This window comes from Pristis pectinata, chromosome 2, assembly GCF_009764475.1.
Source record: "Pristis pectinata isolate sPriPec2 chromosome 2, sPriPec2.1.pri, whole genome shotgun sequence".
Taxonomy (NCBI): domain Eukaryota; kingdom Metazoa; phylum Chordata; class Chondrichthyes; order Rhinopristiformes; family Pristidae; genus Pristis; species Pristis pectinata.
In genome coordinates this window covers 17,990,242-18,123,951 of record NC_067406.1, presented here as the reverse complement: position 1 = coordinate 18,123,951, position 133,710 = coordinate 17,990,242, and the positions used below count along the sequence as shown (strand labels likewise).

At 44.0% G+C, this 133,710-nt stretch overlaps 3 protein-coding genes across 4 annotated transcripts; all 3 read right to left on the bottom strand.

Annotated features, from left to right (window-relative positions):
• Nucleotides 1-20,349: 20,349 nt before the first annotated feature.
• Nucleotides 20,350-27,482, bottom strand: LOC127584776 (neurophysin 1-like). The gene is made up of 3 exons (XM_052041754.1): nt 27,262-27,482; nt 22,966-23,170; nt 20,350-20,897 (listed from the first exon to the last, which is right to left on the bottom strand). Exons 1-3 carry the CDS (start codon nt 27,379-27,381, stop codon nt 20,734-20,736), a joined length of 489 nt encoding a protein of 162 aa, XP_051897714.1. The 5' UTR covers nt 27,382-27,482; the 3' UTR covers nt 20,350-20,733.
• Nucleotides 27,483-69,398: 41,916 nt separating this feature from the next.
• On the bottom strand, nt 69,399-110,729 carry ubox5 (U-box domain containing 5). Its single transcript, XM_052033650.1, has 7 exons — nt 110,621-110,729; nt 100,687-100,746; nt 98,833-98,926; nt 93,081-94,248; nt 89,149-89,292; nt 72,120-72,241; nt 69,399-69,494 (listed from the first exon to the last, which is right to left on the bottom strand). Exons 3-7 carry the CDS (start codon nt 98,881-98,883, stop codon nt 69,399-69,401), a joined length of 1,581 nt encoding a protein of 526 aa, XP_051889610.1. The 5' UTR covers nt 98,884-98,926; nt 100,687-100,746; nt 110,621-110,729.
• On the bottom strand, nt 100,731-110,758 carry LOC127567428 (FAST kinase domain-containing protein 5, mitochondrial). 2 transcript variants are annotated; one of them, XR_007955871.1, is made up of 3 exons: nt 110,621-110,717; nt 103,024-106,172; nt 100,731-100,746 (listed from the first exon to the last, which is right to left on the bottom strand). XR_007955871.1 is itself a non-coding variant. In XM_052010321.1 (2 exons), exon 2 carries the CDS (start codon nt 106,133-106,135, stop codon nt 103,619-103,621), a length of 2,517 nt encoding a protein of 838 aa, XP_051866281.1. In that variant the 5' UTR covers nt 106,136-106,172; nt 110,621-110,758; the 3' UTR covers nt 102,871-103,618. The 2 variants fall into 2 exon arrangements, 1 of the variants encoding a protein (XP_051866281.1); XM_052010321.1 differs by lacking the exon at nt 100,731-100,746 and having other exon boundaries at nt 102,871-106,172; nt 110,621-110,758.
• Nucleotides 110,759-133,710: the final 22,952 nt, after the last annotated feature.

Below are 133,710 nucleotides of genomic sequence, written 5' to 3'. Positions count from 1 at the left end.
TATGACTATCACTCTGTCTGACTTCTCCCTTCCTTTCTGAGCCTCAGAGACGACCACCGTGCTACTGGCCTGGCTGCTGCCGCCTTGCCCAGATAGGTCATCCCCCTCAGCAGTATCCAAAGGGGTATACTTGTGGCTGAGGGGAATGGCCACAGGAGGACCCTGCACTGACTTCTTTTCCCCCTACCTCTCTCAGTGCTCACCCATCCACTACCTGAATGTTGCCCTCTGGTTGTAACCACCTGCTCAAAAGTCCTGTCTATGATTCGCTCAGCCTCCTGGATGATCCTCAGTTCATCCAACTGCAGTTCCAGCTCCTTAATCCGGTCTTTCAGGAGCTGAAGTTGGCTGCACTTCCCGTGGGTGTAGTCATCAGGGAGACCATCAAGTTCCATGAAATCCCACATCCCACAGGAGGAGACACACTGCTGTATCTGCCATGCTGCCTACACTGTACTAAGGGAATCTGAGACCAAAGCAGCAACAATCAAAGGACAAACTTACCCTTATTACATGTTCATTTGCCTCGGCTTCTTCTCGTGAAAGCCTCTTGAGTCGAAGCCTCTAATTTCCCACTCTGACTCTAGCCCACTCCAACGATAGCTGCTCCAACCATGGCCACTCCGCTAGACACTGCCTCTCTTTTATGGTTAAAGAACCCAATCAAGGGGCCTCACTCCCTTTTGCACTTACTAAATTGAGTAAACATATGACTAACCCAATAGTTAAACATACAATATGAATATGGTTTCAATTCCGTAAATTCTTTGGATTGAATAAATTTAACTTATCAAACCCCATTCAATCTAATTTTTTCTTTCAACCATCCAGAATCCACTTAGCTTTTTCTTTATGGAAAATGAAGGGAATGACATGTTTTCGTGATCTATTCATTGATAACTGTTTTTTATCTTTTGAACAGTTGTCTAATAAATACAATTTGCCCAGATCACACTTTTTTCGATACTTACAGATTAGAAATTTTTTAAAAGTTACTATGCCTTTTTTTCCGACTCCATATAAAATTGAAATTACGGAAAAAATTTTAGGCTTTAATCCCTATCGGAAGGGCTTGATAGCAATAATTTATGATCTAATTATGAAAATATGTCCAGAAACTCTTGATAAAATCAAGAATGAATGGGAAAGAGAACTCCAGATACTTTTACCCACAGGGATATGGAAGAAAATTCTTCAATTAGTTAATACACCCTCACTGTGTACCAGACACTCTTTGATACAATTTAAGGTGGTTCACAGGACCCATATGTCGAAGGACAAGTTAGCCCGCTTTATCACCATATAAATCCTATATGTGATAGATGTAATTAGGAGGTGGCTTCCCTGACACATATGTTTTGGTTCTGTCCTCTTTTGGAAAAATATTGGAAAGACATTTTCAACATTATTTCAACTGTATTGAACATTGATTTACAACCTCACCCAATCACTGCAATTTTTGGGTTACCAATGATGGAATCTGGCCACTTATCTGCTGCTGCTTGTTCTATGATTGCCTTTGTTACATTAATGGCCAAGCAATCCATTTTGTTTAAATGGAAGGATCCAATACCTCCCACCACTCTTCAGTGGTTTTCTCAAACTATATCATGCTTAAACTTAGAAAAAATTAGGAGTGGCATTGTTGATTCTTCGCTTAAATTTTAGGAAGTTTGGAGTCCATTCATTCAATATTTTCATATGATATAGATCCCTTTTCAATAATCTTTGAATTTAGAGGAACGGAGTTGACGACATAATAATGCTCTTTGTTTATCGAGAAATATCAGTCCAGTTTTGTTTTCTTTTGAAATTTTTTTTTAGTTTGCTTCGTTTTATTACTTCCAATTTTTTTTTAGATTTGGGTTTTTTTAATATAATAAATCTTTTTCTTTCTCCTTTTGATTTTGTTTTGTAATATATTCGTTTACCAAGAAACTGTGGGGCCTAGAATATATTTTTTATTCTTTATGACTATATATGTCATGATTGTCCTCTCGATCTCTTTGTAATACATGTATAATTACTGATGCTATATGTATTAATCTGTATTAATTTGAAAATTAATAAAAAGATTGAAGAAAGAAAGAAGCCAGTCAAGAGGAGAGGAAAAAAACTCACGGGGTCAGGTGACTGTCCGCTCTCCTCCCGCTGCTGCAGCTTCCCGCGCCTGTGCACTGGTGTTGAGTTGGGGCTCTGGGTGTGAGGCCCATTGGACAGATCCACTGTTGACTTTCCTCCCCTTCAACTGTTTTTTGGTCACAACTGCCTTTATCCCAAGGGTCTAATTAGTAGCAATTCAAAGACCATCCCATAAGATGCCTGGAAATTCAATTGAATAACACCATTTTCCACTCTGTGCATTAATCAGCCTCTGGTGAAATTGCCGTGGGTTCCGTTTAATTTATTCTTTCAGTAGGTTCTGTTTTCAGAGTAAGTTGACCTTGCTTCCTAAGCAATTGACTGTTTGCTGTAACCCATTCACGTGGCTGGTTCTACCACAAATCACGGGCTGGGGCAGTGTTGTCAATACCCACTGTAATATAAAAACACAGGGCCTGGTATTGACCAATAAACTGCCAGTGGCTTTGTTGGTCACCACATAAGACCCAGTGTGACCCAGTTACAACAGGATGCAGATGGAGTTCAATCTGGAAAAGTGTGAAGTGATACACTTTGGAAGATCGAACTTGAAGGTGGAATACAAGGTTAGTGGCAGGATTCGTAGCAGTGTGGAGGAACAGAGGGACCTTGGGGTCCAAGTCCATAGATCCCTCAAAGTTGCCGCGCAAGTTGATAGGATGGTTAAGAAGGCGTATGGTGTGCTTGCCTTCATTAGTCGGGGGATTGAGTTCAAGAGCCGTGAGGTAATGTTGCAGCTCTATAAAACTCTGGTTAGACCACACTTAAGGTATTGTGTTCAGTTCTGGTCAGCTCACTATAGGAAGGATGTGGAAGCTTCATTAGAGAGGGTGCAGAGGAGATTTACTAGGATGCTGCCTGAATTAGAGAACATGTCTTATGAGGAAAGGTTGAGCGAGCAATGGAGCAACGCAGGATGAGAGGTGACTTGATAAAGGTGTATAAGATTATGAGACCTATAGATAGAGTGGACAGCCAGCACTTTTTCCCCAGGGCAGCAATGGTCAATACCAGATTACATTTGTTTAAGATGAGTGGAGGAAAGTTTAGGGGAGATGTCAGAGGTAGGTATTTTACAGAGTGTGGTGGGTGCCTGGAATGCACTGCCGGGGGTGGCGGGAGAGGCTGATATAATAGGGACAGTTAAAGGACTCTTAGATAGGTGCATGGATTTAAGAAAAATGGAGGGTTATGGGTTGTGTAGGAGGGATGGGTTAGATTGATCGTGGAGTAGGTTTATATAGGTTGGCATAACATCATGGGCCAAAGGGCCCATACTGTGCTATACTGTCCTATGTTCTATAGGCTAGCTAGGTTAACGTCTGTAGTCAGGAAAATGCTTGAAGCTATCATTAAGGAAGAAATAGCGAGACATTTCGATAGAAGTGGTTCCATCAGGCAGACACAACATGGATTCAGGAAGGGCAGGTAAGTTTGACAAACTTACTGGAGTTCTTTGAGGATATAATGAGCGCAGTGGATAGAGGGGAACAGGTGTACATTGTTTACTTGGATTTACAGAAGGCGTTCGATAAGGTGCCGCGTAAAAGACATCCATAAGATAAGGATGCATGGAGTTGGGGTAATGTATTAGCATGGATAGAGGATTGGTTAACCAATAGAAGGCAGAGAGTTGGGATAAATCAGTGTTTCTCTGGTTGGCAATCAGTGGTGAGCAGGGTGCCATGGGGGTTGGTGCTGGGCCCACAACTGTTCACATTAACAATTTGGAAGAGGGGACCGAGTGCAGCGTATCTAAGTTTGCTGATGACACTAAGTTGAGTGGAAAAGCAAATTGTGCAGAGGATGCGGAGAGTCTGCAGAGAGATATAGACAGATTAATTGAGTGGGCAAGGGTCTGGCAGATGGAGTACAATGTTGGTAAATGTAAGGTCATCCACTTTGGAAGGAAAAGTAGAAGATCAGATTATTATTTAAGTGATGAAAGATTGCAGCATGCTGTTGTGCAGAGGGACTTGGGAGTGCTTGTGCTTGCATCGCAAAAGGTTGGTTTACAGGTGCAACAGGTTATCAAGAAGGCAAGTTTAATATTGGCTTTCATTGCTAGAGGGATTGAATGTAAGAGCAGGGAAGTTATGCTGCAAATATACAGTGTACTGGTGAGGTTGCACTTGGAGTACTGTGTGCAGTTCTGGTCTCCATACTTGAGAAAAGATATACTAGCTTCAGAGATGGTGCAGAGGAGGTTCACCAGGTTGATTCCGGGAGTTAGCCTATGAGGAGAGATTGAGTCATCTGGGACTATACTCCCTGGAATTCAGAAGAATGAGAGGGGACCTTATAGAAACATATAAAATTATGAAAGGGATAGATAAGATAGAGGCAGGAAGGCTGTTTCCACTGGTAGGTGAGACTAGAACTAGGGGACATAGCCTCAAGATTCTGGGGTTCTGGGGGTCCTTGAGGGGACATAGCCTCAAGGATGGAGATGAGGAGGAACTGCTTTTCCCAGAGAATTGTGAATCTGTGGAATTCTCTGCCCATGGAAGCAGTGGAGGCTACCTCATTAAATATATTTTAGACACAGTTAGATAGACTTTTGCATAGTGGGGGAATTAAGGGTTACGAGGAAAAGGCAGGTAGATGGATCTGAGTCCATGGCTAGATCAGCTATGATCTTATTGAATGGCGGAGCAGGCCCGAGGGGACAGATGACCTACTCCTGCTCCTAGTTCTTGTGTTCTTATAATGATTTACAGCAACAATGGCCAGTTCTGATGTAGACACTCTTTGCATCTGTCACTTATGATGACTTCAAAGTAGTTCAGACACTGCAGCCCTTGTCATCAGGCACTGTCTGAGGAGAGCCTTTATTGTGAGGTCCTCTAAACCTTCTGCATTGACTTTCTCAGAGCGTTGCTTCTGTGGCTGCTGTTGTGTTGGGGCCAGGCTGATGAAGGGAACAGAGAGGATTAGGCATTTACTAAAGCTGAGGCCAATCAGCGGTTAACCAAAGTTTAACACAGTCCAAAACCAGAGAGGGTGGAGCTGCCAGTACATTGGTGAGATACAACTCCCAATGTACACAGTCGACATTAAAGTACCCCCTGGATCATAACCTTCCTTCACAACAGGTTATTTACAGAGGCCTCTGAAAACATTAGAATGAAAACAAATCTGGTGGATGAGTAAATTAAAGGATTGTGTAATATTGTACAACATGAAAAGAATGGCATGTTTTTTCTCCCCATCACATCCTATCCATCAAAGCTGAAAGATTAGGCACTTGGTTTGTTGTGAAGCTAAGCAACAGATACAGTAAATTGAGTGAATTACACTGCCCCTTAGTGTTTAAAGCTATAGTTGTAGCTGTGACACTTGGTACTGTTACTGTTTTTACCTGTACTACATCAATGCACTTTGTACTAACTCAATGTAACTTCACTGTGTAATGAATTGACCTGTATGATTGGTTTGTAAGACAAGCTTTTCACTGTACCTCAGTACAAGTGACAATAATAAACCAATACCAATACCAATCTCTGTTGAATTTGAATCCCTTTTCATGTCCAATTGTACAGCAGGTGTCAGTAATATATATAAAAAAAACTGGTGTCAGTAATGGTAACCTGATTGTTGTAAGAAAAACATTTAATTCACTAATATCCTTCAGGGAATTCCTGGAGGAAGACATGGAAAGAGGCTCGGTGAGAACAAAGGGTTGGAGGCCAGGAAGGACCAGTGGGTTGGAGAATGGAAGGGAAGGAGAGATCAGAGAGCCAGAGTGGGTGAGAGATCAGAGACCTGGAGGGAGTGATGGGTCAGAGACCGGGAGGAAGCAGTGGATTGGAGATTGTGAGACCCCTTGGGGGGGTGGGGGGAGGTAAACAGCAGGACTGGCAGCAAGAAGTGGTGCGGATCTGGGATTCGGAGTGCCGTCCGGTGAGCGGAGTTGTTGGAGGCTGGTGTCAGTGCAGAGCATGGCTCTGGAGAACACAGGTAAGTACCTACCTTGCAGGTGTCTCAGATGGGCACTGTGGAAGGCAAACCAGATCATGCCAAGTGTGTACTACGATGGGTGTCCCAAAATAAGTTGTCCGGGTTGTTCTGTGCTGCTCCTAGAGATTTGTTTCAAGGGGAGTGGTGTCTTTATGTGCACCCCAGTGCAGAAATCACCTAGGGGTCAAATTTTCCACAGCTGCATTATATGCCTTTCTGGGTGCCACACTATAGGAAGGAAGCGATTGTGCTGGAGAGGGTACAGGGAAGGTTCACCAGGATGTTGCCTGGTTTGGAGCATTTCAATTACAAAGAAGAGACTGGATAAGCTGGAGACACAAGAGACTGCAGATGCTGGAATCTGGAGCAACAAACAATCTGCTGGAGGAACTCAGCAGGTTGAGCAGCATCTGTGGGAGGAAAGGAATTGTCAACATTTTGGGTTGAAACATAAGGACTATGAGTGGAGAAGCGAGATGTCCAGTATATAGAGGGGAAGTGGTGAGATAGGAGTCTCCAGTATAAAGAGGGGAACAGGAGTGGTAAAACAGTACAAAGAGGGGGACGGGAGTGGTGAGATCCTCTCTATACTGGCCACCTCGCCTCTCCACTCTCAGTCCTGATGCAGGGCTTTGACCCGAAATGTCAACAATTCCTTTCCCCTGCAGCAGATTGCTTGTTGCATTGGATAGGCTGGGATTGTTTTCCTTGGAGAGGAAGAGGCTAAGGGGTAACCTGATAGAGCACCAAGTAAAAATCTTTTTCACTTGGTGAGGGTGTCTAAAACAAGAGGGCATAGGAATAAGGTGAAAGGCAGAAGATTTAGAGGGGTTCTGAAGGGGATTTTTTTCATACAGAGAATGGTTGGAATCTGGAACATGCTGACTGAGGAGGTGGTCGAGGCAGATACTCTTACGATATTTGGTAATTGGTTTGTTATTGTCACGTGTACCAAGAGACAGTGAAAAGCTTTTGTTTGTATGCCAACCAGGCAGATCATACCATACATGAGTACATCGAGGTAATACAAAAGGGTAAAAAACAGAATGCAAAATATAGTCACCCAGAGAAAATGCAGTGCAGGTAGACAAATAAAGTACAAGGAACATGACGAAGTAGATTAAGAGGTCAAGAGTTCACCGTTGTTATATAAAAGGTCCATTCAAGAATCATATAACAGCAGGATAGAAGCTATTCTTAAGCTTGGTGGTACGTGTTTTCAAGCTTTTATACCTTCTCCCCAGTGGGAGTGGGGAGAATGACCAGGGTGGGAACGGTCCTTGATTATGTCACCTGCTTTCCTGAGGCTATGAGAAGTGTAGACAGAGTCCATGAAGGGGAGACTAGTATTGGTATTGGTACTGATATTGGTTTATTATTGTCACTTGTACCAAGGTACAGTGAAAAACTTGTCTTGCATACCGTTTGTACAGATCAATTCATTACACAGTGCATTGAGGTAGTACAAAGTAAAAACAGTAACAGAATACAGAGTAAAGTGTCACAGCTACAGAGAAGTGCATTGCAGGTAGATAATAAGGTGCAAGGTGTGCTGAGCTGTGTCCACAACTCTCTGCAAATTCTTGTGGTTCTGGGCAGAGCAGTTGCCATATCAAGCCGTGATGAATCTGGATAGGATGCTTTCTATGGTGCATCTGTAAAAATTGGTGAGGGTCAGTGGAGACATGCCAAACTTTCTTAGCCTTTTTGACACCATGCCACTAGCTCTCTATCTCCTACTGTACTCTGTGTTGTCATTGTTTGAGATCCAGCCCACTGCAGTGGTGTCATCTGTGAATTTATAGATGGACTTAGAGCAGAATCTGGCCAAACAGTCATGAGTGTATAGGGAGTAAAGTAAGGGGCTGAGAATGCAGCCTTTTGGGGCACCAGTGTTGAGGATAATCATGGAGGAGGTGTTGCAGCCTATCCTTACTGATTGCGGTGTCTTGGTCAGGCAGTCAAGGATCCAGTTGCTGAGGGAAGTGCTGAGTCCGAGGTATAGGAGTTTGGAGATGAGTTTGTTTGGAATTATGGTGGTGAAGGCAGAGCTTTTGTCAATAAACAGGAATCTGACGTAGGTGTCTTTGTTATCCAGATGTTCTAGAGATGAGTGTAGGGCCAGGGAGATGACATCCATATGGACAAAGCAGAGAAGGCTATGAACCATCTGGGGGGGGTGGGGTTGTAAACGGGATTAGTGTAGATAAGTACAGTGGTCGGCATTGTACAACTCTATGTTTATGACTCTATGATATGCAAAGTGGCCTAAAGGTGGTTGTTACTGTGCTCTAATCATGATACAATTGGTTTACAGTTTCATAATGCTGAAAAACTCTGTTATGCACTTGAATGTATAAAATTCATCTTTACGGGAATGTGAGATTGGTGAATGTGTTCTAGAACGTGTAGAAAGGGCAGCATAAAAAGTGCTGGCAATGGCATGGAGCTTGGTGACAGGAGTACGTCTACACTGTCAGCCAGCCACATGTATCCTGTTGTAACCTACGATGACCTACTACACGATCCACAACACCTCCAACCTTTGTGTCATCTGCAAACTAACTAACCCACCCCTCCACTTCCTCATCCAAGTCATTTATAAAAATCACAAAGAGCAGGGGTCCCGGAACAGATCCCTGCAGAACACCACTGGTCACCAACCTCCAGGCAGAATATGCTCCATCTACTAATGGCACATGAATGATAGAGAAATGGAGGGCTACGTGGGAGGGAAGGGTTAGATAGATCTTAGAGCAGGATAAAATGTTGGCACAACATCACAGGCCGAGGAGCCTGTACTGTGCTGTAATGTTCTATGTTCTATGTACTACCACCCTCTGCCTTCTGTGGGCAAGCCAATTCCAAATCCACACAGCCAAGTTTCCATGGATCCCATGAGTCATGACTGCCTATAGTTACCTGCCTTTTTCCTACATCTTCTTTTAAACAGTGGCGTGACATTCTCTGTCTTCCAGTCCGCCAGGACCTGCCCAGAGTCCAGAGAATTGAGATATTGGTTCAGTTTTTCTCTCTCCGTTAGCACAGCCTAATCTGCTGGGCATGTCTTGCACCTTGTCACATTCCTTTGTCTGTATTCCCACTCTCTAACCGCCCTCATCTTGTGGCTGTTATTCCATATTTTTCTCTCTCTAACTGTTCCCTTTAACCCATTGATTGCGTGACCTCTAACGTGGCCCCACAGTAACCCTGGTTTCACCTTATCACAGATATTCTCATTTACACTATCTGCCCCTCTCCCATTCTTTCTTTCCTATTTCTGATGAAATGTATTTCTTTCCACAGATGCTGCCCGACCCGCTGAGTGCTTTCAACACTTTGTTTTAATTTCAGATTTCCAGCATCTGGATGATTTTTCATCACCTATGAAGACTCTTGATTTCTCTACCAGAAAAAAACCAGGAGCAGTTTGAGAATGCCCAGGAGATCCAGGAGCTACTACCAGGTGTTCTTGTATTGGAAACTCCACTGCACCTCTGGGGTAAAGAAATAGTTTTACAGACACCAGAAAACTAAAGTCCGACAGACCAACAGAAGAACAGTGCACTGAAGAACTAATGCCCAGGAAGTACAGTAACTGGCTGATAACAATGATGTGCACAGATTTTTCTGCGCGGCTAAGGTGAACTATGACCCAAGCACTTAAGGGCCCAGCAGCTGAGAGCCAAGAACAGAGGAGAACTTATTAAGGTCAGAGAGGCAGTCAATACTAGCTAGAAGGAACACTTTGAGGAACTCCTCAACCATGGCAGAGTCCTTAATGTGAGCACCTTTGATGCCATCCCATAGCACATAATCTGGTGCAGCCTCACTGCCACCCTGGACCAACAAGAAGTCAATGATACTGTGTGCCCACTGAAAAACAACAAGGCCCTGGTAACCGATGTTATGAACTGGGTTACTATTGGTGAATGTCCCTTTAAGATAGAGCATAGTGGTGTGTGTGTGTGTGCGTGCGTGAGTGCGTGCGTGCGTGCGTGTGTGTGTGTGTGTGTGTGTGTGGGGCGTGCTTACGTCAACAGAAGAAAAGGACGTAATGACGTTTTTGAGGCAGTCAGTCAGACTCAGTGCAAGAGAGAGAGAGAAGAGAGAGAGAGAGACCGCAGCCTGCTAGTCTCTATCGATGGATGAAAAATAGTAACTGTGTCTGTCACTACAATCCACGTTTGGATTATTGGAGTAATCCAGTGGAGTCTATTTTGTCATTAACCTGTAGAGGGAAACAGGTATTTGTGTGGACGGCCACGTCTCAGATGCCTTTCGGGGTGGCAGATACTTCAGAACGAAGCAGTGGAGTTCACTTTGTTGTTGACCTGTAGAAGGAAACAGGTATTTGTGTGGATGGCCACGATTCGAGAGCCTTTCGGGGTGAGGAAGATGCGTTGGAGTGGTCACTGCTGAGTAAACACTGAGGTGTCATTTGGGTTCCATCATGGAAACATTTGGATTTTGTAATTACTCTCTATTTTCTCTCTACATCTACGTTTTGTCTTCAGTCAACGGTGGTTGTTGAAGAAACCTTTGCTCACGTTTCACCTTATGGCTTGCTGAAGTGAACTTTAAGAACCAGTCCTGGACTTGGAGTTTGGGAATTTGCCACACACACACACCTCGAGTTTAGTTTTTGGGGTTAATGTTTAAGGTTTAACATTTTTACTTCTAACATTCTAACATTTTTACTTTTATTTTTCTTATTATTGTAAGTAGTTATTAATAAAGTAGTTTTTAACACTGAATCACGACTCGGTGTGTTTCTTTTGTTGCTGGTTCGTAACACCGACGATATCTCGGCTTAAGTTCCAATACTTAGTGAACAGGAATGTTATTGCCATCTTCAAGAAAGGAGGCAATGTGGTTGCAGTAACTATTGCCTGCCACAGGGAAAGTCATCACCAGGATCCTACTCAGAGGCTGAAAAATGCTCCCCAAACCACAATGTGGATCCCATCCATCTGGAAGTAAAATGAATACAGTTTTCACCATGTGACAACTCCAAGAGAAATGCAGGGAGCAGCACTAACCACTGTACATGGACTTTAATGACCACATTTTATGACCATCCTTGTTAAATGTGGTTGCTTGCAGAAATTTATCTCACAGCTGCTACAGGGTGACAGGTAATCTGTGTTCTCAACCAACAGGTCCACAACAGAAGGTCAACATCAACCTTGCCGCGCAGGTCGATAGGGTTGTTAAGGAGGCGTAAGGTATGTTGGCCTTCATTAGTCAGGGTATTGAGAGCCGCCAGGTAATGTTGCAGCTCTATAAAACTCTGGTTAGGCCACAATTGGAATGTTGTGTTCAGTTCTGGTCGCCTCATTACAGGAAGGATGTGGAAGCTTTGGAGAGGGTGCAGAGGAGTTTTACCAAGATGCTGCCTGGATTGGAGTGCATGTCCTATGAGGACAGACTGAGCGAGCTACGGCTTTTCTCTTTGGTGCGAAGGAGGATGAGAGGTGACTTGATAGAGGTGTACAAGATGATAAGAGGCATAGATCGAGTGGACAGTCAGAGACTTTTTCCTAGGGCGAAAATGGCTAACACGAGGGGACATAATTTTAAGGTGATTGGAGGAAGGTATAAGGGGGATGTCAGAGGTAAGTTTTTAACACAGAGAGTGGTGGGTGTGTGGAATGCACTTCCGGCAGAGGTAGTGGAGACAGATACATTAAGGACATTTAAGACACTCTTAGATAGACACATGAATGATAGAAAAATGGAGGGCTATGTGGGAGGGAAGGGTTAGATGGATCTTGGAGCACGGTAAAATGTTGGCACAACATCGTGGGCTGAAGGGCCTGTACTGTGCTGTAATGTTCTATGTTCTATTAGCAGCCTTATTTTGTTACCTATTTAATTAAACTAATTTCTGACCGGATCAATAGTCCAGAGCACTCTCACTCCTGGTCCAGTACTGTAATCCTTACACTACTGTAGCCCAAATGTCCCAACGCACATATCAGCAGTGGCAGCCCCTGGAGTGAAGCCTCTGACAGGAATGGGAAAGTTACTAATCCCTGAAGGAAGGTTTGATACTTGGGTAAGAAATGACTGCCAGGTGAAAACTTTGTTGCAAATAAATTGGGCACCTTTTTTGCCATATTTACCACCCATCCTTGATATTCAAAGGCACTACCATGACTAAATCCCCCACCATCAACATCCTGGGGTCTCCATTAACCAGAAACCCAAATGGTCCACCAAGTAAACCCCGTGACGATAAGAGCAGGTCAGTGGCTAGGTATCTTGAAGCCAGTGATTCACCTCCTCACACCCTTTCCACTGCCTTAAAGGCACATGTCAGGAGCACAATGGAATACTCTCCTTTTGCCTGAGTGAGTGCAGATCCAACAGTACTCAAGAAGCTCGGCACCATCCAGGAGAAAGCTGCGTGCCTCAGTGGTATCCCATCCACCATCCTATCAATCATTCTCGCTGCTACCAGCACACTGTGTCATTTTCAAAATGTCCTGCGGCTACCCACACAGGCCACGCTGGCAGCACCTCCCAAACCTGTGACCTCTACTAAAAAGGACAAAAGCAGAAGGCACATGGAAACACCACTACATGCAGGCTCTCCTCCATGTTGTACACCATCCTGACTTGGAAATAGATGACTCATCCCTCCTAGCTCCCTACACAACAGTAGTGTTTAAGTACTTTCACCTGGGGGATTGCACCTGTTCAAGAAAACTTCCTGTTGCCAATCACTTCAACTCCCCCTCCCACACTATCACTGACATGTCAGTCCTCGGCTTCCTCCACTGCCAGAAGAATTCCAAGCGCAAACTGGAGGAACAGCACCTCATTTTCCATCTTGGAACCTTGCAGCCTAATGACATGAACATTGAATTCTCCCACTTTAGGATACCCCCCCCCCCTTCCCCACAAACCACCCCCCCCCCAACACCGGGCTTCTTTTCTTCCCCTTCCTAGCCTCTTTTTTTCTACCTTTTTTTCCTCACCTTTGACCCATCCCCCAGTGGATCTGCTCTCCCCTCCTCCCCCGCACCTGCCTATCACTATCTCTTCCCTGCATCTACCTATCACCACCCTGTGCCCACCCCACCTCCCCTCTTTTGTCCATCTATCACTGCTCTGCTTTACCCCCTATATATCGGGCTTCCCCTTTTCCTATCTTCAGTCCTGAAGAAGGGTCCTGACCCGAAACGTTGACCGCCTGCTTTTCTCCGCAGATGCTGTCTGGCCTGCTGAGTTCCTCCAGCATCATTGTGTTTTTCATCATTGTTCAAGAAAGCAGTTCGCTGTCACCTTCTCAAGAGCACCTAGAGATGGATTATAAATGAGCCTGCATACTGATAAATGAATGAAACAAAAATGTACAGAGAGTGTGCTATTGATACAGAAGTTAATGGAATAAGTTCAAGAGATCTACGTAATAGAAACAAGCCATCTGCTCCAACAAATCTATGCCCACCCCTCTTCATCTAACCAATGTAGGGTTCAGGGAATGGTTAGATGAAGAAGCATAGGCATAGTCAGAGCTAATTAATGCAGTGAGGCTTGGTTTACACTTTTAAGGCAAGGGTTGTCACTGAGAACCTGCCCTTTACTTCTGTGTCTGCAGGACAATGGCAAGAACATCGGACTTCCTGCCTCAAGTTATTGTGCCAAGTATGCAGCTTACCACAGTCAGGTGTGATGTATTGTAGCCAGTCCCTTCGAACTGTTCATAGCATTGTATATTTTCTCAAAGCTTTGAGTTGTTCAGACATAATTGGGGTACAGAGCAGTGGGACATGTTAAAATAGCCCCACCTTTGTGACTTAATTCAGGCCTCAGTTGGTAGTACACTTGCATCTGAGTCAGACGCTGTGGGTTGAAGTTTGACTCAAGAGGTTTCGGCATGAAAAAGGAGTCTGGTGTGTCAGTGCAGCATAGAGGGAGTGCTGTGGTGTCTTTAGGGTGAGAGCTTAAGATGAGACCCTGTCTATTCTCTCAGGTGTCAGTTAAAGATCGACACTATTTTGAAGCAGAACAGGATCCAGGTGTCTGGAGCAACATTTATCCCTCAACTAACGTCGGGAGGGACATATTATCTGGTCATTGGCATATTCAGGGATTCATCTTCGGATCTGAATGAATATGTCCCAGCTGTCACCGACTTCATCAAGACCTGCGTGGATGAGTGTGTGCCGTCGAGAACAGACCTAGTCTTCCCAAACCAGAAGCCCTTTTTGAACCAGGGGATTCGCTGAGGGCTAGATCTGTGGCGTTCAAGACTGACAATCCAGAACCCTACAAGAAGTCCAGATGTGACTTACAGAAGGCCATCATGGGACTGAAAAGCCAATCCCATGTGAAGTTAGAGACACAATCGGACGCACGACAGCTGTGGCAGTGTTTGCATGCCATTACTTCCTATAAGACGAAACCTAACAGCATAAATGGCAGCGATGCTTCACTGCCTGATGAGCTCAACACCTTTTAAGCATGCTTTGAAAGGGAGAATAACACTACACCTGTCTGAATCCCCACAGCATCTGGCAACCCTGTGACCTTCATCTCGGAGGCCAACATCAGAATATCCTTCAAGAGGGAGGACCCTCACAAGGCGTCAGGCCCTGACAATGTACCGGGCAGGGTACTGAAAATCTGTGCCGACCAACTGGCTGGAGTGTTCAAGAACATCTTCAACTTTTCACCGCTGTAGTCGAAGGTTCCCACCTGCTTCAAAAGGGCATCAGTCATACCAGTGCCCAAGAAGAGCAGGGGGAGCTGCCTCAACGACTATTGCCCGGTAGCACTCACATCTACTGTGATGAAGTGCTTTGAGAGGTTGGTCATGGCTAGAATTAACTCCTGCCTGAGCAAGGACCTGGACCCACTACAATTTGCCTACTGCCACAACAGGTCTACAGCGAACGCAATCTCACTGGCTCTCCACTTGGCTTTGGAGCACCTAGACAACAGCAAAACATACGTCAGGCTGCTGTTCAAAACCATCAACCCTGAGTACTAATCAACAAGCTTCAAACCTGGGCCTCTGTACTTCCCTCTGCAACTGGATCCTCGACTTCCAGGAGGCCACATTGGGAGACCACAGTCAGTGCAGATCGGTAGTAACATCTTCTCCTCACTGACAATCAACACAGGCGCACCAAGAGGATGCGTGCTTAGCCCACCGCTCTAATCTCTCTACACTCATGACTGTGTGGCTAGGCACAGCTCAAACGCCATCTATAAATTCGCCGATGACACCACTGTTGTTGGCAGAATCTCAGATGGTGATGAGGAGGTGTACAGGAGTGAGATAGATCGGCTGTTTGAGAGGTGTCACAACAACAACCTCACACCCAACGTCAGCAAGACCAAGGAATTGATTGTGGGCTTCAGGAAGGGGAAGTCAGGAGAACACACACCAGTCCTCATTGAGAGGTCAGCGGTGGAAAGGGTGAGCAGCTTCAAGTTCCTGGGAGTCAACATCTTAAAGGATCTTTCTTGGGCCCAACATATCGATGCAATCATGACGAAGGCATGCCAGTGGCTCTACTTCATTCGGAGTTTGAGGAGATTGGTATGTTACCAAAGATTCTTGCAAATGTCTACAGATGTACAGTGGAGAGCATTCTGACCGGTTGCATCACTGCCTGGTATGGAGGCTCCAACGTGCAGGATCGAAAGAGGCTGCAGAGGATTGTAGACTCAGCCAACTCCATCACGGGCACAACCCTCCCCGCCATCGAGGACATCTTCAAGAGGTGGCACCTCAAGAAGGCGGCATCCATCATTAAGGACCCTCACCACCCGGGACATGCCCTCTTCACGTTACTACCATCGGGGATGAGCTACAGGAGCCCGAAGACCCACACTCAACGTTTCAGGAACAGCTTCTTCCCCTCCGCCATCAGATTTCTGAACAGTCCATGAACCCATGAATACGACCTCATTATTCCTCTTTTGCTCTATTTATTTATTTTTGTAACTTACAGTAATTTTTCTGTCTTTATGTCTTGTACTGTACTGCTACCGCAAAACAACACATTTCACAACACATGTCAGTGATAATAAACCTGATTCTGATTCTGATTGCAGCTTCCGGGCAGTTGATTGCTGCAGTCCCTACTTTACAATATTACATTGGCTGTAGCCTGTTTTGGGGGTGATGTGAAAGGCTGATTTTCATGCATCCCTCCCCAACACCCCCTTCCCCCTCACCCTTTTCTGAAGGCAGTGCCTGATGCGGATCCAGGGAAAGCAGTGACTCTCATGGTTCAGATGCTTCTCTGAAGGTGGGGCTCCAGGCAGCCCCATTTCCACAAGGGTCTGAGTGGAGAACAAGTCAACTTACTCCCATTTCCCACAGGTTACAGCAAGGGCCACTCTGTACTTTAATGATTTCTCCATTCCCCTCCTATACCAAGGACAAGGAAAGTGGTTGATGAATTCCCACCAACAACTAACCGAAAGGGGTTAATTCAGGAGTAGGCCCCTGCTCCAGAAGGCACCACTCTGTACAGCCATTGAGTGAGCTGACAGGGGAGTTGGAAGCATTGGTGACAAGTTCACAACAGATCCTCTCTGCTGGTTTGCCAACACACAGCAAGGCCCAGACAGCACAGGGCCACTCCCAGCACAAGTGGCCGGCTGTGTTGACAGGACGGCCTTTGACAATCAGTGAGGAGCTTTGCCCTCAAACTCAAAGATAACCAGCTGCCAAAGACTAAAAATGCATGCACACAAACACTGAAAAGCTATGAAAAACATTTAAACTACTTAATTAAATAGAGTCATATAGTTGTACAGCAGGGAAAACAGGCTCTTTGGCCCAACTCGTCCACACTGACCAAGTTGCCGAACTGAGCTGGTCCCATTTGCCTGCATTTGGCCCTCTAAACCTTTCCTGTCCATGTACCTGTCCAAATGTCTTTTAAATGTCGTAATTGTACCTGCTTCTACCACTTCCTCTGGCAGCTCGTTCCATGTACCACTGTTGGATTTGACTGTTTTAATTAGTTTTTTAACACATATAGTGTTTAATACACCTAAAGTGGCTGCACAAGGAATGGCTGCTTCCTAGCTTATAGGTTCGACCATCAGGTGAATGCATGTTTTCCCATTGGTTGGTTTGGCTACAGGTATCTAATAGGTTTCCTGATTGGACTATTGTTAGCTGAGGAGTACCTCTTATCTCAGGTATAAAAAGCGTTGTTTTTGTTAATCTCTCTCTTGTTCTGTTCCCCCCTCCCACAGCCCACACCCACCCCCCCCCCCCCCCCCCCCACCAAGCCCTAGCTCATCTTTAGTTCTTTTTGTCTCGGCTCATCTCCCAGTAGTAAAGCTAGTGCCATGTGCTCTGTGACTGTTTCTTTGTTTAAACTTTTAATAAAACTTTGTGAAGTACCAAGTTGTTTTCAACTCATTCTTGGACTCCTGAAAGAACCTGCAGATTTGAAAATAACCGGATCCGACACCACCAACCTACCAAGATAAGGGAAAGAAGTGGAGATAGTTTGGAGGACATTTGTATTACCAAGGAGGAGGTATTTGCAGCCTTACAGCGCATTAAGGTGGATAAATCCCCAGGATCTGACCTAGTGCATCCTCGGACTCTGTAGGAGGGTCGAGAAGAAATTGCGGAGGCTCTTGCAGAGATAGTTACTTCATTGTTAGCCACTGGTGAAGTTCCCAGAGACTGGAAGGTGGCTAATGTTGTCCCATCATTTTAGAAAGGTAACAAGGGCAAGCTGGGGAACTACAGGCCAGTCAGCCTGACATCAGTGGTGGGGAAGTTACTGGAGGGAATTCTGAGAGACAGGATCTACCAGCATTTGGACAGACAGAGTCTGATTAGGAGGAGTCAGCATGGCTTCATGTGTGGGAAGTCATGCTTGACAAACCTTTTAGAGTTTTTTTGAAGAGGTAACCAAAAAGGTAGATGAGGGTAGGGAGGTGATGTTGTCTATTTGGACTTCAGCAAGGCCTTCAATGAGGTCCTGCTGGTCTGGAAGTTTAGGCCCCATGGAATCCAGGGAGAAGTAGTTAGGTGGATTCAAAATTTGCACGGAGGTAGGAGAAGAGGATGGTGGTTGAAGGCTATTTCTCAGAATGGAGGCTGGTGACTAGTGGTGTGCCGCAGAGTTCGGTGTTGGGACCCTTGTTATTTATATAAATAATTCGGATGCAAATGCACAAGGCTTTATCAGTAGGTTTGTGGATGACACAAAATTAGGTGGTGTTGTTGATAGTGAAGATGGTTGTCGTAGATTACAGGGGGATCTTGATTAGTTAGGGAAGTGGGCCGAGGAGTGGCAAATGGATTTCAATACAGATAGGTGTGAGGTGATGCATTTTGGAAAGTCAAACCAGTGTAGGACTTATACTATGTATGGTGGGGCACTAGGGAGTGTAATGGAACAGAGAGACCTAGGAGTACAAGGACATAGTTCATTAAAAGCAGCGTCACAGGTAGACAGGCGTTTAGCATGCTGGCCTTCATCAGTCATGGCACTGAGTATAGGAGTTGGGACATGATGTTGCAGTTGTGTAAGTCATTGGTGAGGCCACACTTGGAGCACTGTGTACAGTTTTGGTCACCCTGTTATAGGAAAGACATGGTTAAGTTGTAAAGAGTGCAGAAAAGATTTACGAGGATGTTGCCAGGACCAGAGAGCCTGAGTTATAGGGAGAGGTTGGCCAGGCTCAGTCTTTATTTCTTGGAGCATAAGAGACTGAGAGGTGACCTTATAAAGGTTTATAAAGTAATGAGAGGCATAGATGAGGTGGATGATAGCAGGTTTTTCCCCCGGGTGGGGGAGTCCAAAACTAGGGGGAATAGGTTTAGGGTGGGGGGGGGGAGATTTAAAAGGGACCTGAGGGGTAAATTTCTCATGCAGAGGGTGGTGAGTATATGGAACGAGTTGCCAGAGGAAGTGGTTGAGGCAGGTACAACAGCATCATTTAAGAAGCACTTGGACAGGTACATGGAGGGGTGTGGCTTAATGCAGGAAATTGGAACTAGCTGGATGGGCACGGTGGTCAGCATGGACTGGTTGGGCCGAAGGGCCTGTATCGATGCTGTATTGATCTGTGACTAACCTCTGTGTCAAAAAGTTGCCCCTCACATCCCTTTTAAACCCTTTCCCTCACCAAGAGAAACACCTACAGTATACCTGCCTTTCCCCCACCAGCTGATTTCAGTGACCGTGGCGTTTATATTTAGTTAACCTGGGATAAGTTCAGCCAGAGGATTTCCCAGCTTCAGAACTGGGAAAATCTGTGGAAGATCACACTCTCCTTTTAGACTCGATGAAGAGTCCATGGGTGCAGCACAGGTGTCGTCTGCTGAGCGGGATACAGTATTGTAAAAGTCCAGTCACGGACATTTCTGTCTGCAGATACCTATCAATCTCAACTGGAGACCAGCCTTGAGATCTCAGTTGTTGCACACAGACCAGCTGACTCACATTGTTCAAGGGCTGGGGGGCTGTCTAATGTTCCCTCAGTTGGCAAAAAGAAAATCTCATTATTTTAATCACTGTGGCTTATGACCCAGTTTTTCTCTTCAGGAGCCGGGGTTTGGGTCAAACATATTAAATGGGAAATGGTGTAAAAGTCATGACCAACAATTTGTTACAGGGAGGCTGGTGAGATGGCTCTACATTTGCAGAAAAACAGGTCCTCCAGTCATGGAATGTACAGTTTCGTAACTGACAGTTTGTTTTACAGCACTGTCAGCATCCACTTCATTTGACAGAAACCATAAGAGATCATAAACCTGTCTGCTGTTGTTTAAACCCTTGCTGGTTGACTCATGGAAGATGGCCTTCCATATTTACCCAATCTGGTTTTTACATGACTCTAGTCCCTACATCAAGGCAGCTGATTCTTAATTGCCCACTGACAAACCCCTTGGTAGCATCAAGTCACTTGTAGCTATCCAGGATGGCAGCTCATCGCCAAGATGATTCAAATTTGACAGCTATTGTGGTGGGATTTGAGCTCACGTTGATGGCCCAGACCTCGAGATAACAGGCTAGTAACTGTGCTACAGTACCCATCAGATACAGCTCTGCTCAAGACCACCTGCTTACTTGAGTCTCCAATCTCTCAGACAACCAGAATAACTTGACAAGATGACTCAACATTGGCACTGACAGACTTGGTACTTCCTTATTGAAATAAGTGACAACCTCCTCAGTGTCGTATGTACTTGAGGACAATGAAGTGAATCAATGGCTCTGATAGCCTTACATAGTCTTTATTTCTGTTATTTGACCAATATGATTTTTGAAACAATTCCAAGATAATGAGATCCAATCAATTTGCACTGCAATTTCACATTACACAATAATCCATTTTATCTTCCTCAATGTTACTGTTGACATGTTACTGATTAAGTGAATAATACATTGAGTTGGTACTATTAAAAATGATATAATTAAAATGCTATTTGATTTAATTAAAATTGCTACTTGATCATGTATATTTATGACAATCAACAAAAGTAATCAGACTGATGATCTGTAAATATTAGCTAATCAATCATGAATTGCTTCTGCCCTCTTGATAAACCCAGATCTACCTCCAGCTCCTTCTAAACTGCAATGGTTCTCAAAGGCAACAAGAAAGCACACTATAAATATCAATTTATATTAGCTGCTGCTTCCCAGCAGGCTTCCAGGGATATGGGCCCAAAAGTCTCACCAGGTGATCAACTGCATCATTGTCAAACATGCTCAAGTTTCTTCCCAGGGAAGAGCGCCTCGATTTGCCTGCATTCTCCAGGCAAGCAGGGTCTGTGGTGCAGCTTTCTGGAAGAAAGCAGAAAAAGATTTTCAGAACGACAGAACAGTCAATGGCACAGAAGGAAGCCATTTGTCCCACCGAGTCGATGCTGGCTCCCAGTCAGTGTGTTCCCTCACTCATCCCCGTGGCCCTGCAAATTATTCTTTGTCAGGCATTGATTGGTTCTGTGTCTCTCACCTTCACAGGCAGCGAGATCCAGACCATAACGACTTGAGTAAATGCAATTTTCCTCACATCCCACTTGTACCTTTTGGCCAAAATTTAAAATTGGTGCCTCCTGACTCTTGAAATATTTGCTAATGGGAACAACTTCCCTCTAAACCAGTTGCAATCTCATAATCATGACTTTCCATCTTCCCTTACAACTCCATGGTAGGTCATTTCGTCCCATCAAGTCTATGCCAGTTCCCAGAGCATTCCCAATTCCCCACTCATTTTCCTTGTAATCAATCCTCCCCATATTCCCATCAACTTCACCCAGATTCTGCCACTCACTAGGGACAATTTACAGTTGCCAATAACCGACCAACTCTTACACCTTTGAGATGTGGGAGGAAACCAGAGCACCAGGAGGAAATCCACACCGTCACAAGGAGAGGTCAGGATTGAACCCAGGTTACCAGAGCTGTGAGGCAGCAGCTCTACGTCCCACAACTGTGCCAATCTTCTAACTTTATTTCTATTAAGGCTGCAAAAAGGAGTTTAGGATGGAGAAGTATCTACTGAGAAGGGCCCATTGTTTCCAATCATGTCCACTTCCTCCACAGACCGTGTGCAATGCGCTCTCTCATATAAAGAAATGGAACAACAACGGCCATAAAACAGTCTGGGACTCCTCATCAGAACCCTGACCGTCTGACGAAGGGTCTTTGACCTGAAACGTTAGCTCCATTTTTCTTCCCACTGATGTGACTGACCAAGTGGGTATTTCTACCATTTTCTGATGTTACTTTAAACTTCCAGCAACTGCAATTTTTCTTTTTGCTTTGCATACAACACTGAGTGATTAGTTTAGGTAAAAAAAAGTGGGAGAATTCATTCAAGGATCTATCAGTTCCTGACCAGAGCTGCAATGGGTGAAAATGATTATCCGAGTCCAGCACCGGTAGCCTTTGTGTTGCTGTTTACCACCCTCCAGCAGATGTCTCCACCTTCACCCTCCCCTCCCTTGGCTCCATCTTCCACTTTTTTTGTCCCTCTCCATCTATCATGCACCTGCCTCTGTCTCCCAGCTCCACCCTGCTCCCCTACCTGTCTCAATCTGCCCATCATCCTTCACCCACTCCTCAGTCCACCAATCACCCATGGCCCCTGTCACACCACTCCCAATCTTCTCTTTATACTGGCCATCTCCCCTCCATTCTTAGTCCAGATGCAGGTTTTGACCAGAAACATTGACAATTCCCTTGCCCCCACAGGTGCTGCTCGACCCGCTGAGTTCCTCCAGCAGATAGTTTGTTGCCACGGCACCATTACTCTGAGTTTCCACGCTGTGTTTTCCACTGGCAATAAAGTAGCAGCAAATTTACCGTTTAGAGATCAAGAGTAAAAGTGAGCAATATGACAGAACTCACAGGGCCCCAATAACAAAAAAAAATATTCTGGAGGTTCACTTCAACCCTCTGCTCATGGAATGCTTAATGCTCAGACAGTAAAGAGCAATGATCTGATTTTGACACAGCCACCTTACATGGTAGATTAATGATTAGGTTACCCTCTGACTGACTGTTTCCTTCCAAGTATCTGCTTTAAATAAACCCATCTTTAACACAAGAAAAAGTCAAAGACAGGAATGTCCATTCTCTATATCAGCCTGTTCTATAAATTTGATTTTTCTTGCAAGGAACATTCCACATTACCCAACTTTTGCTACTTGACTGAGATCCCCCAAGTTGATGTAGTTGAGGACCTCCTGATTTCCTTGTTAGTGCACAAATTCCTCTTATTCTTTATTGATAATGCTACTTTGCACTCCTGTCTCAGTCAAGTTAGCCCCTTGTTTTCAATGTGTTTTCAGTGGATATTTTGGGTCATGTGGCTGGTAATCAGTCTGCATTTGAAAGAGAGTTGTACCGTTAGTGCAGCAGATCCCTGATGTGGCACATTTCCCATCACTTTCACCACAGGACTTTCCAGCAGGTTCACAAGGTGAAGATAGTTTATCCTCCTCCTTACAGATCAGTGTTTCCGATGTTCCAATGTAGCAGCCGATCTCCTGACCGCAGCAGATGTTAGATCCAAAACAATGGCCTTTCTTACCAGGACCACAAGGAATACACTAACAAAGTAGAGAAACAAAGAATGAAATCTCAATAAGCAGTGCATTGACTACAGTGGTTCAGGAAGGCAGCTCACTACTGCCTTCAAGGCCAAAGGGATGGACTATAAATGATGACCTTGCCAGTGATGGCCACATCCTGTGAAGAATAAAACAAGGAAGGAAAGCTTATGTTTCCATGCTCTTTAAAAAATGAAATTTGATTTGAACTGCAAAAAGAGACATTCATTAGGATTAGTAAGGTGGGATCAGCTCAGAGGTTCTCCATCTTGAATCATTGTATTTGATACGCATGGCTGAGTTAACTGTTAAAGTTGGCATTCACCTCTCCAATGAGGTTCTTTTATTTCTGAACTAAGAAGATAAAGATAGAAATAATGGTTGTGGACAATTACCACAACGAAATGCCATCCCCCTCAGATGGTTTAGCAGGATCATTGTCCTTTTAATGTTTCTGCTGCACGTTCCTCTACCAATCTTCCAAGGCTATGTTGACATTGTGACTTTTATTGCTCTGCCATCTGGTACAATATAACAGCTTCATGCACATGTTCTGTACATCCTGTGTACTTCATGTCGCTCTGGTGGTCCTGAGCTTGGAAGGTGACAATAGAACCACAATTGTTTGAGCAAGATATACTGCAGTGGGAAGTACAGTGGTCCAAACATGATCCCGATAGGGGCACTATAACAGTTAGTGCAGATGCTGCACAGCTGTAATGATCCAGGTTTGATCTGTGAGAAGTTTTGCATGTTCTTCCTATGACTACATGGACTTTCCCCAGTACCATGCTTTTTGAAAAACCACATCCCAAAGATGTTCTGGTAGGTTAGGACAGAATTATATGGTACAACAATAATAAGCACTTTCATAGTGCTCTAATGTAGGAAATGTAAGAGTTTAGCACAACTTCATTTCCGTCCACCTACCAGTAAAACTAATGATTCCATATGCTTGTAAACTTCACCAGCCATAATTGGTTAATGTTCATGGAATGGAAGATATTGGGCATGCTCTGGGTTGGGACAAAGTTGGAGGCACCTCAGACATAGGACATGAGCGGCACAGAGGCACAGCCGGTAGAGTCGTTGCCCCACACCACCAGGGACCCGGGTTCAACACTGACCTCAGGTGCTGTCTGTGCACCTTCTGTCTGTGACCACATGGGTTTCTTCCAGATGTTCCAGCCCCCTCCCACGTCCCAGAGACACGCGGGTTGACAGGTGACTTGGCCACTAAATTGCCTCTGATGCATAGGTGAGTGGTAGAATCTGAGGGGAGTTAATGAGAATTTAAAATGGGATTAATGTCAGATCAGTGTAAATGGGTAGTTGATGGGCGGCAGGGACTTGGTGGGCTGAAGTGCCCTATCGCTCTCTGTGATTCTATGACATGGTTCTGCTCATATACTTGAGTTTTGACAGGAAAATTTAAAAAAAATGCAAGATAACTTGAGGCAAGACTGAAACTCCATGAAAGCAGGCTTCAAAAGGCAGGGTCCATTTTCTTCTGCTAGTTCCCTTTAGCTCTGCTCCCCACTACCTCTTTCTAAACTCCCGTTTCTTGATACCAAGATCTCCCCCTTCCTTCAGTAGTATTGCTAAGTGGTTAAAAACTCTGACAAAGAAAACTTGAATTAGAGGATAAACCAGGATTTAACTAAATGGTAAAAAGAGGCAGAGGGGTCCAAACAACCTACTCCTACTTCTATTTCTTCTGTTCTGAGATAAAACTCAATAAAGATGATGCTTGTGCAATAAATATCCAAACAGCTTCTTGTGAGAAACCCCTTGGCTTCAATGTTAAAATGCTTAGTTAACTCAGGGGTAAGTTTTTTTACTCAGAGTGGTGAGTGTGTGGAATGGGCTGCCGGCAACGGTGGTGGAGGCGGATACGATAGGGTCTTTTAAGAGACTGTTGGATAGGTACATGGAGCTGAGAAAAATAGAGGGCTATGGGTAAGCCTAGTAATTTCTAGGGTAGGGACATGTTTGGCACAGCTGTGTGGGCTGAAGGGCCTGAATTGTGCTGTAGTTTTTCCATGTTTCTTGCATAGAAACATCCTGGAATAGCTATGTCGGCACAACATTACAGGTTAAAGGGCCTGTTCTGTGATGTACTGTTCTATGTTCTATATCCTTCTTTAAGAATTGATTTCTGAATCTAAATAAGATTACGTATGTTTGGGAACTGACCCATTTCAGTCATTAGAGACACAAGAGAATGCAGATGGTGCAGCAACACACAGGAATGCGGGAGGATCCCTCCATTGATACTGCATAACCCACTGAGTTCCTCCGACATCTTGTGTGTTGCTGCATTTCAGTCATTGTTGGATTGGATGTGTAGCAAGAGCTTCAGATGTGGCACTCTGATCCTGAAGTGGAACTTGTGCTTCATACAGCAAATCCAAGGATCTGTATGGGCATATAAAGCATCACAATTTACATTGCATTGTGCTCACTTCTGAGTTTTACAGTTCATAATCTGTAACCCATAACACAACTTATTTAGAAACTGTACTAAGTGTAGTTCTCTTTTGGCCAGTTAACCATTTGCGATTCTATTGGCAGAATCTATAACTTACAACTAATTATAAAGCTGTTCCTTCCATGTTTCAGAAACATCTTTGATAATATAACATATATTTTGCACATGAAGTGAATGGATTAAACAAGAACACTTACAGGTAGATTCAATGTTATTTGATATAGAGTCAGTCATACAGCACAGAAACAGGCCTTTTGACCTGATTCGTCTGTGCTGATCGAGGTGCCTATCAACGCTAATCCCATTTTCCTGCATTTGGCCCATATCCCTCTATTCCTTTCCATGTACCTGTCCAAATGCTTTTTAACCACTGATTTTACCTGCCTGTCACCTCCTCTGGCAGCTTGTTCCACACTGGCCCCTCAGATTTCCTCTAATTCTTTTCCTTCTTACCTTAAACCCATACATTCTGGTTTTAGATGCCACTACATTTGGAAAAAGGCTGTGACTACCTCCCCTGTCTATGCCCCTCATAATTTTATAAACCTCAATAAGATCAGCCCCCTGTGCTCCAGTGAGAAAAATTCCAGCCTATTCAATCTCTCCTTGTAACTAAAACCCTCCATTCCAGGCAACATCCTGGTAAATCTCTTTTACACTCCTTCTGGTGCCACAACATAATTGACAGAAATAATTGGCATGACTTACATCTGTACTATTGTTGCTTCATCTCAACAGGAAGTGATCTTAAACCTTCTTGAATATCTTGGAGAATCAAACTATCTTTCTCCTGACTGATGCAGCCTGAATTCCTGACTTACTCAGCTACTTTTATTTCAGATTTCTAGCCACTTAGTAGTTAGCATTTGTCTTAAGAGAGGCAAATTAATTGGCAAATTATTTACTAAGGTGAAGCCAAAATGGTGCCAGAGCCATTCAGCTTAGGTTGGATCCCTGCAGGAATTGCAGAAGCCTTGTGGGTTCCATCAAATCCATTGTATGAAAAAAGGCCATTTGCACCAAGTAGTATCAGCAAGTGGTCCATGGGAGGTTCTTCCCTCCCCTCTACTTCCCTGCACTAATTCATGTCCTTTAATAACTAAGAAGCTACTATTCTCCATCTTGAAACTTCCCATTCTTATCACTGTTTAGATAAAGAACTCCCCCTCCACCCCACAACTCCTCATTAAAACCCCTCAGGGAAATGCTGATCAGCGTGAGTTCCTATTGCTAAGGTTCCTCCAACAGTTCAAATTAACCAGTGAGTGATCCAACTCCAGGCACCAAACCTCCACATTAATTTTCAAACCATGTCCCATCTGAGAGCAAAATTCAAACCTTACCTTTGCACAGGAGACCTGAAACAGCCCTCTCCCCAGAAGAACAGAAATAAATGGTAATTGTCATATTGATAACAAATTGACCCAGAATTCACCACCTATTCTTGCGAACGCACACACCTGGGTACAACTTGGAAAAAGTTCAGGTTAGAGAGCACCACTGGGTGAGTTGGTAAAAGAACTTTAAAGTAAAACTAAAATATAGAAGCAAAACGGTGCATTTCCTGAAAACAAACAGCTGGATGAAGGCGGTACCTTACCTCCCTGATGTCTGTGCCGTGGCTAGACCTCTTACCCCCTTTGGGACAGTTCTGGATGAAACATGCTGATGCCGGGGCAAGAAGCCACAGGAGGCAGACGAGGGAAGAGAGCGGCTGCATGGCGTTCAGCACCGAGCTATAACTTGCTGCAGCACCGGGGACCGTTACCTCTATTTATACTCCCCCGTAGACGTCACTACTTTCTACCAATTCATCTTCTGCATAAATTACTGGTGACATTCTTGTTTTACTTTGAAATGCCAACTGTAATCGCAGCGTCCCAGTGCCAAGCACGCAGAAGGCGTGGACCACTTCATTACCAGGAACTTGTTAAAAAAAGGTTCAACGGCGAAACTTTCCGAGAGATGGGGGGGGGGGGGAAGAGTTGTCTAACCTGCGCTGCCCCTCAGCCCCCGTGGCCTTGCTGTGTGTGGGTGTTTGGAGCTGGAGACAAAAACTCCCCAGGCATCAAAGAGCACAAGTGACAGAGAAGGACAGGGGAAATTTTCTGTAGGCTCCCTGGGTCACGTTTTCAAGGATTGCTCAACAACCTCGCAGTTTGTAAAACTGTTAATCACCAAGGGAAAGCAGTGGGGAGGGGAGGGGAGGGGAGGGGAGTGGGAAGGGGGAAAGGGGAGGGGGAAGGAGGAAGGGGAGGGGGAAGAAGGGGGAAGGGGAGGGGGTGAAGGGGGGAGGGGGAGGGAGGGAGGAAGGAGAAGGGGAGGAGGAAGGGGGAGGGGGAAGGGGAGAGGGGATGGGGAGGGGGAAGGAGGGAGGGGAGGGGGAAGGAGGGAGGGGCGGGGGAAGGAGGGAGGGGAGGGGGAAGGAGGGAGGGGAGGGGAAGGAAGAAGGGAGGGGAGGGGGAAGGGGAGGGGGAAGGGGGAGGGGATGGAGGGAGGGGAGGGGGAAGGGGAGGGGATGGAGGGAGGGGAGGGGGAGGGGGATGGAGGGAGGGGAGGGGGAAGGGGGAGGGGAGGGGGAAGGGGGAGGGGATGGAGGGAGGGGAGGGGGGAAGGAGGGAGGGGGAGGGGGGAAGGAGGGAGGGGAGGGGAAGGAAGAAGGGAGGGGAGGGGGAAGGAAGAAGGGAGGGGAGGGGGAAGGAGGGTGGGGAGGGAGGGTGGGTGCTCGGATGATTCTGGCCCTTGAGTGGAAAAAAATACGTCTTAAATTTTAACAAATTTCCATACAAAACAAAACAGACATTGCTCTAGTCCAGAACTTGGATTTGAATAGAGTTTTTCCATATTTCTTTGTTGCATGGGAGGCCATTCAGCCCATTGAATCTATGCCAGCTGATGAAACATTTCCATCCCCCCACTATTTTTCCCTGCAACCTGTTCAGGGCATGCTGCCATCAATTCTAACACCCGCCTATACCAGGAATGACTTTACAGAGGTCAATTAATCTCCCAGCCTGCACATCCTTGGGTTCTGGAAGGAAAGCAGAACTCCCAGAGGAAACCCATGTGGTCATGGGAAGAGCCTGCAAATTCTACACAGACAGTGCCAGAGGTCAGGATCAAATCCAGGTTCCTGAAGTTATGAGGTAATAACTCTACTTTAGCACTCTGATGCTGGAGGAACTCAGCAGGCCAGGTAGCGTCCGTGGAGAAAAGCAGGTGGTCAATGTTTCAGGTCAGGACCCTTCTTCAGGACTGAAGAGAGGAAAAGGGGAAGCCCAATATATAGGAGGGAAATGCAGAGCAGTGATAGGTGGACAAAAGAGGGGAGGGAGGGTGGGCACAGGGCGATGATTGGCAGATGCAGGTAAGAGATAGTGATAGGCAGGTGCGGGGGAGGAGGGGAGAGCAGATCCATCAGGGGATGGGTCAAAGGTGAGGAGAGAGAAGAAAAAAAGGGCTAAGAAAGGGAAGAGGAGAAGAAGCATTGGTGGGGGGTGGGGGGGGGGAGGGTTGTGGGGAAGGGGTGTGGGGATTACCTAAAGTGGGAGAATTCAATGTTCGTGCTGTTAGGCTGCAAGGTTCCAAGATGGAAAATGAGGTGCTGTTCCTCCAGTTTGCGCTTGGAATTCTCCTGGCAGTGGAGGAGGCCGAGGACTGACATATCTGTGGTAGTGTGGGAGGGGGAGTTGAAGTGACTGGCAACGGGGAGATGCAGATCGCAGTTACAGACAGAGCGCAGGTGTTCTGCGAAACGGTCACCTAGTCTGCGTTTGGTCTCACCAGTGTAGAGGAGGCCACACTTGGAGCACCAAATGCAGTAGATGATATTAAGGGAGGTGCAGGTGAATCTCTGTCTCACCTGAAAGGACTATCTGGGTCCCTGGATGGAGGTGGTGTAGGGGCAGCTGTTGCACCTATGGCGGGAGCAGTGGAAAGTTCTCAGAGTGGGAGTGGGAGGAGTGAACGAGGGAGTTGCAGGGAAAGCAGTCCCTGCGAAAGGCAGCGAGGGGTGGGGAGCGGAAGATACGCTTGGTGGTGGGGTCCCGTTGGAGATGGCGGAAGTGGTGAATGATGTGTTCTCCGGAAGATGATGCTGGGCCTTTTGAAGAGCATTATGGTGGATATAGACAGAAAGAATTCACACAAGAGTCCAGAGTACCTTCAGAATAAACTTTTTTTATTACAAGCTGACGTCAGCAGGGGAGTCCTGCTCGTCCTGGGATGAATGCCCCCTGATCCAAAGTTTCCATTATTCATATACTATTTCTTATCTACTTTTTATCTCTACCCCACATGCGCCATGTATACGCAGAGTGCGGTAAGCCTTTTGCAGTGTCAAGCTTCAGTGCCTTGTGTGCTACACAAGTTGTGTGTAGTACTATCTTTAGAACATAGATAGAACACAGAACATTACAGCACAGTACAGGCCCTTCGGCCCACAATGTTATGCCAACATTTTATCCTGCTCTAAGATCTATCTAACCCTTCCCTCCCACATAGCCCCCCATTTTTCTATCATTCATGTGTCTATCTAAGGATCTCTTAAATGTCCCTAATGTATCTGCCCCCACAACCTCTGCTGGCAGTGTGTTCCGCACACCCACCACTCTCTGTGTAAAAAAAATTACTCCTGACATCCCCCTTATATCTTACTCCAATCACCTCAAAATTATGTCCCCTCGTGTTAGCCATTGTCACCCTGGGAAGAAGTCTCTGACTGTCCACTCGATCTATGCCTCTTATCATCTTGTACACTTATGTCAAGTCACCTCTCATCCTCCTTCTCTATAAAGAGGAGAGCCCTAGCTCACTCAACATATCCTCATAAGACATGCTCTCCAATCCAGCCAGCATCCTGGTAAATCTCCTCTGCACCCTCTCTAAAGCTTCCACATCCTTCCTATAATGAGGTGACCAGAAATGAACACAATACTCCTAGTGTGGTCTAACCAGAGTTCTATAGAGCTGCAACATCACCTGGTGGCTCTTGAACTCAATACTCCGACTAATGAAGACCAACACATTATCCACCTTCTTAACACCCCTATCGACCTGCGCGGCAACCTTGAGGCATCTATTGACATGGACCACAAGATCCCTCTGTTCCTCCACACTGCTAAGAGTTCTGCTATTAACCTTGTATTCTGCCTTCAAATTCGATCTCCCAAAGTGTATCACTTCACACTTATCCAGGTTGAACTCTATCTGCCACTTCTCAGCCCAGCTCTGCATTCTATCAATATCCTGTTGTAATCTACAGCAACCTTCTACCCTATCCACACACCACCAACCTTTGTATCATCAGCAAACTTACTAACCCATCCTTCCACATCCTCATACAAGTCATTTATAAAAATCACAAAGAGCAGAGGTCCCAGAACAGATCCCTGCGGAACACCACTGGTCACCGACCTCCAGGCAGAATACGCTCCATCTACCACCACCCTCGGTCTTCTATGAGGGAGCCAATTCTGAATCCACACAGCCAAGTTTCCCTGGATCCCATGCCTCCTGACTTTCTGTACGAACCACCATGAGGAATCTTATCAAACACCTTACTAAAATCCATGTACACCACATCCACTGCTCTACCTTCATCAATGTGCTTTGTCACATCCTCAAAGAATTCAATCAGGCTCATGAGGCAGGACCTGCCCCTCACAAAGCCATGCTGACTCTCCCTAATCAGCCCTCTATATTAGTCCCTCTATATCCAGGATTTTACTGTAGATATCTCTGCTGCATATCCTGCCCCCACTAGTTCCACTTACCCTCTTCTGGTTCTCACTCACAGTTAAGTGTGAGGTGATCCATTTTGGAAAGTCAAGCCAGTGTAGGACTTATACTATGAATGGTGGGGCACTAGGGAGTGTAACGGAACAGGGGGACTTAGGAGTACAAGTGCATAGTTTGTTGAAAGCGGTGTCATAGGTAGACAGGGTGGTGAAAAAAGCATTTAGCACGCTGTCCTTCAGTCGGGGCACTGAGAATAGGAGTTGGGACATTATGTTGCAGTTGTACAGGTCATCGGTGAGGCTGCACTTGGAGTACTGTGTACAGTTTTGGTCACCCTGTTATAGGAAAGACGTGGTTAAACTGGAAAGAGTGCAGAAAAGATTTACAAGGATGTTGCCAGGACTGGAGGCCCTGAGTTACAGGGAGAGGTGGGCCAGGCTGGGTCTTTATTCCTTGGAGAGTAGGAGAATGAGAGCAGACCTTATAGAAACGTTTAATATTATGAGAGGCATAGATAAAGTGGATGGTAACAGTCTTTTGCCTAAGGTGGGGGGAGTCCAAAACTAAGGAGCATAGGTTAAGGGCGAGAGGGGACTATTAGACTTAGACTATTGTTTATTGACTACAGCTCTGCCTTCAATACAATAATTCCAAGCAAGCTTGTCACCAGACTCCGAGACCTAGGACTCAACAGCTCCCTCTGTAACTGGATCCTTGACTTTCTAACAAACAGACCGCAATCAGTGAGGATAGGCAGCAATACCTCCGACACGATTATTCTCAACACTGGTGCCCCACAAGGCTGCGTCCTCAGCCCTCTACTCTACTCCCTATACACTCAGGATTGTGTGGCCAGATTCTGCTCTAACTCCATCTACAAGTTTGCAGATGATACCAGCGTTGTAGGCCGTATCTCAAACAGCGATGAGTCGGAGTACAGGAAGGAGATAGGGAGCTTAGCGGAATGGTGTCATGACAACAACCTTCCCCTCAATGTCAACAAAACAAAAGAGCTGGTCATTGACTTCAGGAAAGGGGGCAGTGTACATGCACCTGTCTACATCAATGGTGCTGAGGTCGAGAGGGTTGAGAGCTTCAAGTTCCTGGGAGTGAACATCACCAACAGCCTGTCCTGGTCAAATCACGTAGAAGCCACGGCCAAGAAAGCTCACCAGCGCCTCTACTTCCTCAGGAGGCTAAAGAAATTTGGTTTGTCCCCTTTGACTCTCACCAACTTTTACCGATGCACCATAGAAAGCATCCTATCTGGATGCACCACGGCTTGGTTCAGCAACTGCTCTGCCCAGGACCGCAAAGAGCTGCAGAGAGTTGTGAACACAGCCCAGCGCATCACGGATACCAGCCTCCCTTCCTTGGACTCTGTCTTTACCTCTTAACAGTGGACATTCTCTCTTCTCTCCTCTTCCATCGGGTAGAAGATACAGGAGCCTGAGGGCACGTACCACCACACTTAAGGACAGCTTCTACCCAACTGTGATAAGACTATCGAACGGTTCCCTTATACAGTGAGATGGACTATGACCTCACGATCTACCTTGTTCTGACCTTGCACCTTATTGCACTGCACTTTCTCTGTAGCTGTGACACTTTACTCTGTACTGTTATTGTTTTTACCTGTACTACATCAATTCACTCTGTACTAACTCAATGTAACTGCACTGTGTAATGAATTGACCTGTATGATCGGCTTGTAAGACAAGTTTTTCACTGTACCTCGGTACAAGAGACAATAATAAACCAATACCAATACCAATATAAAGGGGACCTGAAGGGCAATGTTTTCACGCAGAGGGTGGTGAGTATATGGAACAAGCTGCCAGAGGAAGTGGTTGAGGTACAATAGCATTATTTATGAAGCACCTGGATAGATACATGGAGGGGTGGGGCTTAGAGGGATATGGGACTAGCTAGGTGAGCAATGTGGTCAGCATGGACTTGTTGGGCCGAAGGGCCTGTATCCGTGCTGTATTGCTCTATAACTCTATTCAGTCCTGTCTTGGATTGTGGGATTGTTGTTGAGCTGACAACCAGGCATGGGTTTACTATAGTTCACTTTAGCCTGTAGTTTGTGGTTTGTGAACTGGTTCCAGACTTCCACCGTCTGGTACCAACCCTGCCGAGTCCTCCTTCATCTCTCTGCTACAAGATCATCCCCCTGTTCTCTACTACAGTGGATAACTCCCCAGGGCCTGAGAGGATGTATCCCAGGTTATTGAAAGAGGCAAGACAGGAGAATACTGGGACCTTGATGACGATCTTTGTATCCTCTCTAGCAACAGGTGAGATCCCAAAGGAATGGAGAGGAGCCAATCTTGTTCCTTTCTTCAGAAGAGAAATAGGGATAATGCAGGAAATTATAGGCCAATGAGCCTCACATCAGTAGTAGGGAAGCTACTGGAGAGAAATCGTAGGGATAGGATTTACATGCATTTGGAAAAACATGGCCTGATTAGGGACAGCCTGCATGGCTTTGAGCAAGGCAGGTCATGTCTTACAAACTTGATTGAGTTTTTTTGAGGAGGTGACGAAGGTGATTGTAGAGGAGTAGATCAGTTGTTGTTGTCTATATGGATATAGTAAGGCGTTTGACAAAGTCCCTCATAGTAGGCTGATCCAGAAGATAAAGATGCCTGGGATCCACAGTGACTTAGTAGTTGGGATTTAGAATTGGCTTGCCCATAGAAGGCAGAGGGTAGTGGTAGAAGGATGTTATTCTGGCTGGAGGTCCATGACCAGTGGTGTTCCACAGAGGTCAGTGCTGAGGCCTCTGTTGTTGTGACATAAACGTATAAATGGCTTGGATGAAAATGTAGATGAATGGGTTAGTAAATTTGTTAACAACACAAAAATAGATGGAGTTATGGACAGTGTAGAGGGCTATCAAATGATACAGTGGAATGTAGATCATGGCTGGAGAAATGACAGATGGAGATTAATCCAAGCAAGTGTGAGGTGTTGCACTTTAAAAGGCAGAATCATTAGCTCATTGAAAGTGGCCATGCAAGTAGAAAGGGCAGTAAAGAAAGTGTATGGTATGCACGCCTTCATTTGTTGAAGCATTGAGTATAAGAGTCAGGAAGTCATATTGCAGCTATAGAAAACTTTGGGAATTGTATGCAATTCTGGTCTCCCCATTACAGGAAGGCTATGGAGACTTTGGAAAGTGTGCAGAAGAGGTTTACCAGGATGCTGCCTGGATTAGAGGATATGAGCTATAAGGAGAGGTTGGACAGACTTGGGTTGTTTTCTCTGGAGTGCCAGAGGCTGAGGGGAGACATGATAGAATTTTATAAAATTATGATAGATATAGATCGGGTAGACAGTCAGGATCTTTTTCCCAGGGTAGAAATGGCAATTTCTGGAGGTCATTCATTTAAGGTGAGTGGGGGAACGTTTAAAGGAGATGTGCAGTGCAGGGTTTTTTTTACACAGATATTGGCAGATGCCTGGAATGGGCTCCCAGGGGTAGAAGATATGATAGTGATGTTGAAGAGGCTGTTAGACACATGAATAGGCTGGAAATAAGGGGATATGGATCATGTACAGGCAGAAGAGAGTTAGTTTAATTCAGCATCGAGTTTGACCTGGACGTTATGGGCCGAAGGCCTATCCCTGTGCTGTACTGTTCCATGTTCTGTGTTCTATGTTCTATAAGACAGACTGACCTACTGTCCCTGCTACTAGCAACACATAACACAGACAACGAGGAACAATGAACCTCTAACTGCCCCCATTAACCCACTTGATGTGGTCTCACCCTATCATAGATATTACCTTTCTCCTATCCATTCCTCCCACCACCTTCATTACAACTTGTAAATACCCTTTTTTTAATCTCTTTCCCAGGTCTGATCAAGGATCTCCCACCAGAAACGTTTCTCTTTCCATGGATGTGTTTATTCAGCTGGAATTACTACGGCTGGAATACAGAGCAGACACTGGGATAAAAAGGAAATCTCATTTAATTCCATTGGTTTCCTTTCTTTAATTTATAATTTGGCAACTTAATGCTTGAGGCTTTTTTGAAAAGGTTGCACTTCTGTTACATTATTTATTATTGTGTTGATGATGTTGGAGCAATTCAGCATCATCCTGATTAGTGTCTCAGGAAGCATGAAACAACTGGAACAAGCTGAATAGGCAGAGACAGGAGGGATGGGAGTGAATGTAAGGAGTGGGTCCTGGGTCAGTCAGAGCAGTGGAGCAAGTTAGTTGAGAGGGTGAGTGGGTCTGTTGTGCTTATAAAGTGAGTGAGCTTCAGTGGTTACATGTCTCCTCATTTGGTGATGGGTATGGGGTGAGGCAGGGGATTCTGTTTACATGTGGACAGTGTGGACAGTGCCCTGAATTCACTTCAGAGGAGGACTAATGGGTGTGAATATTCTCAGTGTGAGTATTAGGTCACCTCTTCCACTCAGTGTATAAGGGACAAGGGGTGGTTTTTAGATGTTTGGCTCATTTAGAGTGTAGGGTGGTCTTAATCCCAATTTTGAGGAAATAAGAAATCTCTTCTGTAGGGGGGAGTGGGGATGGGTGGTGAGGAACCATGACCTCTTGTGGACTGCCCCGATCTTCCTGTGTCATGTTTCTGGAATCTTATGTTCTCTCATCTAATCTTATTTCTGACTCAGGAATGAACTATTGGCCATCCATATTTCTATGTCTAAATGTTCCTCACTGTTCCCTACATTTCTAAGATTTACACTATCTGCAAACATTGAAAATACATCTCCTGTACAAAAATCCCATACCATTGACACATGTCTGTCTGCCCATTCCTGCAAAGTCTTCCTGAATAAGGTCTGAGGGCCTGTCCAAACCTTGGGACAGCTGTCCAACAGCCTGTTCAAACAACATCCTCGGAGAATCACACGCCCCAACCAACATTTCAGATTCCTCCAACACCTGGGTCTGTCGTGTTAGGAAAAACAACCAGAGGTACAGTAAACTATAGGTGTGGGGACTTCCCAATGCTGAATACAGTTTCATGGCATCAACCATGGAGTTGGTGGATCAGTATTCAGAGACCTGGACTATTGATCTGGGGAGATGTATTTAAATCCCAATCTGACGGTAGTGCCACACAAAATGATGGAGGTATCCTCAGTATGAAGATGGGCTTTGTCTGCAAAAGGATAATGTGTAACTCCTAACAATACAGTCGCTGGCAGTGTATCTGGACCACAAAGACCAAGGAACATAAATTCAAGTATATTAATACTTTGGAATGAAAGGCTAAAGTTTGTAACGGTAACCATTTTGATTGTCATTCAAAACATTTGATTTACAGATATCCTTCAGAGAAGGAAATCCGTACATGGTCTGGGCTTTCTGTGCTTCTGCACCCACCAGTGTGGGGATGATTCTTAGCTGTCCTTTGAAATGACGGAGCAGGCCGCTCAGTTCAAGGGGCATTTAGAGATGGACAATACAAGTACCCATACCAGCACCGCCCACAGACCATGAATAATTTGAAAATAATAAAAAGGTCAAACATGAGCAAGTAAGCCTCCTGATGATTATCTACTGCTGCCTCCCACGAGGCAGTGCTCCTCTACGTCAAACTACACTTGGGAAGAAGCACTGAAGGTAGCAAGGGTACAGAATATACTCTGTGCCCATTACAGAATGTACTCTGTGGCAATCGTGGCACCATTATTGCCAAGGTGGCTGAGTTCTGAAGGATATAGCTGCCAGATTGTACCAGTGGTGAGCAAACCAACTTGAGAGGTAAACTGATGATCTCGTCTGACCTGTCTACCTGTGGAAGATGCACCTGTCCATTGGTATGAATGATGACCACACAGCCCTTGTGGCGATAGCATCTTCTCACTGAAGATGCCCTCTATACATGTTGAGTGGCACCACTGTTATACTAATTTGGAAAAGATTCAGAACAGCTCTGGATGCTGAAAATTGGACATTCATGAGCTGCTGTAGGCCATCAGCAGCAGAGAAATGTATTTCACCACTGTGTATAACCTCTCGTCCTGTTATACCTCACTTCATCTTTACCATCAACCTGAGAAGTGTAGTAAAGCGTGCCAGAAACGCTATCAAAAACTGGGCTGCCTACCTGCTAAAACTACAAGATAGGACAGCACGTGGGTTGAACAATGAGAGTGGCTGGTTGATGAGCTAACTGATTCACAACCAGCAGACTAGATGAAAGCTCTAGCAACACACAAAAAGCTGGAGGAACTCAGCAGGTCAAGCAGCGTCTACGGAGGGAAATGGACAGTTGATGGACGGTAAATGGGAAATGGATCCCATGTGTTTTAACCTTCCGGACCAGCCTACCATGCAAGACCTTGTCAAAGGCCTTGCGAAAGTCCATGTAGACAACATCTACTGCCTACCCTCATCAATCCCCTTGGTCACCTCTTCAAAAAACTCAAACAAATTTATGAGACATAATTTCCCATGCAAAAGCCAGGCTGACTATCCATAACCATTGCGTATCTAAATGCAAATAAATCCTGTCTTTCTGAATTCTTTCCAATAACCTTCCCACCACCGATGTAAGGCTCATCGGCCCGTCGTTCTCTAGCCTATTCCTGCTGTTCTTCCTTAAATAAAAGCACAGCATTAGTTGTCCTCCAGTTTTCCAATACCTCCCCTGTGGCTAACGATGATACAAAATTCTCTGCCAGGGTCCCAGCAATCTCTTCCCTTGCTTCCCATATCATACTAGGATACACTTGGTCAGGCTCTGGGGATTTATCCACCTTCATGCTTTTCAAGACCTCCGACACCTCCTCCTTTGTAATGTAGATGTGCTCCAGGATATCACTGTTCCCTCCCCTGAACACACTACCTTCCACGTCCTTCTCCACAACCATGTTCCCAAGAAGCTGTTCAGACTCAATCTGTTCAGTCATCATCGCCAGGTCCCTCTCAATCATTCGCGATAATGTGCTGAAATGGTGTAAGTGTTTGCTATCAAGTGACACCCACCTACCAATGACCTGCAGAACCTGAGTTTTGTTCAGACTACTTGTCTGCAGCTCTGATAACAATCTTGGTGTAAGCACGAAAAAAAAGATGAGAGTACCTTTTCTTAATATCTAGCCAGCATTTGACTGACTGTGGCATCAAGGAGTCCCAGTAAACTGAGGTCAACTTGCATCAAGGGAGGATACTCCACTGATTGGAGCCCTACTTTGCACAAGGATGGATCTGTGGTATCGGGGGCCAATTATCCTGGACCCAGAACATTGATGCAGTAGTTCCTCAAGGAATACCCATATCAACTACCTCAACTGCTTCATTGATGACCTTCTCTCTGTCAGAAGGGGCCATGTTTACTGATGATTGCATTAAGTTCAATTCCATTTGCAACTCCTCAGCAAATGAGCTAGGAAGCAAGAGGTGGACAACTTTCAGGCATGGCCTGATACATGGCAAGTAATATTAGTACCATGAAAGTACCAAAAAATTATCATCTCCATCAAATGAGGGAATGACCTTGACATTCAATGACATTAGAACATAGAACAGCACAGAACAGGCCCTTCGGCCCACAATGTTGTGCCGACATAGCTAATCCCTCCTACCTACAGAATGCCCATATCCCTCCATTTTCCCCTCATTCACGTGCCCGTCCAAGCCCCTCTTAAAAGCTCCCAATGAATTTGCCTCCACCACACTATCAGGCAACGCATTCCAGGCATCCACCACTCTCTGAGTAAAAAAACGTACCCCTCACGTCTGTTCTTAAATGCATGCCCTTCATTATGCAAGAACATGGGTGCATTATGCAAGAACACGTGAAATAGAAGCAGGAGTAGGACACATGGGTCCCTCATGTCAGCCCTGCCATTCAATACGATCACGGCTAATCTGTGCCAGCCTCAACTCCACCTCTGTGCCAGTTCCCCATAGCCCTCAATTCCTCAATCTTTCAAATATGTATCTAGCTCCACCTTAAATATTTCTAATGATCTAGTCTCCACAATGCTCTGGGATAGACATTCCCCACCCTCTGCAAAAAGAAATATCTAAATCTCCATTTTAACTGACCAGCCTCTAATCTTGTAACTATTGTTCCCTCAGTACCATCATCACGTCCCTACCATCAACACCTTGTGAGGGGGGGGGGGGGTCACCATTGATCAGAAGTTTAACATATGCAATGCCTACAAAACAAGAAAGTAGGAGAGCTCAAATGGGCAATAGCAAGTAGGATTAAGGAGAATCCCAAGGCATTTTAAGGCATATTAGGAGCAAGAATATTGGTATTGGTTTATTATTGTCACATGTACTGAGATACAGTATTTAGAACAAAGATGAGGAGGAATTTCTTTCGCCAGAGGGAGGTGAATTTGTGGAATTCGTTGCCACAGGCCAAGTCATTGGGTATATTTAAAGCGGAGGTTGATGGGTTCTTGATTAATAAAGGCATCAAAGGTTACAGGGAGAAGGCAGGGGAATGGGGTTGAGAAGGAAAAATAAATCAGCCATGATCGAATGGTGGAGCAGACTCGATGGGCCAAATGGCCTAATTCTGCACCTATGTCTTATGGTCTTATACAGTGAAAAGCCTTTGTTTGCATGCCATCCAGGCAGATCATGCCACACATAAATACATCAAGGTAGGAAAACAAAAAATAGAATGCAGAAATATAGTGTTGCAACTACAGAGAAACTGTAGTGCAGGTACAGTCTTAGAACTGAGATTTAAAATAATAGAACGACTGTAATAAACATAATGAGAGGATCTGCTGGGGACACCTCGCAAAGAGTTGCCACGCTCCAATGCCATCTTGGGAACAGGTGGTTTGCAAGGGGCATGGTAGGTCCACTCAAGGACAAAGGAGGGATTTTATGCATGGAGACAGAGGAAGTGGATGAGGTCCTTATTGAGTAGTATTAGGTAGTATTAGATAATGAACCGGGTCGGGTGACAGATCTCTCAGTGGGTGAGCATTTTGGGGACAGTGACCACCGCTCCCTAACCTTTAGCATCGTCATGGACAAGGATAGGAGCAAAGAGGACAGGCAAATATTTAATTGGGGAAGGGCAAATTATGAGGCTATAAGGCTCGAACTTGCGAGTATGAATTGGGATGACATTTTTGAAGGGAAATGTACTATGGCAATGTGGTCATTGTTCAGGGATCTCTTGCAAGATGTTAGGGATAAATTTGTCCCGGTGAGGCAGAGAAAGAATGGCAAGGTGAAGGAACCATGGTTGACAAGAGAGGTGGAACATCTAGTTAGTCAGAAGAAGGCAGCATACATAAGGTCTAGGCAGCAAGGATCAGATAGGTCTCTTGAGGAATGTAGGGTAGCAAGGAAGGAACTTAAGAAGGGGCTGAGGAGAGCAAGAAGGGGACATGAAAAGGCCTTGGCGAGTAGGGTTAAGGAAAACCCCAAGGCATTTTCCACATGTGAAGAGCAGAAGGATGACGGGAGTAAAGGTCGGACTGATTAGGGATAAAGGTGGGAAGAGGTGCCTGGAAGCTGTGGAAGTGGATGAGGTCCTTAATGAATACTTCACATCAGGATCCACCAGGGAGAAGGACATGGATGATAGTGAGATTAGGGAGGGGTATATTGATATTCTAAAGCATGTCAATATTAAGGAGGAGAAGGTGTTGGGTCTCTTGAAAACCATTCAAGTGGATAAATTCCCAGGGCCTGATGGGATCTATCCCAAGATACTAAGGAAAGCAACAGAGGAGGTTGCTGTGGACTTGACAGAGATCTTTGTGTACTTTTTAGCCATGGGTGAGGTGGCAGAGAATAGCCAATGTTGTTCCTTTGTTTAAGAAGGGCAACAGGGACAAACCAGGAAATTATAGGCCAGCCAGCCTTACATCAGTGGTCGGGAAATTGCTGGAGAAGATTCTTACTGATAAGATTTACTTACATTTGGAAAAGTATGGATTTACTAGGGATGACTAAGTTGGCATGGCTTTGTGCAGGGGAAGTCCTGCCCAACAAAATCGATCGAGTTTTTTGCGAAAGTGACAAAAATTGTTGACGAGGGTAGGTCAATGATGTTGTCTACATTGACTTTAGTAAGCATTTGACATGGTCCCTCATGGTAGGCTGATCCAGAAGATCAAGGCACATGGGATCCACAGTGATTTTTTAATTTGCATCCAAAACTTGCTTGGTCATAGGAGATAGAGAATAGTGGTAGAGGGATTTTTTTTGGAAGTCTGTTAAATACCAGTGGTGTTCCACAAGGATCAGTGCTGGGACCTCTGTTGTTATGAAAGACCCCACCCACCCGGGTCATTCTCTCTTCTCTCCTCTTCCATCAGGTAGAACGTACAGGAGCCTGAGGGCACGTACCACCAGACTTAAGGACAGCTTCTACCCCACTGTGATAAGACTACATACAATGAGATGGACTATGACCTCACGATCTACCTTGTTGTGGCCTTGCACCTTATTGCACTGCATTTTCTCTGTAGCTGTGACACCTCACTCTGTACTGTTATTGTCTTTACGTGTACTACCTCAATGCACTCTGTACTAACCGAATGTAATCGACCTGTACGATCGGTATGCAAGACAAGTTTTTCACTGTACCTCGGTACAAGTGACAATAATAAACCAATACCATATATATAAATGACTTGGATGAAAATGTAGGTGGTCTGATTAGTAAGTTTGCAGATGACATGAAAATTGGTGAATGGTGAAGGATACAGCAGGGAATAGATCAGGTGGAAATTTGGGAAGAGTAATAGCAGATGGAGTTTAATCCTGAAAAATATGAGGTGTTATATTTTGGGAGGTCAAATGCAAGGGGAAAGTATACAGTAAATGGCAGGACCCTTAGGAGCATCGATGTACAGAGGGGTCTTGGGGATCAAGTCTACATCTTCCTGGAAATGGCAACACAAGCGGATAGGGTGATGAAGAAGGTATGCTTACCTTCATTGGGTGGGGCGTTGAATATAAAACTTGGCAAGTCATGTTACAGTTGTATAAAACTTTGGTTAGATGACAATTATGTGCAGTTGTGGTTGCCACAGTATAGGAAGTATGTGTAAGTTTTGGAGAGAATAGAGAAGAGGCTAACCAGGACGTTGCCTGGATTGGAGAGTATTAGCTGCAAGGAAAGGTTGGACAGACGTGAATTGTTTTCTCTGGAGCGTCAGAGGCTGGGCAGCGACCTGAGAGAAATGTATAAAATGATGGGAGGTGTAGACAGGGTAAAGAGACTTTTTCCCAGGGTAGAAATGTCAAATACTAGAGAGTACAGCTTTAAGGTGAGAGGGGGAAAGTTGAAAGGAGGTGTATGAGACACGTGTTTTTTTTTACACAGAGAGTGGTAAGTGCTGCAACACTCTGCCAGGGAGGTGGTAGAAGCAGATATGACAGTAACACTTAAGAGGTATTTGGACAGGCACATGAACTGGCAGGGAATATAGGGATAAGGACCACATGTACGCAGATGAGTTTAGTTTGGCGTTATGGTTGGTGCAGAGATGGTGGGGGAAGTGCCCGTTCCTGTGCACTACCTTTCTTTATTCTATGTTAAAAGCAGGTCAGAGTCTGGGTATCCTACAGTGAGTGAGTCACTCCTTGACACACCAAAGACTTTTCAGTAGCTACAAGGCACAAGTCAGGAGCTTGATGTAATGTCCTCCACTGCCTGGGCAACTGCGGTTCCAAAAATACTCTGGATTTTTGAGTGGTACCAGAGTGGTACCTCTGGACAAAGCAGCCTTCGCAGTTCCTTAAATATTGAAACACTCTGTGTCTTCTTGCAGAAGACCTGGCCAACATTCATATATGAGCCAATAAATGTCAAATGACATTCATAATACACTGGTGTCTGACAATGACCATCATCAGCAGCAGAAATTAGTCATCTTAGTTTGACAAATAACAGCTGAGTCTTCCAACATCAACATTCTGGGGGTCATTACTGGTTGAAAACTCAACTGAACCAGCCACTTAAACGCTGTGGCTAAAACTCCAGATCAAAGGCTGGCTATCCACTGATGAATGATTCACCCCTGTTAAGATAGAACAGAGAACAGTGTTATGAACCAGCAACAAAAGAAACACACCGAGTCATGTATAAGTGTTAAAAACTACTTTATTAATAACTACTTATGACAATAAGCAAAATAAAAGTAAAAATGTTAGATCTTAAACATTAACCCCAAAAACTAAACTCGAAGTGTGTGTGTGGCAAATTCCCAAACTCCAAGTCCAGGAATGGTTCTTAAAGTTCAGTGCAGCAAGCCGTAAAGTGAAACATGAGCAAAGGCTTCTTCAACAACCACCGTTGTCTGAACACAAACGTAGAGAGAAAATAGAAAGTAATTACGAAATCCAGATGTTCCACTCTGGAACCCAAACGACACCTCAGTGTTTACTCAGCAGTGACCACTCCACCACACCTTCCTCACCCCGAAAGGCTCTCGAATTGTGGCCGTCCACACAAATACCTGTTTCCCTCTACAGGTCAACAACAAAGTGAACTCCACTGCTTTCTTCCAAAGCATCTGCCACCCTGAAAAGCATCCAAGATGTGGGCATCCACACAAATACCTGTTTCCCTCTACAGTTTAACAACAAAGTGGACTCCACCGGATTACTCCAGAAATCCATACGTGGATTGTAGTGACAGACACAGTTACTATTTTTCATCCATCGATAGAGACTAGCAGGCTGCGGTCTCTCTCTCTCTCTCATTCTCTCTCTCTCATTCTCTCTCTCTCTCATTCTCTCTCTCTCTCATTCTCTGTTGTGAGAAATCCACATGGCTGTCACATGACAGTAACAACACTGACTCCCGCTGACCAGAGGACAGCAATGCTCCTCAGAGCGGAAGTTATACCACTGTCAATCAAGGTGCAGCTCCACCCATCCCTCAGGTGTGAGACTACCTTTTGTCTCTGAACTTGCCTGACCATTGGCTCATTTAAATCGCAACAGTGAGGCTCCACCCAGCCTCCTAGCACCATAAAAAGGGCTGCAATCCCCTAGCCCTTCCTCTTTTGATGACCCCAGGAGTAGTGAGACAATACTGCAGAGATCACTGGTAAGAGTGCCTCACCATGTGGTTTGGGAGCGTTTCACTCAGATTCCAGGCAGTCTTAGCGCCAGTGCTAGTGTGGGTCAAGCATTGAAGTATTATATCCTGAAGTTGTACATTGTTATTGTGTGCTTGTGTATATCAGTGTGTGTGTGTGAGTGTGTCTTATCCCAGATGCAATATCCCCCTCACGTTCGTGGTCTCCTGCACGTATGTGTGTGTCTTTTCCCATCCATTCTGTTTCCGCGTTTGCCTTTGTGATTAAACTAGTTTTGATATCCAAACCTTGTGTCCAGAGTCCTTGATCCTTAAGGCCGAAAAGAACCATTTCATACACTGATTCTGACTGACTGCTTCAAAAACGTCATTACGTCCTTTATCTTCTGTTCTCGTAACCACGCCACACACACCACTATGCTCTACCTTAAAGGGACATTCACCAATAGTAACCTAGTCCGTAACGACAGTACAGCACAGGAACAGTACCATCCACGATGTCTGTTCCAAATACGATGCCAAATTAAACTAAATCTCTTCTGCCTGCACATGATCCATATCCCTCCAATCCCTGCATATTCGTGTGCCTATCTAAATGCCTCTTAAATGTCCTGATCTTAGGGATGATTGACATGAGGCTGATAACCCAAAGACATTCCACCATTTATATAAGGCACAAGTTAGAAGTGTGTGAAATACACTCCAGTTGCCTGGACAAGTTTGGCTCTAATAGTATCGAGAAGCTTGGCACCAAACAGGATAAACTTGTTTGGCAGTCCATCCATCACCTTAAGTATTTATTCCCTTCATTGCTGAGACTCTGTGGCTGGAGAGGCTACAATCAATAATCCAGAAATGCATTTTCAGCAGCTCTTCCCAAACCTTGAACTCCATATCCAGAATGACAAAGACTGGGCATGTCACCGCTTGGCAGTTCCCAACTAATCACATATCAATTGACTTGGAAATAATTTGCTCTCCTTCATCACTCTCCTCGCTGTTAACTGAGGAGAAAATCATTGTTGCTCAAGAGACAAGGGAAACAAATGGAGATGTTTTGGAGGACATTCATATTAGGAAGTATTTTCAGCCTTACAGTGCATTAAGGTGGATAAATCTCCAGGGCCTGACCAATTTGCTCCCTCAGACTTTGTAGAAGGCTCGAGAAGAAATTGTGGAGGCTTTTGCAGAGATATTTGCTTCATCATTAGCCACCGGTGAAGTTCCCAAAGACTGGAAGATGGCTAATGTTGTTCTGTTGTTTAAAAAGGGTAGCAAGGACAAGCCAGGGAACTACAGGTCAGTCAGCCTGACTCAGTAGTGGGGAAGTTACTGGAGGGAATTCTGAGGGACAGGTTCTACCAACATTTGGATAGACAGAGTCTGCTTAGGAGGCGTCAGCATGGCTTTGTATGTGGGAAATCATGTTTGATGAAAATTTTAGAGTTTTTTGAAGAGGTACCAAAAGGGTAGGTGAGGTTAGGGCAGTAGACGTTGTCTATTTGGACTTTAGCAAGGCTTTTGACAAGGTCCTGCATGGTAGGCTGGTCTGGAAGGTTAGGTCCCATGGAATCCAGGGAGAGCTAGTTAGGTAGATTCAAAATTGGCTCAGAGGTAGGAAGCAGCGGATGGTATTTGAAGGTTGTTTCTTGGATTGGAGGCCAGTGACTAGTGGTCGGTGTTGGAACTCATCATTATTTATAAAAATGATTTGGATGCAGATGACACAAAATTAGGATGTGTTGTAAAGGATAGTGAGATCAGAGTGGAGCATGCTAAGATGCTAGGACATTTTGAGATTAGGAAAGAGGTAGTGTTAGGTCTCTTGGAAAACATTAAGGTTGATGTCACCAGGGCCAGATGGGATATACCCCAGGTTATTGAGAGAGGCGAGAGATGAGATTTCTGGGGCCTTGACCAAGATCTTTGTATCTTCTCTAGCCACAGGTGTGGTACCGGAGGACTGGCTGGAGAGTAGCCAATGTTGTTCCTGAATTCAAGAAGAGAAATAGGGATAATCCTGGAAATTATAGACTGGTGAGTCTCACGTCAGTGGTAGGGAAACTAATGGAGAAGATTCTTAGGGATAGGATTTATGAACTTTTGGAGAAGCAAGGTCTAAATAGGTCATCATAGGTCTAAAAATGTCAGCATGGCTTTGTGCAGGGCAGGTCACGTCTGACTAATCTGACTGAGGTTTTCAAGGAGCTGATGAAAGTGATTGATGAAGGTAGAGCAGTGGATGTTGTCTATGTGGATCTTATTAAGGGATTCGACAAGGTCCCGCATGGTAGGCTCATCCAGAGAATTACAATTCATGGAATCCACTGTAAGTTGGCTGATTGGACACAAAATTGGCTTGCCCATAGAAGACTGAGGGTCTTATTCTGGATGAAGGTCCGTGACTAGTGGTGTTCTGCAGGGATCCATACTGGTACCTCTGTTGTTTGTCATATATATAAATGATTTGGATGAAAATCTGGTAGAGTGGGTGAGTAATGTTGCAGACAACACAAAGATTGGTGGCATTGTGGATTGCATTGGAGATTGCCAAAGGATACAGCGGGATATTGATCAGTTGCAGATATGGGTGGAGATAGGGCAGATGGGGTTTAATCCGGGCAAGTGTAAGGTGATGCACTTGGGAGATCCAACATAAGGGGAGAGTACACAGTCAATGACAGGATCCTTAACAGCATTGATGAACAGAGGGATCTTGGGGTTCAGGTACATGTCTCCCTAAAAGTAGTCACACACATTGATAGGGTGGTAAAGGTGGTGTACGGCATGCTTGCCTTCATTAGGCAAAGCATTGAGTACAAGAGCCAGGAAGTTATGTTACAGCTTTACAAAATGCTGGTTAGGCCACATTTAGAGTATTGCGTTCAATTCTGGTCACCTCATTATAGGAAGGATGTGGAGGCTTTGGAGATGGTGCAGGGGAGGTTTACCAGGATGCTGTCTGATTTGGAGGATATGTGCTATGGGAAGAGGTTGGACAAGGTGGAGCTGTTTTCTCTAGAGTGCTGGAGGCTGAGGGGAGATTTGATAAAAGTTTATTAAATTATGTGAGGCATAGATAGACAGCCAGTATCTTCTTCCCAGGATTAAAATGTCTAGTACTAGAGGGCATGTACTTAATGTAGGAGAGGGAAAGTACAAAGGAGATGTGCAAGGCAAGTTTTCTTTTCTACACAGAGTGGAGGAGGCCTGGAGTGCACTGCCAGGGGTGGTGGTAGTGGCAATGCGAGAAAAGGAATAACGAGGTTTGTGTTCATGGATTCATGCACCATTCAGAAATCTGATGGCAGAGGGGAAGAAGCTGTTTCTGAATTGTTGAGTGTGGGTCTTCAGGCTCCTGTACCTCCTCCCCGATGGTAGTAATGTGAAGAGGGCATGTCTCGGATTGTGAGGGCCCTTAGTGATGGATGCTTCCTTCTTGAGGCACCACCTCTTGAAGTTGTCCTTGATGGTGGGGAGGGTTGTGACCTTGATGGAGCTGGCTGAATCTACAACCCTCTGCAGCCTCTTGTGATCCTGTGCATTGGCTCCTGCATACCATATTACTGGTTATACAACCAGTCAGAATGCTCTCCACACTGTACTGTTCTATGTTCAGTCCCACCCGCTCCCTAATTAGCCTCTTGTTTTTAATGCAAGTATGAGATGCCTTGGGATTCTCTTTAATCCTACTTGCCAAAGACATTTCATGGCCCCTTTAGGCCTTCCTAATCCCTTGATGGAGCTCTTTCATGCTATCGTTATATCCCTCAAGGGCTCAGTCTGATTTTAGCTTCCTAACCCTTACATATGCTTCCTTTTTCTTTTTGACTACATTCATAACCACTCTGGTCACGCAAGGTTGACCATAGAAACAAAAGAAAACCTCCAGCACAATTCAGGACCTTCAGCCCACAAAGCTGTGCCAAACATGTCTTTACCTTAGAAATTACTAGGCTTACCCATAACCCTCTATTTTTCTTAGCTCCATGTACCTATCCAAAAGTCTCTTAAAAGACCCTATCGTATCCGCCTCCACCACAGTTGCCAGCAGCCCATTCCATGCACCCACAACTGAGTAAAAAGCTTACCCCTGACATCTCCTCTGTACCTACTCCCCAGCACCTTAAACCTGTGTCCTCTTGTGGCAACCATTTCAGCCCTGGGGAAAAGCCTCTGACTATCCACACGATCAATTCCTCTCATCATCTTATACACCTCTATCAGGTCCCCCCTCATCTTCCATCGTTCCAAGGAGAAAAGGCCAAGTTCCCTCAACCTGTTTTCATAAGGCATGCTCCCCAATCCAGGCAGCATCCTTGTAAATCTCCTCTGCACCCTTTCTATGGCTTCCACATCCTTCCTGTAGTGAGGCGACCAGAACTGAGCACAGTACTCCAAGTGGGGTCTGACCAGGGTCCTGTACAGCTGCAACAATACCTCCCGGCTCCTAAATTCAATTCCATATTGTTGATATTTGTTGAATATCATCATAACTAAATTCCAAAAACGACAAGTTGTTGTGCAGAGAGATTGCTGAGTTGTAGTAAAGCACATCATGTCAACGAAATGTTTCTTTGATCACCTTAACCTTATTTTTTTTTAAATAGCTATAAACTAAAGTTTTCATGTGCGTCAGCTGCAACTGTTCAACAGTGACTGTAGGCTGGGGTCAGGTTGATGTTGTTAGGTTAATAATGAGACCTACAAACTCTCAGATTTGCCACTAATTTTGTAAGGTGAAAGAACAATGATTGTCAATCACTGTACTGAGCACAAGGTTTCCCTGTTGCCCCTAGATCAAAAGAACTATCATCTGTGATCAGGGATGAGTAATTGTGATGCAATTTTTTCATACATTTGGCATGTATTGTCCATCTTTAGTTGCCTGTGGGAAGATGGTATTGAGCGGTCTCCTAAAACTCCTGCAGTCTAAGTGATGGGGGTCCCCCATTGTGCTGCTGGGGAGGGAGCCCTGTGATTTTGACTTAGGAATAGAGTCATAGAACAGCACAAATACAGGCCCTTTGTCCTAACCAGTCCATGTCGACCATGGTGCCCACCCAGCTAGTCCCAATTTCCTGCATTCAGCCCATATCCCTCCAAGCACCTATCCATGTGCTTCTTAAATGATACCATTGTACCTGCCTTAACACATCCTCTGGCAGCTCGTTCCATATACTCACCACTCTCTGCATGAAAGGTTGCCCCTCAGGTCCATTTTAAATCTTTTCCCTCTCACCTTAAACCTTTGCCCCTGAGTTTTGGACTCCCCTACCCTGAAGGGAAAACTGTTACCGTCCATCTTATCTATGCCTCTCATACTTAAACACTTCTATAAGATCACTGCTCATTCTCCTACGTTCCAAGAAATAAAGACCTAGCTTGGCCAACCTCTCCCTATAACTCAGGCCCTCCAGTCTTGGCAACATCCTTGTAAATCTTTTCTGCACTCTTTCCAACTTAACCACATTTTTTCTCTAACAGGGTGACCAAAACTGTACACAATACTCCAAGTCCAGCCTCACCAATGACTTGAAATGCAACATAATGTCCCAACTCCTGTACTCAGTGTTCTGACTGATGAAGGCCAGCGTGCCAAACACTTTCTTCACCACCCTGTCCACCTATGACGCTACTCATTAGGATCTCACCCACATCCTCCACCTCTAAGCACAAGTTCCCTCCTTTATCCTTGAGTGGTCCTACCCTCTCCCTAGTTATCTTCTTGCTCTTAATGTACGTGTAGAATGCCTTGGGACCACTCAAGGATAAAGGAAGGAATTTATGCTTAGAGGATGTGGGCGAGGTACTAAATGAGTAACTTGCTTCAGTATTCACCAAGGAGAAGGACATGGAGGATAGTGAGATTATTGTGGGGCTTGCTAATGTGCGTGGGCATTTTGTGATCAAGGTGGTGGTGGTGCTGGATCTCCTGAAGAGCATTAAGGTGGATAAGTTCCCAGTACCTAATGGGAAATATTCTAGGTTATTGAAAGGGGCGAGAGAGGAGATTGCTGGGGCATTGACAAAGATCTTTGTGTCCTCACCAGCAACAGGCGAGGTCCTGGAGGACAGCCAATGATGTTCCTTTGTTCAAGAAGAGAAATCAGCTTAATCCAGCAGGTTGGTGAGCCTCACATCAGTGGTAGGCAAACTCTTGGAGAGGATTCTTAGGGATAGGATTTACGTGCATTTGGAAAAACACAGCCTGATTAGTGACAGTCAGCATGGCTTTGTGCAGGGCAGATCATGTCTTACAAACTTGAATGAGCTTTTTTTGAGGAAGTGATTGATAAGGGAGGAGCAGTGGATGTTGTTGGCATGGATTTTAGTAAGGCATTTGACAAGGTTCCTCACTACCATGAGGGATGGCTGATCCAGAAGATGAAGATGCACGGGTTCCACATAGATTTGGGCATTTGGATTCAGAATTGACTTGCCCATAGGTGACAGAGGGTAGTGGTGGAAGGGTGTTATTCCGGCTGGAAGTCTATGACCACTGGTGTTCCACAGTGGTCAGTGCAGGGGCCTCTGTTGTTTGTGACATTAATAAATGAATTGGATGGATGGGAGCAGAGACATGAGACTGCAGATGCTGGAAATCTGGATCAATACACTAAGGAGCTGGAAGAAATCAGTGGGTCAGGCAGCACCTATGGAAGGAAATGGACAGTCAACTTTTCAGGTCGAGACCCTTCATCAGGACTGGAAAGAAAGAGGGGAGATAGCCAGTAATAAAAGGGTGGAGGGAAGGCGTGGAGCAAGAGGGGGCAGGTGATGGGTGGATCCAGGTGAGGGGGCTGATAGGCAGGTGAGGGAGAGGAGAGAGTGGGAATGATGTGAGAAGCTGGAAGGTGATAGGTGGAAGTGACAAAGGGCTGAAGAAGATGGAATCTGATAGGAGAGGACAGTGGACCATGGAATAGAGGGACTAGGTTGATGGCAGCCAGAAAAAAAGGGGAAGGGACGGTGGGGGGTGGTGGTTAATGGAAGTTAGAGAAATCAACGTTAATGCCATCAGGCTGGAGACCACCAAGGCAGAACATGAGGCGCCCTTCCTCTTATCTATGTCTAGTCTCAACTTGGCAGTAGAGGAGGCCGTGGATAGATAGATCAGTGAGAGAATGGGAAGTTAAAATGGCTGGCCACTGGGAGATCCTGGCTGGTACGGTGGATGGAGCAAAGGTGCTCAACGAGGCAGTCCCTCAGCCTGCTTCGGGTCTCACCGATGTGGAGGAGGCTGCACCAGGAGCACCAGATGCAAAAAAATGACACCGATAGATTCAAATGTGAAGAACTACCTCACCTGGAATGACTGTTTAGGGCCCTGAGTGGTGGTGAGGCAGGAGGTGTAGGGCCAGGTGTTACACTCAGCATGGTTGCAGGGATAAGTGTCTGGAGAGGGATCAGTGGGAAGGGATGAGCAGACAAGGGAGTCATGGAGAGAGCGATCCCTGCGGAAAGTGGAGAGGGTGGGGGAGAGGAAGATGTGCCTGGTGGTGGGATCCTGTTGGAGATGGCGAAAGTTGCAGAGAATGATATGTTGGATGGGGAGACTCATGGGGTGGTAGCTGAGGACTAGGGGAGCTCGTATCGCTATTATGCCTGGGGGGTGTGATGGGGTGAGGGCAGAAGTATGAGAAATAGATGAGATGTGGGTGAGGGCTGTTTTATGAAAAAGGAGGACATCTCGCATGTCCTAGAGTGGAAAGCCTCATCACCAGGACTGATGCAGCGGAGGAACTGAGAAAAGGGAATAGCGTCCTTGCATATGGTGGGGTGGGCAGAGGTGTAGTCCAGGTAACTGTGGGAGTCAATGGGTTTGTAGATGTCAGTGGATTCACCTACTGCACAACATATCTACAGCAGACACAATCTCACTGGCTCTCCACTCAGCTTTGGTGCACCTAGACAACAGCAAGACATACTTCAGGCTGCTGTTTATTGATTACAGCTCAGCATTCAACATCATCATCCCCTCAGTACTAATCAACAAGTCTCAAAGCCTAGGCCCCTGTACCTCCCTTTGCAACTAGATCTTTGGCTTCCAAGGGACACCAGAGTCAGTGCGGATCGGTAGTAACATTTCCTCCTCACTGACTATCAACACAGGCACACCACAAGGATGCATGCTTAGCCCACTGCTCTACTTGCTCTACACTCATGACTGTGGCTAAGCACAGCTCAAATGTCATCTATAAATTCGCCGATGACACCACTGTTGTTGGCCGAATCTAAGATGGCGATGAGGTGTACAGGAGTGAAATAGATTGACTGGTTGAGTGGTATCACAACAACAACCTCGCACTCAACATCAGCAAGACCAAGGCACTGATTGTGTACTTCAGGAAGGGGAAGTCGGGAGAACACACACCAGTCCTCATCGAGGGGTCAGTGGTGGAAAGGGTGAACAGCTTCAAGTTCCTGAGCATCAACATCTCAGAGGATCTATATTGAGCCCAACACACTCATGCAATCACGAAGGCGGCATGCCAGTGGCTCTACTTCATTAGGAGTTTGAGGAGATTTGGTATGTCACCAAAGACCCTTAAAAAAAAACTTCTATAGATGTACGATGGGGAGCATGCTGACTGGTTGCATCACCACCTGGTATGGAGGCTCCAATGCACAGGATCACAAGAGGCTGCAGAGGGCTGTAGACTCAGCCAACTCCATCACGGGCACAACCCTCCCCACCATTGAGGACATCTTCAAGAGGCAGTGCCTCAAGAAGGTGACATCCATCAGTAAGGATCCTCACCATCCAGGACATGCCCTCTTCACATTACTACCATCAGGGAGGTGGTACGGGAGCCTGAAGATCCACACTCACTGATTCAGGAACAGCTTCTTCCCCTCCACCATCAGATTTCTGAACAATCCATGAACACTACATCATTATCCCTTTTTTTTACACTCATTATTTTTGTAATTTATAGATTTTTGTCTTTGCACTGTACTGCTGCCACAAAACAACAAATTTCACATCATGTCAGTGATAATAAATCTGATTCTGATAATCTGTCTCCCAAGATGGAGACAGAGATCAAAGCGGGCCCATTTCAGTGCTATAACAACTCTGTGAATCTAATGCTACTAACCATGTCAAGATAAAATGCAAGTATTTTAGAAATAGCAATGAGCTATGTAAGGGAAGGGAGCTGAGAAACTGCAGCATGCTCTGCCTTATAGAGTCATGACTTACACCTGCTTCACCTGACTGTGCTATACAACCTGAGGGCTTCTCAATTCACTGGAAGGATCATACATCATACAATGTCCTCAAGCAAAGTAAGAGGTGGAGGGGTTTGCTTCGGAATCAACTCCTCATGGTGTTCGGGCGTGATAGACGTAAAGGTTTCTATTAAAGGTTCCGGATGTAAAGGGATAGATAAGATAGAGGCAGGAAAGTTGTTTCCACTAATAGGTGAGACCAGAACTAGGGGACATGGCCTCAAGATTCAGGAGAGTAGATTTAGGATGGAAATGAGGAGGAACTGCTTTTCCCCAGAGAGTAGTGAAACTATGGAATTCTCTGCTCAGGGAAGCAGTAGAGGCTACCTCATTAAGTATATTTAAGACACAGTTAGATTTTGCATAGTAGGGGAATTAAGGGTTATGGGGAAAAGGCAGGTAGGTGGATCTGAGTCCACACCAGATCAGCCATGATCTTATTGAATGGCGGAGCAGGAGCAGGCTTGAAGGACAAGATGGCCTACTCCTGCTCCTATTTTTTTTGTTTTTATGACAGTTCTGATGAGTTCTAGCTCACCAGACTTGGAATATCTAACAGTGAAGTGCCATCAGCTGTCCTGATGGCAGTCTACATTCCACCCCAGGCTACTTGAAACTTGCACTCAATGAATTGCACTCCTCAATCAACAGCCTTGAAATGGCATACCCCAATGTCTTGTTCATCCTAGCCAGGGACTTCAACCAAGCAAACTTCAAGAGTGTGCTACCAAGATACTATCAGCACATCTCCTGTCCCTCGAGGGGCCCAAACATCCTTGACCATTGCTACACAACCAAAGATGCCTAATGATCCATCCCCTGCTCCCACTTTGGAAAAATCAGACCAGCAGGCTGTGCTCCTTCTCCCTGCCTATAAATAGAAACTGAAATGCGAGGACCTAATACAGAAAGTCGTATAGTCCTGGTCTGAGGAAATAGATTAGCTTCTACATGACTGCCTTGAGTCCGTGGTCTGGTCCATATTATGGACTTAATGGCCAATCTAAATGAGCATGCCACTGCCATCACAGACTTCATCAGCAAGTGTATAGAGGACTGTGTCCCAAAGAAGTCAATCCAAGTGTTCCCCAACTGGAAACAATGGATGAACTGAGAGATCCACACAACCTTGTCAGTATCTATGGTGCTGTGGTGGAGATGGTCGAGAATTTCAAGTTCCTAATTGTAAATATCACCAATAATTTGTCCTGGTCCAGCCACGTAGACACTATGGCCAAGAAAGCACACCAGTGCCTCTACTTCCTCAGAAGGCTAAGGAAATTTGGCATGTCACAAGACAAAGGAGCAGAAGTAGACCATTCGGCCCATCGAGTCTGCTCCATGAGCTAAACTAATACTATTCCTACCTAGCCCCAATTTCTGGCCTTATCCCCATATCCCTTGACTAATTAGATACCTATCAATCTCCTCCTTAAACTCGCCCAATGATTGGGCCTCCACAGCTGTACATGGCAAAGAATTCCATAATTTCACTACCCTCTGGCTAAAGAAATTTCTCCTCATTTCTGTTTTAAACCTGTACCCTCTAATTCTAAGATTGTGCCCTCTAGTCCTGGACTCACCCACCAAGGGAAACAGCTTAACCACATCTACTCTGTCCAGTCCTTTCAACATTCTAAATGTTTCTAGGAGGTCCCCTCTCATTCTTCTGTACTCCAGTGAGTACAGTCCAAGAGCCGACAAACACTCATCATAAGTAAGTCCTTTCATTCCAGGAATCATCCTCGTAAATCTTTTCTGAAACCCTCTCCAACGGCCCAAAACTGCGCACAGTACTCCAAATGAGGCCTCATCAGTGCCCCATAGAGCTGCATCAACACTTCCATACTTTTATACACTATACCTCTCGAAATGAATGCCAACATAGCATTCGCTTTCTTTCCTGCCGATCTGACCTGGTGGTTAATCTTTAGTGTATCCTGCACAAGTACCCCCAAGTCCCTTTGTATTTCTGTACTGTGAATTTTCTCCCCATCTAGATAATAATATGCTCGTTTATTTCTATTTCCAAAGTGTACAACAGCACATTTCTCAACATTGAATGTCATCTGCCATTTCTTTGCCCATTCTCCTAAACTATCTAAGTCTCTCTGCAACCTTCCTGTTTCTTCAGTACTCCCTACTCCTCTACTTATCTTGGTGTCACCTGCAAACTTAGCCACAAAACCATTTACTCCATCATCCAAATCACTAATGTACAAAGTAAAAAGAAGTGGCCCCAACACTGAGCCCTGTGGAAAACCACTAGTAACTGGTAGCCAACCAGAACAGGATCCCTTTATTCCCACCCTTTGCTTTCTGCCTACTAGCCAATGCTCCACCCATTCCAATATCCTACCTGTAATTCCATGACCTCTCATCTTATTAATCAGCCTCTGTGCGGCACCTTGTCAAAGGCCTTTTGTAAGTCTAAATACACAAAATCCACAGCCTCTCCCTTATCCACCCTACCTGAGATTTCCTCAAAGAACTCCAATAGGTTGGTCAGGCAGGATCTTCGCTTCACGAAACCATGCTGGCTTGGACCTATCGTGCCTTGCACCTCCAGGTATTCCATAACCTCATCCTTGAGGATCGATTCCAATAACTTTCCCACCACCGATGTCAGACTAATAGGTCTGTAATTTCCTTTATGCTGCCTCCCACCCTTCTTATACAGTGGAACCACATTTGCAACCTTCTAGTCCTCCGGAACCATGCTAGAGTCTATTAATTCCTGGAAAATTATCACCAATGCCTCCACAATCTCTGAAGCCACCTCCTTCAGAACCCGGGGGTAGACCTCATCCGGTCCAGGAGACTTATTTGTCTTTAGTCCATTTAGCTTCCCGAGCACCTTCTCTCTAGTAATCTTAACTGAATTCAGTTCTATCCCCTGAGACCCCTGACTATCCAGTATATTGCTGATGTCCTCCACAGTGAAGACCAATGCAAAATACTCATTTGGTTCCTCTGCCATCTCTCTGTTATCCATTATAATCTCTCCCGCACCGTTTTCAATTGGTCCTATATCAACCTATGTCTCTCTTTTACTCTTCATATATTTAAAAAAAACTCTTGGTATCTTTTTGAATGTTATCTGCCAACTTCCTTTCGTAATTCATCTTTTCTTTCCTAATGACCTCTTTAGTTTCTGTAAGTTTTTAAAAGTTTCCCAGTCTTCTGTTTTGCCACTAACTTTTGCTTCCTTGTATGCCATCCCTTTTGCTTTTACTTTAGCCTTCACCTCTCTCGTTATCCACATTTGTGCCATTTTTCCATTCATAACCTTTTTTCTTGGAACATATCTATCCTGCATTTTCCTTAGTTCTTGTAGAAATTCCATCCATTTCTGCTCTGCCGTCCTTCCAACTAGCTTACTTTTCTAATCAATTTGGGCCAGTTCCTCTCTCATGCCACTGTAATTTCCTTTGTTCCACTGAAATATTGACACATCTGATATCAGCTTCTCCTTTTCAAATTTGAAACTGAACTTAATCATATCGTGATCGCTAGTATCTAATGGTTCCTTTACCTTTAGTTCCCTAATCACCTCCGGTTCGTTACACGGCACCCAATCCAAAACAGCTGATCCCCTGGTGGGCTCATCAACATGTTGCTCCAAAAAGCCATCCCGTAGACCTTCCACAAACTCGCTCTCCTGAGATCCACTGTCTTCCTGGCTTTCCCAATCCACCTTCATGTTAAAGTCCCCCATAATTATCTTGACGTTGTCTGACATGCTTTTTCTATTTCTAGCTGTAACTTATAGTCCATATCCCGGCTGCTGTTAGGGGGCCTATCTATAACTGCTATTATCGTCCTTTTACCCTTGCCATTTCTTAGCTCCACCCATAAGGATTCCACTTCTTCTGACCCTATGTCCCTTCTCTCTATTGATTTTATATCATTACTAACCATCAGGGCCACACCACCCCCTCTGCCTACCTGCCAATCTTTCCTATACACTGTGTACCCCTGAACATTTAGTTCCCACTCACAGCCTTCCTTAAGCCATGACTCGGTGATTGCCAATGTCTTAGTTTTTAATCTGTAGCTGTGCCACTAGATCATCCACCTTATTTCTAATGCTACATGCGTTTAAATATAGTACATTTAGACCAGTATCTGCTGCCAATTTTGCTGTATTTCTATTGTTCAGCAAATTATCCTGTCTTTTCACCTGCCTGTCCTTCTTTACATCTTCACTGCACACTGTCTTGGACTTGCTCCTATATACCTCTTCCTCTATCCTAACATCCTGGTTTCCTTCCCCCTGCCAAATTAGTTTAAACCCTCCCCAACAGCTATATTAAACATTCCTGCCAGGATATTGGACCCCTTGGAGTTCAGGTGTAACCCATCCTTTGTGAATAGGTCATACCTCTCCCAAAAAAGGTCCTAATGATCCAAGAATTTGAAGACCTGCCCCCTGCACCAGTCACTCAGCCACACATTCATCTGCCTGATCTTTCTACTCTTACTTCCATTAGCACATGGCACAGGTGGTAATCCTGAGATTATTACCCCGGAGGTCCTGCTTCTCAACCTTCTTTCTAGCTCCTTGTAATCTTCCTTCAGAACCTCCTTTTATTTTCTACCTACATCATTGGTAACTACATGTACCAAGACTTCTGGCTGATCACCCTCTCCCCTCAGAATATTCTGGACCTGGTCTGAGACATCCCGTACCCTGGCACCAGGGAGGCAACACACCATCCGGGTACTGTTGTCAGGTTCGCAGAACCTCCTATCTGTTCCTCTCGCTATAGAATCCCCAATGACTACTGCATTTCTCCTTGCCCGCTGAACCACGGCACCACGTACAGTGCCAAACTCCTGTTTGCCATGGTCCTCCTCTGTCAGGTCATCCTTTCCAACAGAATCTAAAATGAGGTACCGATTTTTGAGGGGGACCGCCACAGAGGTACTCTCTACAAATTGTCCCTGATGACCCTCACCAATTTTTTTTTTAAACAGATGCACCATAGAAAGCATCCTATCCAGATGCATCACAGTTTGGTATAGCAACTGGTATTGGTTTACTATTGTCACTTGTACCGAGGTACAGTGAAAAACTTGTCTTGCATACTGATTGTACAGGTCAATTCATTACACAGTGCATTGAGGTAATACAGGGTAAAAACAATAACAGAATACAGAGTGAAGTGTCACAGCTACAGGGAAGTGCATTGCAGGTAGACGATAAGATGCAAGGTCATAACAATGTAGATTGTGAGGTCAAGAGTCCATCCAATCCTATAAGGGAACCATTCAATAGTCTTATAACAGTGGGATAGAAGCTGTCCTTGAGCCTAGTGGTATGTGCCCTCAGGTATAGACAGAGTACATGGAGGGGAGGCTGGTTTCTGTGATGTGCTGGGCTGTGTCCACAACTCTGCAGTTTCTTGCAGTCCTGGGCAGAGCAGTTGCTATACCAAGCCGTGATGCATCCAGATAGGATGCTTTCTATGGTGCATTGATAAAAGTTGGTGAGTGTCAAAGAGAACATGCCAAATTTCTTTAGCCTGCTCTTTATCGGTTTCTTTAACTGCTCTACCCAAGACCACAAGAAATTGCAGAGAGTTATGAATGCAGCCCAATCTATCACACAAACCAGTCGACCATCCATTGATGCCATCTACGCTTGCTGCTGCCTCAGGAAAGCAGCCAACATAATCAAAGATCTGTCCCACCCCAGTCATTCTGTCTTCTCCCCCGTCCCATTGGGCAGAAGATACAAAAGCCTTAGAAAGCTACCACCAGGCTCAAGAACAGCTTCTATCCTGCTGCTATAAGATTTTTTAATGGACCTCATATACGATAAAGATGAACTCTCTCTCAATCAATCAACCTCATCATGGCTCTTGCACCTTATTTGTCTACCTGCACTTTGTGACTGTTACACTATATTCTGAATTCTATTATTTTTCCTCTTGTACTACTTTGATGTGCTTATGTATAGAATGAACTGACTGAATGGCATGCAAACAAAAGTATTTCACAGTATCACAGCATGTGACAATAATAAAACAATTGCCAGTCATTTAAAAGTGAGGTCAAAGGAGGGGTGGCAACAGTTAGAGGTCAAAAAATAAATCTTGTGCAGGCAGAGGACATGACTGAGCTTTGAAATGAGTGTTTAACATGTCTTTCCAAAAGAGGGGAATGAACCAATATTCCCCTTTGATAATTGACACTTTTACATAAGGTAACACGAGGCATAGAGTCATTGACTGTCCATTAGTCTGCTCTAAGTAGTCCTGCAAATTACTTTCCTTTGTGTGTCTATTCAATTCCCTTTTGAAAGCCTTGATTGACTCAGTGTCAGAAGACGTGTATTTACATAGCAAGACTCCCTACTACAAATGAATTTGAAATGGAATTTATGCTCATTTCCAAAACAGCGCTGTAATAATGACCGGACACTCAGATTCTCAAGGATTTATCTATATGTGGGATGTGGATGTTGCCTATTTGCCCCTGAATGAGGCAGTTAAAAGTTGACCACATTGGTAGGTCTGGAGTTACATATAGGCCAGACTAGATAGGAATGTCCAAAGGACATTAGTGAACCAGATGAAGTGTGACAATAATTAGTCACTTTATGGTTACTGCCATGATACTTTGAGGGATTGAGGGATAAGAATTGGGTAAAACAAAATAGAAGTTAGTGAAGAGATTGAATGAAGGGAAGGGTAGGACCTTGCTGTCAGTGACAGGGAACCCCAGAGCAACTTGCATCTCTGAGAAAGCTGAGGAACTTTTACTTGAGCAACTGAGGCTGAGAAACAGAATTATTCACCGGGAAGCAACAACCATGTGGTATTATTCCACAGATGTGGCTACAGTTCTTCACTGGATACAACATGAAGTTTGGTGGTACCAGAAACAGGAGCTGCCCTTTGACCTTCTCACCACGATAAAGATTTCATACATGCTGGTACCCTTAAAATCTATCAACCTTGATACATGAAAATTTCAGTGGATTCTGGAGCCACAGTTTTTTTTTGATGTTGCAGACTTCCATTTGCCTTTGTACAAAAAAGTATTTCCTAATTTCACTCAAATAGCTTAATTTTAATATTAGCACCATCATTCTAGATTCCCCACCAGAGGAATCTATCTATTCAATTGAATCCCAAATTATTTCATAACTTGTTCAGATCATCCTTCAACCAAGAAACACAAGCCACAGTTGTGCAACACTTAAATTAATCACTTTAATCCCCAATATCATTTTGGTGAATCAATGTTTATACCCTTTTCCAAGGCCAATATATATTTGTTGAAATTTGTTGCCCAAAATTGATGCCAGTGCAGCCAATTAAAGCACTTCTTCCTCATTTTTGAATTCTTAAGCCTTTGAGATGTTGACCGATGTTCTATTAGCATTTTTGATCATGGAACAATTTGATCAACATCTACGCAATCTGTATGCAATAGGCTTCGGAAAAGTCTTCAGTCTGGACCAGTGATACACAGACTAGCTCTTGAGCCTCATGTGGCTCATTGACGTACAGCTTGTGGCTCTTCAAGGCTACTAATTTCTGTATTAGATATCACATTTTATTATACTAGGCTATAGCATAGTGCTAACAGTAGGTCACCAGTTAAAAACCAATTAGTATTCTTAGAACAGTGTGCGTTCATCTTGTGGACATTGGTACCCCTGCCGTGTTTGTGAAACTGAATATGGGAAAGCAATGGAAAAATGAAAGTATAAAGACAAATACACAGCGTTTTAGAGAAGGATAGGAACATGATTTCTACCTGCCCAGTAGTGGAGTTCAATGCCTCTGCTTAAAATGTGACAATTCAGTTGCGCAATTCAAAATAAATCTGACTTTAAATGCAACAGACAAAATCAACACACAAGAGCCCCTTCAAATTACTACCTCAAGCATAAAGCCCAATTTCATGAAGAGTGTCTTAGAGGGAGAGCAGTACATCAAACTAACAGCCAGGTAATTAAACACGTACAATAGAAAAGTTAACTATGTTAAGATTTTATTATACTGAAAATTTGGTGAATTTTTTTTTAAAAAGGACTTGACTATATCTCTAACCAGACACAAGAGATTCTGCAGATGCTGGAATCTCGAGCAGCACACACAAAGTGCTGGAGGAACTCAGCAGGTCAGGCAGCATCTATGGAAGGAAATTAACAGTCAACATTTCGGATTGAGACCTTTCATCTGGACTCAATGATCCAGATGAAGAGTCTCAGCCCAAAATGTCCATTCTCTATTTCCCTCCATAGATGCTGCCTGACCTGTTGAGTCACTCAAGACAAGATAGGGGCTGGGATTGTTCTTACTGAAATGTAGGTGACTGAGGGGTGACCTTCAAGGTTTATAAAATTATGAAGGCCATAAATAGGGTAGATAGACTTTTTCCCAGGGTAGGGATTCTAAAACTAGAGAGCATAGGTTTAAGGCAGGAGAGGAGAAACTTAAAGGAAATCTGAGGGGTAAGTTTTTCCCTGCAGAGGGTGGTGGGTATATGGAACAAGCTGCCAGAGGTGGTGATAGAGACAGATACAGTTACAAATTTAAAAGAAATTTGGACAGGTACTTTCTCTCTTCTCTCCTCTCCCATCAGGTAGAAGATACAGGAGCCTGAGGGCACGTACCACCAGGCTCAAGGACAGCTTCTATCCCACAGTGATAAGACTATTGAATGGCTCCCTTATACGATGGGATGGACTCTTGACCTCACAATCAACGTCATTGTGACCTTGCACCTTATTGTCTACCTGCACTGCACTTCCCTGTAGCTGTGACACTTTACTCTGTACTGTTATTGTTTTTACCTGTACTACATCAATGCACTCTGTACTAACTCAATGTAACTGCACTGTGTAATGAATTGACCTGTACTATCGGTATGCAAGACAAGTTTTTCCACTGTACCTCGGTACAAGTGACAATAACAAACAGATACTTTGATAGGAAAGGAGTAGCATTACTTGGCTTATTATTGTCACATGTACCAAGATACAGTGAAAGTCCTTGTTTGCTTGCATTCCAAACGGATTATTCCATACACAAGTACATCGAGGTAGTACAAAAAGGAAAACAATAACAGAATGCAGAAGATAGAGGGATACAGGCCTAATGCAGGCAAATAGGATTAGCATATATAGGCATCAAGGTCACTCTGGATAAGGTGGGCTGAAGGGCTCGTTTGTGTTGTACAGCTCCATGTCTCTATCATGCAATTCATGTTTGTGACCCTTCCCATCTCTGGGAAAGAGCCCAGTGTTGTCAGGTTGCTCACCAGCACCTCCCACATCCCTTGCTGCTGCTTCACCATCAGACTCTGAGTTGCAGCTTCCACATTCAGCTGGGCAGGGACAGAGAGTCCTGCACCCTCTCAGGTGGCCATTCCAGTGCTGGGCTTGGCTGCATCATCTGCTCCTACTCACCTTTGATGCATCACCAAATGAGAACCTCTCTGACCCAACCCATCCTAGCCGGTGCCAAGCATGTGTTCTCCTCTGAGGAAGGGCCATCATCCTCCAGCTGCACATCTTTGGGATGGACCAAACCCTTGGGAGATTACCACAAAGTAAGACTTTTATGGCTATTATTGTGCTGATTTTTCTCTTGCTACAGACTTCAAGATATCTTTATTAGTCACATATAAAGTACATCGAAACACAGTAAAATACATCTTGTTGCGTAGAATGTTCTGGGGGCAGTCTGCAAGTGTTGTCACATTTCCAGCCCCAGTATAGCATGCCTACAACTTCCTAACCCGTACGTCTTTGGAATGTGGGAGGAAACCAGAGCACCCGGAGGAAACCCACGCAGACACGAGGAGAACGTACAAACTCCTTACAGAGGAGGCTTCGTGGGCTTCACTTCGGAGCAGATGTTTTTTCTTTTTATTAAATTTGAAGTATAAGGCTTAGTTTTTAATAGGGTTAGAATTTACTAGGGTTAGTATTTTTTTTATATAAGTGTTTTAAAACTTTTTAGTGGTCGAGTGGGGGCTGGACTGCGCAGGCACAGTGCGGGCAGTTTAAAAAGCCAACCGCCTACACAGCGGGCAGCATCGGAGTGGGCAGCGGAGTGAGTGGGAGCAGAGTGTTCTGGACTTTGGCTCAAGGGGCTTCGGCGAAAAGGGGTAAGGCAGGTGAGTAGCTGGTAGGTAGGCAAAGGTAAGGTTACCAGTTATCTCTGATAAATATTTAAGTAGAATATCAGGAGGGGTAACTAAGAGGAGCGGCCAGTGTGTGAGTGGCTCAGGGTAGGAGTGGAGCCTTGAGGCTTTGGCTCAAGAGGCTTCAGCGAGCAGAGGCTGAGGAAGAGCTAGCACCCTGAGACGTAAGGCCGGTAAGTTCCTTTAAGCTAATTAAAGTCGGATTGGGTAATGAAGGCAGCAGCTCAGGCAGTTGTGTGCTCCGAATGCAATATGTGGGAAGTTAGGGACAGCACGCTTGTCCCTGATGACTACACCTGTAAAAGGTACATTCAGCTGCAGCTCCTGGAAAACCGTGTTAGGGAACTGGAGCTGGAGCTGGATGAACTTCGAATCATTCGGGAGGTAGAGGCAGACATAGATAGGAGTTTCAGGGAGATAGTTACCCCTAAAAGTCAGGAGGTAGGTAGCTGGGTGACTGTCAGGAAAGGGAAGGAGATTAGACAGAAGGAGCAGAGCACACCTGTGGCCGTTCCCATCAACAATAAGTATACCGTTCTGGATACTGCTGGTGGGGACGACCTACCAGGGACAAGTTGTAGTGTTCGAGTCTCTGGCATCGAGGCGGGACCCTCATCTCAGATAGGAGGGAGGGTAAAGAGGAGAGCAGTAGTGATAGGGGATTCAATAGTTAGGGGGACAGATAAGAGATTCTGTGGGGGAGATCGAGAATCCTGGATGGTCTGTTGCCTCCCTGGTGCCAGGGTCCATGATATCTCAGATCAAGTTCTTGATATTCTCAGGAGGGAGGGTGAGCAGCCAGATGTCGTGGTCCATGTTGGGACCAATGACGTGGATAGGAAGAAGGAAGAGGTCCTGCAAAGACAGTTTAGGGAATTAGGTGCAAAGTTGAAGGACAGGACCTCCAAGGTTGCAATCTCAAGATTGCTACCAGTGCCTCGTGCTAGTGAGGCTAGAAGTAGGAGGATCAGACAGCTAAATACGTGGCTAAGGAGTTGGTGCAGGAGGGAGGGCTTCAGGTTTCTGGATAATTGGGCTTTGTTCCAGGGAAGGTGGGATCTGTTCCGAAGGGACAGTTTACACCTGAACTGGAAGGGGACTAACATACTTGCAGGTAGGTTTGCTAGTGCTGCTCCGGTGGGTTTAAACTAGATTTCCAGGGGGAGGGGAACCAGAGTGTTAGAGAAGGAAGTGAGGAGGAAAATGATCATGCGAGGTCTGCAGGTATGGACAGAAATCAAAGGTTTGTACATGATAGTAATGTTCTCAGGTGCATCTATTTCAATGCAAGGAGTATCGTAGGTAAGGAGGATGAGCTTAGGGCATGGATTGGCACGTGGGATTACGATGTTATTGCTATTAGTGAGACATGGTTGAAGGAGGGGCAGGACTGGCAGCTTAATGTTCCAGGCTTCCGTTGTTTCAGATGTGATAGAGGGGGAGGGATGAAAGGGGGAGGAGTGGCGTTACTGGTCAGGGAACAGATCACAGCTGTGCGTAGATAGGATAGCCCGGAGGGCTCGTCTACAGAGGCCATATGGGTGGAGCTGAGGAACAGGAAAGGTGTGGCCACACTAATAGGGTTGTATTATAGACCACCAGATAGTCAGAGAGAATTGGAGGAACAAATCTGTAAGGGGATAGCAGACCGATGTAAGAAACAAAGTTGTAATAGTAGGGGATTTTAACTTTCCACATATTGACTGGGACTCCCACACTGCGAAAGGGTTGGATGGCTTGGAATTTGTCAAATGTGTTCAGGAAAGTTTTCTAAATCAATATATAGAGGTACCAATGAGAGAGAATGCAATACTTGATCTCCTATTAGGGAACAAGGCAGGTCAGGTGACAGAAGAATGTGTAGGTGAGCATTTTGGGTCCAGTGACCATAATGCAATTAGTTTCAAGATAATTATGGGGTCTGGTCCTCGAGTGGAGGTTCTAAATTGGAGAAAGGCCAATTTTGTGGAAATGAGAAAGGATCTAGGTAGGGTGGATTGGGATGTTATTTTCTGGCAAGGATGTGCTCAGTAAATGGAAAGCCTTCAAAGAAGAAATTTTGAGAGTGCAGAGTTTGTATGTTCCTGTCAGGATTAAAGGCAAGGGTAACAAGCATAGGGAACCTTGGTTTTCAAGGGATATTGGTGAGCTGGTTAAGAAAAAGAGAGAGGTGTATAGCAGGTATAGGCAACTAGGAACGGATGAGGTACTTCAAGAGTATAGGAAATGTAAGCAAATACTAAAAAAGGAAATCAGGAAGGCAAAAAGAAGACATGAGGCTGCTTTGGCAGATAATGTGAAGGAAAACCCAGAGGGTTCCTACAGGTATATTAAGAGCAAAAGGATAGTAAGAGACAGAATTGGTCCCCTAGAAGATCAGAGTGGTCGTATATGCGTGGAGCCTCAGGAAATGGGGGAGGTCTTAAACAGTTTTGCATCAGTGTTTACTCAGGAAGCTGGCATCGTGGATATGGAAGGAAGGGAAACAAACACTAGTGTCATGGAACATATAGAGATTAAAAAGGAGGTACTTGATGTTTACAGCGAATAAAGGTAGATAAATCCCCAGGGCCTGACAAGATATTTCCTCGGACCTTGAGAGAGACTAGTGTAGAAAATGCAGGGGCCCTGGCAGATATATTTAAAATATCCTTAGCCATGGGTGCGGTGCCAGAGGATTGGAGGATAGCTCATGTTGTTCTATTGTTTAAGAAAGGCTCGAAGAGTAAACCAGGTAATTACAGGCCAGTGAGCCTGACATCAGTAGTGGGTAAATTATTGGAAGGTGTTCTGAGAGATAGGACATATAAGTATTTGGACAGCCAAAGGCTGATTAAGGATAGTCAGCATGGCTTTGTGCATGGTAGATCATGTTTAATGAATCTTGTGGAGTTTTTTGAGGAGGTCACTAAGAAAGTAGATGAAGGAAAGGCTGTGGATGTTGTCTACATGGACTTCAGTAAGGCCTTTGACAAGGTCCCACATGGGAGGTTAGTTCAGAAGGTTCAGTCAATGGGTATCCATGGAAAGTTTGTAAACTGGATTCGAAATTGGCTGAGTGGGAGAAGACAGAGAGTGGTTGTGGATGGTTGTTTCTCAGATTGGAGGCCTGTGACTAGTGGTGTGCCTCAGGGATCTGTGTTGGGGCCATTGTTGTTTGTTGTATATATCAATGATCTAGAAGATAATGTGGTAAATTGGATTAGTAAGTTTGCGGATGACACTAAGATTGGAGGTGTAGTGGACAGCGAGGAAGGCTTTCAAAGTTTGCAGAGGGATCTGGACCAAATGGAAAAATGGTCCAGAAAATGGCAGATGGAACTTAATGCAGACAAGTGTGAGGTGTTGCATTTTGGAAGGACAAATCAAGGGAGGACATACACAGTAAATGGTAGGGCACTGAGGAGTGCGGAGGAACAAAGGGATCTGGGAGTTCAGATATATAATTCCCTGAAAGTGGCGTCACAGGTAGACAGGGTTGTAAAAAAGGCTTTTGGCATCCTGGCATTTATAAATCAAAGTATTAAGTATAGGAGTTGGAATGTTTTGGTGAGGTTGTATAAGGCATCGGTGAGACCAAATTTAGAATATTGTGTGCAGTTCTGGTCGCCAAACTACAGGAAGGATGTCAGTAAGATTGAAAGAGTGCAGAGGAGATTTACAAGAATGTTGCCGGGTCTTCAGGAGTTGAGTTATAAGGAAAGATTGAGCACGTTAGGACTTTATTCCTTGGAGCGGAGAAGAATGCGGGGAGATATGATAGAGGTTTATAAAATGATGAGGGGCATAGACAGGGTTAATGCAAGTAGGCTCTTTCCACCTAGATTAGGAGAGATAAGTACGAGAGGACATGGCTTTAGGGTGAAAGGGGAAAGGTTTTGGGGGGAAACATTAGAGGGAACTTCTTCACTCAAAGAGTGGTGGGAGTGTAGAATGGGCTGCCATCTGATGTGGTAAATGCAGGCTTGCTCTTAACTTTTAAGAGTAAATTGGATAGATACATGGATGAGAGAGGTCTGGAGGGGTATGGGCTGGGGGCAGGTAAATGGGACTAGCAGAATAATGTTTCGGCACAGACTAGAAGGGCCAAATGGCCTGTTTTCTGTGCTGTAGTTTTCTATGGTTTCTATGGTTCTATGGACAGTGGCCAGAATTGAACCCAGGTCACTGGCACTGTAAAGCGTTACACTAACCACTACACTATCATGCCTGCAGACGAGAATTGTGAGGGTTGTATATAGTGGAGCTGCATGAGATGTCATTCGGTCAGCAGGCGAGTCCTCATCTCTCCAACTCCAGTGCACAGTGTACTGTAATCTGTGGCCATCTCCCCAGCCTGCTCCTCTGTAGGAGTTAATTGTGAAATAGATGGAGGACCTCCTGTAATTGTCTGCCTTTCCAAATGTTCTGTGCTCTCTCCACCTGCAATTATGTGTTCGTGACCTTTACAGCCACAATAAATGCACTTAAAACTGCTGGAAATGCTCAGCAGATCACACAGCGTCCTTGGGGAGAGAAATAGCATCAACATTTCAGGTCAAGGACTTTTCATCAGAATGGGAAAAGTAAGTGTTTTATTTTCAGAGGGAGAGGTGTGGAGAGAACAGAGGGAATGTCTGTGGTATGGTGGACATTAGGAGAGACTGAATGACATGGTGGTGGTGAAAGCAGTTGTAAAGGAGGCCACTCTGGAAATACAAGAGGCTGGAACTGCTGATAATCAGAAACTGTTGGATTGAATGTTGGTTGTAATATTCCAAACCAGAAGATGAGCTACTATTGCTCAAGCTTGTGTTGGGCGTCACTGAGTCCAGAGACAGGTCAGATTGTGAGTGCGATGGAAATTTAAAGCAACACTTGCAAGGTGTGTTGGTATGAGAAGTGAGCAGAGTTGGGAGGATATATCGAGGAAGTTGGAGATCCATTAGGGGCAGGTGAATGTGCCACTGTACACATCTTTCCTGATGCAACGAAGTCCTTAATCTATTTGTGAAGATGGTTCTACTACCTTCATCTCGTCACCAGGGAACATCATGTTCCTCAGGCCCTTGCAGCTCCCAGTATGATGTTGAGCAAGGATCCTTTGAAACTGGGGTGCAGCTCATATGCACTCCAGTGTCTACACTCCAGTTGGTACGTTGTCAATTCAAGAATCAACTAGTGTATTGATATTCCTTTCATTGTGAAGCTGAAATTGAGTTTATTAATCAGGAACTAGGTTTTAATGCCCCAATAAATGCATTGCAAAATCTGACCATTGACCCAAGCCGTTAAACTCTGTCTCCACAGATGCTGCCTGACCTAATGAACTTCTGCGTTTTCTGTTTTTGTTTCAGATTTCCAGCATTCGCAATTTTGATGCAAAACCTTTCAGGTTTCCTGTACACAGCCAGCACCCAACTCCCACCCAGCTCATTGCAATGTGAAAATTCAGCTTTAAGTTTGGACACGGTGCACATCTTGTTTCATTTAGTCTATTGTACAAAACCAATACATTTATCCCTGCCTCCAAGATCTCTGTACTCTTCCAATTCTGGCCTTCTGTACGCCCATGATTTTCTTCACTCCACCATTTGGGGTTGTGTGTTCAGCTGCCAAGGCCCAACACCTTGGTGCACAAACAATCTGCTGGAGGAATTCAGCAGGTCGAACAGCATCTGTAGGAGGAAAGGAATTGTCGACGTTTCAGGTCAAAACCAGCATCAGGACTGAAAGTGGATAGGTGAGATGGCCAGCCTAAAGAGAAGGGTAGTGCTGAGAAAGGTGTCTCAGGTCATTGGCAGATTGAGGAGGGGAGTAAGATGGCAGGCAGGTTGTGCCAGGTATGAGAGTTATTCTCTCACTGTGTCCCTAACCCTTTGGAATTCTCCCTAAACGTTTCCACCTCTTTCTCCCCGTTATGTGATATGGTGGTACAGCAGTTAGTGCCACTGCCTCAAAGCTCCAGGGAACAATTGATGGCTTTGTGGCCAAGTTTGCATTAGATACAAAGATAGGTGGAGGGGCAGGTAGTGTTGAGGATGCAGGGAGTCTGCAGAAGGACTTGGACAGGTTGGGAGAATGGGCAAAGAAATGGCAGATGGAATACAGCGTAGGAAAGTGCAAGGTCACGCACTTTGGTAGAAGGAATAAAGACAGACTTTTTGCTAAATGGAGAGCGAATTCCGAAATCGGAGGTCCAAAGGGACTTGGGAGTCCTAGTGCAGGATTCCCTGAAGGTTAACTTGCAGGTTGCGTTAGTAAGGAAGGCAAATGCAATGTTAGCATTCATTTCAAGAGGACTAGGATATAAAAGTAAGGATGTAATGCTGAGGTCATTGGTCAGACCACATTTGGAGTATTGTGAGCAGTTTTGAGCCCCCTATTTAAGGAAGGATATGCTGGCATTGAAGGGGGTCCAGAGAAAGTTTACGAGAATGATCCTGGGGATGAAAGGGTTAATGTATGAGGAGCATTTGATGGCTCTGGGCCTGTACTTGCTGGAGTTTAGAAGGAGTGGGGGGTGGGGGGAATCTCATTGAAACTACTGGATATTGAAAGGCCTGGATAGAGTGGATGTGGAGAGGATGTTTCCAGTGGTGGGAGAGTCTAGGACCAGAGGGCACAGCCTCAGAATAGAAGGATGTCCCTTTAGAACAGATGAGGAGGAATTTCTTTCGCCAGAGGGAGGTGAATCTGTGAAATTCATTGCCACAGACTGCTGTGGAGGCCAAGTCATTGGGTATGTTTGAAGCAGAGGTTGATAGGTTCATGATTATTAAGGGTGTCAAAGGTTATGGGGAGAAGGCAGGAGAATGGGGTTAAGGGGGAAAAATAAATCAGCCCTGATCAAATGGTGAACCATACTCGATGGGCTGAATTACCCAGTTTTGCTCTTGCATCTTATGGTCCAAGGTTCAATCCTGACCTCGGGTGTTGCCTATGTGGAGATTACATCGTTTCTGTGGTTTCCCCTGATTGCTCCAGTTTCCTCCCACTTGTCAAAGAAGGGGCTGGTAGGTTAATTGACTTCTGCAAATCCACCCTTAATGCAAGTAAGTGGCAAAAAAATCAAAGGGAACTTGATGAGCTTGTGAGAGGGAATAGGTTACAGGGTTACTGGGAAATAAGGAGATATGGAATCCTGGGAATGTTCTGAAATGAAGACAGAAAATGCTGGAAACACTCAGCAGCTCAGACAGCATCTGCAGAAAGACTAACAGTTCAGGTCAGAGACTGCAAAAGCGAGAAAACAAATCAGTTTTAGTTGCACAGAGTGTGGCAAAGGGTTGGATTAGGCAAGGGGAACATCACTGATAGTGTGAGGCCACAGTCAGCCAGTTTACAGAGCCATCTAGTCAATAGATTAATGAGGGCAGTTGAGAGGGAGAGAGAAAATAGCCAAAGAGACACATCAAAGCTATGAAATGCAGATCAGAGCTGTTGTTGAAACCTGATGGGATTGCTCTGTTGATAGCTGGCACCTGAAGAATCAAATGGCTTCTTGTATTGCTAGAAGTCAAATTTTATTTTCTAGCAGTCTCTGAGATACATTGGAATGTAATAAAGCCAGTATTTGAATACAAATTGTTATTGATGAATTAATCTTTAACTCTGGAGAAAGGATCAAACTCCATTTTTACAATGCGGTCTCTCATGAATATCCAACTGAATTCAAACTGATTGACATGTCAGGTTGTTGCATCTCATTAGCAGTTCGAACTCTTACCATTTTAAAAATCTGCTACAAGTTACGTCCCTTTGGACACATCCACCAAGAAAGGAGTGAAGTGTTATTACATCCCACCATTAAATCTATAAATGTTTTAAAAGATTATTATCTCATTTTATAGGCTGATGTACCTACTTGTTTTAATTACTGTTTACGTTTCAGTAAATCAAAATTTAAGGATAAACTGTGTTACTCAAATTGCAAAATTGAATTTCACACAACTCTATCTGTTAATGGATTTTGGATAATTTCCTCTTACTCTTAAAAATCCAGAAATAATGGAAAGATTTGCGAGTCTAGATTTAGGACATGGGTACAGGAAGTCCTTAGGTCACGACAGGGTTCTGTTCCTGAGAACTGTTTGTAAAGCAGTGTGTAGGAGAGGATCACAGTAACAGCTGTGATGGGAGCGAGTGAGCAGGCACGGAAAGAGTGGCTGCCAGCAAGCCTCACTGACCCAGAGTGAATGGGCAACTCTGCTCAGCGCTCCAAGCTGTGCTCAGCTTGCCCCAGCCCCCAATTATTGTGGCGTGGGGGTGGGGTGGTTGGGAGAGAAAGCACACGGAAGTACCTCATTCCCACTCAGCAGAAGATGCAGCAGTCCCACGTAGCCAGCAAATCCATCTTCATCCGTCCCACCGGTCTCCCAAATGCTCGCTCGTATGTACAGTGCGTCCATAACCCGGGGAGAACCTGTAATGAAATTAGAAAAAAAGAAATTCCAGAGCATGTAAGACAAGATATCTTTATTAGTCACATGTACATCAAAACACACAGTGAAATACATCTTTTTGTGTAGAGTGTTCTGTGGGCAGCCCGCAAGTGTTGCCAGACTTCCAGCACCAACATAGCACGCCCACACCTTCCTAACCTCTATGTCTTTGGAACATGGGAGGAAACTGGAGCACCTGGAGGAAACCGGAGCACCTGGAGGAAACCCACACAGACACAGGGAGAACGTACAAACTCCTTATAGACAGTGGCCGGAATTGAACCCGGGTCACTGGCACTGTAAAGCGTTACGCTAACCGCTGCACTACCATATCTGCACAATGTGCGACAATACGCAACTTTTTTCCCCCAGTGTGACAATGGCTAACACATGGGGACATAATTTTAAGGGGCAAGTTTTCTCTAAATTTACACAGAGAGCGGTGGGTACGTAGAATGCACTACCGGCAAAGGTTGTGGGGGCAGATACATTACGGACATTTAAGAGACTCCTAGATCTACATAGACACATGAATGATAGAAAAATAGGGGGCTATGTGGGAGGGAAGGGTTAGATAGATCTTAAAGCAGGATACAACGTCAGCACAACATTGTGGGCCTGTACTGTGCTGTAGTGTTCTATGTTCATGAAAAAAAAGCATAAGGCTGGAAGAACTCAGCAGGTCAGGCAGCATCTATGAAAGTAAAAGGCGGTAAGTTGACATTTTGGGTCAAGACCTTGCATATTTTGCCTCCACAAGGCGCTGCTTGACCTGTTGAGTTCTTCCAGCATTGTTTTTTTGTTCCAGATTCCAGCATCTGCAGTCTCGTTTCCAGACCAGGCAGCTAGATTTTAAAATACACAGTTACTTCGTTGCCACGAAAGGGGTGGCCTTTCCATGTACCGTGAGCTGTGCCAGTGACGTTCAGGACAGATTCAACAACTAAGGTTGCAACAGATCAACATCCAAGTATTTAGAATCAGTTTGAACTTTGTTGTCATCAAGAACTAGCAGCGCTCTCATGCAGGACACAGTAGGTCAGCCTCACCACTTCTCAGAATCAGATTTATTATCACTGACTTGTATGACATGAAATTTGTTGTTTTGTGGCAGCAGTTCAGTGCAAAGACATAAAAATTACAAAATAAATAAGTAGTGCAAAAAAGAAAGGAATAACGAGGTAGTGTTTGTGGACCATTCAGAAATCTGCTGGTGGAGGGGAAGAAGCAGTTTCTGAATCATTGAGTTTGGGTCTTCAGGCTCCTGTACCTCCTCCCTGACAGTAGTAACAAGAAGAGGGCATGTCCCAGATGGGGAGGGTTCTTAGTGATGGATGCCACCTTTTGAAGATGTCCACGATGGTGGGGAGGGTTGTGCCCGTGATGGAGCTGGCTTCCTGTCCAGTTTCCTGCCACATCTGAAGGATGAACTGATAGGTTAACTGGCCACTGTAAGTTACCCCTTAGTGTAGGTATGTGGCAAAGAAATCAAAGAGGAGTTCATAGGCATGCGAGAAAGGACAAGTTGCAGGTCCACATGGAAATAAGTAGAGGGGTAATGGGACCAATGGGATTGCTATGTAAGGAGCTGCCAAGGATCTGATGGGATGAGTGGACTCCTTCTGTATCATAGTGTACAAGAAAGTAAGGCATTCTCTGACTTAAAATGTTTAAGCTCTTGAAATTAGTTTTAACGTTACAAATTTCTCAAGGTAGTCTCCAATGCAAATTTCAAACTGAAAACATCCTATCAAAACAAATAATTAAAATTTAACTAGCAAAATAAAGCCAGAATGTAGTCTGTTAGAAATCTTAACGGCTAATTTTCCCTTCCCAGACAGATTATGATCTTGAGCTTGAGGTTCCAGAAGTCTGAATATGTTTATAAAGGGCCCATAATAATATTAATTAAGCTTTAATTTGCAGGGAAGTGGTGGGGAAGTTGCCCTTCATCAAAATGGTATGACATCTGCAATTATTCATCATTAAAGAAATTCAGATGGACCCTGGTTACTTGGGTTATTTCTCTATCCGCAGTATGTAATGCATAAACAGAGACATGCACAAGAGGGATGGGTTGCACCTGAACTGGAGAGAACAATATACTGGCAGGGAGATTTGCAAGAGCTACTCAGGAGGATTTCAACTAGTCCGGCAGGAGTGTGGGACCCAAAGTAGCGGTGTAATATAGAGACTAAAATGAGCAAGTCCAGTAAGCAGGGACAGGAAAGGAAGCTAGGAAGGTCTGATAGGCTAAAATGCATTTATTTTAATTCAAGAAGCTATTATTGGTATAAAGCTATGTTATTGCTATTGGTTTATTATTGTCACTTGTACTGAGGTACAGTGGAAAAACTTGTCTTGCATACCAATTGTACAGATCAATTCATTACACAGTGCAGTTACATTGAGTTAGTACAGAGTGCATTGATGTAGTACAGATAAAAACAATAACAGTACAGAGTAAAGTGTCACAGCTACAGAGAAAGTGCAGTGCAATAAGGAGCAAGGTCACAACAAGGTAGATCATGTGGTCAGACTCCATCTCATCATATACAGGAACCATTCAATAGTCTTATCACAGTGCAGTAGAAGCTGTCCTTAAGCCCGATGGTAAGTACCATCAGGCTCCTGTATCTTCTACCTGATGGAAGAGGAGAGAAGAGAAGAGAGAATGACCCAGGTGGGTGGGGTCTTTGATTATGCTGGCTACTTCACCAAGGCAGTGAGAGGTAAAGACAGAGTCCAAGGAGGGGAGGCTGGTTTCCGTGATGCGCTGGGCTGTCCACACAACTCTGCAGTTTCTTGCAGTCCTGGGCAGAGCAGTTGCCGTACCAAGCTGTGATGCATCCAGATCGGATGCTTTCTATGGTGCATCAATAAAAGTTGGTGAGTGTCGAAGGGGACATACTGAATTTCTTTAGCCTCCTGAGGAACTAGAGGCACTGGTGAGCTTTCTTGGCCATGGCATCTATGTGATTTGACCAGGACAGGCTGTTGATGTTCACTCCCAGGAACTTGAAGCTCTACCTCAGCACCATTGATGTAGACAGGTGCATGTACACCACCCCCTTTCCTGAAGTCAATGCCCAGCTCTTCTGTTTTGTCAACATTGAGGGAAAGGTTGTTGTCATGACACCATGCCACTAAACTGTCTCCTTCCTGTGCTCCAACTCCTCGCTGTTTGAGATACGGCCTACAACAGTGGTATCATCTGCAAACTTGCAGATGGAGTTAGAGCAGAATCTGGCCACGCAGCCATGAATATATAGGGAGTAGAGCAGAGGGCTGAGGACGCATGCTGGAAGTATTGCTGTCTATCCTCACTGATTGCGGTCTGTTGGTTAGAAAGTCAAGGATCCAGTTACAGAGGGAGGTGTTCAGTCCTAGGTCTCAGAGTTTGATGACAAGTTTGCTTGGGGTTATGGTATTGAAGGCAGAGCTGTAGTCAATAAACAATAGTCTAACATAGGTGTCTTTACTGTCCAGATGCTCCAGAGATAAGTGTAGGGCCAGGGAGATGGCATTCACTGTACACTGTTTTTGCAATAGGCAAATTGCAGTGGGTCGAGATTATCTGGGAGGCTGGAGTGATGTGCGTCATGACCAGCCTCTCAAAGCACTTCATGATGGTGGATGTCAGAGCCACTGGTTGGTCGTCATTGAGGCATGTTACTTTGCTTTTCTTCAGTACCGGGATTATAGTGGTCTTCTTAAAACAGGTGGGAACCTGAGATTAAAGCAGGGAGAGGTTAAATATGCCTGCAAATACTTCTGCCAGTTGATCAGCACAAGATCTGAGCACACGACCAGGGACACCAACTGGGCCAGATGCTTTCCTTGTGTTCACTCTCCAGAAGACTGATCTTACGTCCTCAACGGTGACCACAGGTTGTTGTATTGAAGGCTGTCAGGTTGGGTGGTGACAATCCACTTCCCTTCTGTTCAAAACGCACAGAGAATACATTAGGATCATCAGGAAGGGATGTGCTGTTGTTATCTATGCAGCCCGTCTTCGTCTTGTAGCCTGTTATGGCATGTTAACCCTGCCATAACTCACGGCTGGTCTGGGACTCTATTTTGAGTCAGTATTGCCTCTTGGCATTCCTGATAGCTTTCTGAAGGTCATATCTTGATTTCTTGTACAGATCAGGATCACCAGATTTGTGTGCAGCAGTTCTAGACTTCAGTAGGGAGTGGATCTCCGTTTGGGAACACCAGTATTGTCCTCTTTGGTACACAGTCCTCAACACACTATGGAAACATGGTTGAGGGATGGGCAGGACTAGAAACCCAGGGTGCAGATACTACTAGCATCTCAGAGGTGAGGGATAGAGAGAAGGGGAAGTTGTGATATTGATTAGGGAGAACATCACAACAGTTCTTACAGAGAATATTCTGTGGGGGGGGGGGGGGGGAAAACGGGGGGCAGGGCATATCTGAGGCTATACAGGTAGAACGTAGAAATAAAAGGTGTAATCACTTTGATAGGATTGTACTATAGGCTCCCCAACGGTCAGTGGGAATTAGATGAGTAGGAGTGTAGGGAAGTTACAGATAGGTGTAGGAATAACAAGGTTGTAATACCTTGCCTGAGTTACAAGGAGTGGTTGCATAGACCTGGAGTGTAAGAGATTGAGGGGTGACCTTACAGAGGTATACAAGATCATGAGGGGCATAGACAAGGTGGAAGCACAGTCTTTTTCCCAGGGAGGGGGTGCTAAAAACAAGAGGACATAGGTTTAAGGACAGAGGCAAGAGTTTTAAAAGGGACATCAGGAGCGGCTTCTTCATGCAAAGGGTGGTGTGCAACTGAAATGAGCTACCAGAAATAGTGGTTGAGGTGGGCACATTAGCAACATTTAAAAGCCATCTAGATAAGTACGTGGATAGTAGCGGTTTAGCGGGCTATGGGCCAAATGTGGGCAGATGGGACTCACTCGCTGGGCAACACAGTCAGCATGGAAGAGTTGGGCTGAAGGGCCTGTTTACATGCTGTATAACTCTAGTGGGTAATTTTAACTTCCTTAATAAGATATCTTTATTAGTCACATGTACATCAAAACACACAGTGAAATATATCTTTTTGCTTAGTGTTCTGGGGGGCAGCCCACAAGTGTCGCCACACTTCTGGCACCAATATAGCATGCCCACAACTTCCTAACCTGTATGTCTTTGGAATGTGAGAGGAAACCAGAGCACCCAGAGGAAACCCACGCAGACACAGGGAGAACGTACAAACTCCTTACAGATAGCGGCCAGATTTGAACCCAGGTCACTGGCACTGTAAAGCATTACGCTAATTGCTACGCTACCGTGACTAGGACTTCCATAGTGCCAAGAGATGAGATGGGGCAGAATTTGTTAAATGTGTCCAGGAAAGTTTCCTCCTGTAATATTATAGAAGGAGCTACACAACCTCCTCTTAAAAAGAGGTTGGGCCAGTGGCTGAGGTAGCACTTAGGACTCCCTGAAGACTCTTACCAATTTTTATAGATGTATCATAGAAAGCACCCTATCCTGATGCATCACAGCTTGGTATGGCAACTGCTCTGCCCAAGACCACAAGAAATTGCAGAGTTGTGAACCCTGCACTGACTACCTACCCCCCTTACTTTTCCTGGTGGTCACCCATCTATCTGAAGCCTGTACCTTAGGTGTGGCCACTCAGTAAAATTCTCACCTATAATGCTCTTAGCTTCCCAGACCATTTGGAATACATTCAAATCCAGTTCCTTGGCCCAGTTTATCACAAGCAGCACTTCCCACAGATGTAGTTATCAGGGATACCATGAGGTTCACTGATTTCCCACATCTTGTAGGAGGTATTCCACTACCCCTACCAACACTGAATCAAGCACTAAAGATCAATGGTAAAATAAAACCTTACCTGTACCTCCTCACAAAAGCCTCAACTCCCCAGTCTCACAATGACAGCTCCACTTAGCCTTACCTTCCTTTTATTGAATAAAGTGCCCTCCAATTATGCAAATCAATGAAACTTGCCTTTTTAAAGATCCACTATCACTCCCAACACCTGGGCCACTAACAGTGTCCTCATACCAAAGCCTCTGCTCCTACACTGACCCCCACCTCACAATGGCTGCTCTGTTTGACTCTTTACCTTTTTTTTTGGCTGCTGTTAATTAGCTAATTAGCCAATCAACTATTAACTAACAATTAGCAAACTTACCTCTTTTAAATTCCAGTAAAGTGAAACTCACAAACAAGCACCAAGACCTACCTCTTTTAAACTCACCCACTTTTGCTCCATTGCTTACATGGACTTCAGCAAGGCCTTTAATGAGGTCCTACCTGGTAGGCTGCTCCTGAATCTGGGGTGAGCTAACCAATCTGGTTTGGTGGTAGTGAAGGGCTGTAACCAATGGTGTGCTGCAGGGATTGGTGCTGGACCTCCTGTTGTTTGTCATATACAGTATATTTATGCTTTGGATGAGAATGTAGGTGGTAGTTTTGCAGATGACATCGAGATTGCTGGTGTAGTGAACCATGAAGAAGCTTGTCTAAGGTTACAGCAGGATATCGACCAACTGGGAAAGTAAGCAAGGGAATGGCAGACAGAATTTAACTCAGACAGGTGTGAAATGATGCATTTTTGAAGTTAAACTGGGGTAAAACATGCACAGTGAATGGTAGGGCCCTGTGGAGTGTTGTTGAACAGAGGGATTTAGGGGTACAAGTATATACTTCCCTGAGAATGGTAATACAGGTGAAGAAGGCATATGGTATGCTTGCCTTCAGTGGTTGGGGCATTGAGTACAAGAATTGGGATGTCACGTTACTCTCCCACTAGTACACGTCGACCAACTTGTAGGTTAGACTGCACGAAGTATTACGTGCAGTTTTGATCACCACGCTTTGCATGTGATTAAGCTGGAGAGGGTGCAAAAAGATTAATAAGGATATTGCCTGGACTGAAGGGTTTGAGTTATAAATGAGATAGGTGGGGGCTGTTTTCCCTGGAGCAAAGGAGGCTGAGGGGTGACCTGAGTGAGGTTTATATAATTATGAGGGGCATAGATAGGATAGATAGTCAGCCTTTTTTCCCCCTAGGGTAGGGGAATCTAAAACTAGAGGGCATGGATTTGAGATGAAAGGGGAATGATTTAAAGGAGACCCGAGTGGCCCTCACAGAGGGTGGTGAGCAGGTGAAATGAGCTGCCACAGGAGGTGGTAGGTGCAGGTACAATTACATTTTTTTTTAAATTGCATGGATACATGGATAGGAAAAGTTTAGAAGGCCATAGGCCAAATACAGGCAAATGGAATTAGCTTAGATAGGCATTTTGGTTGACATGCACTGGCTGGGCCGAAGGGTCTGATTCAGTGCCCTACAACTCTATGAATCTAGAGTTGACAAAGGCATGGTCTGAAAATCATTCAGCTCTGTATAGCATTATAAAAGACTTGTTACATCTTATCCACGTTCTTTCCAGCATCCAGCGGTTATAGTCCATTCCTAAGAGTCAACCATGTTGATGGTTCTGGAGTCACATAGACTGGGTAAGTTTCCCTTCCCTAAAGTATGCTAATAAACTAGATAGGTTTTTACAATAAACTGGTAGCTTGATGTTTGTGACCACTATTACTGAGACTATTTTATTTTATTTCAGATTGTATTTAATTATTTGAAGTTAAATACCCTATCTGCTACGATAGGATTTGAACCACTGTTTCTGGATCAATGGTTCAGAAACTGGCTACCATTATGGTAACTTAGCCACCACATTGCTGTCCTGAAGTGCTCCACACAGCTGCAGCCCATTAACATCGACGAGCAAAATGACCAATTTGTTTTTCTCCCTGCTGATTGTAGGATAAATACAAGACAAGACTTCAGGAAGATTTTGGTCTTCTCTGAAGTTTTTTTTTACAAATGCCTGAACAATTTAATGTCTCATATGAAAGATAACCCATCTTACAATGCAGCCTCCCTTCAGTGCTGCACAGAATCATTGGTCTGTTATCTGCACACACCGCTGGAGTTGGCTTGAATTCACATAAGTGATCTTGCAGGTTACGCATTTATAGTGCATCTAATTCGACTGACATGACTGGTTCAGTTGTATTATCAAATGCATCGGTCTTGCCATAAAATGAATTGAAAATCTTTGCAATACAATTGCAGCTGGGCATTTACTTCTGAGATTAGTTTCTATTGACTTTAATGAAATGAATTTAAGTGAACTACTTATAGATAGCTGCTACTGCATTTAACACAAATGACCAAGGCTGAATTTCTACTGCTCAATATCTAAGTACCTAGGTAACTAAAAGTTAGTGAATAGGTAAAATGTGCAAGAAAAAAGCTAGCAGAATATTGGTCTTCATCTCAAGAGAAGAATATAAAGTGGAGACATTTATAATCTAGGTGTACAGAGCCTTAGTCAGTGTCCAACTGGAATATTGCGTTCAGCTCCAAGCACCACACCTCAAATGGTGCAGAGGAGATTCACTAGAATCATACAAGGATTTAAAAGGTTACATATACTAAGGTTATATGTACCATAGTAAATACAGAAAGACAGTTTTTAAGACCTATTTTCCTCTTTTCATTTATTTGAATTATTCAGTGGACTCTCCGATTATTAACTTCAAACAAGTTCAAAATGAAATGCAGATTTGTTATCCTGTTGCTCACTCAGAGAATGTTTATTCCACTGACTTACTTAGTAAGCGTCAGTGAATTAAATGTTTTTGTTTCTCAGAAAAGATCAGCCCATGCTTTGCATTCACAACTTAGAATTAATGTCCCCAAAGGAAAATCATTGACTTCAATCATCTTGTATCCTCTACTGTATCTGAATTTTAAAATGCATAGAAACAACATGCTGCTTAATTATCTGATAATCAGTTAAAATGTTTATCAATGGTTGAAATGTGACATTCATTAAATACAAATTACCAAAGTTATAAGAGACTTACACATGCTCGAATGAAGCAATGAATTGTTAATCACTGCCTGCCTACGGTCCTGAGAATCACTCTAAGAAATTACGCAGAATGCGCTGAATACATTCTTAATGCATCAGAAGGACTATTTAGAAGAGAATTTAGTAAAAAAAAGAGGCTTCTGTCTGGGGAGTTGATGCATTACCTAAGATTCCATGAATAGTAATTCTACCACAATAGTTGGTGTTGAATATAAATACTTCCATTTATATAATGCAACCTTGATGTAACTAATCCACCCAACTTTATGCTGCTAGTGTGCAACTAACAAAACACTGATGACATATCACATGGAGAAAACTTGAGAGTTCTTTGATTTCTTGCTGAAATTACCTGGCAAAACTGGTTTTCTCAGTTTCAAAAAAAAATACAGAATGAGAGGTGTTGGAAACTCTCAGCAAGCCAGGCAGCACTTGCAGAGAGAGTTAAATAGAGTTAATGTTTTTGGTCAATGATCTCTTACCAGTTCAGATCCACTAAAATCATCAACTCTGATTCTCACCCTACAGATGCTGCTGAACCTGGTGATTTTTTTTTGCAACATCTGCTTTTATTTCAGATTTCTAGCCTTTGAGTAGTTAGCTTTTACCTAAATGGTTACAAAGTCAATGAAGTACACTCTATTATGATGCAGCCTGGGAATACACAGTATGCTTTAGGAATAGACTCACCCTTGCTTCATGTCTAACAGTTTTGTGGCCAACAAATCATCTATGGCACAGACACAGGCCATTTGGTCCAACTTGTCTGTACTAGCGTTTACGGTCCACATGAATCTCTTGCCACCCTTCTAGCTAACCACATCTGCATACTCTTTTATATGCGTATCTAGCCTTTCCTTCAATGTATCAATGTTATTCCACGAAATAGTCCTTGTGGTGCCAGGTTCCATAACTTCTCACCCCTTTGGAAAAGAAGTTTTTTTTTCTTGGTTCTCCTTCAAATGTCACTCTTCAGACAAGGTTTTTTTTCATCTACTCTATATTTCTTGGTTGTTAGCACACTTGTGAATTGCATTGGGATGTTTTGGCTAAATTACAGCCTTCTTAATAAGTAGAAGTTATTGCAGTTTAATGAATTTATGTCATCATTTTAAGTTTATTACCAATCACTTAGGACTGGCCAAAAATGTAGATATTGTTTCATGCCAACTCTATCAAACTCTTTAATCGTTACAGGTACTTCTTTCTAATCGTTGAGTTTATTGTCATGTGCATAAGTATGATGAGGTACAAGTGCAATGAAAATAAGAGCAAAAGGAATAAGAGCAGGAATAGGCCATGGAGTCTCTTGAGCCTCTTCAATCATTCAATGAGGTTGCAGCAGATCTGATCTTGGTGTCACTCAACTTTCCTTCCTGATCCCAATAACCTTGAACTCTCCCATGTACCTAGAATCTGTGCATCTCAGCCTTGTATACACTGAATAACAGCCTCTACAGCTTTGAGGTGGAATTGCACACTTCCTGAAATAAAGTTCAATATCCCATCAGCATTTCTAATTACTTTCTGTTCCTTTACATTAAATAGCACCAGGCCATATGGCCCGTTAAGCCTGCTCTATCATTCAGTGAGATGTGATTTTTGGTCTCTATTCCATTTTCTGATTGATCCTCATTACCCTGAATTCCCCTGCAATCCAATGACCTATCTTGGCCTTGCACAAGCATCAATTGGGCTATAGTATTCCAAAGATTCACAACCTTCTCACAGAAGAAGTTCCTCCTCATCCTATTCATTAGAAGCCCACCCTTTATTCTGAGACTCTACTCCCAAGTTTTAGCCTCTCCTGATAAGGGGGAACATCTTAGCAGTATTTACTCTATCAAGCCTCCTCAGAATCTTATACATTTTAGTGGGATCACCTCTCATTCTTCTAATCTCCAGGGAGCATTTATGAGTGCTATACCTAAATCCTGTGACTTCCAAAGTCTTACTATGAAAGAAGTACCCTGATTTACATTCTTTAGGACCAACATGGTCCATTATCAGGTATTAATTTTTTTTTGAAACTTTATCTTCCTTTATTTTGTTTTTACACACTAAATGCACTTGCTTTTAAGCATCATTGCACCTGACGTTGTTATTTTCTCTTATGCAAAAATGAATATAAATTAAGTTTGCCACTTCCTTATTATTCATCGACTCATCTGCATGTCATTAATGGGTCTACCTTCACCTTCATAACTTATCAGAGTTCAACATCCTCAGCACATCATAACTTTGAGATGCTTCACTAAAGTACACAAAGTCCTTGTTATCCACTGATTTACTATCCATTGCATCTGCATACTCTGCAAGTGGAGGGAAATGGACAGTTACGTTTTAGGTTGAGACCCTTTTGTCTGGACTGGATGATCAAACACAATAGTCCGGCTATGGCCAGAACCAAGATCAGGAACACATGGTGTCAGAAACGTGGGTGGATTTGGGGCTGGAGACAGGGTCTGTAGTGCTTATATGTTTCAACCTGTTCTGACAAGCTGAAACTTGCATAGCAGTTGTTATATTGGAATTGGTTTATTATTGTCACATGTACGGAGGTAGTGAAAAACTTGTCTTGCGTATCGTTCATACAGATCAATTCATTGCACAGTGCATCGAGGTAGTACAGGGTAAAACAACAACAGAATGCAGAATAAAGTGTAACAGCTACAGAGAAAATGCAGAGCAGGTAAACAATAAGGTGCAAGGTCATAACAAGGTAGATTGTGAGGTCAAGAGTCCATCTTACCGTACTAGGGAACCGTTCAATCATCTTATAACAGCAGGGTAGGAGCTGTCCTTGATCTTGGTGGTACATGCTTTCAAGCTTTTGTATTTTCTGCCCGATGGGAGGGGGAAGAAGAGAGAATGTCTGGGGTGGTGGGGTCTTTTATTATGTTGGCTGCTTTACCGAGGCAGCGAGAAGTATAGACAGAGTCCATGGAGGGGAGGCTGGTTTCCATGTTGTGCTGAGCTGTGTCCACAACTCTCTGCAGTTTCTTGCAGTCCTCGGCAGAGCAGTTGCCATACCAAGCCATGATGCATCCAGATAGGATGCTTTTGACAAAAGTTGGTGAGGGTCAACAAGGATGTGCCAATTTTCTTTATCCTCTTGAGGAAGGAGAAGCACTGGTGAGCTTTCTTGGCTGTGGCATCTGTGGTTGGACCAGGACAGGCTATTGCTGATGTTCACTCAGAACTTGAAGCTCTCAACCCTCTCGACCTCAGCACCATTGATATAGACAGGAGCATAGGCACCACCCCCATTCCTGAAGTCAATGACCAGCTCTTTTATTTTGCTGACATTGAGGGAAAGGTTGTTGTCATGACACCATGTCACTAAGCTCTCTATCTCCTTCATTGTTATTTGAGATATGGCCCACTACGGTGGTATCATCTGCAAAACTTGTAGATGGAGACAGCACAGAATCTGGCCATGCAGCCATAGGGAGTAGAGGGCTGAGGACGCAGCCTTGTGGGGCACCAGTGTTGGGAATGTACCATGGATAGGTTGAGCATGTCATTGCACTTTTAACATCACTGCTAGTGGATTTAGTGGTTTCTGCAGGAAGTCTGTGCCCCTATCCCTCGTGATTAAAGAAGATTTAGTGTGGTGTGTTATAATAAAAAAAGACAACAGGCCAATGTTTTCAAAGATACAGGATTTTAAGAATGTTATAAAGTAGAAAAATAAAAATAGTTCCCAATGCAGTTGAAGTGACAATCACAATGATGGAGTGGAGGAAATCAGGGCTGCAAAAGAATCCTGGCTTGAAGGAATCCACAGCTCTGTGGGAAACTGTAGAGTGTACTAAGACCAGGAGTGATTCAAGCACAAAAGGTGAGAATGTTTAAACTGAGATGTCGCCATTCTGAGAAGCATTGTGGATCAACAAGCACGGGGGTGGTGGTTGAACAGGTTCAAAGTTAGGAAATGGTCAAAGTTCAAAGTTTGAACAGGTTCAAAGTTAGCAGAGTTTTTTGGCCACTTACAGTATAAGATGTGGCAGATAGGTGGTGGACCAGGAGATCATTGGAACAAAAGACAGGAGTAGACAAAGGGATGAATGTTTTCTCTCAGCAGAGGGTACAGTGTAAGATGCATTCACAGAGGAATTTGCTCAAATATAAAACCAGCCAAGAACCCCAAAAACTCCATGCATAGTGAAGCATACATGGTTGACAAACGAGGTGCAAAGCAACATTAAAAAGGTTTACACAAATAATAGGTAGAAATTTAGTGAGTCTTATATTTTAAAAAAAGCAAGAGAAGGCTGCAAAGAAAGTTATTGGAGGTGCAATAAAGGTAAATGAATAAAATTTGAACAAAATATTGAACAGTACAAGCTTTATAAATATATGAAGAGAAAGATTTACATTGCATCAGATTAGGTGGGCTGCACTCACCTGGTTTCATTTCTATCTATGCACAGCCAGAGAAATAATTGCAGTAATTTCTCCACCCATGATTGCATTGTTAACTCAGATCCTTGGAGAGGCCTATCACTGGGTCTCTTACTTTTCATTTAGATTTTGCCACTCAGCACATCAGTTTCACAGGGATGGGGATGGTACCCACTCCAACCACATTAACATCTCTCTCCCTCCCTACACTGGCCATCTGACATCCAGTGCATTGATATTTTGTCCCTCCCACTATCCAAAAACAAAATACTAATTACCTGTCCAACTTGTGATTCTCACCTTCAAACTGTTGTAGTTTCTCCTCAATTCTTCTGTAAGATCTCAATGTGTCAATTTTCTCACCTTTCTTCAATCTACAGGCTTGCAAAACCTACTCAAGTGCAGTGTATTGCCTGAGCACTGTAACTTTCAATATCTCACATTGAGATGTGCTCTAATCAGCATCGTGAGCTTTATGACCTTACTCATTGCTAAGAAAAACTAAAGTCAATGTTCCACAGATACTAATATTATACCTGACAAGAAATACAAAAATATGGATTTGATGCCAAGAGTTTTATTTCCTGGCTTTTCAATATGATTTGTAACATTATTTGCTCAAAATACTTGGAGTATTGTGTTCAGTTCCGGTCGCCTCATTATAGAAAGGACGTGGAAGCTTTAGAGAGGGTGCAGTGGAGATTTACCAGGATGTTGCCTGGATTGGAGAGCATGTCTTATGAGCATAGGTTGAGTGAGCTAGGGCTTTTCTCTTTGGAGAGGAGGAGGATGAGAGGTGACTTGATAGAGGTGTACAAGATGATAAGAGACATAGATCGAGTGGACAGTCAGAGACTATTTTCCAGGGTGACAATGGTTAACATGAAGGGACATAATTTTAAGGTGATTGGAGGAAGGTATAAGTGGTGGGTGCATGAAATGCGCTGCCAGCAGAGATTGTGGGGGCAGATACATTATGGTCATTTAAGAGACTCTTAGATAGATACATGAATGATAGGAAAATAGGGGGCTATATGGGAGGGAAGGGTTAGATAGATGTTAGAGCAGGATAAAATGTCAACACAACATTGTGGTGGAAGGGCCTGTACTGTGCTGTAGTGTTCTATGTTCTAAAACTTCTCCCAAGATCCTTTGTACTTTTTTTAAAAAATGTTTACACTGAGAAAACTGATCTCCTTATTTACTGGAATTATAGTTCACAATGTTTGTTAATACAACTCTTTTTAAACTTAAGATGGCATGACATCAAATCAATAATAGATTTCAGCTATGGATCATTTATTTGACAAAAATCTAACATCTAATATTTCTAGGCATGAGTGGATTGTGTCACAGGCTGAAACAAAAAGCTTTTGTTTATTCCAAGTTCAAGTTTATTTTTTTTTAAACCAGAGTCCTTCTGTAAATATGCTTCACTTTTAAATTGTACTCTTGCATAGGGGAAACCCGTGATACAAATACCAAATTTACTTTAGCTCAAGATACCCAGAACATGGGACATCATGGCTAGTTTATTACTCGTCTAGAGAACAGGTTTTTTTGATGAGCCAGTCATTACAGAGTTGATAGACCAATCAGACAAATAGACACCAGGCAGTTCTAAACTCAGTCAGGCTGATGGAATTGATAAAAAAAAAATTCAGTTTTAGAGTTCAGATTCCATCCATTAATTCCTCAAACTTTTTAATAATCCTCTTAATTCCCTCATATTGTTTGGAGCTTTTATTCTTCTGTGGGAGGGTGCTTTAGATTGGGTAAAAAAATCCAGGAACCAAATTCTAACCGACAAAGTGAAATTAGCAGCTTACCACACTGTTGCAACATTGTGGAATTTTCACTTGCTCCCAGTCAATACCATTGTTGAAATCTGAAGCATATATCAACCTTGTAAATAATACAACATAGTAACTAAAGATTTACATTTATGTGTTTTCCCCCCCAAGTCATTTAATTTTAACTGAAGGAGTATTTCCAACATTTCCCCAATGCGCAACAAGGACCTCAAAGTGCCATGGATCTAAAGATGGACCCGCACGACATCGCTGGTACAGATCGTCCTGTTGCATTTTGAGCAGGAAGGTGTTGAAGATTTCTGTCTCTCTGACAAACAGGGCCTGCAGATCAGGTGTCCACACAGCAATCTGTATACCACCAAGTGCTTGGAATATGCAGAGAGTGCCTCACTGCAGGTGCTGCAAGCTTCATCAGACCTAACCGGATTTTGTTCTGTGGATAAAATGTTAATACAAGTGAAAATCAAAGGTTGCATTGCTGCAACTCCAGTTTGAAGAGGTAACATTTCTCTTGCATTTGATTCTGACCTCTGGCAAACCAATTTCCTTGATAAAAGCAAAATACTGCAAAAAATCCAAACCAACAACAGAAAGAGCTGGAAGAACTCAGCATCTCTGAGGAGAGGGTCAGAGTTAAATGTTTCACATTGATGACCTTTCATCATAAGGTCACATAACAAAAGTCGATTGCCCTGAAAAGTTAATTCTGTTTCTCTCCACACGTGCTGCCTGCCCTGAGTACTTCCAGAAATTTCTGATTTTACTTTAATTCCTTTGACAACCTGCTAATGTTGATGAGATCTTGAGGAAGTATTCTTGTTCAGGACAATGGTACAACTCACAGCATTTCTTCAAATTACTCCACTTCATCTTCTAAATAAGTAGATGGGGCCTCTGTTTAGCATGCTATTCTAAAGTTGGCACCACTGGTAGTTTTTTTTTAAGAACATTTAAGTGCTGATAGTTTTGCTGGCAGGCCGGCATTTGTTGCCAATCTCCCAACTGCCATTGTGAAGGTGGTGGTGAGCTGTCACCTTATATTGCTGCAGTCCTTTTGGTGAAGATACTCCTACAATGCTTTAGGTAGGGAGTTACAGGGTGTGAATGAAAGACGTGGAGATGTGGTGTTTCTATACACCCTCCGTCCTGGTCCTTTTTGGCAGTAGAGATCTCTGGCTGAGAGGTGCTGTTGAGGTGCAGTATCTGCTCAGTAATGCAGTCAATCAGGAGTATGTTCTTTACTTATTCATCTTAAGGGATGTAATTGTTACAAGGCCATCACTTATTACCTTTCTATATTTGCTTGAGAAAGTAGTAGAATCATACAGCACAGAAACAAGCCCTTTTAGTCCATGCTGCCCGTAACGCCTATCTACGCTAATCCCTTTTGCCTGCGTTAGGCCCATATCCCTGTGTGCCTTTCGTATCCATGTATCTGTCCAATATGCTCATTAAAAATTGTATCCTCCTCTGGCAGCTCATTCCAGGTAACCACCAACCACTGTGGGGAGAAAACCTGCCTCTCGGATCCCCTGTAGGCTTCTCCTTCCCAACAAGACATGCTCCAGTGTTAAGTTACATTCTTGAACCGCTCCACTATCTGCTTAAACTCAGTGTAGGCATGATCCCACAATATTCCGGCTGTGACTTTTGCCAGTTGACAATGCTTGCAACGCTAAAAACTAGATCAGAATCACAGTTCATATACACTACCTTGAAGATAGTCAGCGTTGCTGCCACCCACTGGCTGTGGTTTGTCTTGTCCTTGCTTGGCAGTAAAGGATGGGAACGTGCTTAAGACAGAAGCCAATGCGCTGTCCAGACTCTGTGATAACTTCTGCTCGTGTGAGACCAACCCTGTTGGACACAAATCAGATGCAAATCACACTTAGCCACAAAGAACTGAGATCACTACAGGATTATTTCGAACAAGGATGGTTCAGAGGTGACCCAACCGACGTTTCCACCACAATAAGTGCTGTTGAAAATGACAAAACTGGTACCTCCAGCATGGGCCAGTAACCAGAGGTCATCTCATATTCTGCAATGCTTTAAAAAAAACATAATTCCTCTGGCTTCCCAATGGCTCAGTGGTCAAATACATCCATATGTTACTAAATGTCAGGTGATTCAACACCTGGGTCTACAGGTGGCAAGATAGTCAACCTTGGCCAGGATGGTGGCACAGCTAGTACAGCTGCTAGCTCACACTTCCAGTGACTTGAGCTCAATCCTGATCTCCAGTGCAATTTGTGAAGTTTGCATGTTCGTCTGGTAGTTGTATCCTCCGACATCCCAAATACGTGGGCTAGGGGGTTAATTGGCCACTGCAAATTGCCCCTAGTGTATTGGAGAGTGGTAGAATGTGGGAGGAATTGATGGGAGTGTGGGGAGAATAAAATGGGTTTCGTGCAAATGGATGTTTCATGGTTGACACTGAGTTGGTGAGCCCAAGGACCCACTTCCATGCTGTACGACACTATGATAGTAATTTTAAATCGATAACACTAAAGACAGATTTGCACATCTGTAGTACGTCACAACTCAGGATATCACTTTAAAGCCAATTAGGTACTTTTAAAGTATAAACACTGTTGTAGTGTAGGAAATTTAGTCAATTGCACACAGGGATATGGTTGCTCATGGTCAAGTTGCTGGTGTAGCATCTGCGAGTACAGACTCTCAATTGCGAGACACGAGTTGGGATGTCACATTACAGCTGTACAAGATGTTGGCGAGACTACACCTGGAAGGGTAAGGGTGTCTAAAACCAGAGGGAATAGGTTTAAGGTGAGAGGGGAATGATTTAAAGGGCACTTGAGGGGCAAATTTGTCCATACAGTGGATGGTGGGTATATGGAACAAGCTGCCAGAGGAAGCGGTAGAGGTGAGTACAATTACAACATTTAAAAAAAATTTGGACAGGTACATGGATAGGAAAGGTTTAGAGGGATACAAGTCAAATGCAGACAAATGGGACTAGCTCAGGAAGGCACCTTGGTTGGCATGGACGAGTTGGGCCTTTTTTTGTGCTGAATAAATCTATGTGTTTGAACTCAACCACAGTAACTGGGAAATTTAAGTTCAAATAATGAAATAAGAAATAAAATGTCAAACCACTACTTATTACAAAATGTCCTTTCTTGTCACCAATTAGCTTCACTGTTCTGTAACTCCAGACCCATAGCAATGTGGTTCACTTTTAATCATCCTCTAATTGGGGCAGGCACGGTAGTGTAGCGGTTAGCATAATGCTATTACAGCGCCAGAGACCCGGGTTCAATTCCGGCTGCTGTCTGTAAGGAGTTTGTACGTTCTCCCCGTGTCTGCGTGGGTTTCCTCTGGGTGCTCCAGTTTCCTCCCACATTCCAAAGACGTACGGGTTAGGAAGTTGTGGGCATGCTATGTTGGTGCCGGAAGTGTGGCGACACTTGCGGGCTGCCCCCAGAACACTCTACATAAGAAGATGTATTTCACTGTGTGTTTTGATGTACATGTGACTAATAAAGATAACTTACGACTAAGCCTCCTGCTGCTCATATTCATACTTTGTCCAAGGGGCATTTGGCCAATAAATGCAGGTCTTGCAGCAATGTCTACATTCCTTGAATTAAAAGAAATCATACACCAAGCTTCCACAAACAGCAACAGGCTGACACGGTTCCCTCAAACATGGGTAAGTCACATCATTTACACATCAGACAACAGGTTCCCAAAATACACATTCTACTACAGGCTCTATGGCAAAAGATTAGAAAGTGAATAGATGATTAGAGAAAGTTCTCAGTCTCCTTGGAAAAAAAAGTAAAACATCCCACCAATCTGTCAGAATCCCTGGCTTGTGACTGCTCAAAATGGAGGAGGAGCATTGGGCTGACACCGAGTCCGTGCATGGGCAGCACACAGAAGCCCAGTGTACCATTTCCCAAACTACACACCTGCCAGCCCCTCAAGCACCTCCTGCCCCACCTATGGCAGATTTGGCAGATTCCACATTCTCATCAGCCACCTCAAAAGCAATAGGAAAATGGAGTGGAGGCAAGTTGTCCTCATTCCAGAGGAACCAGCTAAGAACAACAACATAAAAATAACAGCCAATGATAGAATAGTGGAGACACAATGCTGAAATTATTCAATAAATAATTGACTGCTGAAATTGGGAGGAGGGGTTCACTCACAGACACATACAGCACAGAAACAGGCCCTTTTGCCCACCATCTCCATGCCAACCATCAAGCACCCATTTACACTAATCCTACCCAAAATCATTTTATCCTCCCAACATTCCCATCAACTTCCTCAGATTCTTCCACTCATCTACACACTAGGGGCAATTTACCTACCAACCCATGTGGTTTGGGGATATGGGATAAAATTGGAGCACCCAGAGGAAACCATGTGGTCACAAAAAGAATGTGAAAATGCCACACAGACAACAGCAAAGGTCAGGATTGAACCCAGGTTGCTGGAGCTGTGAGACAGCAGTGCCACACACTGGTGCTTTAGGATCTTTCTCATCTGTAAGTGCATCCTTGAGAGAATTTACACTATTCGTTTTGTAAATAAACCGATGGATTACTTATGATCCTGTTTATGACTAGCCTGAAGTTAAGGGCAGTATTTTTAAATGGTTAACTACCAAGATGGCCACAAGTACCTCAATGTGCAAATGATTAAACAGGCAAAATGGCCAAATTTAGTTCTTTAGGTCAGTTAGGCCTTGGGTTTAGCAGCTATTCACTTTATAGCAGAGACACTGAGAAAAAAATTGGACTGCAGTATTCAAAACTGCAACTTTTTTTTTTAAAAAGAGCTAAAAAGGAAAAATCCCCCCCCCCCCCCCCCCCCCACCCCAGTAGAAGGGTCTGAGACCAGAGGGCAAAGAATTTGAGGTAACTGGCAAAAAGGCTGGATCTGATGTGAGGCAGATTGATATCTCATAAGTTATGATGATCTGGCATATACTGTCCAAAAGATGGAATTCGATAGTAACTTAAAGATTGCATTGAATAAATACTTTGAGAGAAAAATGTTAGAAGGCCGTATGGAAAGAGCCAGGAGGTGGGGCTGACTGGACAGCATAGAGTTCTGTGGTGCTCAGTCCGAGTATACTCAAGGCTGAAATGAATACGTTTTTGGATATTAAAAGGGATAGGCGAGAAAGCAGATGCGAGGCATAGGATTAGCCATGATCTTACTGAATGATGGAACAGGCTTGAGGGGCCTGTCTGTTCTTATTCCTTAATTTCTTCTATTCCTTTCTCCTCCTTCTTATTTAGCTTCACCTTAAATACATCTAGGCTAATTACCATAGTATAAAGAAGCCTGCTCCATATTCTTACCACTCTGAATAAAGGAGACATCCTGAATTCTTTATATTGTTTGATATTGAATGACTGCTCCCATTAGTCAGTAACTGTTATACCACATCATGCAACAGCTTAGCAAAGAAGATGGATCTTGGTCTTTGATCATCAACAAATTCCCCTTGTTCTGTGACCTATCCACACTCGTATAAGGAATGGTCACTTGCAATTGATATTGGGTGGAACAGGACTCCAGTCCTAATCCATAGCTTTGGAAGATAAAAATCTGCAAATGTAATACCACATACTGACGAAATGTAAAAATCAATACGACTATACCCAAATCTTTCTCAGACTTCTGCAGATTTTTCACTTCTGCTTTGAATCTCTTTTCATCAGAATTTGACACAGCAGTAGAGTTTGAACTAGTGCAGGCACTTATTCGTTCTGAGACAGGATTCACGTCTGCATCCTGTATGGAGTCTGATTTTCTCTTCACTGCAGATGAGGCAACAAAACCAACTCGACTCCTCCCCACAACGGTGTAGCCTGGTATTGTGCTGTGCAGCAGGAAGTAGTCCAGCCTTGCTTTAAGAGTCAAGTGAGGAACAGGCTTGGAATGCCGGCTGAAAGGGACACTGGTGAAGGGATCATTTGGCACCCTGCCCCATGTAGCTTCACTCCGACTATATTTGTCCAATGTGCTCTGATCGATTACTTTACCACTAGGAAGCAACATTGGAAGGACCATGATTTCAGAAGTGATGGGGTCCAGAAATTCCTCTGGAATGCTCTCGCTAGTCAGCAGAGATCCATGGGCATCTGGCTGTAGGCTATCACTTGCTGTATTGCTAGATAGTGCAGTAGAAGCATTTCGCTGATTGACTGCTGGAACTGATTGCTCAGCCTTGTGTTCTTGGTAAACCTTGAAGATATGTTCAATGAGTTTACGAGGGGATGATCTAGATGGTTGTCCCCAGATGTCCACTTTCCTCAAACAAGGCAAACTGCCCCCTGACACATAAGTGATGCAGATCCTGAGGTGATTTACGTTCGTCAATGAAAATTGTCCCTTGTTCCACAAATCCTGTACAGAAGTATGGTTGTCAACTGCAGAAGGCTCATTAAATTCATTAAAAGGAGGTCTGGGTTTGTATGCTTTGTGCCTGAAAGATACTTTGTTTTGGTTTTTCAGCACAACCTTCCCCACTAATGTAAAAACATCATTGTCAGAAAAGGCCGGGCCAGCAGGCTGAGAGTTTTGTAAGGAATTTTCACTCCACGTCATAGTCTGACTACATGTTCTACAGGTATAGATGTCCAATCCTAAAGAGTTTTGGAAGCCCACCGAGACTTCCAAGTCAATTCTACAAAGCTCCACATTGAACGGGAATGACACAGTAACGTGTAGAGGAGGTTTGATGAAGTATTCAGCGCGGAATCCACACTTTCTCTTCACAGGATCTGCAGATATCAAATTGCTCACTTCATAGCCGTCAGCACAGACCTGAGCAAAATGCACAAAAAGGAATGAAAGTCTTTTGTCACTATAATTATAAACTTTATCTGATACACTGCTGATACTGAGCTGTCAGGCAAAGGAAAAGCAAGGGTTGGGCTGGATCTCCCACTCCAGTACGTTCCCAATTACTACAGCATGGAGTGAGGAGGAAATGGATCAGGTTTGTGATATCTCTCTGCAAGGAGAGCGAGAGCGAGAGAGTAAATTGTCTCCCAGCTCCTATCCAACCAAGTGGCTGGTGGACTGAACTGTCTACCTTCTCAGCAGCAGAGGGGCAGGTCCCAGTGAGATACTACATGCTGATTCACAGAGACTTCAATAGGAGGATAAAGAACATATACATCAGAGGTCCTTAAGACTGAAGTAATTCAGAAGGGTGGATGTCCGTAAGATGTTTCCAAGTTGGGGGTTGGGCTGAGGCAGTGACTGGTGGTGGCAGGACAGTCTAAACTAGATATTCACTAATAAATACAATAAAGAATCCAGAAAATACTTCTTTACCTCGAGGATGCACAGAATATGGAATTATCCACTACAGGGATAGCTGTGGTGTAAAGCAGAGACACCTTAAAGAGGAACGTAGAAAGGTGTGCAAGGGGGAAACGAACAGATAAGATGCAATGAAGTACATTGGAAAGGAGGCTCATGTGGAGCATAAGCACTGCAGAGACCGGGTGGACCAAATCAATCACAAAGTAGTACAGCACAGAGAGCGCCCTTTTGGCTCAGAGTCTACAAGCCATTCAAAGACCAAACTCTATTGCTTTTCCCCATTACTTTTAATGAATATTTACCCAATTCACTTTTGAATGCCATTACTAAGTGTGTAATCACCACCATTTCATTTAAAATTCAATCCAAACATTGTAAAAAGTTATTTCACTACACTGCCTACTTTTTTTGCCAATCATGTTTTAACTTAGCCACTGAATGGGTAGGGTTCTTCTTCCTTATCCTTCAACTCTTACCAAATCTCCTGCTATACAACTCTGCTCTGAGAAGAACAACTCTGTCTTCACCAAACCATCAATACAATTGTATCCCCTCATCCCTGGAACCATTCTAATAAATCTCTTCTGTAACCTTTGAAAAACCATTTCCTTACAAAAGTATGATGCCCAGAAATGGGTGCAATACTCCAATTGGGCACAGTAGTTTTCTTTAGAATAATTCACTAGCCTTCTGTTTATAAAGTCCTAGACTCACACTGTTAATCTTTCCTGCCATCTTCAAACATACATCCATGCACACCCTAAAGTACAATATTTGAAAGTGTAACACAAGAAAAAGTGACAATAAATGCTTTCGAAAGGCAACACCTCACACTTTTTCCTACATTGAATTCGACCTGTTATGCCTCTGTTAATTGCAACATCATGTCTACAAGGTCATTTACTATCTTAACTCTGCCTTTCTACAGATGCTACCCAACTTGATGAGCATTTCCAGTTTTTTTCTAAGGGATAAATCTTGAACTCATCCTCAATCCACTTGTTGTAAATGCATCTGTCCACGGCAGCATCGGTAAGAGTGACCAACTCACAGTCCATGTGGAGACAAAGTTCTGTCTTCACAGCCAGGACACCGTCCAATAGGATAGGCTCAGAAGTGGGCATCAGTGTGGAGATGTGGGCCATGAGCAGCAGCAGAAGTATACACCACTACATTATATACCCTCATGATCCGTCATGGATTGATACACTTTTGGATATTAAGGGAACCATTGAATATGGGGTTAGTACAGGAAAGTGCCGCGGGGCAGATGATTGGCTTTGATCTTTTTGATTGATAGATCAGATGAGAAGGACTGAATGGCCTACTTATACTCTCACATTCCTCACTCTAACATTACCATCTATACAATGGATCAATGGGAAAGCAGATGGGTATGCTGGAAACACTTCCAGCCATATCTAGCAATGAGGTGCCAGGATGATGAAGCTACAACATGCAACACCCACATTCTGGAAAATTAACTTTAAAAGGAAGTGATTATGTCAGGGGCAGGCTCTGCAGTGTAGTGGTTAGTATAATGCTATCACAGTGCCAGCGACCCAGGTTCAATTCCTGCCGCTGTCTGTAAGGAGTTTGTACGTTGTCCCTGTGTCTGTGTGGGTTTCCTCTGGGTGCTCCGGTTTCCTCCCACATTCCAAAGACGTACGGGTTAGGAAGTTGTGGGCACACTATGTCAGCACCGGAAGCATGGCAACACTTGCGGGCTGCCTCCAGAACACTCTATGCAAAAGATGCATTTCACTGTGTGTTTCAATGTATATGTGACTAATAAAGAAATCTTATCTTATATCTCAATACTAACTACATCACCCTCGTATACCATCTTTGTTACCACATCAAAAATACTCAATCAAGTTAATCTCACATGACTTGCCTTTAGCAATTTCATCCCATTATTTATGTTTGTCTAAAGGTTGTTACTATCTATCATCTCGTAAATTGTACGAAGTCCCAGCACACTGTGGAGGGCATAAATATTTAAGGTGGTTGATGAGATCCAGTAACGAGGCACCTTGTTCTGCATGATAATGAGCTTCTTCTGAGGGTAGCAGTGGATGGCGTTTCTCTGACTGGAAATCTGTAACAAGTGGTGTGCCGCAGGCATCGATGCTGGGACCTTTATTGTTTATAATCTACATAAATGACTTGGATGAGAATGTAAGGGGTACAATTAGTAAGTTTGCAGATGACAAAAATTGGTGGAGTTATACAGAATGAAGGTTGTCTAAAGATACGGTGGGACAAAGATCAGCTGGAAAGTTGTGCGGAACAGTGGCAGATGAAACTTAATCCAGACAAGCGTGTGGTAATGCATTTTGGAAGATCAAATTCTCTTGGGACATAAAGAGTAAATGGTAGGGATCTTAGAAACATTGATGTAGAGATCTTGGGATTCAAGGCCATAGTTCCCTGAAAGTAACAACACAGGTGGATAGTGAAAAAGACATTTGGTATGCTTGTTTTCATTGGCCGAAGCATTGCGTATAAGAGTTGAGACGTCATGTTGCAATTGTACAAAATATTGGTTAGCCTGCACGTGGAGTATTGTGTACAGTTCTGGTGGCCACACTACAGGAAGGATATGGTAGCAATAGAGAGAGTGTAGAAGAGATTCACCAGGATGTTGCCTGGAATGGAGGGCTGTAGTTATAAGGAGAGATTGGACAGGCTGGGTTTACTCTCACTGGAACACAGGGGGCTGAGGAGTGACCTTAGAGGTTTATAGAATTATGAGGGGTATTGATAGGATAGATAGAATCTTTTTTCCCTGGGCAGGGGAGTCTAGAATTAGAGAGCACAGGTCTAAGGTGAGAAGGGAGAAATTTAAAAGGAGGTCAAGGTGCAAGCTTTTCATGCAGAGGGCGATGAATATCTGGAACAAGCTGCCACAGGTGGTAGTGGAGGCAGATACAATTACAGCACTTAAAAGGCATTTGGACAGGTATTTGGATAGGAAAGAAGTAGAAGGATATGGGCCTACTGCAGGCAAATGGGCTTAGCAGAGACAGGCATCACTGTGTCGGCATGGACGAGATGGGCCAAAAGGACCCGTTTCTGTGCTGTACATTTCTGTGATTCTATTGAGTTGGATCTACATTCATCCAGACAAATGGAGAGTATTCCACTACTCTCCTGACTTACAAGCCAACAAAAATATCAATATTGCTGAGCAAGAGATAAATATTGGCAAGGCCACCAGGGATAATCCCCCTGCTCTTTGAAATAGTACAATGGAATCTTTAGTTTTTCCACTGCACCTCGGTACAAGTGACAATAATAAACCAATACATATATCTGGAAACCATGCTGGCTTTTCACCACCTTCCCCTTAGTACTGGGGCTTTAGATTCTGGTCTTTCTAAATGGAAGAATTAAGGTAATCCACAGGCCATCCTCACCCACAATTTATATTTTTATAACATTACTCTGCTCGCCTTTCCAGTCATGACAGTAATTGGAACAGAGAGACAGAACTTGAGAGGCGGGATGTATCAACAGGCCTTCTACCTCAGGTGAGCCATATACTAGCAAGTCAAATTTTCATGCTACTGGGAAATTAGGAGCTGGGCCAGGAAGAAGGATCTCAGAGAAAGTCCAGTCTGTCTTTTATATCACCAGTGATTGGCAGTACGTATGTTCTTGCCTACACTCCAAAAATAGAGAGTTGTGGCAAGTATTTACATGTTAACATTGCCTACAATTAGTAATCTCTCTCAAACAAGCTACATGAATGATTGGTACCTACTCATCCAAAATTGGTTGTTCCATTTATAACTAGTTCAGTGAATTAAATAGCTTAGTATTCATGAATCATTAGTGGATGTCTGTCGTGAAAACATTTAGGTTTCATTGTCAGTGAAGACTGGAAGCAGTCAAAGAAACTGATTATTTCTGAACAAAATCCCTTGCCTCACCCTGCCCTATCCCCATATCTACAATCCCCTTACCTGCTGCCTTTAAAGAGAAACAATTCTAATTGTACAATCTAGTAGGAAGGTGACATTTTGATTTCTTTAAAATTGTAGCTAATAACAGTATAAAGTGATCAGTTACCTTATTGCATTGTATCCTTGGGTTAAAGTTTGGGAGGCAAAGGTTTATCATTCTCTGCACCCAAATTAAGAATAAATTCCAAAAGATGTTTCTTCTGTAATGGAGGGGGAAAAAAAAAAATCAGCATTAAGTCAACTTGAATCATAATCATGGCATATTAACATATGAGGAGCGTTCAATGGCTCTGGGCCTGTACTTGATGGAGTTCAGAAGGATGGGGGGGGGTGGAGGGAATCTCATTGAAACCTACCGAATACTGAAAGGCCTGGATAGAGTGGACGTGGAGAGAATGTTTACATTAGTAGGAGAGTCCAGGATCTGAGGGCACAGCCTCAGAATAAAGGGACATCCCTTTAGAACTGAGATGAAGAGGGATTTCTTCAGCCAGAGGGTGGTGAATCTGTGGAATTTGTTGCCACAAAGGGCAGTGGAGGCCAAGTCATTGGGTGTATTTAAGGCAGAGATTGATAGATTCTTGATTGGCAAAGGGTTATGGGGAAAAGACGGGAGAATGGGGTTGAAAGAAAAATCAGCCATGATTGAATGTCAGAGCAGACTTGATGGGCCGAATGGCCTAATTCTGCTCCTATATCTTATGAATAATAAGCCTCCATAGCCACACTGGAACACTTAAATGACAATTACCCTTACCATCTATCATAGACTTGTATCAGCCATGCACAGAGATGGAATGACTTGGGGCTGCTTCTTAGCATCGTACTATTTTCATACTCAAGCTTTTAACATCTCATCTCTGCTGTTGTATTATAACCTTCACTCAGCAATTGTCCATACAATAAAGATGGGCAAGTTCTTTACTGTAGTGGTGATGAGGTCTCACTCACATCTGTGCAAAAAGTGCTTTGGTCATATCCTATTGCAACCTGTGGTGCTTCCGTGGAAGTGTGTTGAAACAAGTGATTTGGCATGCCAGACATGCTAAATCTATCATGTTTCTTTTTGATCACTTTATAAACCACTCAGGATTGCAAAATGACAGCATCTGACAACATTTCAATGGTTGAGAAGTTCAATACAACATGTTGCAAAATGCTTATTGGAAATATTCCTACTGAAGTCAAGGAGATGGAAGTACATACTGGACACTACACTGTTGGATAAGGGAGGACAGATTTCATTTTCAAGATTTATAAATTTCTACCTTTACTACCTTTTGCATTTTTGACCGTAAATTGTTGTGTAAAGAACTGATTCTTTTGCCAACTAACTTTTTAAACCCACTAAGCAATTTTAATAATTTTCTAGGTTATAGTTGGTTATGTGCAGAATCAGAAGAGAACCAATTTCTTCTCAGACATGGAGCCACAATTTTCCAGACTAGCATCAGGCTTATACCTAAAAGCTGAGCACAGTTCTATTGTAGCACTTTTGAGCATTTATTTACACAAAACAAATTTAGATACATTTACAGAAAATCAGAAAACCTACATAGATTCTTGTTCCTTCACATTATTGATGAGATTTCCATACCATGAAAAATGATTCAGAATTTCCCAACTTGTTAAATTTTAATCACATAAACACTGTATTTTTGTATTAGTAATTGCACATAATATGTAAAGTACATAGATTACAGGGGCTACCCGGGATACGAATGACCTAATGGAAAGCTGACTTTATGCAAATTCCCTCAATTTTTTTTAAAAAACACATTTTAGGGAGTAGTAATAATAATAATATTTCATGGTATTCATTAATGACAGGATACAGTATATATTCCTTTAGTTTAATTAGGTGTCAAGTTACGGTGGTTATGCAATGAAAGAATTATAGCAAGTGTACGTAAAGCGATACAACATGGGTTACTATAGAAAAAGTACATTTGAGACTTACGGAGAGATCAGCTTACAGACAGTTCTCAGGAACAGAATCCTGATGAAATCCAGGGACTGCCTATATTCCAAATCAGATCAAATTATCAGAACACATGTCAAGGACTTGCATCACTTTTAAAAGCACTAAGTTTTCCCTTTTACTCCAGTTTGACAACATTATAATTATGTGCTCAAGCATATGGATAGTTGCCTCATTAACAAAATCAATTTCATACAAAAATACTGTAGGAGCAGGAATAGATCTGTTATTTTGCACAGAGGGTGGTAGGTGTCTGGGACGGCTACCAGGAGTAGAGGTGGAAGCAGATACAATAGTGGTTTTTAGAAAGGCACATGAATACACAGGAAATGGAAGGATATGGATCATGTCCAGGCAGAAAAGATTTGGTTTAATTTGGCATCGTGTTCAACACAGACATCATGGACCAAAGGGCCTGTTCCTGTGCTCTACTGTTCTTTGTTCTATGCAAGCCATATAGCCGCTGGAACCCAGTCTTCCTTTCACTAGATCATGGTTGGGCTTCCACCTCAACCTCAGTTTCTTGCCCAATTCCTATACCCATTAATTTCCTTGAGGTTGCAAAAAACTTATTGATTTTAGTCCTTAATATACTTGATGAGTGAGTAGAATCACAGAATCATATTGATTCTGGGGTGGACAATTCCCAAAGGTTCAAATCTTCTCAACAAACTCATTACAGGCTTAAATAGCCTAGCCATTAACCAGAAACTATGATCTTTAATTCTAGATGCCAGCCTATGCAAACAGCATCTTGACATCACTTAGCTTTAAGTTCTCTTAAGAATTTTACATCATTCAATGTGATGACCTCTCATTCTTCTAACCTCCAGAAAATACAAGATCTTCCTACTCAATGTTATCCTTTTTGCAAAAAGGATAATTCTCTTGCAGACATTTGCCTACTCAAAGTAGACAAAGTTTTGGAAACACAAAAGACTGCAGATGCTGGAAGCTAGAGCAAAAAAAAACAAACTGCTGGAGGAACCACTGGAGTTTCTCCTGTAAGACACAAAGTTTTACTTGGAAATATATAATCCAACTGTGTGGAACGGCACCTGACAACAAAAATCACAATACAGGAAGTTTATAAGGAAAAGCTGCTTTCCTCCCCCCCTCGAAGGGATGGGAATTTTTAATAATTTAGCACTTGAGTACTCTAGTGTTATTAAGTACAAGAGCATTCAGTTGTGAAAATTATTTGGCATACACTTCCTGTACGAACATGCAGTGTGTTCAGTGTCACCATTGATGCCTATGATCGAAATGCATCTACTGTCAATAATTCTGCCATAAACTACAGAAGATTGCTTGATAATCAAAATCCCTTATGATTATGTTCATAAATTTACTGTCAACAAGCGATAAATGTACAATTTTAGAGTATGTATACTTCTCTAAATTTCCAAACATATTATAGAATCATGGAGTGATATAGATAGAGAGGTCTGCATTGACAATCAAACACCAACTGAAAATAATCCTACCCTAACGTTCTTCATTCTCCCCATGTTCCCATCAACTCCTTCCAGATTCTACCACTTACATACCTACCAAGGGCAATTTACAGTGGCCCAATTTAACCTTCCAACCCACACATCTTTGGGATTACATTTGCAAAAATCTTATCTGGGGCTGATTCTATGCCTAGTTTCCAGTGGCCAAAACAAAGTGGGATTTGAGTCACTGCCAGTTCAGATCATGAAGGGTTGGCAAGTTCCTCTTCTTACAGGGGAATCCTTGAATATTACCCATTTTTTAAAATGAGATTCCTAATTCTACATCGTAAGAAGCTGGTTGAGACTGAACTCCAAACTGATCACGAGGAGCAGAATCACAACAAAATAAGCAGCCTTTATCCCATTGCTGAAGGATAGATAACATCCAGATGAAGGGGATGAAATGACAGTGCTAGACCATAGCTTCATACAATATTCCCCCCTTGGGCATCAAATCGTCACAAAAACTTCATGTAGTGTGAAATATTCAGCCTAACTACCCTTTTCCCACTTGGTGCGATCTTTGAGGTTTCGCACCAATGACAAAATTATATAAAACCAGAATGAAAACACATTGCCTATGTTTTCTCAGATTAGGCATTGCACCTGCAACCACATTTGAAGCTATAGCAGTACCTACTTTAAGACCCCTCTGCTGTGCTGAAAGAATTCATATCAATCCACATATTAATGATTTAAATTTGCACATCAAATTCTTGTAATAAGGCTTTTATTATTCTTAATTTACAATGGTGTTGATGTAAAACATAATATGCTGACTTTCTTTTATATCTGCGTAAGATTATCATCATGTCACCTTCTGGAAGTACACTGATTCAGATCTAGATGAATGGTGTTGCTTGAAGAGTTTTCAGAATGAGGAGCAGGAAGGTTAACTGATGTCAGTCAGGCACAGGGAACGTAAAGGTTACCTCACAGCCCTTTAGCTGGGAGGGGAAAAATATAGTAACCGGAGTCTTATGCCTGACTGTAATTCAGTGGCTCATAGGCCATGTGAATGTGCAAGCGTTGACACTACACAATAGTCTGTCTACATCCAAAAACCTATTTCACAAAATGAAAATATAGATGGCATACTAGTCAATGTTCATGAAGTGTCGATGCCTTTGAAGGAATAAGGGATAAAGTAGAGAGAAATCAGTTTTCGTAGAAAACACAACAGCTAATTTGGATCAATCGCAGCAATGGCAGACCAGCCAAATTTAATACTGAGTTTCTTGTACCAGTAGATTCCCAAAAAAATATTTCTTCATAAGATAAAGCAAGGAGTTTGACATGGAATAGGTAGTTCACTTTTTTCTTAATTGAATTAAAGTCAGAAATTGCTGAGTTTCAGAATGTACGATTCTAGTCTGAAAACATTATCTCCTTTCTGGAAGACAATTTTAATTTCAATCCAGTGAATTGTAGAGTTTCTGATGCAGGTAGGACATTTTCTCAGAGCGAGTTCTTTTAAGTAACGGGACCCACTCCCAATAGGGAAGCTCTACAACTACATAGCCTGCTCGAACCAGCTGCCTCCTCTTCATACTATGCAATCCCAGAAGGATGTGGGAACTGTGGCAGTAGTGATTGCGGTTAGATACCTGAATGGCAAGTTTTCGGATTTCTGATGGTTCTTTCGGCTGACGAGCAGTTTCTTTGTCTGCAATTTTTGAGTTAGTCAATGAGCTTAGGAGACTGTCTGTAAAGGGAACATCATTTCTAAATAGTTTTAGATTAAATCCCACGTGTCTTCTTTCTTTAACATCTTCAGTTTTGTGCAAATTATTAACCATCTCCTCATCTTCTCTCACACCCAAGTTGTCAGGGTCACTTTTTAAAATGGACCTGCTGGTACTGCGTTTTGCAAGTTGGGAAATTAACTCATCAGTGACCTGAACACTGTTGAACTTCAACTCAAGCTTTTGCACATCTTTGTTCATCACTTCTGTGTGAAATGGCAGCGGCTTACCAGTGGAGTCAAAGTGCACCTCAAGGTCAGCTGACCTGGTATGTGGCAAAATCAGGTGATTCTTTACAAACTGAGGGCCACCCAGCATGATTTGCAGCAAAGTGGCAGCTTCGACCATCTCAGGCTTCACACAAATGTCCTGCCTGGCAAAATTCCAGAGCATTTCTGTAACTTCCTGCTGTAACTGCAATGGCAGGCGATGGCCTTTGTAATCGGGGCACTCAATTGCCACCGTTCCGTCAAGTGTGAAGAGGTCTTTCTTCAGCTCAAATGGACTCCCTTCGGTCGCTAGCTTAATAAACTCTGGACTCAAAGCAGCATCAATCAGGTCGTGAGGGAAGCGCTGAGTAAATGCCAGCGCCAACAAAGCCGTGAGGAAGTGCTCTGGGAAACGCTGAAATTCATGCATTTTATGGTGTATCTGCTCAGTTAAGCTGGAGAAAAATTCTGCTGCATTTTCAGGTTCATAGTTCAAAGCTGAAAAGGACCAGAGGTATTTGGCAACGTCTTTGCTCCTGCAGTACTGTACCTTTGAAGGCACCTTGGCAGCAACAGCATCCAACAGACGACTATCTCGATAATGCAATGATGCACATGCCAGCACAATATGCATTACCCCCTGAGTGCCAATACTAGGAATCCGTTCAGCTGCTACCTCCCCTAGTCGCTCCAAGAAAGGCAAGTGGCTCAAGTGTGTAAAACGGAACATTTTCATTACATTCACCAAGCTATAGTTGCTAATGTCTTCCATCTTTGCGGCAACCTTGTCACCAATTCTCCTCATCAACTGCTCAGAAAATCCATTTTTTGACTTGAAAAAACCCAGGCAAGCAGCTCCAACTTCCTCCATATTCATCTGGTCCAGGTGAGTGGAGAGCAGCAGTTCCAGTTTCTGCATGAGATCCGGAGGTGCTCGACGACTTTCCCCAATGATGTAGAGGAGCTGAATCAGCTGGGGCATGGTCAGCTCTTTCCACCGCAACCCCACATAGCTCAGAAGCAGCTCCATGTACCGCGGCACACTGCGCCCAAGGCAGCGCCACAAGTCGGCCAGGAACAAGAGCTGATCAAACTCCATATCCCACACGCGGCGACAGAACTCCGCCTCGAGGGCCTTCAGGAATGTGTGGGAAGGGGACACCTGAAGGCGAACCATGGCCTCGAGAAGTCGGAAGAGCTGAGGCAATGTCAATGCTCCCAGGCTGTTGACGCTGTACCGGCAAAGCATTGCAAAGCGGGAATCTGCCTTCAGCAGCACATGTTGCTCGGCTGGCAACCAGCTCAGCTGCCAAACATAGTCAGATATGCTCCCTGGGGTCAGGGTGCTTTTCAAGATGGAAACATTACAGAGAATCTTCTGCCCCTCTTTCACAGAGAGGGCCTCTCTCTGCTCCAAGTTGCAGAAACAAAGACCCTTGTAGGCACTTCCTATTTTCTGAAATCCTCGAGGGTCTTCTTTTGTATCATAGGCCTCCACAATGTCCAACTCTGGCTTTTCCTTTGAAGTGACAGGCCACCAGGCATCACCACGCTGGTTTTCGTTGGACTTGCCATAGGCCAGATCCAGCAGCGTGTTTCTGACACTGGACAATCGGCGAGAACAAGTCACCATGTAGGTGTTACGCACTTGCTTGATTCCCACAATGGATGGAACACGTTCCAATAAGAGTGAGAAGGCATCTCTGTAATCATCTGTTTCATTGGAAACATTCTGCTTTGCCTGGATTTTAGTACTGGCGTATGCTGCAGGACAGGAATATATTTTATAATCCAGCATTGGAGAGTCTGTGCCAGGCAGGAAGAGATTGGTCCTGTCAAACCTTACACCTGGCTTGTTATTATCATTCTCTTTCTTCTCTTCAGGTCTCATCACTTCAGTGCATCTACTGGTTTTTGAATATGTTCGCCAATTACAGATTCTTCTGGGAAGCTTCCAGCAGTTGACTGTAGACATGTCTGTGAAGAGTGTGGGACTTGGCTTCTCTCCAGTACTGAAAAAAAGGCAGAATAGAAAGTGTTTTGAATTTCCAAGATCAACAGCATTAATAATTTAATGCAAAACTCCTGGGGGATCTTCAATCACCTTTAATAGTCAACTTCTGCTTTATGACAAAGAAACCGGTTCTGAAAAGGAAACAGTAACTAGCAGAACTATCGAACATTCTATCAACTCTACACTGATATCCAACAGAACACTTGTATCTGATGGATGCAGATGCCTTCCCCATCTTCTGGAGTTTAGCATGAATCATTTTAATGTAGCAGACCAACTGTAACTAGGCCCTCAATACTGGGGATGCTGGCCTGGGCAAGAACACCGATGTTCGTTTGTTTGTTCTTCCATCAAGTTTGGAGGATTGTGTGGTGGTATTTTTCCAATGCCTTGAGATGTCTGCTCTAGGCAGTCCAGATCTCAGGAGCACCTAAGAGGGCAGGGATCACTGCCGTTCAGTAGGTTGTGAGTTTTGTGCCAGGTCTAAGATCTTGATTTCAGTGCCCTTTACTTCAATTAACCAAAGACTGAGCTGGCACATTTAAGGCAGTGGTGAATTTCATTAACCATGTCTGCCTTCATCAAGAGGTGGCTCCTAAAATATAGGTTATGGCCCAGGGATTTTCCAGGGTCTCTTGTTGGGGGTGTGCTTCAGCAGGGGCAGGTTAGTGGAGATCTCGTGCCTTGCACACGTTGAGCATATGACCCACCCTTTTGTACGAGATCATCGATGGCAGCTGGGCCTCCAAGCACATGCAAGTGCAAGTGCCTTCTCCACAATGCAGGCCAACTACTGGGGTTTGAGTACCTTTGGTTTTGGAGTATAGTCATGCAAGTAGAACAGCTTCCCTTTTATTCTGAAGATTGACTTTCATTCATGAAGAAAACTGGTTAGAGGTGAGACGCAATGTTGCAGCAAAAATAATTGAGAAAGCATTGGGACAATAACACAATGTTTGACACCAGTCTTCACTGAGAACGGTTCTGTTGTAAACCCACTGGTTAACATTAGGTCTCATATGCCATTATGGAGTAAATACAAAATGGAGAAGAATCTCTGTAGACAGCCGTATTTGAGGAGGATATGTCCCTTTTGACTGATGAATGTAAAGTCTTTGGTGAGGTTGTGTGGACTGACTGCAGCTGCTCACTGCACCTTTGCACAGTGAAAATCATGTCAGTTGTGCCTCTGGATTGCCAGAATCCACACAGTGATTCAGGGAGCAGTGAGGAGGCAGCTGAAGAGGGCCTGAGTGATGATTTTACCTGAGGAGACCCCTCCACAGTCTGACATCTCCATTCATTGAGACGTTCATGATTATAGCATCTCTGAGGTCCCTGGAAAATCCTCCTCTTCCTACGTGTGGATTTGTGACTGAAGCTCTTCACGGCCAAGATTAGGATTTCAGCAGGACTACTGTCTGTTCCTGAGGGCTTATTAAGTTTTACTTGCGGATACACCATTATTGGTCACGAGTGAAAACAAAGCTAGCCCAGATAGACCGCTACGGGATGGTGTCAAGTGTGTCATGTCAAGGGCTGAGTTGCAGATGACGAGGTCTTCAAAGGGCACCTTCCAGGACACAATGACTGCCTCTCTGCTTCTGATAAGTTCACATTCTTCTCTGGCTCTCGGCAGGGCGGAGCCTTTGGAGTTGGGGCCATATTTGGATTTGACAGTAAAGAAGAACACTCCTGTCATGCCTATCAGTCGTCAAACCTCCTGCACCATCTGTTCTTCAAGCCCCACGTATTTTTTTTTCCTGTGAGGAAAGGTGAAGCTTCCAATCCAGGAAAGTCTTACATTTACAGTTAATTAACTTCTCAAATTCCTGGTATTCTCATCAAACCAACCTGGTTCTTCTTGTCAGAGAAGCCAAACATTTCCTCACAGATGCCAATTATGGAAGAACTTCAGGATAGCTTTGGGGGTGCAGTAGCACAGTAGTTCAGTTGCTGTCTTTGTATCTAGAGCCCTGGACTATAGATCCAGAGACACAAATTAAATCCCACCATGGGAGCTGGGAAACTTAAATGCAGTTGATTAAAGCTGGAATTAAAATACAAATATCAAAATGGTTCCATCCATTAACTGGCACATCTAATAATCCACCTGGTCAGTATCAGATCAGCAAGCTATTCAGCTATGAACTCAATCATACTGACACCTTTGCCTTTCTGCTAGATGATAATGAGTGAGAAACCTGGCTCTGCCTGCCTCAAGTTCAGTTGTTTCATCATTGGGTGCTACCATTATCTTAACCAAAGAATCAGAGCCTTGTCTTTTTTTTGAAATGTGGCACAGAAAAAAAGGCATTTGGCCTACCATGCCAATGCAGGTCAAAAAATGGTGCGACCAAGACTAACCCAACTTTCAGTACTTGTTCCATTGTCTGGTGTACTTTAGTTTGAAAGAATTGTTACAACCTGGAATGCAATTTCTGAAAGGATGGGAGAAACATGTTTGAAAGAGAAAATCTTCAGGGCTGTCTGGAGTCAGAACCAACTTAAGACAGCAGGCGCAGACACAATGAGCCCATTGCGTGCCTTGTGAGTTACACCATTGTATGATTGTCATTGCCAGAAAATAATGTGCACTGGTTTCTCTTCTGAATTCAGCCTCTACTGTCATAAAAGATTGATCACTGCACCACCACCCAAGTACCAACTTCTTCAACACTCTGCTCCTTGACCTCTCATTCAATAACAAAGCACCTGCTCCCACATGAATGCTGATGATATCTGCTTGTAAGACATCCAAAAGAGATGAGTACAAAAACCTCCAACTGAATATTTGGGAGGCAAAACCAAGTCCTCGGTCTTGTCACAAACTCTGTTCCCTAGCTACAACTCTTTTTCTCTTGGGCAACTATCCGAGGCTGAACTAGACTATCTGCAGCTCTGTTGTAATTTATGACTATAAATGCTGTTACTAATACTGCTCATCTCCACCCCTGTGATATCAGTTGACTCCAGCCCTGTTCGAACTGAACTATTGATGAGCCTTTATCCATACCTTTATTTGCTTCAGACATGACCATGCCAGTGCATTCCTGGCTGGCCTCCCATGTTCTACTCTCAGTATTTCCCAGAGCCTGGGAACCATTTCTCAACAAAGGCAAAATAAGTAAATTCACCTTTGGTTATCTGAAAAAATAAGATTAAGACCCAAAACCTGGCTCAAAACTAACAGTCAACCAGGCCATATTGATTCCTGCCCTCTTGTATGCTTCGGAGACGTGGACCACCTGCAGCAGGCAGCACAAAGCACTGAGGAAATACCACCATAGTTCTTTCCTCAAAATCCTTCAAATCCACTGGCAGGATAAGCAAACTAACGTCAGCACCTTCTCCTGGGTCAACATCACAGCATTGAGGGCTTAATTACATTCAGTCAACTGTGGGCAGACCTCATCATTCTCATGCCCAACACCAGTCTATTGAAACAGACACTTTATTTCAAACTCCGTCAATGGAAGAGATTATGTGGTGGACATAGGAAAAGCCTCCTTGAAAACATGCAACATTACCACACACTCCTTGAAATCCCTGACCAATGATTGCTCAAAATTCAGAAAGGTCATTTGGGTTGGCATTGAAGAGTACATAGAAACCCAGTGAAAAAAGTAGGTGGAGTGCCCCAACATCCAACTGGCTGAGCATCTCCTGCTCTAATGTATAATCTGTGGGTCTTTCACTGAACTCAGCTACCTCAGAACCCACAATAATATACTAGAACCAAGTTATGTTCAATCCTGGGAGTCTTCCTAAGGAAGCATAACAGGAACAGCAGCAGGCAATTCAGGCCCTCAAGACTGTTCAAACATTTAACATAATCATGGCAGATCTTCTACATCAACACCATCGCTTGGCCTATCTCAATATCCTATATTTCTTCCAAAATCCAGAAATCTATTGATCTCAGTTTTGAATGCAATCCAACCTTGAAGGAACATCTCTATTTCAATCCTAAATGGCGCATGAGAGTTTATGATCCCTGGTTCTGGGTTTCTTAACAGGGAAACACCCTCCCCGTGTCCAGCCCGTTAAACCCACCAAGCATTCCGTATGTCTTATTCTTCTAAACTGTACAGAATAGAGGCCCAGCCTACTCAATCTCTTCACATAACACACCGAGGAACTCCAGGTATCAACATGGAGCAAGATCGCCTCACTCCCTGTAAGTAAGCAGACCCAGATTTAGGTGAAGAAAGCAAAGCAGATCCCAAGGACGAGGCCGAACTTGTCCCACTGCCGCTCAGCAGATGCCAAGGTTGGCACTTCAACCTTTTCACTTACTTCACGCCCTTCCCTGTCTCAAACCTCTTCCAGCCCTTAACCGTTCAAAATCCCTTCCAATCCCCGCGCCTAGACCATCCCCGTATTTAACCGTATAAAGCTGCTGTGCTTCAATCTGCCGTTGAACCGTATTTGAACGTCTGTTACCTTCAAGGCAGCTTCATGTGCAACCTACGGCCGATTCGTCAGGCCTCAACGGCTGAAAGTCTCTGCGCATGCGCACATCCTCAGCCGCGGATCCCTCAACGCATGCGCACAAGTATCCCCGCTTGCCATGAGCGCCCCGTTTATATCGGCGCATGCGCAACAGTTATGCCCCGCCGCTCACAATCTGCACATGCGCACAAGTGTCCCCGGGGGTGGGTAATCCTGGGCATGCGCACGGTCTTCTCCCGCCAGCTGTCTGCACATGCGCCCTCCGCTCTCAACGCACACACGAAGTGCTGGAGGAACTCAGCGGGTCAGGCTGCGTCTATGGCGGGAAATAAACAGTCAAGGTTTCGGGTCAAGCCCTTCATCAGGACCACATTTTGTGTGTTACTCCAGATCCCAGAATCTCTTGTGTCTCAACATGTGCGAGCTCGTTGCTCGGATCACTGCACATGCGCACAAGTGTTGGTCGGGGACCACGTCGGCACATGCGCAAAGGCCACTCACGGTGGGGCAGTCTGGGCATGCGTGGTGCTGCGAGCTCCAGCTTCACCCAGCGGGGCAGGAGCCCAATGGTGGGGCAGGAAGGACCTGTAGTGCAGTGGCCCTTCAAAACCATGGACAGCACGTAGTCTGCTGCAAGAACTCAGTGGGTCCAGAAGCATCTGTGAGAGGAAAGGAATGGTCCACCTTTGGGGTCAGGACCTGATGTTGTGGATCACCCAGTGGGATCGGGCACCTGGTTGAGTGATGCTGCAACAACCTCTTGCTCAATGTCAGTAAAACAAAAGAGCTGATTATTGACTTTAGGAAGGGGAAGGAGGCTGAACATGCGCCAGACTACATTGGGGGATTGGTGGTGGAGAGGGGTCAGCAGCTTTAAATTCCTGGGTGTTAACATATTGGATGACCTGTCCTGATCCAGTGTCTTTACTTTCTGAAAGGTTAAGGAGGTCAGGCATGTCACCAAACAGTCTAACAAACTTCTACAGATGTACTGTTGAGAGTATCCTGACTAGTTGCATTATGGACTGATGCAGCAATTTGAATGCACAGGAACATAAGGTAGCAGACTCAGCCCAATACATCACGGACACATCCCTCCCCACCATCGGTAGTATCTACATGAGGCGCTGCCTTAAGAAGGCAACATCTATCACCAAAGGTCCCCACCATCTGGGCCATGCCATCTTCTCACAGCTACCATCACCTGAAGCTTGAAGTCCCACACCACCAGCTTCAAAAACAGAATCAGGTTTGTTATTACTGACATATGTCATGAAATTTGTTGTTTTGTGGCAGCAGTACAGTGCAAGACGTAAAAATTACTGTTACCAAAAAATAAATAAATACAATAGTGCAAAAGAGGAATAACGAGATAGAGTTCATGGGTTCATGGACCGTTCAGAAATCTGATGGCAGAGGGAAAGAAGCTGTCCCTGAAATGTTGAGTGTGGGTCTTTAGGTTCCTGTACCTCCTCCCGGATGATAGTACTGAAAAGAGGGCATATCCCGGATGGTGAGGGTCCTTAATGATGGATGCCACCTTCTTTAGGATGTATTTGATGGTGGGGAGGGTTGTGCCCGCGATGGAGCTTGGCTGAGTCTACAGCCCAATGCAGTCTTTTTCGATCCTGCACATTGGAGCCTCCATACCAGGTGGTGATGCAACCAGTCAGAATGCTCTCCACTGTACATCGGTTTTTGAACCAATCTTCACAACTGTAATCGCTTACCTCAGTGTAGCAACACTATGACCACTTGGCACCACAATGGACTTTTTGTTCTAATTGTGTTCTTTCTTGTATAATTTTGTAGATCTATGTTTAATTTATGTTTTTCTTGTGAATGTTGTGTCTCTGCTGCTATATGTTTCTGCTCTTAATTCCTATGTTCACATACGCTAAGAAAGTTACAAGAAGGGAGGGAATGATTTTGTGCAGAGCATGAACACTGGCATTGACCAGTTTGATTAAATGGCCTGTTCCATGGAATGTTTAATTTGTCAGGGCTGTCTTTCAAAAATGTTTCCAGTAGGGCATCTTGGATTCATGTACAAACGGGCTGCAGGAATGTGGCTGCCATTAGCATTCGGAGTCCATACAGGACAATCATCCTCCTCCTATGGGCACAGACAGTGTTCCAGTGCAAGAGCAAGAAATATATGAATTGAAATTGCTTCACTGTGGTGCTATGGAAATGTCTGTCACCTGCAGAGCAATGCTACCACCTATCTCTGGGTGAAATTTAGTCACTCCAGAAATTCAACCTGATACTAATCACTCCTGCACATATGACCCATTTTCTGCATTCCATGCAATGACATTGTTCGTAGTGAAATAGAGAAATAGATCACGTTGATCCAAAGGATCACAGCCAAACTGGGTTTTCTTATAGAGCTGGAGACACAAGAGACTGCAGGTGCTGGAATCTGGAGCAAAAAACAAACTGCTGGAGGATGTGGGTCATACAGCATCTGTGGAGGAGAAGAGATGGTGAACATTTCGGGTTGAGACCTGCATCAGGATTCTGATTTTTGCTTTTTATAAAGCTGTTTAAAGGGGCACTTTTGAGCAGGTTTCAAGTCCAGTGGTGGTAAAGTGCAGCCTATGCGTTCCCTTTAAGTTAGTGTCTCACTGATTATGCTTTGGGCCCATCATGGTGCTTATCCCTAGGACTCCGAAGCTCATAACCCTTGACTGACCCAACCACCAGCCAATCAAAACCTTCATCTTTTTTCATCAAGATCAGGATGAACAATATCAGGCATTTGAAAGGTGGAACTGAAGATTTTAGCACTAATTCCATTTTTCTTTCTCTTGTGCCATTAGGTGCACAGATGAGCAGAAAATAATTAAATTAAGCAATTGGTTTTTGAGAATGCAGTTGTAGATGCATTTGTTTCTTAAGAGGCTGAAAAATACTTCATTGTATAACTTTTTGAAAGTTCCAGTACTTCTCGTGAGGTTCTTGAAACCATTAGACTTTAGGGCACAGAAGGCAAAAAGTATACTGGACAACTAATTCAATCTGTAGCTTCGTCACTCCAGTCTATAAGACAATTAAATTCTTAGATCAGTAGTCTAACTTCCAGGAAACTTAAATTGTAAAAGGCTAATTGCATCCTGGCACCACTAGATGGCACATGTTTTATCATTTGAGGACTGTTGATACCAATTCAGTCTTTCCAACAGATGTAGAGGTTCAGTTTTCTGCGGAGAATAGAAGATCACTGGGCAGGACAATAAGCGCCATTGCCAACGGCAAACACAAGGTGACCCCAGGAAGGAGGTTCATATATAGTTAGAGAAAAGGAAAATACAAACAAAAAGTATTGCAACACATAAAGCACCGGAGGAACTCGACTCTTGTGTCTCCAAAAGTGCTACAAATCCTCTGCAGTTCAGGCAGCAACTGTTGCGAGAGAAACAGAATTTCTGGTCAGTGTCCCATATCAGAACTGGCGAATGTCACAGGTATAGCAGGCTTTAGCAGCCTTCTAAGTGGATGTAAATGACCCCTCAATTTATTTCACAAAACAGATTAAATGATCATTGTTGTTTGTGGAAGCTTGCTCTGCTAAAACTGGATGCTACATTTCTGACAAAACATTTCAAAAACCACATTGACATGTGGTGAACCGTATATAAATGAAATAAGCTCTTCCTTTCCAACAGACACTAGCAAGCATCTATTTAAAGGCAGTTAATCAGCAAACCCAAAACACTCCACTTCTCAGGGAAGGGAAGCTTCTGTTGTTCCAGTGCAGAGTCAGTATACAAACAAACAACTGACATTAATTAGTATTAATTCTAATACAGGGAAACCTATGATCAGGTAAGTAACTGTAAGGCTATGTGATGGAATTGTTTTTGCACTTTTAGTTTGCATTTTCTTTTTAAGCTTCCTTTTCAGTTCTGTGAGGGGTCTACCTCACAATTCCTGTGGATATCTTTCTATCTGTACTGCAGATGATGCAGATGTAAAATTGGACCTTGTGGTGCTATGTGCTGCAAGTAAGTTTTTCATTCCACCTGTGCGTACGTGTGCTTGCGCTTATGACAATAAACTCAACTTTGACTTCAACAGCGTACCTGGCAGGGTACTGAAAGTCTGTGCTGACCAACTAGCTGGAACGTTCAAGGGTATCTTCAGCCTCTCTCTGCTGCAATCGAAGGTTCCCACCCGCTTAAAACGGCCTCAATCGTACTGGTGCCCAAGAAGAGCAGGGTGAACTGTCTCAATGACTATCGCCTGGTAGCACTCACATCTACTGTGATGAAGTGCTTTAAGAGGTTGGTCATGGCTAGAATTAACTACTGCCTGATCAAGGACCTGGACCCGCTGCAATTTACCTACCACCACAACAGGTCTACAGCGGACATAATCTCACTGGCTCTCCACTCGGCTTTGGAGCACTGAGACAACAGCAAAACATACGTCAGGCCGCTGTTTATCGATTATGGCTCGGCATTCAACACCATCATCCCCTCAGTACTAATCAACAAGCTTCAAATCCTGGGCCTCTGTACCTCCCTCTGCAACTAGATCCTCGACTTCCTTATCGGGAGACCACGGTCAGTGCGGATCAGTAGTAACATCTCCTCCTCGCTGACAATCAACACAGGCATACCTCAACTATGTGTGCTGAGCCACTGCTCTCTCTACACTCATGACTGTAGGGCTAGGCACAGCTCAAACACCATCTATAAGTTCGCTGATGACACCACTGTTGTTGGCAGAATCTCAGATGATGATGAGAAGGTGAACAGGAGTGAGATAGATCGGCTGGTTGAGTGGTATCTCAACAACAACCTCGTCAGCAAGACCAAGGAATTGATTGTGGACTTCAGGAAGGGAAGTAGGGAGAACACACACCAGTCTTCATCTGTGGGGCACCAGTCAGTGGTGGAAAGGGTGAGCAGCTTCAAGTTCCTGGCTTCAACATCTTAGAGGATCTATCTTGGGCCCAACACATTGATGCAATCATGAAGAAGGCATACCAGTGGCTTTACTTCATTAGGAGTTTGAGGGGATTTGGTATGTCACCAAAGACTCTTGCAAATTTCTACAGATGTAACGGTAGGGAGCATTCTGACTGGTTGCATCACTGTCTAGTATGGAGGCTCCAATGCGCAGGATCGAAAGAGGCTGCAGAGGGTTGTAGACTCAGCCAGCTCCATCACGGGCTCAACCCTCCCCACCATTAAGGACATCTTCAAGAGGCAGTGCCTCGAAGATGGCATCCATCATTAAGGATCCTCACCATTCAGGACATGCCCTCTTCATGTTACTACCATTGGGGAGGAGGTACAGGAGCCTGAAGACCCACACTCAACGTTTCAGGAACAGCTTCCCCTCTGCCTTCAGATTTCTGAACAGTCCATGAACCCATGAACACTACCTCATTATTCCTCTTTTGCACTATTTATTTATTTTTGTAACTTACAGTAATCTTTATGTTTTCATGTCTTGTACTGTACTGCTGCAACAAAACAACAAATTTCACGACATATGTCAGTGATAATAAACCTGATTCTGATGTTATGAACGTGGACCTAGAGGGCACTACTGTATTTACACTACAATGTTCTCTGTCTTTGATTTTGTACAATATTAAATCTTTAGAATAAATCAATAGTATAAATGCCTCAGGAGTCTTTGGAATATCTGAATGAAATTCATTTGCTTTGTAGTAATGTTGGTCTGCCCCTAGAAGATTGTCCACTTGACTGTGTGGCTTCGGAAGTGTCTTGCCCACAGAAGGCAGAGGGCGGTAGCAGATGGAGAGTACGCTGCCTGGACATCGGTGACTAGTTGTGTTCTGCAGGGATCTTTTCTGAGACCTCTGCTCTTTGTGATTTTTATAAATGACTTGGATGTGGAAGTGGTGGGGTGGGTTATTAAATTTGCAGATGACGCAAAGGTTGGAGGTGTTATGGATAGTGTAGAAGGATGTTGTAGGTTACAACAGGATATAGAATGCAGAGCTGGGCAGAGAAGTGGCAGATGGATTTCAATCTGGAAAAGTTGGAAGATCGATCTTGAAGGCGGAGTACAAGGTTAATGGCAGGATTCTTAGCAATGTGCAGGAACAGAGGGATCTTGGTGTTCAAGTCCATGGATCCCTCAAAGTTGCCGCACAAGTTGATAGGGTGGTTAAGAAGGTGTATGGTGTGCTGGCTTTCATCAGTTGGGGGATTGAGTTCAAGAGCCACGAGGTAATGTTGCAGCTCTATAAAACTCTGGTTAGACCACACTTAAGAGTATTGTCTTCAGTTCTGGCCACCTCATTATAGGAAGGATGTGGAAGCCTTAGAGAGGTTGCAGAGGAGGTTTACCAGGATGCTGCCTGGATTAGAGAACATGTTTTATGAGGAAAGGTTGAGCGAGCTAGGGCTTTTCTCTTTGGAGTGACACAGGATGAGAGGCAAATTGATAGAGGTGTACAAGATTATGAGAGGCAGAGCTAGAGTGTATATTCAGCACCTTTTTCCCAAGGCGGCAATGGCCAATACCAGAGAACATCCGTTTAAGGTGAGCAGACAAAAGTTTAGGGGAGATGTCAGAGGTAGATTTTTTACACAGATAGTGGTGGATGCCTGGAACACACTGCCAGGGGTGGTGGTAGAAGCTGATACAATAGAAGGGTTTAAAAGACTCTTAGATAGGCACATGGATGTAAGAAAAATGGAGGGTTATGTGCTGTGTAGGAGGGAAGGGTTAGATTGATCGTGGAGTAAGTTTATATAGGTCGGCACAACATCGTGGGCCGAAGGGCCTGCACTGTGCTGTACTGTTCTAAAATTCATCACAGCCAGTCTCTGAGAGAAATCAACAAGATTTTGTGTTAAATATTCACCTTTTCTGTCAATTGAACAAATTCACTGAATATCCATTCTAAAGAAACGTTTATTGTTGGACCACTTGGTTGCTGTTTTTACTGCATCACCAGTGATCATTCAGGATTGTTTTATTAGCTATGAAGTGCTTCAGGATATCATTGAGTTGTAGAGTTAGACAGCACGGAACAGGCCATTTAGCCCAAATCGTCCATGCCAACCAAGGTGCCTTCCTGAGTTAGTCCTATTTGCCTGAATTTGGCTCGTATCCCTCTAAATCTTTCCTGTCCGTGAACCTGACTAGATGCCTTTTAAACATTGTAATTGTACCCATCTCTACCACTTCCTCTGGCAGCTCATTCCACATACCCACCACCCTCGGTGTGGAAAAACTTGTCCCTCAGGTCCCCTGTAAAACTTTCCCCTCTCACCTTAAACCTATGCTCTCTAATCTTAGAGTCCCCACCCTGGGAAAAAGACTGGGGACATCCACCTTATCTGTGCTGCTCATGATTTTATAAACCTCTATGAGGTCAACACTCAGCCTTCTTCGCTCCAGGGAAAGCAGCCCCAACCTATCCAGTCTCTCCTTATAACTCAAGCCCTTAATTCCTGGCAATATCCTTGTGAATTTTTTCTGTACTGTCTCGAGCTTAATCACATCCTTCCTGTGGCGTGACAATCAGTACTGCACAAAATATTCCAGGTGCGGTCTCACCTATGTCCTACACAGTTGTAACATGATATCGTGAAAGGGACATGGCAAGCACTATATAAATGAAAGGCTTATTTTTACTGTCAGAAGTTGGGAAGCCAAGTCTGTATCTGCAGTAAATGGTGAAGATGTATGATTACACAGATATTTGTTTCAATAATTTTTGGATTAGAAAGCATTTTGCAGATAACTGAAAAGTGTGCATGGGTCTATAACAGCAGCTAAGAGTCTGAAGAATGTTAGGAGTTAAATATTGGTATTGGTATTGGTTTATTATTGTCACTTGTACCGAGGTACAGTGAAAAACTTGTCTTGCATACCGACCGTACAGGTCAATTCATTACACAGTGCAGTTACGTTGAGTTAGTACAGAGTGCATTGATGTAGTACAGGTAAAAACAGTAACAGTACAGAGTAGTGTCACAGCTACAGAGAAAGTGCAGAGCAATAAGATGCAAGGTCACAACAACGTAGATCGTGAGGTCAGAGTCCATCTCATAGTAATATTGAATAGTACAGCACAGGAACAGGCCCTTTGGCCCACAATATCTATACTGACCAGGATGCCATTTGCCTGCATGTGGTCTGTATCCCTCCATTCCCTGCCTGTTCATGTGCCTGTCTGAATGCCTTTTAAACATTGCTATTGTATCTGCTTCCTACACCTCCCAAGGCAGTGCTATCCAGGCATCTACCACTCTCTGTACAAAAATCTTCCCTTGTAAGTCTCCTCTAAGTTCTCTCCCTCTCACCTTAAAGTGGTGCCCTCAACTATTTGACGTTCCCACCCTGGGAAAAAGACTCTGACTACCTACCCTATCTGTGCCTCTCAGAATTTTATACACGTCTGTCAGGTTGTCCCTCAGGCTCCAACGCTCCAGAGAAAACAATGCAAGTCTGTCCAAACTCTCAAGAATGTTTCCAGAATGAGTTATAAGGAGAGACCAGATAGGCTGGGACTTTTTCCCTGGAACGTAGGAAGCTGAGCAGTGACCTTATATAAAATCATGAGGGGCATAAATAAGGTGAATGGTCATAGTATTTTTCCCAGGTAGGGGAGTCTAAAGCTATGGGGCATAGTTTTAAGGTGAGAGGGCAAAGATTTAAAGGGGACCTGAGGGCGACTTTTTCCACACAGAGGGTGGTGGATTTATGGGATATGCTGCCAGAGAAAGTGGTAGAGACGGGTACAATTACAATGTTTAAAAGAGGTTTAGACAGGTACATGGATAGGAAAGGTTTAGAGGGATATGGGCCAAACACAGGGAACTGGGACTAGGTTGGGTAGGCAACTTGGTTGGCATCTATAACTCTAGGACCCTCCTTATAGCAAATACTCTATAATCCAGGCAACATCCTGGTGAAACTCTTCTGCACCCTCTCCAAAGCCTCCGCATCCTTCCTGTAATGCAGTGTTGTGAACTTTTATCCACTTTACAGTATTTTTTAATATATATTTGTTTTAAGGATCTGCTAGCGAGGTCAATATTGATTGCCTATCCCTGTTGCCCAAAGAAGGTAGTGATGAGTCACCTTGTCAAACTGCTGCAATCTTCAGGGTGAGCTACATTTTATTGACTGTCCACCCTGCAGTCACTGTGCACCAGTGGAGGAGGGAATGAATGCTTAGGGTGGCTGATTGGGTAATGATCAAGTGGGCTGCTTTGTCCTGGATGGTATCAAACTTCTTAACAGTTGTTGGCACTCACTCATCCAGGAAAGTATTCCATTGCACTCCTGACTTGTGCCTTGTAAGTCTTGGGGCATCAGGAGGTGAGCAACTCGCTGCAGGGTATCCAACCTCTGAGCTGCTCTTGTAGCCATGATACTTTTGTGGCTCATTCAGCTGAGTTTCTGATTCATCGGTGACTCCCAGGATATTGATGGTTACACACTTGGTGAAGGTAATGCCATTGACTGTCAGATTTAACGGTTAGATTCTCTCTTGTAAGAGATGGTCATTTCCTGGCACTTTTGTGATGGTACTTGCCACTTATTGGCCCATGCCCGGATACTGTCAAGATCTTGATGCATACAGGCATGGCTGCTTCATTTGCTGAGAAGTTGTGAAAGGAATTGAATATTATGCAATTGTCAGTGAACATCCCCACTTCTGATCTTATGATGGAAGATCGGTCATTGATGAAGATAGTTGGGCCTCAGACAGTACCCTGAGGAACTCCTGAAATGATGTCCTGAGGCTGGGATGATTCACCTCCGACCATCACAACCGTCTTTCTTTGTGTGAGATGGTACCCACAACTCCGTCTGTTCATCTTTATGAAAGGAAAATATTTCAAGGTGCTTCACCGAGTTATCAGATTGAAATAGAGGCTAAGTTGAAAAAATATTAGGAGTGAACCTAATTGACAGGAATACCTACTGTAAGCACCTTAATTCACTGGAAAAGTACCCATATGGTTGTCCCAGCAGAATCATCCAAGTCATTTTTTTGTTACATTGGTGTCACATAGGTGGAAGTCACAGATTTGTGAGATGCTGTTGGAATGGCCTAGGCAAAAGTAGATAGATGATTAGCATTATGGAGTACATTTGGGTGGAGAGTTCCATATCTAGACCATATACTGGACCATTATCTAGACAATAACTGGTGGAGCTAAACAAAAATTCACTGTAATAACAGGCTCAACAGCAAGGATGGAGGATGAATGTTTCCACTGGCCAAGGAGTCACAGATTAAACCACTTGGGCCTGAGATGAGGAGAAATTTCTTCGTGCAGAGGGTAACAACTAGAACAGTACAGCACAGGAACAGGCACTTCGGCCCATGATTTTGTGCCAAACTAATTAAACTAGTAATTAAACGCCTAACTAAACGAATCCCTTCTGCCTGCACAATGTCCATATCCCTCCATTCCATGTACATTCATGTGACTACCTAAGAGCCTTTTAAACACCTCTATCATATTTGCCTCCACTACCACCCCTGGCAGCACATTCCAGGCATCCACCACTCTCCGTGTAAAACTTGCCCCGCTCATCTTCTTTGAACTTACCCCCTCTCACCTTAAGTGCTGCCCACTAGTATTAGACATATCAACCCTGGGAAAGAGATACCAGCTGTCTGCTCTATCTGTGCCTCTCATAACCTTATAAACTGCTATCAGGTCTCCCCTCAGGCTTCACCACTCCAGAGAAAACAACCCAGATTTGTCCAATTTCTCCTCATAACACATGCCCTCTAATCCAGGCAGCATCCTGGTAAACCCCTTCTGCACCCTCTCCAGAGCCTCCACATCCATAAAATGGGACAACCAGAATTGAATGCAATACTCCAGATGCAGCCTAAACAGATTTTTATAAAGCTGCAGCATAACTTCCTGACTCTTGAACTCAGTGCCTCAACTAATAAAGGCAAGCACATCATATGCCTTCTTTACCACCCTGTCAACTTGTGCAGCCACTTTCAGGGAGCTATGGACTTGATCCCCAATATCGCTCTGTGGTATTGGTTTATTATTATCACTTGCACTTATCACCAAGGTACAGTGAAAAACTTGTCTTACAAACCGCTCGTACAGATCAATTCATTACACAGTGCATTGAGGGTAGTACAGGGTAAAAACAATAACAATACAGAGTAAAGTGCAATGCTGTTAAGGGTCCTGTTATTAACTGTGTACAGACACTTTACATTTGATAACAGAACTTAACATTTCAGGGTGTATACGCTTTATCAGAATTGCCGTCATCATCAAACAGGGAATAATCCCTGGTTCAGTGTGGAGTGTAGACAGGCCTGCTGGAAGCTACAATATAGGTGTGCTAAACAATACCAACTGCATGCAATAGATAGAGCTGATTGACATCACAACAAATGGATCAGATCAAAGCTTTGCAATTGTGAATGGTGGTGTACAATTAAACAGGTAATGGGAGGAAGAGGCTCCAAAAACATCCCCTCCTCAATGATGGTGGGGCCCAGCATGTGAATGCTAAAGGCTGAAGCATTCGCAACCATCAGCCAGAAGTGCTGAGTGTTTGATCCATCTCGGCTTCCTTTGAAAGCCATCAAAGTCGGTCTCCAGCCAATTCGCTACTCTCCAAATAACATCAATAAATAGCTGAGTGAAGTGGATACGGAAAGACTATAGGACCTGACAACTTCCCAGCTGTAGTACTGAAGACCTGTGGTCCAGAACTAGCTGCATCTCTGCTAAAGCTGTTCCATCTCAGAGTTGCTCTACCAAGCGTGTTGAGAAGTCATGTTTCAGAAGAGCTTGGCACTGAACATCCTGACATAGTAAGCATCAAAGCAATAGCCTGATGTTTTGTTTATTGGCTGAGAACAGGCAAAGAGCAGAGTCGTAGAGATGGCATGGAAACAGGCCCTTCGGCCCATCCAGACCACACTGATCACCAATCATCCACTCACACTGATCCTACATTATCCCCACATTCTTATTGACTCCCACAAGGTTCTACCAGTCACTTATGCATTGTGGACAATTTACAGCAGCCAATTAACCTACCAACCCATATGTCTTTGGGATGTGGGAGGAAACCGGAACACCCTAAGGAAATCCACATGGTCACATGGAGAATGTGAGAACTCCAAATAGACAGCAGCAAAGGTCAGGAATGAACCTGAGGCAGCAGCTCTACCAGCTGCACCCGTAGTTAGGTGTACTGCAAAGGCCAGCCACTGAAGACAATTTACAAAGTTAAAAATGGCAAAGATATATAAGACTGATTATAGTTTAGGTATAGATGGTTAAACACAAACCTGTTCTGGACTCTTAAGGTCTCCACCCCTTCTGCCCATGTGTTTGGGATCCTCACTGGAGAGTGGCTGGTTCAGTCCCTTCAGGTAAATCACCATTATATGCCTTGCCTGCAGGGCCCTTCTTACTGTGAGACAAGGAGAGGTAAGAGTCAAAGTCAAGTTTATTGTCTTATGCACAAGTACATGTGTGCATAAGAAAAACTTACTTTCAGCAGCATCACAGGCTCATAGTGTCATATCAGCAGCATTCACAAAAAAAACATAAGCATAAATTACACACGAGTTTTACAAGAAACACAATTCAAACAAAATTTTAAAAAACGTCCATTTTAGTGCAAAGTGAACAAAGTGTTCATAGTGTTGCTAAACTGTAGTAATTAGGATAGTGCCAGTTGGTTCAAGAACTGAACAGTTGAAGGGAAGTAGCTGTTCTTGAACCTGGTGGTGTGGGACTTCAGGCTTCTGTACCTCCTGCCTGATGGTAGCTGTGAGAAGATGGCATGGCCTGGATGGTGGAGATCTTTGATGACAGATGTTGCCTTGTTGAGGCAGTGCCTCCTGGTGGGGAGGGATGTGCCTGTAATTTATTGGTCTGAGTCCACTATTCTTTGCGGCTTCTTACGTTCCTGTGCATTCAAGTTGCAACCAGTCAGGACACTTTCAACAGTACATCTGTAGAAGCTTGTTAGAGTGTTCAGTGACAAGCCGAACCTCTTTAACCTCTTAAGAAAGTAAAGGCACTGGACTTCCTTGTGACTGCATCTATGTGCTGGGCCCAGGACAGGTCATCCGATATGTTAGCACCCAGGAACTTAAAGCTGCTGACCCTCTCCGCCACCGATCCCCCAATGTAAACTGGCACATGTTCTCCCTCCTTCCCCTTCCTGAAGTCAACAATCAGCTCTTTAATTGACAAGAGGGCCGCAAATATAGAGTTACGCCAGAAATCACCAGTAATAAACAGAAGGGCCAGGCCGCCAGCATCTAGGTTTCTATTTCTTCCATTCCTGCTCTTCTTCCAGATGAAAAATGAAACACATGGAAAATAAGGAGCACACCTTATTGTCGTCACATGAAGTTGCCATGTAATCTTGCCCTGGGCTAATATCATCTGTTTCTTGTGCCTTTAGTGTGCTTGAGCATGTCTCTAAACCACTTCCTCTAGCTCCCTCAAATCCTTAACCCTTGAACAGGTTAGGTTTGCACCTCCCAAGCTTAGAAAGGCATGAACCATACATGTGCACATGATGCCCTGCGTATTACAACTGATGAAGGATGGTCATTGTTTTAAAGTGGGTGGTTGTGAACCAACCGAGGATGGGTCATGGGACATTAAAAAATGGATCACAAGATTGGTTTTATTCCCAGCCTGGCCTGTACAGTGGAGACACAGGGCACTGTGTAACATCTCAATCACTGTTCTAATAGAGAGCAGTCTTTGTTTGCATTGCTGCACCTTGTGATTTCAAAACCGGTCACTGCTTATAGGCATCAATATATTCAATAGAAATACAGTGGATTGAAGACTGGTTCTTGCTTACAACAGTGGTTTGATTGCAGCAACAGTTAGATTTATAGGCAGGCATGGTAGTGTAGCGGTTAGCGTAACGCATTACAGCGCCTGCGACCCGGGTTCAATTGCGGCCACTGTCTGCAAGGAGTTCGTACTTTCTCCCCCTGTCTGCATGGGTTTCCTCCGGGTGCTCCGGTTTCCTCCCACATTAGGAAGTTGCGGACATGCTATGTTGGCGCCGAAAGCGTGGCAACACTTGCGGGCTGCCCCCAGAAGACTCTACACAAAAGATGCATTTCACTGTATGTTTCAATGTACATTTGACTAATAAAGATATCTTATTGGGATGCATGGGTGAATCATAAATGAAAATCAAAAAATCTCAGCAGATCAGGCAGCATCTGTGAAAAGACAAACAGAGTTAATGTAGACCCATTGGCAGAACAGGAGTTAAAGTGGATAGCATGGATAAAGTTTGAAAACCACTGCTTTAAAATAGTCTTTAAAATAGTATACATCAGCATGTTCCATGCCTTGAAGGAAAGGCAACCAATAAACATTACACATCAGCATGTTCCATGCCTTGCAGGAAAGGCAACCAATAAACATTACACATCAGCATGTTCCATGCCTTGCAGGAAAGGCAACCAATAAACATTACACATAAAAGAAAAGTAAGTAATAATGAACAAGAGATGTCTGAGTATGATGGAGCTTCAGAGATTAACAATGAATAGTTCTATGCACATTAGTCAATGTTCACAACCTTGGATGTCAGAATCAATTGCGTCAATGAATGCAGAATAAGTTGACATCAATTCTAAAACATCACACACTCTGTAGATGGCCCTGAGCAAAAATTCATATTTTTCATTATCAGACTGGGTAATGAACTAACTAATAAACTTTCAATTAGCATAAAATAGCATATTTAATTTACACAATGACTCAACTCACATGTAGTTATTTCATTTTTTATATTGGCTCAAACTAAATAGGCTGCAGTACATTGTGTTATTGTGGAGTTTGGCAAAAGCAACTCAAGTCCCTCAGTGCCCTGACTGATGAAGGCCAGTGTACCAAAAGCCACCTTCATCATCCTGTCTACCTGCAATACCACTTTCAGTGAACCGTGTACTTGTACTCCTTGGTCCTTCTGTTCGACAGCACTCCCCAGGGCCCTTCCATTCACTGTGAAAGTCCTACCCTCGTTTGTCTTCCCAAAATGCAACACCTCGCACTTAGCTGAATTAAGCTCCATTTGCCATTCCTCAGCCCACTTACCCAGCTGATCAAGAGCTCTTCATAAATCTTAATAGCAATCTTCACTGTCTATGACACCACCTATTTTAGTGTCATCTGCAAACTTACTAACCACGCCTTGTACATTCTCATCCAAATCATTGATATAGATGATAAATAGCAATGGGCAGCACTGACCCCTGGGGAAAACCACTACTCACGGACCTCCAGTTGGAAAAACAACCTTCCACCATCACCCTGTGCTTCCTACCATCAAGCAAATTCTGTGTCCAATTAGCTACCTCTCCCTGGATCCCATGCAATCTAAATTTCCACAGCAGCTTATCATGCAGAACCTTATCAAAGGCCTTACTGAAGTCCACATAGACCACGTCTACCACCCTGCCCGCATCGACCTTGGTTACATCTTCAGAAAAACTCAATCAAATTCATGAGATGTGATCTCCCACACTCAAAGCCATGCTGACTATCCCTAATCAACCCCTGTCTTTCCAAATGCTTGTGTATCTTATCCCTCAGAATCCCCTCTAGTAACTTACCACCCACAGACATTAGGCTTACTGGTCTATAGTTCTCAGGTTTTTCTTTGCAGTGTTTCTTAAATAAAGGCACAGCATTAGCCACCCTCCAGTCTTCCAGCACTTCTCCCGTAGCTAACGATGATGCACATACCTCAGCCAGGGCTCCTGCAATTTCTTCTCTAGCTTCCCACAGTGTACTTGGATATACCTAATCAGGCCCTGGAGATTTAGCTACCTTCATACATTTTAAGACATCCAATACCTTCTCTACTGTAATGCAGACTATCCCCAAGACCTCACCATTAACTAATTCAAGTTCCGAGGTCTTCATGTCTCTCTCCACGTTCCAATCAGAGGAGAAATACTCATTGAGGACCTCACCCTCCTCCTGCGGCTGCACACAAAGATGTCCACTTTGGTCTTTGAGGGGCCCTATGCTCTCCCTAGTTACTCTTTTTCCCTTAATATACTTATAAAATCTCTTTGGATTCTCCTTAATCTTCTCTGCCAAGACTACTTCATGCCCCCTTTTTGCCCTCCTGATTTCCTTCTTGAGTATACTCTTGCAACCCTATACTCGTCCCGGGATTCACTTGATCCCAGCTGCCTGTACCTGACCCATGCCTCTTTCTTTTTCCTGACCAGAACCTTAATATCCCTCATCATCCAGGTTCCCTACTCATACCAGCCTTGCCCTTCATTCTAACAGGAACATGCAGATCTTGAACTCTCAATATCTCACTTTTAAAAGCCTCCCACTTGCCAGATGTCTCTTTGCCTACAAACAACATATTCTAATTAACTTTTGCAAGTTCCTGTCTAATACGGTCAAAATTTGCCTTGTCCCAGTTTAGAACTTTAACTTGTGGACCAGATCTGTCCCTTTCCATAACTAATTTAAAACTAACAGAACTATGGTCACTGGTCCCAAAGTGCTCCCCCACTGACACCTCAGTCACTTGTCCTGCCCCATTTCCCAAGAGTAGGTCAAACTTTGCCTTCTCCCTGGTAGGGCCTTCAATATGTTGTGTGAGGAAACTTTCCTGAACACACTTAACAAATTCCACCCTATCTAAGCCCTTAGCACTGTGGCAGTCCCAGTGCTATGTTACAATCCTGTACTATAACAACCCTCTTATTCTTGCAACCTTCTGAAATCCCCCTGCATATTTGTTCCTCTAATTCCTGTTGACTATTAGGGAGCCTATTGTATAATCCCAACAAGATGATCACCCCTTCTTATTTCTCAGCTCCACCGATAGAGCTTCATTGGACAATTCCTCAGTAATTTAATTTTGGACTACTGCCGTGATGTTCTCCTTAATCAGAAATGCAACTTCCCTCCTCCCTTTCCCCCACCGCTATCCTACCTATAGTACCTGTACCCTGGAACATGTAGCTGCCAGTCCTGTCCCTCTCTTAGTCGTGTTTCTGTAATGGCTATAACATCTCAGTCCAATGAAACTATCCATGAGAAACAAAGCACTGCAGATTCTGGAATATGGATGAAAAACACTATGATGCTGGAGGAATTTAGCAGTCCAGGCAGCATCAGTGGAGAAATACAGGCGGTCAATGTTTCGGGTCAGGACCCTCCTTCAGGACTGAAGATAGGAAAAAGGTTCCATTCCATGTTCCATTCCTTTGCATTAGTCATGGAAATGTACACCACAGAAACAGGCCCTTCGGTTCAACTCATCCATGCCGACCACAATGCCTATCTATGCTAATCCCATTTGCACATCCCTTCACACCATTGAACTGTTTTCTGGTTAACCCCTTAATCAAAGCATCTGATATTCCTTTCTCATCTCCTAGGCTTATGAAATCACTTGCTTCTTCCTCAGCCTTCAGTACTTGTAGCCATCACAATGGAAGGATTATCCAGCCTTTCCTAACTGATGACTGCTTCCAATTCAGATTTACAGCATTCAAATTTTTTTCATTGGATGTGGAATGATATAAGCATTGAGGAAACCACTAACCCGGGTCAGATCTGTGAAGGAGTTCTCCCACTCTCTATAGACAGCTACCCTTTCAAACTCCCTTAGAATCTTACATATTTGAATAAACTCACCCACTTATTCTTCTAAAGTCCAAGGAATACAGACCCAAACTGTCCAGCCTCTCTTGAGAGGACAACCCTCTCATCCTAGTAATTAGGTGAGATTAGAGAAACCAAAAATAAAATGGAGAATATTGGAAATAGTCAGCAGGTGAGGCAGCATCTGTGAAGCAAGAATACTTTGGGTTTGATTGGCCTCTGCATTTCCTGCATTACCACAGTAACTACTGATTAAAAGTACGACATTACTTGTGAAGCGATATGGATGACCTGAGGCCCTTAAATGTGTTAGGTAGAGTCATAGACTCATACAGAAGGAAACAGGTCCTTCAGGCCAACTGGTCCATGTCAACCAAGATTCACACCTAAGCTAGTCCCATTTGCCCATGTTTGGCCCATATCCCTCTAAGCCTTTCCTATTCGTGTACCTGTCCGAGTGCCTTTTAAATGTTATTAATGTACCTGCCTCAGTCACTTCCTCTGGTAGCTCGTTCCATATACTGACCACTCACTGGGTGAAAATGTTGCCCCTCAGGTTCCTATTAAATCTTTCCCCTCTCACCTTAAACCTATGCCCTCTAGTACTTGATACCCCAGCCCTGGGAAAAAGACTGTGCGCATTCACCCTATCTACGCCCCTCATGATATTATGCACCTCTATAAGATCACCCCTCATTCTCCTATGCTCCAATGAAAACAGTCCCAAACCTGCTCAACTTCTCTCCATAACTCACTCCCTTGAGTCATGGCTATGTCCTCATAAATCTCCTCTGCAATCTTTCCAGCTTAATGATATCTTTCCTATAGCAAGGTGACCAAAACCGAAAACAATATTCCAAATGCGGCTTCACCAATGTCCCGTACAACTGCAACATAACATCCCAACTTCTATACTCAGTGCCCTGACTGATGAAGGCCAGTGTGCCAAAAGCCTTCTTCACCACCCAAATGTACTGAAATAGTTTGGTTGTAGCCTTTGTTCCACCCAGTGCGATCAGCCATTTTTTTACTGGGATGGAAGGGGTCCTTGATTATGTTGGCTGCTTTCCCGAGGCAGTGGGAAGTGTAGACAGAGTCAATGGAGAGGAGGCTGGTTTGCATGATAGACTGGGCTGTGTTCACATGTCTCTGCAATTTCTCGCAGTCTTGGGCAAAGTAGTTGCCATATCAAGCCTGATACATCCGGATAGGATGCTTTCTACTGTGCATCTGTAAAAATTGATAAGGTTCATTGGGGACATGCCGAATTTCCTTAGCCTTCTAAGAAAGTAGAGGTGCTGGTGTGTTTTCCTAGCCATAGCATCTATGTGGCTGGACGAGGACAATTTGTTGGTGATATTCAGATCTAAGCACCTGAAGCTCTCAACCATCTCCACTTCAGCACCATTGAAGTAGACAGGAATGAGGACTCCACCCTGCTTCCTGAAGTCAATGACCAGCTCTTTTGTTTTGTGACATTGAGGGAGAGGTTGTTGTGTTGACACCATGCCACTAGACTTTCTATTTTCTTCCTGTACTCCGTCTTGTTGTTGTTTGAAATCTGGTCCACTATGGTGGTGCCATCTGCAAACTTGTAAATGGAGTTAGAGCAGAATCTGGCCACACAGTCGTGAATGTATAGGGAACAGATTAAGAGGGTGAGGATGCAGGCTTACAGGGCACCAGTGTTGAGAATAATCATGGCAAAGTCATTCTCTCTTCTACCCCTTCCATCGGACAGAAGGTACAAAAGTTTGACAACATGTACCATCAGGTTCAAGAACAGCTTCTATTCCACTGCTATAAGACTCTTGAATGGACCTCTCTTATGCTGAGGATGAACTCTTGATTGGAATTGGTTTATTGTCATTGTCACATGTACCAAGGTACAGTGAAAAACTTGTCTTGCATACTGATCGTACAAGTCAATTCATTACACAGTGCATTGAGGTAGTACAGGGTAAAACAATAACAGAATACAGAATAAAGTGTAACAGCCACAGAGAAAGTATAGTGCAGGTTGACAATAAGATGCAAGGTCATAATGAGGTAGATTATGAAGTCAAGAGTCCATTTTATTGTACCAGAGTATCGTTCAATAGTCTTATAACAGCGGGATAGAAGCTGTCCTTGAGCCTGGTGATCTCTCAATCTACCTCGTCATAGCCCTTGCACCTTATTTGTCTACCTACGCTGCATTATTTCTGTAGCTGTAACACTGTATTCTGCATTCGGTTATTGTTTGTCCTTTGGTGCAACCTTGATGTACTTATGTATGGAATGATCTGTCTGAATAGCATGCAAACAAAAGTTTTTCAGTGTATCTCAGTACATGTGATAATAATATAGCAATTACCATCAAGTGGAGTGAATCGTATTGGTTGTAGCCCGCCTTCTGTGATGGTGGGCATCCTAGGAGGGAGCCGAGATAGATCACCTACTTTGTACCTCTAGCTGAGAATGTCGGTGCTCTCAGTAATGAACTTCAATGGGTGTGGTTGATTTTCCTCTTGCTGGAGATGGCCATTCCCTTCTGTGACAAGTGTTACTCGTTACTCATCTGCCCAAAGTTGGATGGTGCCCAGATTTTTCTGCATGTAGACCAAGCTTCCTTGTCAGCAAGCTGAGCACCATGCAATCATTAACAAGCGCCTCATCCTCATCATGGAAGAGAGATCTTTGATGAAGGACCTGGGTAGCTGCCCCTAGGATGTTGCCGTGTCTCCCTGGATTTATTACCAGAGCTTCTTCAATCAAAATTGTTTCTTGGGAACACGGGAGTCCCAAGAGACTGCAGATGCTGGAATCTGGAGCAACAAACAACATGCTGGAGGAACTCAGCAGGTCGAGCAGCATCTGTGGGAGGAAAGGAATTGACAACATTTCTGGTCAAAGCCCTGCATCAGGACTGAGAGAGGGTCTTTCTGTATCAGTAGTTTCAAATTGATAGGGTTTGCTTTCCTGAGACTTTCACATGCTCTTTGCTTTGAATGGATTACTTCTTCTCTGAAGAGTTACCATGGTTTCCCGTAGTTTGGAAACCTCCTGATTCAGATTTTTAAAGGGATTGGTCCCTTCGGGCCCTTGTGACCGTCGATCTTTCCTATCACCTCAGTCCAGCCCATTTCCCACTCCGAGTCCTGATGCAGGGTTTTGACCTGAAACATCGACAATCCCTTTCCTCTCACAGATGCTGCTCAACCTGCTGAGTTCCTCCAGCAGATTGTTTGTTGTTTCTTGGGAAAGCTTTCTGCATCAGTCATTTCAAACTGATAGGGTTTGCTTTCCCGAGAATTTCAAATGCTCTTTTCTTTCAATGGATTAGTTCTTCTCTGAAGAGTCACCATGGTTTCCTGTAGTTTGGAAACCTCCTGATTCAGATTTTTAAAGGGATTGATCCCTTTGGGCCCTTGTCTGCCAATCTTCCCAATCACCTCAGTCCGGCCCATCTCCCAGATGCTCCTATCTCTCACTTCAACCCACTGGGCTTTTCATCTTGTGTCAGAGTGATCAGCTCTGTTGATCAGTTGTCAGAGTGATCAGCTGCCTTTGTGCTAGACTCTGGAACACCTTCCATAAACTATTCCACCTCCCTTTCTGATACACCCACAAAACCAAGCTGTCGGCTAGATCTCCAGCCTCTCCTCTTCCTGGCTCAGTGTCTGTTTTTGTACATAACCAAAGAGTACACAACCAAGAGTACACAACCAAGAGTATTTGCACACAACCAAAGCAGCATGGCATGTGTTCAAATAATCCTTTCAGAGTCCTTCCCCTTCAGACCTGCTGGGGCCAGTTTCAGTGGGAGGCATTGCTTTATCCAATGAATTATCATGACAAAAAGAATCCATGTTTTAAAAGTGGCAAAGGGTGGAATGTAGATCAGCTGCAGAAAGCAAAGGATGAAGGTTGATGAGTGTCTTTGCAACTGGGAGACTTGCCACTGAGATTCCACATGCCTCACTACAGTGTAAGTTGGCAAATTGGTTTATTACTGTCACATAGAACATAGAACATTACAGCACAGTAGAGGCCCTTCAGCCCACAATGTTGTGCTGACTTTTTAACCCACTCTAAAATCAATCTAACCATTCCCTCCCACAAAGCCCTCCATTTTTCTGTCATCCATATGCCTATCTAAGAATATCTTATATGTCCCTAATGTGTCTGCCTCTACTGAGGTACAGTGAGAAGCTTTGTTTTGCATGCCATCCCTGCAGATCATTTCATTACAACAGTACATTGAAGTAGTACAAGGGAAAATTATAACAGAATGCAGAATAAAGTGTTACAGTTACAGAGAAAGTGAAGTGCAGGCAGACAATAAGGTGCAAAGCTATAACGAGGTAGATTCTGAGGTCAGAATCCACCTTATTGTACTAGGGGACTGTTCAATAGCCTTACAACAGTGGGATAAAAGCTGTCCTGATGCAGGGTCTCCACCCGAAACATCAACTATCCCCCTGTCTCCACACATGCTGCCTGATCCACTGAGTTCCCCCAGCAATTTTTTTTTGACGTTGCATAAAATTTACAGAAGCTTTGGACTGCAGGAAGGTCGATATAGTCCGGTTAGTTGGAAAGAGGCAAATCAAATTCAGTCTGGAGAAGTGTGAGGTAATATATCCGAGGATATGCAACAAGGTAGGGCCCTGGAGAGTGCTGTAGAACAGAGAGACCTAATGGTGCAGGTACATAGTTCCCTGAAAGTGGAGACACAGATCGATAGGACGTGAAGGTGTCTGGCATGCTTGCCTTCATCAGTCGGGGTATTGAGTACAGGAGTTGGGATGTCATATTGCAACTGTACAAGTCATTGATGAGACCACACTTGGAGTACGGTGTGCAGTTCAGATCACCAGGCCATATGAAGGATGTCATTAAGCTGGGAAGAGTGCAGAAAAGATTCACCAGGATGTTAGAATCAGAATCAGAATTAGATTTATTATCACTGACTTAGATAATATGAAATTTGTGGTTTTGTGGCAGCTTGAGTTGTAAAGAGAGGTTGATAGGCTGGGACCTTTTATCCTGAGGAGTAGGAGGTTGAGCGGTGACCTTACAGAGGTATATAGAGAGGTATGAGGGGCATAGATAAGGTGGATGGCCACAATCTTCTTCCTAAAACCAGAGGGCATGGATTTAAGGTGAGAGGGGAAAGATTTAAAAGGGACCTGAGAGGAAAACTTTTCAGACAGAGGGTGGTGGAAATATGGAATGAGCAGCCAGAAGAAGTTGTACAATTACGACATTTGAAAGACATTTAGATAGGTACATGGATAGAAAGGTTTTAGAAGGATATGGGCCAAATGCAGGCAAATGGGATTAATTTGGATAAACATGTTGGTCGGCATGGATGAGTTGGGCTGAAGGGCCTGTTTCCATGCTCTATAACTCTAAGGTGAGGAAACACCCACTAGGGTACTGAGCAGTGTGGAGGAA

Excerpts from the sequence above, each read along its gene's own strand:
- ubox5 (XM_052033650.1), bottom strand. The coding sequence starts at position 98,883 with ATGATAAACCTTTGCCTCCCAAACTTTAACCCAAGGATACAATGCAAT. Across the intron at positions 72,242-89,148 it reads CAACGCTGACTATCTTCAAG|GTTCTCCCCGGGTTATGGAC; the intron begins GTAGTGTATATG and ends ATTTCATTACAG. Across the intron at positions 69,495-72,119 it reads TTCTGCTGAGTGGGAATGAG|ATGCTGTTCGACCTGCTGAA; the intron begins GTACTTCCGTGT and ends TTCCTCCTACAG.
- LOC127567428 (XM_052010321.1), bottom strand. The coding sequence starts at position 106,135 with ATGTCTACAGTCAACTGCTGGAAGCTTCCCAGAAGAATCTGTAATTGG.
- LOC127584776 (XM_052041754.1), bottom strand. The coding sequence starts at position 27,381 with ATGCAGCCGCTCTCTTCCCTCGTCTGCCTCCTGTGGCTTCTTGCCCCG. Across the intron at positions 23,171-27,261 it reads ACGGCACAGACATCAGGGAG|TGTATTCCTTGTGGTCCTGG; the intron begins GTAAGGTACCGC and ends CTACTTTGTTAG. Across the intron at positions 20,898-22,965 it reads AGGGATCTGCTGCACTAACG|AAAGCTGCACCACAGACCCT; the intron begins GTACAACTCTCT and ends GCTTTCTTCCAG.